Source organism: Lepisosteus oculatus, chromosome 13, assembly GCF_040954835.1.
Source record: "Lepisosteus oculatus isolate fLepOcu1 chromosome 13, fLepOcu1.hap2, whole genome shotgun sequence".
Lineage (NCBI taxonomy): Eukaryota > Metazoa > Chordata > Actinopteri > Semionotiformes > Lepisosteidae > Lepisosteus > Lepisosteus oculatus.
In genome coordinates, this window is record NC_090708.1 from 36,147,207 (window position 1) to 36,291,385 (window position 144,179).

Sequence of the window (144,179 nt, forward strand, 5' to 3'; positions counted from 1 at the left end):
AACATCTGAAATGTCCCCAGTAATACAAACTGTAGTACCGTAATACCTGTTATACAATGGACCACTACAAACTAAAACAACCCCAAGTGCAGGACCAGTGATCCAAGAAAAAAACTATTGGCTCCACAAAACAGAAAAAGCCCCCAAACATGCTATATCCCCACTATGGTTAAGGCAAGGTGAAAGTGGGAAGCTGACTTTTTTTAACATAAAAAAGATGTTCACAAGGAAGAAAAATCTAAACCAGTTTTTATAGCTTTTAAAGTCATGCAATGTCTAATTCTTGCAGGGACACATTCTCAATCAATCAATGAATCAAGGTTTATTTATCAATGCACAACAATTCAGCATCCGTCGATGGTTGTCGGCAGTGAAATATATTTTTAGCAAGCTTGCCAAGGAGAGATAGGACAGAATTTAATAGGTTACAAGAAGAATACAATAAATTATACAGTAACACTTTACAAGTTTGCACAAAATAATTAAAAAAAACGCAGGTGAGAAAAAATGCAAGGGACAAGACAAAAATGCAGTGGACTGAGTATTTATCAATGGTCGTTCAGGTAATTGCTGGTGGCTGCATTGGCTGGCTGTTCACCAGTCTTATTGCCCTAGGGTAAAAGGTGTTTTGAAATCTGCTGGTCTTTGTCTTTGTAGGCTTCTGTAGCGTTTTCCAGATGGTAGTAGGGAAAACAGATTATGGTTTGAGTGACTAGGATCCTTGAGTATTGACCTGGCTTTCTTGAGGCATCTAACAGAGTAGATATCCTCGATGTCCGGTAGCACCCAGCCGGTGATAAGTTGTGCTGATTTCACCATCCTTTGCAGTACTTTGCAATCCCGGGTGGTGCAGCTCCCATACCAGGCAGTGATGCAGTCAGTCAGGATGCTCTCAATAGTGCACCTGTAGAAGTTGGCTTTGATATGTGACAGCATGCCAAACTTCTTTAGCCTCTGGAGAATGAATAGGTGCTGCCGTGCCGTTTTGACTATGATGATGGTGTGGTGAGACCAGATTAAGTCCTCTGTGATGTTAACACATAGGAACTTAAAACCACTGACCCTCTCCACTGCAGACTCGCTGATGGGAGCTCTCTGATGTTTTCCATAGCCCACGATCAGCTTCTTAGTCTTGCTGGTGTTGTCATGCTGCCAGGGTTTCAACCTCCGCCATGTATGCAGTCTCGTCGCCATTTATGATCAGACCGATGACCGTTGTGTCGTCCGCAAACTAAATGATAGCGTTTGTATTGTTCTTGGCGACACAATCGTGGGTGAATAAGGAGTAGAAGAGAGGGCTGAGTACACAGCCTGGGGGAGCACCAATGTTCAGAGTAAGAGTGGAGGATGTATTTGTGCCTACTCTCATCACCTGCAGTCGGCTGTCAGAAAGTCCAGGATCCAATTGCAAAAAAGGGAGCTTAATCCTAGGTTCCAGAGCTTGGTGATAAGTCATGAGGGTACAATAATGTTGAATGCTGAGCTGTAATCAACAAACAGCATTCTCACATGTGTTCCTTTATTATCTAAGTGTGAGAGGGTAGTGTATAGAGCTGTGGCAATGGCGTTCTCAGTTGATCTGTTCTGTTGGAATGCAAATTGCTGTGGGTCCAAGGTGTCAGGCAGTGAAGAGGTGATGTGTGCTTTGATCAGCGGCTTGAAGCATTTCATGATGATAGATGTGAGTGCAACGAGGCAGTAATCATTCAGACAGCTGACTCTGGTTTTCTTGGGGATAGGAACAATGGTGGTTTTCTTGAAGTAGGATGGGACTGTCTACTGAGTAAGGTAAAGGTTGAATATATTCATGAAGACATCTGCCAGCTGGTCTGTGCAAGATTTTAGAACACAGCCAGGGATAGCGTCGGGGCCAGGGGCTTTGCGTGGATTTGTCTTCCTAAAAACTTTATATACATCAGCTCTGGAGACAGACAGTGAGTATTCCCCCTGGTTTACTGGGATTTTCTTAGCTCATTCTGTGTTATGAACTTCAAACCGATCATAGAATGAGCTTAGTTCATCAGGGAGAAAGGCTGTTTGTGTTATATTGCTGGGTTGCACTTTGTAGTCTGTGACGGCGCAAATTCCGTTCCACATATTCTGGGGGTCACGGTCAACCTGAAAGTATGATTCCAGTTTCGGTCAGTTTCGTCTTTTGGTTCATATCTGTTTATTGTGGTTTGTAACCCTTATCTCCCAGGTTTATTTCTGTGGTTATTTGTGCTTGTGTCCTTGCCTTTTTTTTTTGTTTTAAGTCTCCGGAGCTCTACTTGAACCCCCTTCCTCTACCCAATAAAGGCTTATACCCAAGAGGAGGGGGCAGCTGTCAGCCGTGTACTTCCGAAGGTTTCCTTTCAGTTAAATTAGGTTTTTCCACCCCCCAGTGCTGTGCAGCTCACTTATTTGTTGGGCGTCACGATCTGCCCTTAAATGGGGGGGTACTGTCACGCCCGGTACACCTAGAAGACGCTCTACTTCTCTCCTGTTCCTAGTTCCCCTTGATTATCCATGTCTTTCTGGTGTGTCTTGTTGTGTAGCCTATTTGCTTCCTGCTTCTGCTCTGCTCCTTGCTCAACATTGAGGTTCGGATGTCCTGAAACCTGCCTAGCACCAGATCACCCCATGTCCGCTACCTGAGGGCATAGGTTTCTATATGGCATTTCCTGAACAGCTAAGCCCGGGCAAACCCCCGTCTCGCCGCTACGCATAGGGTCTTTTTCGCTCTCCTGCCTGCTCTCCTGTCGGTTCGTCCCTCCCGACATCCGTGATAATAAGCAAGCAAAGGTTCAGCAAAAACGGAGAAAAAAAACGATTCTGAAGAAAAGTCCAATAAAAAGTTTGAAATTATTATTTATTATTAATACATTAATACTGTTAATAATGATCAGATACATTATACTTTCAGCTGTATTTTTATTACCACTTTGTTATTCTCGATTATAATTTAAATATAAACGATTTAATTTTAAAGCTTGTTGTAAAGGCTTGTGTTAAATTGCTCCACTGGGATGAATAAAGTATTTGAATTGAATTGAATTAAACCAGTTTAACTTTTTTTTTTCTTCAACCTTTGACAGTATTCACATTTGCCCATTTACTTTTTTATCTTAATATTATTATTGTTACAAATGGGGGATTATCAGGAAATAACCAAGTGGTAAAGTCAATAAGTGAAATAATTATTTATGACGCCCAACTTGTAAGTGATTTCTAGCAATATACATGAGTGGCTGGTATAATTAGAGGCAAGTGAATTCTTTGTCCTCTGGCACAGCTTTGTTGAGAAGAGTAATAATTCAAGTACACTATAATTATTACAATGATGAGACACAGACTACACTACACACTACAAAACATACAACTCACAAGTTATGCTAGGTGCAGTATTTACAAATAAGGCGTTTAAGAGGCCTAACATTCTGATCAACCAAAAAATCCCAGACTGCTATTAACCATTAAATTTTTTGTGCCTACAGAAGCTGTCTTCTAACTTAATACAGATGCAGTCATTCAAAATGCGTGGGGTATTTCGCGGTACACCGCGGTGGGCGTTTCCCATGAAAATGCAGTATCACGCGCTGTAACGCGTCATTTGAATTCATACCGGAAAGTATCCGGAATCACCTTGTAAAACCGCCAGGAGGAGCCAATAAAGCTTAACATCTCAAGTACAGCATTTGAGCTTTTAAATTTAAACTGTGTATTACAGCATGTTAATCATCAGTCATTAAAAAGTTGGTATATTTTATGAAAGCAAGATTACTCAGTTCGGCAGAAGTACACAACCTACTTTTATCATAAATATTTTAATTATGCAGAAATATTTTATGCATCAAAGCCTTTACCAAAGACATTACTAATAGTATTAATAATAAATGACCTTGGACAAGCTGTAAACTCAAAGTATTATGGTTGTAACCATCACTTTAAATTAAAATACTTTATTTTTTCATCGACAAAAAGTAACACCACAGCATTTCATTGATCTAATTAACAAGGACGGGACATTAGCTAGCCAATAGGATAATGGAAAAAATTACTTGTTTTGTTTATTTCTTTAGCACATTTAATTGCACATTTCCATTGATTGTACAATCACAGAAAAACTGTCCGATCCCTAGTTTGTCAGGCATTTTCTTTTAGTATAACAGACATAAAAACTCCCTTGCTTTTAACAGAGCATTTCATAATTTCAAACAATGAAAATTATTTAAACTGCGACACTTATCATTCAACTAGCGCACAAAATATCACAAGGATCCTCAAGAGCACAACAGAGACTGCATTAAAAGATACTTGTACCAGATTCATGAGAATCCAATCTTTTTTATCTACGCTTTCTTATCTATGCTAAGACGTAGTCTTTAAAATGTATCACACAGTAACAAGGGGTGTCCGTATACCAGAGATTATGGTACTGCTTCAGAAGGGTGTCAGCCAGTCAGATTCCAGGACCGGAATTATTTGTTTTATAATCGAGAGTATGTAATCACGTATCTAAAGAAATTAATAATGATATTACTTTAAGGATCTAAATATCTAAATCTATGTATCTATATAGCTGGTAGTATTACTGTATTTCACTTTCTTTGTAAACACGTTTTTTTAACACCCGAATCGCAGGTGGATTCTGTTTTTTGGTCTGTTATGGTCTGTAGCTCATATCTTGCTTAACTAAAAATAAGACCTGAGAAGAGTATTATTGGACAATGTTGTGAGGCTCTGGCGGAATTTCTCTGTAAACTGTAAAGTTATAGAGGAGACAGGTTGTGTATCGCTTATTTTGACACTTGCAAAAAAGCATTCCATTGTTAATGTGACACAGAAGATAATGTGGTGTATTGGTCGGTAATGAAAAGATTGAATCATTTAATCTCTTTACTGTACACATTTTACTCCACTTAGTATTGAATATTTATATGGTATTTTACCACTAAAGGGAAATTTAGTAGCTAAGCATAAAACACAGAGGAGCATAACGAAGGTCATAAAGGTAATAAACGAAATTAATTTAGGAACATAAACATATTATGTAAACTGTATGTTGCTGTTATTGGTATTTCAAAAAATAAATACACACCAATACTCAATTTCACCTACAGTATATTGACATTTTTATATTTCAAAATAAAACATGTTCGTACTGTATGTACAGTACACAGTGGTACTGCAGGTTGAACTGTAGGGCGCAAATCCACCCAAGCCCAAAAGCCCATGTGCATTCGCCTGGTGCTGCGCGGTTTTCATCATTCTCTGCGGGAGTGCTGGCTGTGACGAATTAAACCGGTTTCACAGGTATTTTCAAAGTAGAAGGGGGCAAGTCTTCCAGCGAAAGACACCTCCCCCACCCTCCAAAAGCCCTTTTTTTTGCTTACAGTAGTAGTACTTAAGTAGAGTACAGTAAGTACAGTACATACTTACTGTACAGTACTTACTTACGGTAGTACTTTTCGCGTTAAGAAAGCTAGGTGTTAACTATTAGTAATCAATAATATTAAATTTAGCACTGTAATAAATTGTGCTAATAATAAATTCTATTCTACTCTGAGAATGTAGGGGGGGGGAATGTCCGTGGTCTTTTCACTGATAAACTTCTGTCAAGCTGTCAACAAAAATCAGCTGTCAAAAAAAAGTTTTTTTTTTAAAGTCAATTGTGTGTCCATAATATTGCTATTTTGATATTACTAATTGATATTGCTACTGAGTCTCTGTGTCTACAGTACATTGTTTGTGAACCAACCGGTTTCACAGGTATTTTAAACACCCAGCCAGTGTAGTTTCATCGGTTGTTATCCTGTAAAGCGCTCTGAGGAGCCACCTTTAAAGGCGCTATATAAAATACAGTTTATTATTATTATTATTAATGTTTATCATATTTTCCTCCCAGAACTTGTAAATTGTTGTTGTTACTGTTGTTGTTATCCTGTAAAGCGCTTTGAGAAGCATACTGTCCAGCTTGTCAGGTGCATTCTCTTGTAAAATAATAAGTAGAGTTTTGGTGTTATTAGTGCTCCACTTACAGCAACCCAATGTAAAAAAAAAATGTTCCTCCCAGAACTTGTAAATTGTTGTTGTTATTGTTGTTATCCCGTAAAGCACTTTGAGAAGCATACTGTCCAGCATATTGTATTTCATTGCACTTTGTAGATCGTCTTATAATTACGTTGTTAGAATATCCCCCAAGAGGTATCCAGGTAACAGTGAAACGGGCGTACAGTCTGGGGAGATTGCCCGTTTTTCATGTAAATAGTTCCCTGGTTCCGCACCCCTTGGTGTCTCTCTGTCTCTCTTTTTCTCTCTCTGTATCTCTCGGGCCCGCACTCTTGGCAGGCTTGTCTTGTGTCTCTCTCTTGTCTGGGTTTGGGAGTGCTGCTGGCGGGTGGTGACGGATAAGAAATAAAGCGCAGTTTTTAACTCCACAAATCTGAGTCGCTGTGTTTGTCCTCAACGAACCCAAATTAATTACATTGGTGTCAGAAGCGGAAGGATGGACAGTGAACGGCCGATGATGTCAGACTCTGAAAAACGTTGGTTCCCCCAGCCCTAAAGGGGGGAAGGCCGCCCTTGAGCAATGCTACCCCCGCTCCGGAAAGCCAGAAGGAGCTCTTCACCCTGCCTTGCTGTGGGAAGAGATGGCCACAGCCGGGGCTTATTCCTTCCCTGCCTCACTGAGGGCAGACCCTGCCAGGCCCTCGTCAACAACTGTTCGACCATCACCCTGCTGCGGCCTGGTGTCCTGCCGGGCATCGAGGCAGCTGGATCCCCAGGGCGCTCACCATGCACTTTGGGGCTGCAAGGGTCAAACACCCCTTCTACATTGCCCCAGTCCACAAGGACTGTATCCTGGGGTTGGACTGGTTGCAGCAAGTTGGTGGTTGCCTTGACTTGGGCGGGAGGGATGGGGTGCTGTGCCGTGGGTGGTGGGTGCCCTCCAGCGGGGAGGTCAGGTGGTATTTTGTGGTGTCGCGGTCGCTCCGTGGGGCAGTTCTCCAAGCAGTGCACGGCCAGCTGGAGGCCTCCCACAGTGCAAAGAGTGCCAGACTTCGGGTAGGGGCAAGCTTATCTCACCATCCTGGGAGTCAGCTCTGGCACTCTCGCCCCGACACCCGTGGCTCTGACAGGCCCAGGCGACGCCCGCAGCTCCCACCTCCGCTTCCAGCCCCGGTCAACCCACACACCCCAGACACCTCCTGCCCCGCCCAGTCGCGAGACTGATTCATTCCCCCTGCCCCACAAACTCTTGCCGGACCAAGTCAAGGCAACTAGCCACTTGCTGCAACCAGTCAAACCCCAGGATACAGTCATCGCGGACTGGGGCAAGGTAGAAGGGGTGTTTCACCCTCGCAGCCCCAAAGTGCACGGTAAGCACCCTGGGGGTCCGGCTGCCTCAGTGCCCAGCAGGACACCAGGCCGCAGCAGGGTGATGGCCCAACCGGTGTCAACGAGGGCCTGGCAGGGTCTGCCCTCGATGAGGCAGGGAAGAAATAAGCCCCATCTGTGGCCAACCCTTCCCACAGCAGGCGGGGTGAAGCACTCTTTCTTCCCCGTGCGCCCTCTGTTGGTGCCCACCAGTCTCTTCGAATATGGCATTAGCCTGCTCAGCCAGAGCCAGGGTCTGCTCCAGGAGAACCGGCCAGGCCGGTATCATGTGGTGCTGCACCTCAGTCGGCATCAGAGCCCAGAGGAACGCCTGGAGCGCTATCTCCCTGTGGGCCTCCTCTGGGAGAGTAGGGTAACCCTGGTGGGCTAAGAAGGCCACGTCTGCGGCCACTGGACCCAATGGCTCTCCCATTAGGCAGCAGCGTTGGGCCAGTCCCGGCGCCTCTCCTCTCCTGCCAAAACACCTCCAGAGGGCCGACGCCAACACCTCGTAGTTGTACCACTGGTCCCCGGGTACATTGACCAACGGCTGGCAGGCCTTCCCCTCCAGGAGGGCCAGGCCCACCATCTCCACCTGAGACCAGCCGTTTGCCCAGGCCGCCATATGGAACTGGGACTCAAACATTTGCCATGGGATCTCCCCATTATAACAGCTCGGTCTCACCGGCACAGGCTGGAGCAGGGGTGGCGGGCTGGACCCCGTTGGTCTGGCGTCTCCTTCCTGCCACATGGCCTGAGGCGACAAGGGAAAGGGCCCCCCTTCCGCTGAGTAGGTCACCGTGGGGTAGCCCTGATAAGGGCTGTGGCCACTGGCGGTGCTGAGGGGTCGTCCCGGCCCCTGGCGGCTGCTGCTCCCCCCCAAAAGGCGCTTTAGGGGGTCATTCGGCTGCTGGGGGAACCGACGCTTCTCTGCGTCCGACATCATCGGCCATTCACTGTCCATCCTCCCGCTTCTGACACCAATGTAATGAATTTGGGTTCGTTGAGGACGAACACAGAGACTCAGACTTGTGGAGTTAAAAACTGTGCTTTATTTCTTCTCCGTCACCACCTGCTAGCGGCACTCCATCACCCAGACGAGAGAGAGACACAAGACAAGCCCGCCAAGAGCGCTTGCCCGAGAGATACAGAGAAAGAGAGAGAAAGAGAGAGAGAGACACCAAGGGGTGCGGAACCAGGGAACTATTTACATGGAAAACGTGCAATCTCCCCAGACTGTACGCCCGTTTCACTGTTACCTGGATACCTCTTGGGGGATATCCTCTATATCCTCTTCGGGGGAATATCCTCTTGGGGGATATTCTAATAACAATTGATTATAAGACGATCTGTCAAAGTGCAATGAAATACAATATGCTGGACAGTATGCTTCTCAAAGCCCTTTACAGGATAACAACAATTTACGGTATTAATACGGTAACTTGCGGTAAACTGCGTCAAGCGCACCACAAAATAATGCGGTATCGCCCGCTTATATCTGTAGCGCCTTTGAAGGTGGCTCCTCAAAGCTCTTTACAGGATAACAACAGATGAAACAACAGCGGCTGGGGGTTGAAAATACCTGTGAAACTGGTTTGTTCACAATGTACTGTAGACACAGAGTGTTACACCAACGCATTAGCATGTTAAAACGATTCCACTGAGGAGCCGGGTGCGATTATTGTTTTGTTCCTTGATTTTCTGATCTGCAAGGCCATTTGGCTGCAGCGAATGTGAATTCTGTCTGGCATTACCAGATTGTGAAAAAATAAAAGTATTTTAATCAAGATTCCCTTCTAAAATTAACTTGAAACAAAACAAAAACTAAAAATAAGATACAATCTACATACATTCACAACATAAACATATCTAAAAAAAATTACATATATTGTTAAATTTTTACTTTAAATATATACTTTAAGTTACTAAAACAGCCAGTTAATAAAACCGTTGCAATTTTGTTCTTGTTTGGAGGTGGGGATATTCTGACAACAATTGATTTAAAAGCAATCTGTCAAAGTGCACTGAAATACAATATTACACTGGGTAAACGTTCCGAGGTCAAATTCTTCCACGATGGGGGTACCTTTAAAGCGGAGATGAGGAAAATAAAGTTTATTATTAATTTGCTGGACAGAGAGGTGAACATTATTATGCAGAAAACAAAGATGACGATTTATGTTGCATTGCAAGATTGTGAATCAATACAAATATTTAATTAAACATGGGTTTGCGATTTAAATGGAAATGGGGGTGAAGGGAACTCTTTATCTAAATAAAAATAAAATAAATAAAACAGGATTCGATAGTTAATAATCACTTTTTATGTGCGAAACACGGGTGATTTTTCTTCCTCCTGATCAGTTTAGAAATTTGTGTACGTTATAAAGTTTTTACTTCCTAATTAAACTTTTAAAACACGCGTTTCGAATAGAGGCAGCATATGCTGTTTTCTTCCTGCTATGTAGAACAGATCAGCAAGTTTTTTTTCCCAAATCAGAGGGGTGTCAGATGGTGTCAGCCAATCAGCATTCTGAAGCCTAAAGTAATCTCTGGTATAGGGACACCCCTAAATTCTGTCGCATTTTCATTTTAGGAAATTATGAAACGCTCGGTTAAAAGCAAGGGAGGTTGTCCGTTATAGTGGACATAAAAACAAGAGTTTGCTGCGGCGTTATTGGAAACCCAATTTTAACACAAATTGCCGGCATTATATCCTAGAAGACACAGACCGGCGCCAGACCAGGAGAATGCCCTGAGCATAAGAAATGCAGATGAACTAGGGATTGGACAGTTTCCAAGTGCTTGTACAATCGATGGAAATGTTCAAATAAATGTGCAAAAAATAAAATGTATTCCTTTATCATATTGGGTAGTTAATGTCCTCTCTTTGCTAGTTACCTGTGGCTGTGTTTCTGCGTTGCGTAGCAACGAGTGACTATATTGTATTACTGTGTTGCAGTATATGAATATAATCATATCGTTATTAATTTCTTTAGATCCATATTACATTAGCAGAAAAGCTTAAAACTACCACTTTTTATACACGCTATTTCACATGTTAGTTAAAGACTTCAATGCTTAAAATGTTTAGGGAGAAATGGAATACTGGTGTGTATTTTTTCTTTAAAGTACCGAGACCAGCCATATACTATAATACTGTATGTTCATGTTCCAAAATTAATATCATCTATGGCCTTCACTCGCGTTATGCTCCTATTCTTTTTATGCTCAGCTACTAAGATTTTCCTTCAGTGGTAAAATTCCATATACATATTCTATACTAAAACGGGCACAGTAAAGACATTTAAATCTTTCTAGGACCAAACAACCCACCACGAGTGCCCCTGTTGGTCAACCAATCACATACCGTTACCCACGGTATGTGTCTGTGCCGGGCAGTTTGAATGGCTGCATCTGTATAAAGCAACCTGAAGTTAAAGTTCTCTCTCTATACCCTGGATGCCGCAAAATGAATGGGTGCCTATATTACTTTCCTTAAAATGCATGTTCATGAAGCAGGGGCTCTCACCTGGCACAAGCTTCAAGTCCCAACTCATCCAGACTTTTTGCTTTCCTCTCCTTGTTGCCTGTCTTTTGTTTCTCCTTCTCCCCCACTTCTGTGCTCTTATTGTGATCTTATATTATGTGTGTCTTTACTGCTCCTTGACAATCATTAATCCACAACTTACCTAGGTATACTAAGGTAAACTTTAGAATTGCTCCTGCTCAAGGACCCCCCCCCCAGACCTCAGCAAACATCCTCTCTGCTTTAAAAGTTAAAGTGTTTACCCTTCCAAGTGTCATAAACTGTATTTAAAATCTAAGAGACACTTCTCACCTAAAGCTGTAACAATGTCATTTAACATTGAATATGTTGTGATATGTATAAAAAATAAATAATTGTTAATATAGTGTACATCATATTTTATTTTTTAAAAAGGAGTCTGTTTGAAGAAAAAATTGTGCCCTTAGTGGGAATCAAACGCGGATCACTTAAAAGGAGATCTAGCCACCAAAACCATTGCACCAATATGTCACTCGAAAACATAGCTGAAACAGACAGGATAAAATGTTTCTAAAGTGATCGAGAGTGAATGAGTCAAAGAAAAAATAAAACATGTTTACAAAGAAATTGAACTATGGTAATACTACCAGTTATATTAATATATTATATTTAAATTCTTAACTTAAAATCATTATTAATTTCTTTATCTATGCGATTCCATATTATTTTCCCTATTAAGCAGATTCTAAAAAGTACACTTTTTTTACTGCATTAATGACAGCAAGTTAGTGACCAAGTCAAAAGACTTTGATGCATAAACTGTTTATGAAGTGGAATACTGTTGTGTACTTTTTATTTAAGCTACCACTACCACCCATATAGAGAACATATAATATACTAATGTTCTTAAATTAATATTGATTATGACGAAATGACATGCAGAGACGTTATGCTCCTGATATTTTAATGCTCAGCTACATAATTTCCCTTTAGTTGTAAAATTTCATATTAATATTCCATATTAAGCGGATTTAAACATGCATGGTAGAGAGATTAAATGAAGCAATCATTTCACTAACAACTAATGCACCACAAGTACCTCCTGTTGATCATCTTTGGCCAGCAAATCACGTGCCATGTCAAGCTACAGCCCCAATCCTGCGTTACAGGGTTTTACCATGCATTTTGAATGGCTACATCTGTACATTTAAAACAACTTTTTTCAGGATCACTGTATTTTTTTGTGATACTGCATTTGTATTGTATTTGTATTTGTAATTTTCTATTTTGTATATTGAAAATTAAAAAAGGATGGAGATGATACAAACGTTTTTTACAAGATTCACATTGGTCTGAAAAATAACATCAAAAATTAAGTAGCATAAAGCGAGGTTTTCTTCACCTCACATCAGTTTACAAGGAGAGGAGTGGCTTTTATAATTACAAATAGATTCCTTTTCAGGTTTTAATAACTAATGTTGATAAAGATGGTAGATCAATTTTAGTTATTGGAAACAGAAAATATATTACACTGTAACACTGTTAAATATATATAATCCACCAGAACAATGTCCGATGTTAAAGTTGCTCCAACATTTTGGTTCAGAGCTAAGCGGGTAATGATAATGGGAGAAGGCCTTAACTTTATAATGAATTCAAAACTGGATTGCTAATGCAATGAAAAACACAAAGCACAGAAAGAAGGTATTGTAAAAAGAAGGGCAGGTCAAAAGTAGATTTAACTGTTGTGTGGGGGAGTTCAACAGGAAAGGAAGAGACCAAAAGCAAAATATTCCTCCTGATATCAGATAGTATTACTAAAATACTTGTTTACACTAAACAGAAATATTATGTTAGGAACCCAAGAGCACAACAATTATTAGACTTTAGGTTAAGGAAAGTAAAAAAAAAACTATATTATGGATCAAAAATCAAAGTTTGTAATATTTAATAAAGAGGACTGAGATTTAAAAGAAATTCAGTAAATATTACCAAAATATGTATACACCAGAAAATAGGGTTCTGAATGAGAGAAAAATAGTATTTTTTCAAATATTAAATTACCAAAAGTCACAGAGCAAAATGCAGTTTATTAAACCAGTATCTGAAGAGGAAGTGATGGCGGCAATACAGAAAACAAAAAATGAAAAATGTCCAGGTAGCGATGGTTTCACAAATTAGTTTTATAAGAAGTATATACAGGAAATAACACCTTTTACATAAATAATTTAAATGGTCACTGGATAATAGGCAACACACACAAACATGGAATTCCTCTATTATTATTTTAATATATAAGAAGGTAAATGACTGTTCTTCACATAGGCCAATATCATTTCTGAAAATTGATCAAAACCTGCATACAAGAAATTATTGCAAGTAGATTAGATAAGATTTCTGCTAGTTTAATTAAATCAGCTTTGTACCAAATAGACTTATGAATGGTAACGTTAAACTTGCTTTTAATTTGATTGATAATATTTGAAAAACAAAGGAGCGATTATCACTGGTAACTTCAGATGCAGAGGAGGCCTTTAACAGGGATTCATGTCCATTTATTTTTTATACTTTTAGAAAATGTAATGTTGATGATTATTTGAGGCTTTAAAAGATGTACAGTACAGCCAAAGCTAGTGTAAGAGTTAATGGAACATTATCAGATTACAGTACATTAGTCTTTTTAGAGGGACACTTTCACCTCTGATTTTTATTCTATATATATAATCACTAGCAGAAATGAAGGAGCAATGATATTGTAAGAGAAGTTGTAGTGGAGAATAAAAGCATAAATGTATGGAGATAATGTGATTCTGTAGCTGACAGATACAATTGGATTCATTACTCTACTCTCCTCCCCACTAATAGCTGATATGTGGTGAGTGTTCTGGCGTGTTATGGCTACCATCGCATCATCCAGGTGGATGCTGTACATTGGTGGTGGTAGAGGGGAGTCCCCATCACCTGTAAAGCGCTATATAAGTGTAAGCAATTATTATTATTATAAATCAGTCAGAATCACTAGTGGAAGTTATTAAACAGGTGGGTAGCTGCGTCAGCATACGTAGACTGCAAAGGAACAAGTAATAGGTTTATTCCATGCTGAAAAGAGAAGAAAGAAAACACAACATTTTGGCTGTGGAGCCTCAGGTGTGAGGTTATCAAACAGTATGGAGAAAAGTCTGGATACAGAATAAGTGTAAGGACATCAGAGGCTGTGACAGTGGGTCAAACAGTACCTCAAGATTGTCACGAATGTCAGTAAGGACAAACCATGGAGAGGCAGGAGAGCAGAAAAAGACCCATATGCATAGCAGCGGAACAAGGAAAAGGCCCGGGCTCAGCAGTTCAGGAGTCGAGTAGAAACCAATGCCCTCAGGCAGTGGACATGGGGCGACTTGGATGCTTGGCGGGTTTCAGGACATCCGAACGTCAATGCTGAGCGAAGCAGAATATGTGACCCGGAAATATATAGCCCCAGGAAGAGACACCGGAAGGAGAGCAAAGCACAGGAAACTAGGGACAGGATAGAGTAGGAGCGCCTTCTGGCTGCAGAGGGCGTGACAGTACCCCCCCCTCCCTTCATGGGCTACTCCTGACACCCATACAAATTTTTTTTTTATTATTAACTTACAAAAAACGTCCATAACAAAAACAACCCCCAACACAATTCAGCTCCAAACATGACCTCAAAGCAAAAAACAAAACATTACAACACTTTGCCCAAAACCATCAAACCTAAACTTTACATATCCCCGCCTTAAATGTAAATCACAATACCCACCCCAGAACCAACAAAACACAGCACACCTTACTTTGACTCTTTGTCATATTTCACTATAATGTCCCAAACTTTCAAACACAGCTCGTCAATAACTTTCCTGTTCCGACCCGAATAAGTCCAATAGATATAACCACTTGCATGCCTCACAGTATCCACAGCCACCACGTTATACCTCCTGGAACCCATCAGTTCTTCCACTTCTTTCGGAAACTTATAGCAGTTAAACATCCCAGGTTTTTGCGTAATCAGTGGCACAAAAGACTTTTCAGGATATATTGACACCCATACAAATATGTGAGCTGCACAGCACTGGGGGGAGGAAAAACCTAATTTAACTGAAAGGAAACCTCTGGGAGTCCACAGCTGAGAGCTGCCCCCTCATCCAGGGTATAAACTTTTATTGGGTGGAGGAAGGGGTGGTCAGGTAGAGCTCCGGAGACTTAAAACAAAAAAAAAGACAAGGACACAAGCACAAACAACCACAGAAATAAACCTGGGAGACCAGGGTAACAAACCACAATAAATAGATAGGAACCAAAAGTTCCACAACACTGGGGTTAGGGGGACCAGTGAGAACCAGGAAGTGAAAAAAACACCAACCAAAAAACAAAAATAAAAACAAAAAACAGAGGAAAAATACCACAGACTGGGTAATAGGAATGTTCACATTCTATCACTGATATTGGAGTGGACAACCAAAGGAAAGCCAGACCGTAGTCCGCTCACAGACACACAGGTTATATCCAGCAACTAGAATAGGAAAGGAAAAAAGGCTCACCACTGTAGCGGCAATGCTTGTTAATTAGACAGAATTAAGTGTTGCTGTGCTTTCCCAAATGAGGCCCCATCTCTCTCTTCATCTCTGTGGTACAGCCACAGAGAAGCTATTCATGCAGGCTGATTTAAAGATGTTTTCTTTTGATAAGGTACAGCTCCCAAATGGGGATGCACTTAGCTAAGCCTGGCTATCATGATCAATGGTCATCCATTGGTGCCTATCTGTCTAGGGAGTGCCAGATGGACATCTGGACTACATTCCTAAGGAAGTAAGTGTCAGGAGCAAGTGACTCATATCTCACCTTGATCAACCAATCAGGGACTGGTAGGGCCAAGTAGCCCACGTGGGTCTCTGATGCCCACGAAACTTTCAGACAATGAACGAGCCGTAAGCTGTAAGCTAATAAGTTCCTCCATATAAAAACAGGCAACACAGAACTTCTAAGGAGAATTCCAGGGGTGTGAGACTATTCTAAAGAATTCCAGGGCAGGATGGCCCAGGAGCAGAAAGGCTCCCAAGGGCAGGACATTCTCGCAGCACGCCTCCCGACCATCCTGAGACTCAGCCCGGACAACCATGTAATGGCCAGTGTGTCCGAGTGCCAGAACTTTCCTTTGTTCTAAGAGTCGAGAGCGGAGGTTGCCACGAGTAACCAAAGGATCCACCCGAGGAAAGCATCAGCAGCAAGCCTCGTGAACAGGTCGGAACAGTGGACAGCTGAATCAGTATTCAGAACTAGCACTTTATCAGGAACGAACCGGTCCTATTCCTGACCCGCTGGGACCCACAGTAACTTTTCTCCTGTGCTCAAACTTCGCTAGTTAAAGCTAACTAGTCGGTCTTCAGAGAGCAGCGCAGAGCATCCCAGGATCTCCAACACGTTGCAAGCCGCAACAGCACGGCCACTGCTCGGCACCGAGCCAGAGAGTGCGGATTGCACAACAACAACCGTGCAACTGTTTCTTTGCTTGTGTGTGCAGGAGATCTGAATCCCCAGAGATTCGATGAGTATTCAACTTCACTGCATTACAGCTCGAGAATTCAATTGTTATCCCAACCAGTTGATATCAATTTAATTCCTAAGAGTTATGTACTTGTTTTCAGTATCTAATGTAGAAGTTGTAACCAAGTTCAATTCCAAAACGGTCTAAATGAATGATATACTGAACATATGTCCTCTTGATATGTGTAAATCATCGTAACTGAATGAATATATACAGATGCAGCCATTCAAAGTGTGCGGTACACACACGTACCGGAGATAATTGGCTACGGCGTCGCGCATTGTGACGCATAATGACGCGCGGTACCGCGGTACGTGATTGGTTGACCGACATGGGCACTCGTGGTCCGTTGGTCTGTTGTAGAAAGATTTACAGTAAACATCTTTACTGTGCCCGTTGTAGTATTGAATATTTATATGGAATTTTACCACTGAAGGGAAATCTTAGTACCTGAGCATAAAAAGAATAGGAGCATACTGCAACGCGTGTGAAGGCCATAAACAATATTAATTTTGGAACTTAAACATACAATATATGGCTGGTCTCGGTACTTTAAAGAAAACACAGACCAATATTCCATTTCTCTCTAAACATTTTAAGCATCGAAGTCTTTAACTAACGTGATACCGGAGTCAACAAGCATACTTTTAGAATTTGATTAAAAGGGAATATAATATGGAATTGCGTATCTAAAGAAATTAATAACGATATAATTATATTCATGTTGCAAAAAACCTGCAACGGACATAAAAACTCCCTTGCTTTTAACAGAGCGTTCCATAATTTCTAACTACGAAAAGCATTTAAACTGGGACACTTATTATTCAACCAGAGCTCGAAATATCACAAGGATCCTCAAGAGCACAGCAAAGACTGTATTAAAAGAATCGCGTATCTAAAGAAATTAATAAGATATAATTATATATGTGTGCTGCGACAGGGCCGTGTAGGGCTGTTTCACCTCTCTCTTCATGTGACTCTATTCAAAAGCCATTTAGCAAAGAGGGGATGAGAAGAGTGACAAACTAGTATACAGTACTTTAAAACATTAATAAAATAATAATAATAAAAACAATAATAAAAAACATTGCCACACCCTGACCGTTAAACCAACGCATTAGCACGTCAAAGCCCACTGAGGAGCCGGGTGCAATAATTATTTTGTCCCTTAATTTTCTGATCTGCATTAATTACAGAAATCGAGTTCCTGCTCTTTGCAGACGACCTGGTCCTGTTGTCGCCCACAAAACAGAGGCTGCGGCAGAACCTGGCACTGCTGGAGCAGTACTGTCAGACCTGAGCGCTGACAGTCAATCTGGACAAGACCAGAGTTATGGTTTTCAAGAAAAAAAGCCAGACCTCCAGCAGTCTTCCTGAAATCGTCGGATTATGAACGAATAAAAGCATCTTATTAAAAACACGTTTGCGTTTGTTTGGGAGCTATATTATGTATTTTTCATATGTAAGATATAATGATGTGTTCCCGCTTACACATCGCACGACTTTAAAAGCTAGAAAAACAGGTTTCGATTCACATTATCTGGTGAGCCTTGTTTTGTCAAAGGACAGCACAAAAAAATACTGACATTGTGTGGTACAGAACGGAGCTCAGTCAATTCAAACAAGTTCAGTTTCAAAAAAACTGCAAAGGACATAAAAACTCCCTTGCTTTTAGCAGAGCGTTTCATAATTGCCAGCTACGAAATTTATTTAAACTGCGACACTTATAATTCAACCAGAGCTCGAAATATCACAAGGATCCTCTAGAGCACAGCAAAGACTGTATTAAAAGTATACTAGTGACAAACTAGTATACTTTAGATATTTTTTCTGAACCAGGGAAAATCTGATCATGTTTCTCTATAACAATAATAAAAACCTTATTTTACATATCACCTTTATGTGATATCACCTTAAGGACAGCACATACAAGGGTTAATTGCACAATGGACCGCGCAAAAAAATTTAATATACAGTAGTCTTCTTTAGGTGTAAGGGCAGGAGTGGATTGCAGAAGACATAATCAGCAAATTAGGAAAACAAAGAACAGGACAGGTGAGACGTTTATCCAGAGAGCAAGTGATCAGAAAAAGTAACAGCTGTTACACCCAGGTTTTAGCTCTCTCTGCTGAATGAATAAAAGCATTTTATTAAAAACGTGTCTGCGTTTGTCTGGGTATTTACTTTGTGATCTGTGGTTTACATCTACTGTATTGCTTTGAGATGCCACTTTTAAAGGTGATATGTAAAATAAAGTTTTTTATTATTGTTATAGAGAAACATGATCAGATTTTCCCTGGTTCAGAAAAAAGACGATTAAAATGTGTAATCTTTCCACTTGTATGTCATCGGAAAATACAAGAAGTTTCTGCTTTGTGTAAGGATGGTATCAAAAAGTAATCTAAGTGGTGAGAAAGCTGTGCTCCTCAAAGCGCTGTACAGGATAAAAACAACAGCAATAGTGTTAAGCTGGGCAAACAATTTTTTTATAGAAATACAAAATGAGATATAATGATGTGTTCCGGCTAAGACATTAACGAGTACAACCCCCCTCTCTGCGGGAGTGCTGGCTGTGACGAATTAAACCGGTTTCACAGGTATTTTCAAAGTAGAAGGGGGCGAGATATCCAGCGAAAGACACCTCCCCCCCTCAAAAACCCAGGAAGTACAGTACTTACTAGTTAAGAAAGCTAGGCTCCTTAATGAAATTGCTTTAACATGCCAATGCGTTGGTGTAACAGTCCGGGCGTGGCAAGCTTCTAATGTCAACTCCACTCGATTGGAAGACAATGAACATATTCTAGCCCTAAATGAATTAAAAACAAACATGGTTTACATAAAATACATTTTTCCAAGAAAGTTTATAATAATACGATCTATAGTTGAAATCTGAGCCTAAATAAAAAGAAAAAGCATTTTCAGAGAGAAATCACGCTGTGTTTATGTAGAAAAAGTGATTAGGTTTATGAGCAATCTAATTACTTATTCGTTTAAAACGCTATATAAAATAAAGTTTATTATTAATTTACTGGACAGAGCGGTGAACATTATTATGGATAAGACAAAACATAACTCTGGTCTTGTCCAGATTGACAGCGCTCAGGTCTGACAGTGCTGCTCCAGCAGTGCAAGGTTCTGCCGCAGCCTCTGTTTTGTGGGCGACAGCAGGACCAGGTCGTCTGCAAAGAGCAGGAACTCGATTTCTGTAATTAATGCAGATCAGTAAATCAAGGGACAAAACAATTATTGCGCCCGGCTCCTCAATGGGCTTTGACGTGCTAATACGTTGGTTTAACGGTCCGGGTGTGGGAATGTTTTTTATTATTGTTTTTATTATTATTATTTTATTAATGTTTTAAAGTACTGTATACTAGTTTGTCACTCTTCTCATCCCCTCTTTGCTAAATGGCTTTTGAATAGAGTCACATGAAGAGAGAGGTGAAACAGCCCTGCACGGCCCTGTTGCAGTACACGAATATAATCATATCTTATTAATTTCTTTAGATACGCGATTCTTTTAATACAGTCTTTGCTGTGCTCTAGAGGATCCTTGTGATATTTCGAGCTCTGGTTGAATGATAAGTATCCCAGTTTAAATACTTTTCGTAGTTAGAAATTATGGAACGTTCTGTTAAAAGCAAGGGAGTTTTTATGTCCGTTGCAGTTGTTTTGCAACATGAATATAATTATATCGTTATTAATTTCTTTAGATACGCAATTCCATATTATATTCCCTTTTAATCAAATTCTAAAAGTATGCTTGTTGTTTCCGGTATCACATTAGTTAAAGACTTTGATGCTTAAAATGTTAAGGGAGAAATGGAATACCTGTGTGTATGTTTTCTTTAAAGTACCGAGACCAGCCATATACTGTATGTTTAAGTTCCAAAATTGATATCGTTTATGGCCTTCACACGCATTGCAGTATGCTCCTATTCTTTTTATGCTCAGGCACGAAGATTTCCCTTCAGTGGTAAAATTCCATATAAATATTCAATACTTAAATGGGCACATTTAAGACATTAAATATACATATACATACTGTATACAGTACAGTTTGCATACGGTAATATGTTCATGTTCATAAATCAATCTCTTTTATGAGCATGTGAAAGGGATGGTTAATCGATTTTCAAAAATTACTGTACAGTGCATGATTGGAAACAAATGCATGATTGCGAAATGCTGTGGTGCTACTTTTACAAAGATGGTAAATGAAAAAAATAATGTGGACCAGGGCAATACTTTGAGTTTACACTTACAGCTTGTCCAAGGTCATTCATTATTAATACTGTTAGTAATATCTTCGTTAAAGACTTTGATGGCGACAGCTCAAGCATGAGAGGTTGAGCTTTATTAGCTCCACCTTGCAGAAATTCCAGATACTATTACTTTGCTTGCAGTATTATAGGAGAAGTTACGGTAACTAGCGGTATTTACCGGTAACTCGCGGTAGACTGCGTACAGCGCATTGGAAAATAATGCGGTATCGCCCGCGCATTTTGAATGGCTGCATCTGTATCTTGTGTATTCTGATAACCCTCACGATCAGATCTGTTAGGTTTACATGCAAATTATGTGTATTAATAAATGTATCCTCGTGTATTAGTACCTTTGTGTGTGCGTTGTTTGAGTCATAACGCATGGTTGGATTCTAAGTCCATTAAAATATTTTTTCAATTTTGTGATTTACTGCTACAATTGATAATTGTGCCAGTAAATGCCTAAACCCCTACAGAACTGGTGCCTCGTGAGAGCACACTACACCACCCCATCTCTGATACCAGAGTGGACAACCCGAGGAAAGCCAGGCACAAGACCCACTCACAGACACGAATGACCAGAGTGATATCCAGCAATGAGAACAGGAGGGCCAGCTCAACATTCAATCACGGATGCTGGCTAGACAACCTGAGGAAAGCTGGGCAGCAGCCCGCTCACAGGCACAAGAGTGAAAAAAAAGCATCCCGCGATATGAATTGGATAGCTGAGAGAAAAAAAGGCCCAGAGAAAAAAAAATGCGGAAAAAGAAAAAGCGCCGCTCGTGGGGTTAGTAGGTGGTTAGCATTCTGTCACGGATGTCGGAAAGGACAAACCATGGAGAGGCAGGAGAGTGGAAAAAGACCCATATGTGTAGCGGTGGAACGGGGAAAAAGCCCAGGCTCAGCAGTTCAGGAGTAGAATAGAAACCAATGCCCTCAGGCAGAGGACATGGGGCAACCTGGATGCTAGGCATCCAAAAGTCAATGCTGAGCAAAGCAGAATAAGTGACCCAGAAATATATAGCCCCAGATTTATATAAATATATTTTTGAGTACTGGAAAATTCATATGAAAAGATAAAACTATAAAATGAATGTTCTTCCAAAATGTTTTGGTCCTTTTTTAGACATTTTTAGACCAAAAAATTTACTCCCAAAAGTTTTTAAACAATGGGATAAATTGATGATTACATTTAGATGTAGTGGGAATAAACCAAGGGTCAGGCTTAAATTATTAAACAACCTAAAGAAATGGCTGGGATGGCATTGCCATATTTAACTAATTATTATTTAGGAGCACAGATAAAACCTATTTTGACAGATGGATAAGGACTCAGTAGTTAAATGGAGAGAGATTGAATTTAGACAGATGGAAAGATTTATTACTGCAGTCCCTCTGTCAAAATGTAATAGCTCTTTAAAAATTTTGGAAAATATATTTATTTGGAATACTGTACAATCATGGGTTTCAGTTTGTAAAAATAAACAGATAAAAGAGGACTTAATATATTTTAAACTAAATACATTGATGACACTTTTAAGCAATGGGAAGATAGAGGATTGTCTATGTCTAATCTATAGATATCATTATAATTATAGATTATAGTATATAGACAAAAAAGTATAGATAAAGGGTGAATTTGAGAATTTATGTAAAATATTTAATCTCCCAAATTCTCTTTTTTTAATTATTTGCAAATTAGAAGTTATATTACAAAGATTCATGGGATCAAGAAAATGTTTGATGCAATTCCTCCTTTGAATCAGTTTATTGCAAAAACATCTGATAAATCAAGTATTAAGAATGTGTTGGTTCAATAAAGTCATTTGTTGGGAAAATGAGCAAAAGTAGGAGAATTTAAAGTTCTGTCCAAATGGGAGAATCACAAGTAGAATCATTTTCTAATGTTTGGAATAATATCTTTCAAAATACTGTTAAGACAGCTACAGTAATTCTTGGTTTTGGAGGGACTATGCTTGGAAAATTCAGATGAGATCTTTAAAAAAAAACAATAATACAAGCTAAGCCACAGAACAAACATAACTGATTTTTGGCAAAATTTTGGGGATACTAGAGTTCATAACAACCATATTTCATACACTTGTCTTATTTTGAAAGGATTCTGGAAAGTTATTTATATCATGGAATCTATAAATATCAACTCTGTTCAGACCAAGAGAAATCTATTCTAGAATGATTAATATTACCTGAAGTGATATTTTGTTAAATAATTAAATATATATTTAATCTAATATATTTATATATAATATAATATTTTATATAATATATAGTAGGTAATATATTTTCTATTTTATAACTTTATTTTTTAATATTTATATGAAAATGTATGGAAAATGATGGATGACAATAAAAATAATAAACAAATTATATAAAAAGCAAATTGTGATTTGAAGGTATCTTTATCTCCATTCAGTCTCTCAGGAAAGATTTTTGTATGGCTACCGTTATCATAAAACTCCACTGTGTAAAAATTAACTGTAATTTGGAAATTGTCTGTGATCAGAAAAATTCTGGTATATTCGATGATACTCCGCGGAAAACCAGGGACTGAAGTAAACAGGTTCAACAGATGTCTGCTTTGTATTGTACATGTCTTTATTTATAGCAAACAGAAAAGATCTGCCAAGGCACCCAAGTGCTGTAACTCAGTAACTCCAAACAGAAGCACAACAGCATTGCAAACACAAGTAGTTCCCAACGTGACATCGAATCCCCCCTTCCGAAAATGACAAGAATACTATTCTTCCAGTCAAAGAAACAAGGACTGATGGAAGTAGGTCTGGCAAACACAACCAAAAGCGAATAAAATTTAGTGATAAAGTGTTTAAGCCAGGCTGTTCTGGACCTGACTCTGGCTGGCTGTGAAGAAGGGGCTATGGGCTGTTCTACCACAGGAACAACAGCCCGATAGGGAAGTTGACCTCAACTGGGAGTCCAGCAGGGGCAGTCTCAGCCTCAGCAACAGGGTTGTCACTCTGCAGAGGCAACTGGTGTGCCATCGTGACACATTGTGAGAGGTGGACAGTAGTGTCACAGTAAGGTGAACCCTGTTCCTGACTCTTGTATGACTAAGCCACCTAGCAAATCGGACAGGATACTAGGCACCCTTCTTTCTCACAGGTTTGATTTATCTCCCAGAATCACCAATGCACTGACAGACAAGCTACAGACATTAGTATTAATTGTTACCTTTTTATTTTCTGCATACATCAGCATTCATTATAGTTCTAAGAAGCAAAAAAAATAACAAACAGTATCCACAGCAACAAAAAGGTAGTTCCAAGAACAGGAGGGAATCCAGATGGACAGTAGTCCTTTCTGTAAAGTACTGAATAAAGTTCAGTAAAGTCTTTGATGGCTCAGAGAAGAACAGCCTGTTGAAGGAGAGGGGTACCACCCAGGCCAATTGAAAGTCTCCCTTTATTTTACACTAGAAATCCTTCAACTGGCTGTTCTACATTCCCCTCAGTTTGTATCGGCTAGTTGGGCCGGTTTCTTTGTACTTTGTCTCCAGGTATTAAAACTCTCTGTACAGTACAGATGCAGCCATTCAAAATGAGCGGGGTATGCTGCGGTAAACCACGGTGGGCATCTTGCTTTAGAACGCGTCATAACATGTCATATCGCGTCATACCGTATAATACCGCAGTAAGATAATAGTATCCGGAATCACCGCCTGGTGGAGCTAATAAAGCTTAACCTCTCAAAACAGCCCCAAACCATGAAACGGCCACCTTTCTGTTTCTTGAGGTTCTTATTTTGAAAGGCAGTGTTTGGTTTTTTGCTAAACATAAAATTTCTCATTTAAGCAAAAAAGTTATATTTTCGAATCATCACTCGTCAGAACATTCTTCCAGTAGTCTTCTGGGTCATCCAGGTGGTCTTAAGCAATCTTTAAATGGGCAGCAATGTTCTTCTTGGAGAGTAGTGGCTTCCTCCTTACTATCTTCCCATGAACACTATTCTTGTTCAATGTTTGCCTGATGGTAGACTTATGAACACTGACATTAGCCAGTGCAAGAGAGGCATGCAGATCCTTAGAGATTACCCTGGGGTTCTTTGTGATCTCCCAGAATATTATTCGCTTTACTTTTGGAGTGATATTTGTGACATGACCTCTCCTGGGGAGAGTAACAATCTTGTTGAATTTTCTCCATTTGTACACTATCTGCCTGACAGTGGATTGGTGAAGCCCAAAGTCTTTAGAAATCGTTTTTTAACCTTTTCCAGCCTGATGAGCATCGACAAATCTTTATCTCCCTTTAGGAGGGAGGATATGGAAGAGGTCAAGCGTGTACAGAGGGAACTAAAGCAGAAGTTAAAAGAGAGCAAGGACGCCTACAGGAGGAAGGTAGAGGACAAGCTGCAAAGGAATAGGGTGAGGGACATATGAAGCAGCATGAGAGAGATCACTGGCTTCAAACAGGCTGGGGTGCAACAGAGGGAAAACTGGAGATGACCAACGAGTTGAACACATTTTTTAACAGGTTTGATTAAGGGCCCTCTGTGGCTCAACACCCATCCCCCACAGCCACATGCTCCCTAACACTTCACAGCTGTGACTGCCCAAACACCTCCTCCATCCCCCCACAATCATAGCCGACTACAGCTACAACCCCCAGCAGCTACTCACCCCCCCATCCTCCACAGCACCTCCACCATTAACACCTGCAGCACTGAAAGTGCTATGTGCACCATCCCCCAGGCCAGACTGACCAACACGGCTGACCAGGTGAAGAGGGAGCTGAAGAGTCTGCACCAGGGTAAGGCCACAGGACCAGATGGAGTATGTCCTAGAGTTCTGAGGGCTTGTGCTGATCAGCTGAGCGGAGTGCTCCAGCGACTGTTCAACTTGAACCTGCGCTTGGAGAAAGTCCCTGTGCCCTGGAAGACATCATATCTGGTCCCGGTACAAAGAAAGGGCACCCCTCTGTCCTCAATGACTACAGACCAGTTGCGCTTACTTCTCACGTCATGAAGACACTGGAGAGGCTGGTCTTATCCCACCTGAAACCCCTAGTTAGTTCATCACTGGACACCCTACAGTTTGCCTACCAGCCCAGTGTTGGTGTGGAGGATGCAATCATCTACATCCTGCAAAGGGCCTACTCACACCTGGACAAGGCTGGCAACACTGTAAGGATTATATTTTTCGACTTCTCCAGTGCCTTCAATACGATCCAGCCCTTACTTCTAAGGAGTAACCTGGAGGAGGAGGAGATGTAAGTCGATGCCTCCATGATCTCATGGATCACTGACTACCTGACAGGCAGACCACAGTCTGTGAGACTGTGTGTCTGAACAGGTAGTAAGTAACACAGGGGCTCCTCAGGGGACGGTTCCTTCTCCGTTCCTCATCACCCTCTATAACTCTGACTTTAAATACAACTGCAGAACTGCAGAAGTTCTCAGATGACTCTGCAATTGTGGGATGTATCAAGGGTGGGCAGGAGGAAGAGTACAGAGAAGCTTTGTGGAGTGGTGTGGGGAGAACCACCTGTAATTGAATGTAACAAAGATGAAGGAACTGGTGGTATTTTCAGGAGGAAAAATGTCAAACCTACTACTGTCTACATCCATGAGAGTGGCGTGGAGATGGTGGACTCGTACAAGTACCTGGGAGTGCACATCGACGATAGACTGAAATGGTCTAAGAACATCGAGACCATTTACAAGAAGGGGCAGAACTGACTTTACCTCTTGAGGAGGTTCTGGTCCTTCAAATTGTTTAGTAATTTGCTACATGTGTTCTATCAGTCAGTGGTGGCGAGCGCTATTTTCTACGTGGTGGTATGCTGGGGCTCTGGGATTAGAACAGTGGATTCTAACAGGCTGAAAAAGCTCATCAGGAGAGCAAGTTCTGTCATTGGGTCTGGCCTGGAATCCTGGAGGTAGTGGTTGAGAGGAGAATGGTGTCCAAACTAGAAGCCATCATAGATAATGTCTCCCATCCCCTCTATGACATGCTTGTAGAAATGAAGAGCACGTTCAGCAATAGACTGATTCATCCACTGTGCGACAGGGAGTGCTACAGGAGGTCATTCTTGCCTTCTGCCATAAGACTGTACAACGCATCCACCTTGCGTATGGGCAGAGGCAACATTGACAGTGACCTGTTTCTGGACTGAAAAGTAAACTGATACATCTGTTCTTTTTCTTTTTCCGTTTACAACCTTTTTTGTGCAATATACAGATGCAGCCATTCAAAATGCGTGGGGTATTTCACAGCACACCGCGGTGGGCGTGTCGCATCAAACGCAGTTTCACGCTGCATAACGCGTCATTTAACGTCATACCGGAAAGTATCCGGAATCACCTGGCCAGGAGGAGCCAATAAAGCTTAACCTCTCATGTACAGCATTTGAGCTTTTAAATTTAAACTGTGTATTAAAGCATGTCATTTAAAAGTTGGTATATTTTATGAAAGTAAGATTGCTCAGTTGGGCAAAAGTATACAACCTACCTTTATCATAAATATTTTAAATATGCAGAAATATTTTATGCATCAAAGCCTTTACCGAAGATATTACTAATAGTATTAATAATGAATGACTTTGGAGAAGCTGTATACTCAAAGTATTACGCTAGTCCACATTCCTTCTAACTGTCATTTTAAATGAAAATACTTTATTTTGTCATTGACAAACACCACAGAATTTCGTTGATCTAACTAACGAGGACAGGATATTAGGTAGCCAATATGATAAATGAATAAATGACTTTTTTTGTTAATTTCTTTAGCACATTTGTACAAGCACTTGGAAACTGTCCAATCCCTACTTTGTCAGGCATTTTCTTTTACTATAATGGACATAAAAACTCCCTTGCTTTTAACAGAGCGTTTCATAATTTCTAACAACGAAAATTATTTATACTGCGACACTTATCATTCAACCAGAGCTCAAAATATCACAAGGATCCTCAAGAGCACAACAAAGACTGTATTAAAAGATACTTGTACCAGATACATGAGAATCCAAGCTTTTTATCTATGCTTTCTTATCTATGCTAAGAAGTAGTCTTTAAAATTTATCACACAGTAAAAAAGTCAAATTTCTGGGGTGTCCGTATACCAGAGATTATGGTAACGTTTCAGAAGGGTGTCAGATTCCAGGACCGGAATTATCTGTTTTATGATTGAGAATATAATATGTAATCACATATCTAAAGAAATTAATAATGATATTAATTTAAGGATCTAAATATCTAAATCTATGTATCTGTATAGCTGGTAGTATTACTGTATTTCACTTTCTTTGCAAACACATTTTATTAACACCTGAATCGCAGTTTGATTCTGTTTTTTGGTCTGTTATGGTCTGTAGCTCAAATCCTGCTTAACTAAAAATTAGACACAAGAAGAGTATTATTGTACAATGTTGTGAGGCTCTGGCAGAATTTCTCTGTAAACTGAAGAGTTATAGAGGAGACAGGTTGTGTATCGCTTCTTTTGACAATTGTAAAACAAAACATTCCAATGTTAATGCGACACGGAAGATAATGTGGTGTATTTGTCATTAGTGAAAAGATTTAATCATTTAAGGACACCAGGCCACAGCAGGGTGATGGTCGAACTGGTGTCGACGAGGGCCTGGCAGGGTCTGCCCTCAATGAGGCAGGGAAGAAATAAGCCCTTGCTGTGGACAACCCTTCCCACGGCAGCAGGCGGGGTGAAGCGCTCCTTCTGGCTTTCTGGAGGGGGGGTAGCATCGCTCAAGGGCGGCCTTCCCCCCTTTAGGCAGCCCCGCTCCTGTTTCCCGATGGCCTCCGGAGTCCCCGGGGGTCCAGCGCCCAGCACTCCCCTGCGATGTGCCCCCTCTCCCCACAGCGGTGGCAGATGACCAGCCGTTGTCGCTCCCCCACCATCACCACGCTGGCCATCTCCTCCTCCCCATCTGATTCCCCTTGCGCCCCACCGGTCTCCTCGAATACGGCATCAGCCTGCTCGGCCAGAGCCAGGACCTGCTCCAAGGGGACCGGCACGGCCAGCATCACGGGGCGCTGCACCTCAGTCGGCGCCAGGACCCAGAGGAATGCCTGGAGCGCTATCTCCCGGTGGGCCTCCTCCGGGAGAGTAGGGTAACCTTGGCTGGCTAAGTAGGCCACGTCTGCGGTGACCGGACCCAGTGGCTCTCCCGCTAGGCAGCAGCATTGGGCCAACCTTGCCCGCAGCAGTCCCAGAGCCTCCCCTCTCCTGCCAAAACGCCTCCAGAGGGCTGACGCCAATGCCGCATAGTTGTACCAATGGTTAACCTACCCCTATTTGGCATTATTGATATTGTTGTATTTTAATCCTATGTAATATTTATTTTTACCCTGTTTCATTAGTTATGCATTTTAAAGAGTTATGTTTTTACATATTGTTAGCATTTTAGTGTTTTTTTTTATAATTATTGTTTTTAAAGAGCTCTAAAGCATACAAAACACAAACACCACCCATCATAACCCTTTACCTATTGGCCTTCACTATAGAGCATATTTGTTATTCACGCTTTTGAAACTTATTTAAAGGTATTTTGTACAAAAAATGTTTACATTTTTTATTGTTTAATTATTTTTGCACTTTACTGTGTCCATTAACATGGTGGAAGTCCGGTATTTCTGATTTTACACACTCCCCTGTAGCAGATTTTGTCTGTTAAATCATAAATCAGTTAAAGCAAAGTTTGTAAAACAGGAGGGCTTATTGTATGTACTGTATGTATATTTGTGTACAGTGCCTTGCGAAAGTATTCGGCCCCCTTGAACTTTTCAACCTTTTGCCACATTTCAGGCTTCAAACATAAAGATATAAATTTTTTATTTTATGTGAAGAATCACCAACAAGTGGGACACAATTGTGAAGTGGAACGAAATCTATTGGATTTTTGAAACTTTTTTAACTAATAAAAAAATGAAAAGTGGGGCGTGCAAAAGTATTCGGCCCCTTTACTTTCAGTGCAGCAAACTCACTCCAGAAGTTCAGCGAGGATCTCTGAATGATCCAATGTTGTCCTAAATGACTGATGGTGATAAATAGAATCCACCTGTGTGTAATCAAGTCTCTGTATAAATGCACCTGCTCTGTGATAGTCTCAAGGTTCTGTTGAAAGCGCAGAGAGCATCATGAAGACCAAGGAACACACCAGGCAGGTCCGTAATACTGTTGTGGAGAAGTTTAAAGCCGGATTTGGATACAAAAAGATTTCCCAAGCTTCAAACATCCCAAGGAGCACTGTGCAAGCGATCATCTTGAAATGGAAGGAGTATCAGACCACTGCAAATCTACCAAGACCTGGCCGTCCCTCTAAACTTTCAGCTCAGACAAGGAGAAGACTGATCAGAGATGCAGCCAAGAGGCCCATGATCACTCTGGATGAACTGCAGAGAACTACAGCTGAGGTGGGAGAGTCTGTCCATAGGACAACAATCAGTCTTACACTGCACAAATCTGGCCTTTATGGAAGAGTGGCAAGAAGAAAGCCATTTCTCAAAGATATCCATAAAAAGTCTCGTCTAAAGTTTGCCACAAGCCACCTGGGAGACACCCCAAACATGTGGAAGAAGGTGCTCTGGTCAGATGAAACCAAAATCGAACATTTTGGCCACAATGCAAAACGATATGTTTGGCGTAAAAGCAACACAGCTCATCACCCTCAACACACCATCCCCACTGTCAAACATGGTGGTGGCAGCATCATGGTTTGGGCCTGCTTTTCTTCAGCAGGGACAGGGAAGATGGTTAAAATTGAGGGGAAGATGGATGCAGCCAAATACAGGACCATTCTGGATGAAAACCTGTTGGAGTCTGCAAAAGACCTGAAACTGGGACGGAGATTTATCTTCCAACAAGACAATGATCCCAAACATACAGCAAAATCTACAAAGGAATGGTTCACAAATAAACGTATCCAGGTGTTTGAATGGCCAAGTCAAAGTCCAGACCTGAATCCAATCGAGAATCTGTGGAAAGAGCTGAAAACTGCTGTTCACAAACGCTCTCCATCCAACCTCACTGAGCTCGAGCTGTTTTGCAAGGAAGAATGGGCAAGAATTTCAGTCTCTCGATGTGCAAAACTGATAGAGACATACCCCAAGCGACTTGCAGCTGTAATCGCAGCAAAAGGTGGCTCTACAAAGTATTAACGCAAGGGGGCCGAATAATTTTGCACGCCCCACTTTTCATTTTTTTATTAGTTAAAAAAGTTTCAAAAATCCAATAGATTTCGTTCCACTTCACAATTGTGTCCCACTTGTTGGTGATTCTTCACATAAAATAAAAAATTTATATCTTTATGTTTGAAGCCTGAAATGTGGCAAAAGGTTGAAAAGTTCAAGGGGGCCGAATACTTTCGCAAGGCACTGTATGTAACTATACATACTTAAGGAAATATGTTTTGTTGTTTCTAAAAACAACATGGAAAGGATAAAACTGTTAAACAAATCTATGTTTTAAAAACTGCCTTTTCACACTTAAAACTTTGAATGTATGTTGGGCAATCAGACTTCAGGACCGGAATCATCCATTTTATAATGGAGAATATAGTCTTGGGTTCTATTTTAGGCATTCATGTGAAGGGCAACAGGGCTTTCACTGGCCGATTATCATTATTATCATTATTATCAATAATTATATTAATTTAAGGGTCTAAATATCTAAAAATATGTATCTATATAGCAGATAGTATCACTGTATTCCACTTTCTTAGGTAAACACGGTAAAACACGGAAAAACAGATTCACAACGCGACGCTGTCACTGTGCAAAAAAAACGGTTTGAACACCCTATATTGTAAAGAATAGGAGTTCCTGCCTCAGAGGGGGTGGAAAGTGCCCGAGGTCATTTAATTAGTATTACAATTAGCACTGATTCTCTTGCTAAGATATGGACATAAGCACCTGAAGAAGGGTTGCGTTTTTTCTCTTCTCTTTTAAGCATGTGTACAATGCTGTAATACAATTTAAAATAATTAAAAGTTTAAACAGTATCAACTAAACTCCATTAATATAAGAATTGAGTGGTATACAATAAATAGAGCTTTTTAGTATAGATTACACTTTTCTAAAATGTATTTAAAAAATAAAAATGATTACAATCTAATCTTTCCACGTTTGATCCCAAAATCCCAAGAAAAATAAATCTAAACGGGGAGAAAGCTATGCTGAAAGTTTATAAAGATACTTAGAAGACAAAGATAACAATTTATGTTGAATTTCTCTGATTGTGAATCAAAAAATATATTTAATTAAACACGAGTTTACGATTTAAATCAAAATGCGGGTAACGGGAACTCTCTCTCTCTTATTATCAACACTAGTTCAATTGTGTCTCTTCTCAGATACTGTAGTTCGGCATTCAAGTAGATTGCCAGGCAAAATAAAAATAGGTTTCAATAGTTAATAACCACTTTTTATGTGCGAAACACAGGTGATTTTTCTTCCTCCTGATCAGTTTAGAAATGTGTGTGCTGTAAGGCTTTTGCTTCTTAATTAAACTTTTAAAAGATGCGTTTCAAATAGAAGCAACATATGTTGTTGTTCTCCTAGTGTGTAGAACAGATCAGCAGGTCTTTTTTCCCCAATCAGAGGGATGTCAGATGGTGTCAGCCAATCACCATTCTGAAGCAGTACCCTAATCTCTGGTATATGGACACCCCAGAATTCTGTCGCATTTTCATTTTAGGAAATTATGAAACTCTCGGTTAAAGCAAGGGAAATTGTCTGTTATAGTGGACATAAAACAAGAGTTTGCTGCGGCCTTATTGGAAACTCAATTTTAACACAAATTGCCGGCATTATATCCTATTATATTGGACACAGACCAGCACCAGTGGGGGCATAAAAGAAAATGCAGACGAACTAGGGATTGGACAGTTTCCAAGTGCTTGTACAATCGATGGAAATGTTCAAAAAAATGCGCAAAAGAAATAAAAAATAATTTATTCCTTTATCATACTGGCTAGCTAATGTCCTCTCTTTGCTAGTTACTTGTGGCTGTGTTTCTGCATTGTGTAGCAACGAGTGACTATATTCTCAGGCGGAGGAACGTAAACAGCTTAATTTTCGTGTTAAATAATTTTTTTAAATTAAAATTCATTCTATACAGCAATCCCATATTTGGGTACTGTTTCATAAAACTTTGATACTTAAAATGTTTAGGGAGAAATGGAAGACTGGTGTGTATTTTTTCTTCAAAATACCAAGACCAGCCATATACAGTACAGTTTACATACGGTAATATGTTTATGTTCTTTAATTAATATCGTTTATGACCTTCAGATGCGTTATGCTCCTCTTCTTTTTATGCTGAGCTACTAAAATTTCCCTTTAGTGGTAAAATTTCATATAAATATTCAGTACTTAGCAAATTAAAATGTGCACAGTAAAGAGATAAAATGATTAAATCTTTTCACTACGACCAATGCACCACGAGTGCCCCTGTCGGTCATTTTGGCCAGCCAATCACTTAACACGGTAGACTGAGGTGGCTTGTGGGTAGTTGCGTGCATTACGGGTTTGTACCGTGCATTTTGAATGGCTGCATCTGTATGCCAGGGACCTGTACAATACATTTATATTTATATTCATATTGTGCAATATGACTTTTTTGTGTACTGTTCTGTTCTGTTCTGGTTTGTTCTTTGTGTGTTCTGGACTGTGAGTAATTCTTCTTAGTGCAGTTCTCACTGTAATGATTGTATGTATTGTATTATTATTATTGTATCATTTGTTACACTGTGGCTGTGTTGTCTGTGTTAAGCTGCAGTTGCACTGCAATTTCCCTCACGGGATAAAGTATCTATCTATCTGAGGTCTTAGAAATCTCCTTTGATCAAAGCATGGCATGCATTCACAATCCTGTGTGGTGAAGACCAGACTTTGGTAGTGAAGATTCAGGTTTATGTTTTTTAAATAGGGCAGGGCCACCCAAACTCACACCTGATAGTCATCCCACCAATATACACCACCAATCCCATCCAGGATTGACACTCCTGACTCTAATTGTCCCCTTAACTGAACTGATAATAGAGGTTCACATCCTTTTCAGACAAATATATTTAATGTTTGATCATTTTGATCAATAAATGAATGGAAATGTATATCCTTTTGTGTGTTTTTTGTTTTATTGGGTTCTCTTTATCTATATTTCTGACTTAGATGTAGAGCTGATCACATTTTTGGTCAAATTTATGCAGAAATTAAGAAAATTCTAAAGAGATCACAAACTTTCTAGCATTACTGTACATACATTTATTTCCATCCATTCTAATCTCTTTATTTAGTACAGGGGAGCTGGCACCTATTCTAGGAAGCAACAGGCACAAGGCAGTTGAATAATAATTCTCACATTATGAACTCCATTACACCTGGGATCTGCTTTATTCAAACCAGGTACTAGATTTTGTTAAAAAAAATAAAAAAAATAAAAAATGTGAAAAATTTCACAAGTCACAATCTTTTGGTTTGAAAGCTCTGTGCCTTTTCTTTGCAAAGTTGTTGACATCTGAAACATCATGTCTCATAAATAGGCATTTTATTAAGAAAGCAAACGGTTATGAAAACCAGAGAAAACAAATGACCCTGAACAAAATAAGAAATTATTATGTATTATTTATAAATTCATATTGTTAATAATGATTATATACATTATGATTTCAGTTTCAGTGGCCTTTTTAATACCACTTTGTTATTCAAGATTATAATTAAAATATATACGATTTAGTTTTAAGGCTTGTTGTAAAGACGTGTGCTAAATTGCTGGGATGAATGAAGGATTTTGAATTGAATTGAATTAAACCAGTTTAACTGTTTTTTTTTACTCCCACTGTTGACAGTATTCACATTTGTTCATTCATATTTTCCTAATTGAACAGGTTGTGATATATAAAAATAAAATGTCAATATAATGTACATCATATTAACTATTTATTTTTATTTTTAAAAAATGAATATTTATTTGTTAAATGAAAAACCAAGACCTTGCTGAAACGAACAGGTCAAAATGTTTCCAAAGTAATCATAAGTGAAGGAGTTAAAGAAATTGATTCAGATGTTTACAAAGAAAGTGGAATACTGTCATACTACCAGCTATATAAATATATTTAGATCCTTCAAAAAAGTCTCATTTATATTTTGCTAAAAAGTACCTCAAAGATACTGTGGTCAGATGAGACCAAAATAAAACTTTTTGGCTGGAATGCAAAACAGTACGTCTGGTGAAAACCCAATATGCAATCTTTGATATATTATCCTTGAGTGACCTGACCTAAATCCCATAAAAAATCTTTGGAATGAGTTGAAGAGGGCAGTCCATCAACAGTCACCACGCAGTTTGACTGAGCTTGAACAATTCTGTAAGGAGGAATGGTGTGCAAAGTTGGTAGAGGTGTACCCAAACAGACTCAAGGCTGTAATTCAAGCAAAAGGTGCTTCCACCAAGTGGTGTTATTTTATCCAACCCAGTTATTCTACATTTTTATTTATTTATTGAAGAAATTTTGCTTTATTTTTTCATTTGGATGTTGCAAGTTAAAATTTGGAAATAAAACTGGAAAACGTCTGATTTTTATTTGTCTTCTCTTTGGGCTTTAGGACAACAAAAGGTGAACCATTTGAAAGTGGGTGGTGACTTTCTATACCCACTGTATAGTCAGACAGATTTTAATTATTTAAGCTGCATTGTCTGTTTGTCAAATTGTGTACAAAATGTATGGAAATATTTTTAATCAAAATTTAAAGTTACATTTCTCATTTGTTAATGTGGATGTAAACCTGAAATAGGCAGGCACAACAAGCTAAAATAATCAACAACTTTTATACACATGGCTATGTAAAAAATATAGCCAAAAGGATCGCTCTAAAGGTTAATTCCATGCTGAAAAGACAAGACTCCAGTGTCTTCTCTATAACTCTTCAGCTGCAGCCCATCCATGTTTATTCATTATTAATATTATTAATAATAAATTCTGCATTGCATTTTTACAAATATAAAAAGAGGCGATGTCTCCTCTTTAACTTTACAAGTTTACAAGTTTACAGAAAAATTCCCCCTGAGCTACACAACATTGTCTGTGCCCTTCTTGTGTCTAATTTCCAAGGAGTAACCCTATTACAAAAAGGGAACAGTACATCAGTCCTTGATTATGGTTTAACAGTACATACAATGTCTGATGAAGTTTCAGCATTCACATTTCTGTAATCTGTACAGAACCATGTCGTCCCATCAAGTTTTTATACCAAAAAAACTTGGGAACTCCAAGGACTTCCTTGTTTGAATTAAACTGTGCTCCAGCAAATAATTTACAGTATATCACCTTCAACACTTCTAGATTAGCAGGATTTATGCGATAAGCACATTTTTTAATGGGGGTAATATTACCCATGTTTATATTGCTGTAGGTCACAAATTTCGGTCAGAGTGTCTGTTAATAATACAGAGTACCTGACAAAACATTTTAAATGAGAAATAAATATAAATTTAACATTAGTAAACAACACAGTGAGTTACTGGCTTACTTAAAGGTGTAACATGTCTGTCTTTACTGTCATAGTACAGTTTGAACATATTGATAATTTGTTGTCCGCTTACTGGCAATTATAAAAGTAACCTTTCTTTCCTCCTTTGTTTAACTTAAAGAATTCTGAGAAGAAATCCTTAATCACAAAACCATCTCTTATAACAATTCATCCAGATACACACACTTACGCTAGAGCCAACTTTGCCAGAAACAAACTCCCAGTAAATCTTTGGACTGTGCAGTACTGTACATTACAATATAAAATTTTAAGTTTTAAATTTAAAGTTAAATTACTGGCAGATTACTGTTGCTGAAATTTGGAATATGACAAAATATAGATTTTCTCAATTCAGATGTAAACCCAAAAGAGGCACATCGTGTTCACAACAAGCTATAATAGTGAACTATTTTTATAATTCAGCTATGAAAGAAACCAACCAAAAGTAATTCTCTGATCGGGCTTTGAACTGCCTGGATAGAGCGCACTACATTACGGTCCATGAGCATTCCATTGTCCATTACCACTATAAGGACAATAAAAGTATTTTTTTTAATGAATGTGAAACTGTTTCCAAAACATCCTCTTGGGATATTTTTAGCTGCTTAGTTACATGCTTCCATATTAATATTACTATCAAGTGGTATTAAATCAGTACAACCTCTTTTTACAACAGCAAGTGGTGTTCTTACTACATAGTCTTAGAAAAGGATAAAACATTATAACTTTTTATGAATTACAGTATATAAACTTTATAATGCTAGAGCAAACATATTAAACTGTTCCATAAGCCACTGTATGTCACCAAGTTAAAGACTTTGATGCATAAAATATTTATGAAGAAGGTGGGATACTGTTGTGTACTTTTTATATTTAGCTACCACTGTGTGGACATTATGGTATGTATTATATTGAACTACTGTTTTTATTTTCATCTACCAAAATTTACCCTCGGATTTTCTCTATGTGGATGTAGACCTGAAAGAGGCACATCACATTCACAAGCTACAGTATAATAATAAACTATTTTTATATATCCAACTGAGCAATCTTACTTTTATAAAATTGGAATTTTATAAAGGTGGAATATTTTTGTGTACTTTTTTATATTTATCTACAGTACCAGTTTTGTCTGTCAATATAAACCAGAAAGAGGCACCTCTTGTTCACAAGCTACAGTATAATAATAAACTCTTTTTCATATATCAAACTGAGCAATCTTGCTTTTATAAAACATACTTACTTTTTAATTAGTTTAATATTTAATAAGCTGTAATACACAGCTTAAAATTAATAAAAGTCTAAACAGTATACAACTTAAAGTCTATAAGTGGAAAAAGATTGTCCCTCAGCATCGACCAGGATTCAAAACCAGGCGTTTTCTACCAACAGCCAAAATACTCTAAACGCCACATTAAGCTTTCAGTGCCCCACCTGGCAGTTTCACAAAGTAGTGAACTCCCAAAACTGGGTATTTTTTAAAAGCTGCAGTAACCCACGCCACCTGAACTGCAAAGTATTGCATTATCCCCCACTCACTCTGAATGGCTGGATCTGTAAGTACTTGAACCTTGTTAGAGAACATGCTATTCTGTGTTTTTACGGACCCTGGGTTTCCTGGGTAACACATATTTCGGTTAGAAACATTTTTCCTGCTAAGGGTGATTTTATGGATAGAGATACAGGTTCCAATTAATTTTGTGACATCCAGGGAGAAGAGAGAGAAATTTAACTGCAGGTTGCATTGTATTTGGTTTGAAGGCAGCTCATCTCTTATGTGGTCTCTGTAGGCATTATTTAGTTTAATAATAAGAAAAAAACTATAACTAGGAGAAATATATTCAAATATTAAGTTGGATATCTTACAATTCAGATTTCCCTTCTGGAGAATCTGATACACATTTTAAAATCTGGACGGGTTACAGCAAGAAAGTGAAACGTACATAACAATTTGTTACAGTTATGATCAGGAGAGAAATTGTTATATTTAGAAAAATATTTTTTTTATTTGTGGCTGCTGCTGTTGCACCCTTTAGCTGGATAGTAAAAGCTTACAAATTGGTTTGTCAGTCTGTCTGAAGGGTGGAGGGGCCATACTCCTCGGTACGCTTAAATGATCATGAATGTCAATTCACTGCAACCAAGGAAAACTCCAGTCATGACGACTACTCGTACCGCTGGACCCAGGGTTCTGAGATCGAGAGAGCGGGACTGCCCCAGTGCAATGGCTTTCCCACTTCAAAAAGCTCTCCTGCACAGGTTTTTTCATGCAGCTCATCTTCTAAACAGTTGGACACGACGGACAACCATCATTTGTTTTTTTACTTTTAGGTACCACTACCAGCCATATACAGTAAGTATAATATATTTATATTCCTAAATTAATATTGCTTATGATATTCAGAGATACTATGCTCCTGTTATTTTTATATTCACCTGCCAAAAGTTCCCTTTAGTTGTAAAGTTCCATATTAATATTCCATATTAAGCAGATTTAAACATGAATGGTAGAGAGATTAAATGAAGAAAACATTTCACTAACATCTAGTGTACCACAAGTGCCACCTATCGATCATTTTTGGCCAGTGAATCACATGCTGTGTTGAACTGTAAGTCCATTCCTGCGTTATGGGGGTTAACCACGCATTCTGAATAAGATAAGATAAGATCACTTTATTGGCCATATGCAATTTCTTGTATTAGGAATTTGTTTTTTTTTCACATACCCCAACTTGCTCTCCATGAGACCCAGACAAGGAGAGAAGTTTGGGGTCAGAGCACATGGTCAGTCATTTATACAGCGCCCCCTGGAGCAGTTGGGGTTAAGGGCCTGGCTTAGGGGCCCAACGGAGTAGCATTCCTCTGCCGGCCGTCGGATTCGAACAGGCAACCTCCCAGCCACAGTCATAGTTAAAGTCATAATTGTTGTGCCTGCTTATACTCAAGGAAATAAACACCCTGATAGATGAAATATTGCTTTAAGTCAAGAGGAACAGACAATTTTTCATCCTAGTAATTAATAGTAATGAAACAATAATTTATGATATCAGAGTTATGTTGGAAAATCCTTGTTTATAAACAAAAACACCAATTCTAAAATCTCATTGCATTTATCAGATTTCACACTTGTATTAATACATTGATATAAATAAGTTGTTTTATTATATTATATCCGTTAATGCAATATGGAAGACAATATTCATAATAAATTATCTTGGACGGTCTGTAAACTGAAAATTTATAGAGGAGACACATTGAGTATCACCTCTTTTTACACTTGAAAGAACATTCCAATGTTAAGGAACAAGTAAAAGGTTTATTCCATGCTGAAAAAAAGAAGGGAGAAAACACAACGTTTTGGCGGTGGAGCCTTCTTGAATCTTGCAAACCTTGAATCGTGATCTTGAAAAATAACCACAAATATATTTCACATGTTCTAAAACTACTGTATATTATACAGATTTCTACAGCCCATAAAAAAGTATGGAGATATGTTTTTTTTTTCAAATATACTGCAACAGCACAGACTATTTTATGTTATATAGTTAAATTAAGACATCTTTTGAGATTAAGTGCATTTGATTCTTGTTGTAAATTTAGAATGGCTTCACAAAGTGAGCTCCAAGGTGATGGAAAGCAGTATTCTGAGGCCTTTTTCTTCTTCTGGGAAGAATATGCTAATAGAAAACCATCAGCAGGAAGCAGTTTGAGTATGAAAGCGTTTTGTCAACTCTGAATTGAAATTGTGTATTAAGAAACAAGGAACACATCGAAAGCCACTGTAAGGTCATTAATCTTTTCTGTTCATTAAAAAGCCAGACTTTGGGATTAATAGGATTCAATTTTTTTATTTTTATTTTTTCTAGTATTTTTTTCATTTTTAGCATTCTGGATTAAAAAAAATAATTAAATCTTTACACATTTAAAAATTACCAGTGTTTTGTAATATACAAGAAGAAAATATATATTTTAATATTACTATTTTATTTCTCATGTCAATCCTGTTTTTGCAATTTGCAATAACTCAGCCCTGTGACCTGTGGATTGGGACTTTTTAAAGACTTGTGTAAGGTTTAAAATAATCTAATTATATCTGAGGCATCTCTTTTTAATAAAGAAGAAAAAAATTATGTACAAACACAGCTATGGTAAGATCTTGCTTGTAATATTAGTGCTACAATGCTTCTCCAAACAGCTGGTCACTCTTTTGCAGCCTTACAAACCTAATTTAACATTTATTTGATATGTATTATTTTGTCTATACAAAATTATTAAATGTGACATGGACTTGGAGTTGTAATGTAAGAGTGTGAAAGGTGGATGTAACTTAGCAACATCTTAACAAAAAAATATCTTATTTTCATTACAGTAACAATTACTTAGATGTTTGCTTATAACTTTATACTGATTTTACTGGTTTTATTTGATATAAGTACTACACTTGAGCATTAAAAAATGTATTTTTTTAAGAAACAAGCTTTGATTGCAAAAACCCAGGGCATTTCCATCCTGTTTTATTTAAGTGTTCCTATTTTGGATATATATGTACCATGTACAGATGCAGCCATTCAAAATGGGTGGGCTATTTCACGGCATACCCCGGTGGGCGTGTTGCGGTATCACGCAGTGTCACGGGGTTAATCGCGTCATTTGACGTCATGCCGGAAAGTATCCGGCATCACCTTGTAAAACCGCCAGGGGGAGCTTAACCTCTCATGTACAGCATTTGAGCTTTTAAATTTGAACTGTGTATTACAGCATGTTAATCATCAGTCATTAAAAAGTTGGTATATTTTATGAAAGCAAGATTGCTCAGTTGGACAAAAGTACACAACCTACCTTTATCACAAATATTTATGCATCAAAGCCTTTACCGAAGATATTACTAATAGTATTAATAATGAATGACTTTGGACAAGCTGTATACTCAAAGTATAATTTCTTTAGCACATTTGTACAAGCACTTGGAATCTGTCCAAGCCCTACTTTGTCAGGCATTTTCTTTTACTTCAACGGGCATAAAAACGCCCTTGCTTTTAACAGGGCGTTTCATAATTTCTAACTATGAAAATTATTTAAAATAAGACACTTATCATTCAACTAGAGCTCAAAATATCACAAGGATCCTCAAGAGCACAGCTAAGACTGTATTAAAAGATACTTGTATCAGATACATGAGAATCCAAGCTTTTTTATCAACGCTTTCTTTTCTGTAAACCAGATATTATGGAACCACTTCAGAAGGGTGTCAGCCAGTCAGATTCCAGGAATCGGTACTTTAAAGGAAAAATACACACCGGTATTCCATTTCTTTAACTAACATGTGAAATAGCATGTAGAAAAGTGGTAATTTTAAGCTTTTCTGCTAATATAATATGGAATCGCTTATCTAAAGAAATTAATAACTATATAATTACATTCGTGTACTGCGACACAGTAATACACGTTGTACAATGTCTGTTGATTCTGTATGTGTAGGGCTGTTTCACGCCTGACCATGTGACCTTCCCGGTAGCCTGCTGGTCTACGTGCTCAATAAGTAACCCACAGGTTATGTGTTCAAATCCAGCCGGTGCCTCAATTTTTAAAGAAAAAAACATTTCTTTAAAAAAATAGAGGAAAAAATTCCTCCTCCCTCTCCCAGTAGGATTGAGACCCGTTGTGACAAGTGTTGGAACTCGGGTACTAGATTTCTGAGGGAAGAATGTTTCTCTAATCCCATAGTATCTGTCACAGTTTAGTAGGAACTGCACCTCTGTCTCTATTTCTCCCCGCTGGCAGTGGTAGCACAGTCTCTCTCGCCTCCCCCCCCCCCCCCCCCTCTCTCAATTCAATTGAATTCAAGGTGCTTTATTAGCAGGGCTCATTGTGTGTCTCTCTCTGGTGGCGGGAGAGCTCGCTGGCAGATGGTGACGGAAAGAAAGAAAATAAAGGCAGCTTTTAACTCCGCATGTCCCACACCAATACTCCATTTCTCCCAAAACATTTTAAGCACCAAAGTCTTTCATATGGTTTTCATCACTCTCTGCGGGAGTGCTGGCTGTGATTAATTAATTTTCAAGTGGGTGAGTCTTTAGCAGGGGGGGGACAAGCTCCCCAGCCGTGTGGAATGTCACGTAGCCCCAAACAGACAATACACACTAGCCAAATATTTGACCAAGATATCCAAACACAGCTGTATGAGCTCCACCAGTAAAACTCAAAGTATTACGCTGGTCCACACTATTTGCAACTGTCATTTTAAATGAAAAGACTTTATTTTTTCATAGACAAAAAGTAACACCCACCACAGCATTTCGTTGATCTAACAAACAAGGATGGGACATTAGCTAGCCAATATGATAAAGGAATAACTTTTTTGTTTATTTCTTTAGCACATTTATTTGAACATTTCCATCGATTGTACAAGCATTGAAAAACTGTTCAATCCCTAGTTCGTCGGGCATTTTCTTTTACTATAACAGATATAAAAACTCCCTTGCTTTTGACAGAGTGTTTCATAATTTCTAACAATGAAAATTATTTAAACTGAGACACTTTTATCATTCAATGAGAGCTCAAAATATCACAAGGATCCTCAAGAGATCAACAAAGACAACAGAAAAAGATATGTGTATAAGATACTGTCCATGGGAATCCAAACTTTTTTATCTACGCTAAGTAGTCTTTACAATTTCATCATTACACAGTGAAGTCAAAATTCCAGGATGTGCCTATATTAGTACGCTGGGCAAACCTTCCGAGGTAAAATTCTTCCAGCACGGGGGTACCTTTAAAGTGGAGATGACGGCACTGAAAAGTTTTGGTTCGCCCTCTCTTTAGAGCTCTGGCCAAATATGAAGACAATACAGATGCAGCCATTCAAAAAGATGAAAATGATTTACTTTATTTCCTTCACGGGATCAATAAAAGTATCTATCATCTGTCTAAACTATGGGACAGAATTCTGGGGTCTCCCATACCAGAGATTATGGTAGGGCTTCAGAATGGTGATTGGCTGACATAATCTGACACCCCTCTGATTGGAGAAAAAAGACGTGCTGGTTTTCTATACATATAGTACTGTACCAGGAAGAGGAATTCTTTCTGTTCAAAACGTGTATTTTAAAACTTAAAGAAGTAAAAACCTTACAGCGTACACAGATTTCGTCATCTTTGTCTTATGCATAATAATGTTCACCGATCTGTCTAGCAAATTAATAATAAACTTTATTTTATATAGCGTTTTAAACGAATAAGTAATTAGATTGCTCATAAACCTAATCACTTGCTTTTTCTTTTTATTTAGGCTCAGATTTCAACTATAGATCGTATTATTAATAACCATAATAACAACCAACCAACAACCATATAAACATAATACCAACCAAAAACATAGATAACGACCACAATACAAAATAAAATATATCAAACCATTATACTCTCGCAAAATTCCTCCAATTATCATAATCCCGCCCCTTATGCAAAACCACACCCTCCTCCCATCCCAGTTTATCCTCTTTATCATCCTCAAAATCCACCTCGATTTTCAACTTAAAGCATTACTGCTTACTCGGTTTTTGAGGGGGGGGGGGGGTGTCTTTCTCTGGAAATCTCGCCTGTTTCTACTTTACGAGTACAACCCCCTCTCTGCCGGAGTGCTGGCTGTGACGAATTAAACCGGTTTCACAGGTATTTTCAAAGTAGGAAGTACAGTGTTAAGTGGTAGCTGGGCTCCTCAATAGAATAGCTTTAACATGCTAATGCGTTGGTTTAACAGTCCGGGAGTGGCAAGCTTCCAATGTCAACTCGACTCGATTGGAAGACAATGAATGTATTTTAGCCCTAAATGAATTAATAGAAAACATGGTTTACATAAAATACATTTTTCCAAGAAAGTTTATAATAATACGATCTATAGTTGAAATTTGAGCCTAAATATAAAGGAAAAGCATTTTCAGAGAGCAATCACGCGGTGTTTATGTAGAAAAAGCGATTAGGTTTATGAGCAATCTAATTACCTATTCGCTTAAAACGCTATATAAAATAAAGTTTATTTAGAGATGAATGATCAGTGTCGCAGTTTAAATAATTTTTGCAGGAGGGCTTGGACAGATTCCAAGTGCATTTTTGCAATATACGTTGCAATTTAGAGCTTTCTGGCAAGAGGAGACACCCAAATTATAATGTAACATGCCACTGTTTGTGCATGAACATAGTTATACTGCAATTTTCCTTAGATACGCGATAAAAAAAAAAATTTTTTTTGAATCCCTCGTGGAACACACTCCATAAGAATCAGCGCTTTTATACAGTATATCACTTTTAAACACACATATTTAAACACGCGTATACGATTTAAATCAAAATGCGATTCAAATCAATATAAATGTTTATTTTGTAACGCATAGGTGACTATTCATTGTCATTAAAAAGACTTAATTTCGATCATGTTGTGATATTTAGAAATATAAATTTGTTTGGTGCGAGTGAGGTTTTATCTAATCTCTGACCAAGGGAAACGTTTCATTTTTTCAAATGTTTGTTAAAAAATAAAGCCATAGTTCCATGGGATTCAATCACAGACCATGTGACATGGGAGTCAGGAAACTAACACACAGCGCCACCAGATTTGACAACGCCATAAAAACGCTATAAAATAATGTGACTAGGCACAGTACAAGTTTACAGCACAGTACAATAATAAATGCTGACCATGACTTTAGAAGCATAAATTACCTTACACTCAATTTAAACACAAGCTGTCTTAAGCCCCCTAAGCTGGTTCATACAGAAATGTAGAGATCCAGGCTCAGAACACACAGCTTCATTAGCGAATACATATGCAGGACAACTAGAGAAGACGTTTTACAGAGGCTGGATTTTTAGAATTATCCCATCTGTGACATCACTGAAGTCAACTCCTAGGTACTGTAACTGTCGTGTGGATAGTTTCACAAGAATCAGACAAAGGTTTAAGCATTGCTTGTTCTAGATAAAACTGCAAAAAAAACAAAACAACAACCCATAATGTACTTCTTTGCGGCTCTGTTTGCCCAAATCATATATTCACAACATGAAATCTAGAAAATAATATTACGTAACCAAAATTCCGCAATATGGAAACAGAACCTGTGTAATTGTTGATAGATGATGTACTCGTAACATTTTTACAAGACGAACTACAACATTTAAAAAATGACTTGTATGTACTTGATATCTCTAATCAATCCACGGCCACATTGTTAAAAGCAGAGTCCCAGCACAAAACGAAACTAATACCGTTTCGCGCTTCTTATTAGTTGCTCAAAAGTAATTTGACCGTATGAAATGCATAATATAAACCTAGAAACATATACATGAGCAGTATTTACGCACTGTAGTATCGGTGTTAAGACATACCTCTCAAATACTATAAATCAAGTTAAAAATATCTCCAGACTGATTCTGGTCATAATGAAACCATGTTTCGTGTATGTTTTCTTTAAAGTACCGAGACCAGCCATATACTGTATGTTTATGTTCCAAAATTAATATCGTTTATGGCCTTCACACGCGTTGCAGTATGCTTCTATTCTTTTTATGCTCAGCTACTAAGATTTCCCTTCAGTGGTAAAATTAGATATGAATATTCAATACTTAAATGGGCACAGTTAAGACATTTAATATACATATATATTACTGTATAGATAGATAGATACTTTATTGATCCCATGAGGGAAATTGCAGTGCAACAGCAGCTTAACACACAAAACACAGCCACAGTGTAACGAATTACATAATAATAGTACAATACATACAATACAATACAAGAGTTACTCACAGTCCGGACACACAAGTGCAAACTAGAACAGAACAGTACACAGAAAATCGTATCACACGTATGAATATAAATATAGATGTAACCATAGATATAAATATAAATATAAATGTATTGCACAGGTCCCTGGCATATATTGCACAAAAGTGGTTGTAAACGGGAAAAAGAAAAAGAAAAAGAAAGAGAACAGATGTAGCAGTAGATGTGTATATGCGTTTAGTCCAGAAACAGGTCACTGTTGTAGTGGCGAGGCTTAATAATAAGGCAGAATTAAGTGTTTCTGAGCTTCCCAAATGAGGCCCCATTTCTCTGTTCATCTCTGTGGTGCAGCCACAGAGAAACCATTCATGCAAGATGTTTTCTTTTGATAAGGACACCTCCCAAAGGGGGATGCACTTAGCTAAGCCTGGCTATCATGATCAATGGTCATCCATTGGCGCCTATCTGTCTAGGGAGTGCCAGTTGGACATCTGGACTGCATTACTAAGTGTCAGGACTAAGTGACTCATATCTCACCTTGATCAACCAATCAGGAACTGGTAGGGCCGAGTAACCCACGTGGGACTCTGATGCCCATGGAACTTTCAGCCAATCAATGAGCTGAAGTTCCTCCAGGTAAAAACAGGCAACACAGAGAGCCTGTGAGATTCAGTGAGATTCAACAAGATTCAGATTCTGATTCAGATTCAACAATTCTAAAGGGAATTCAAAGGAGAATCCCAAGGGCAGGACATTCTCTCAGCGCGCCTCCTGACCATCCTGAGACTCAGCCCGGACAACCACGGAACGGCCAGTGAGTCCGAGTGCCAGAACTTTCCTTTGTTCTAAGAGTCTAGAGTGGAGGTTGCCAGAGAGTAACCAGCAGCAGGCCTCGTGAACAGGTCGGAACTGTGGAAAGCTGAATCACTATTCAGAACTAGCTCTTCATCAGGAACGAACCGGTCCTCTTCCTGACTTGCTGGGACGCACAGTCATCTTTTCTCCTGTGCACAAACTTTGCTAGTTAATGCCAACAATGAGCATCAGCAGCACACCGTCGCAAGCCGCACAGCACAGCCTGGCACGGAGCCAGAGAGCGCGGATTGGACAGCAACAGCCTGCAACTGTTTCTTTGTGCCCGCAGGAGATCTGAATCCCCAAAGATTGGATGAGTATTCAACTTCAATGCATTACAGATCGAGAATTCAATTGTTATCCAAACCAGTTGATAGCAATTTAATTCCTAAGAGTTATGTACTTGTTTTGAGTATCTAATGTAGAAGTTGTAACCAAGTTCACTTTACAAAACGGTCTTAATGAATGATATACTGAACGTATGTCCTCTTGATATATGTAAAACTTTGTAACTGACTGAATATATACCTTTTGTATTCTGATAACCCTCTCGATAAGATCTGTTAGGTTTATATGCATATTCTATGTATTAATAAATGTATCCTCGTGTATTAGTACCTGTGTGTGCGCGTTGTTTGAGTTATGTCCCATGGTTGGATTCTAAAGCCATCAAAAGAATCAACTTTGTGATTTACTGCTACAATTAATAATTGTCTCAGTAAATGCCCAAACCCTACAGAACTGGTGCCTTCAGAGAGCCACTATGATTACATATTTGGCGTCCCTGAACCGGTTTTCCCTACGCTGTCGATGTTGCCTCTGCCAAGACGCAAGGTGGATGCGTTGTACAGTCTTATGGCAGATGGCAAGAATGACCTCCTGTAGCGCTCCCTGTCGCACCGTGGATGAATCAGTCTATTGTTGAACGTGCTCTTCATTCCTGCAAGCCTGTCATAGAGGGGATGGGAGAAGTTGTCCATGATGGCCTCTAGTTTGGACATCATTCTCCTCTCAGCCACTACCTCCAAGGGGTCCAGGTCAGACCCAATGACAGAGCTTGCTCTCCTGATGAGCTTGTTCAGCCTTTTGGAATCTACTGCTCTAATCCCAGAGCCCCAGCACACCACTGCGTAGAAAATGGCACTCGCTACCACCGACTGATAATACATGTGTAGCATCTTACTACACACATTGAAGGACCTGAGCCTCCTCAAGAAGTAAAGTCGGCTCTGTCCGTTCTTATAGATGGCCTCAATGTTCTTAGACAATTCCAGTCTATCGTCGATGTGCACTCCCAGGTACTTGTACGAGTCCATCTCCACGCCACTCCCATGGATGTAGACAGGAGTAGGTTTGACCTTTTTCCTCCTGAAATCTACCACCAGTTCCTTTGTCTTTGTAACATTCAGTTCCAAGTGGTTCACCCCACACCACTCCACAAAGCTGTAACAGTACAGTACAGTATACAGTACAGTTTGCATACAGTAATATGTTTATGTTCCTAAATCAATCTCTTTTATGAGCATGTGAAAGGCATGGTGAATCACTGTACTTTGCATGATTGGAAACAAATGTGTGATTGCGAAATGTTGTGGTGTTACTTTTACAAAGACAGTCAATGAAAAAAAGAATGTTGACCAGGGCAATACTTTGAGTTTACACTTACAGCTAGTCCAAGGTCATTATTAATACTATTAGTAATATCTTCGTTAAAGACTGATGGCCACAGCTCAAACATGAGAGGTTGAGCTTTATTAGCTCCACCTTGTGGAAATTCCGGATACTATTATTTTGTTTGTCGTATTATAGGAGAATTTACGGTAACTAGCGGTATTTACCGATAACTCGCGGTATTTACCGGTAGCTTGCGGTAGACTGCGTACAGCGTACCGGAAAATAATGTGGTATCGCCCGCGCATTTTGAATGGCTGCATCTGTACATACAGTTATAATTCAAACTGAATTAAAAACTACACATCCCAGTTACCATGGTGGTGCTTGTGATCATTGCGTTTAACCAACGAAACAAGGCAAAAAATCAGTCACATGACTTTTTCACTAATGAAACCACTAAATAAAGACATAAATATAGAAATGGACAATTAATTGACTTTTATATTTCTAAATATCACAACATGTTCGAATCCAAGTCATTTTTAATAACAATGGGTAAACTGGGTAAACTATCAGAAAGCTTTAGAGAACTTAACATTTTTATTATCAACAATTTGTAAATACGATGTTTACGTTTGTGTTATTAATTTTTCACTTGAGTATATGGAGGATTGTGAGAGCAGACCCCCCCTCTTAGGCTACATTTTTTTTAAGAAATGGAGGCTGTATGCGTTACAATATAAACATTTACTGTCAAACTTTAAATCAACAGTTGATTTAAAAACGATCTGTCAAAGTGCAATGAAACACAATATTGTTGTTGTTATTGTTGTTTTTATCCTGTAAAACGTTTTGAGAAGCCACTTTTAAAGGCGCTATATAAAGGCACTGGTTTTTATGGAATGTGTTTTTCTTTCTACTTTTTTTTCAGCATGGAATAAACCTATTACAGTACTTGATTCTTATGGATGCCCGGTTCTGCTGGGGATTCAAAATAAAACATGGAATCACGTGTCTAAGGAAATAGCAGTATAACTATATCCATGCACAAACAGTAGCATGTTACATTATTAATTTGGGTGTCTCCTCTCGCCAGAAAGCGCTAAATTGCATTTTGAGTGGGGTTTTTGACTTTTTTTAAATTACAACCCATACATAAGCTGATACTGTTAAGACTTTTAATTATTTTAAACTGTATTACAGCAGCACAATGTGCTTTTTCACGAAACCTAAAGAAACGAAATGTCTTGCGTTGTACAGCTTTTCAGCTAAATATATTTATCGCTTACACCTGACACTTGAGGTGCCCGATTAAAACCGGTTGAACAGCTCTGTTGGAGGTTTGCAGATCAGATCAGATTCCCTTCCCCCCACAGAAAGACAGACTTACTAGTCGCTATTCACCACACGGTGAGCAGCTCCAATTTCAGGCATAAGCAATAGATCCCAGTTTAGCCGATCTTGTTACAGCATGTTACAGTTTACTATTATTAACCATATTAATTTTAAGTGCTTAATGCCATTTTTTGACTACGCATGAATATTCTTATGTCCATATCGCAAAGGAATCAGTGCGAATCTTAATATTAATTAAATGACCGCAGGCACTTTCCACCCCCTCTGACAGCAGGAACATAACCCATTCTCAGCTCAGCTTCCTGTTAGACAAGAGGAATGTAAAAAAAAAACAATTACTTTTTGTCTGCTGAATGAATAAAAGCATTTGATTTAAAACGCGTTTGCGTTTGTCTGGGTATTTACTTTGTAATCTGTGGTCCTTTTAACTGTTTTTACATCTACTGTATTGCTTTGAGATCCCACTTTTAAAGGTGATATATAAAATAAAGTTTTTTATTATTGTTATAGAGAAACATGATCAGATTTTCCCTGGTTCAGAAAAAAAGATCTAAAGTATACTAGTTTGTCACTCTTGTCATTCCCTCTTTGCTAAATGGCTTTTCATACTAATCTGATCAATCTAACTGCTTATTTTCTGTGGTTTCTCTATCCTTTAAAATAAACTATTATTCCACAATGCAGAGTATTACATGGCCAGGATCACAGGCTTGCATTCATAATTTAATTTTGAAAGCAACTGAGACATCAGGTACCACTGTTGTATTTATGAAAAAGAAACAAAACAAAAAGCATATTAACAACTATGCCATCCTACTCCTTAGATAATACATTTTATTATTTATAAACAGTTAACATTGCTAGCAAAATATTTTGAATTATATTTTACCCTGTTTTTTCTTTGGTTTTGTATTTAACTTATTATATGATAGTCAGATTTAATGTATATTTGAACAATGAAAATATATTTTTACAAGATGTGGGGGAAAGTGCAACAACTTATTACAGTGCTAAATTCAATATTATCTATTACTAATAGTTTATGCTAACACCTAACTTTCTTAATTAGATGTATTTGAAACAGTGAACTAAGTGTAACATAACATTCAGAAATACAATCGAGAATAGTTTTGTGGTGTTTGTATAGATGAAACGTTTCTAAAATGTCCCCCCTGGGCTGGGGTGCGTGGGGAAGAGCAGGACAGGAGTGAAAGTGGTCAGGGCGGGGTTTAGGAAGGCGTACAGTCTGGGCAGGTATAGATTACACTTTTCTAAAACATATTTGAAAAATAAAAATGATTACAATCTAATCCTTCCACGTTTGATCCCAAAATCCCAAGAAAAAAATAAATCTAGACGGGTAGAAAGCTATGCTGAAAGTTTATTAAGATACTTAGAAGACAAAGATACTGTATCAATTTATGTTGCATTAGTCTGATTATGATAAAAAAACACATATAATTAAACACCCGTATGTGATTTAAATCAAAACACGATTTATATCAATATAAATGTTTATATTGTAATGCATACTGTCCAGCCTCCATTTCTCTATAAAAATTTACTCTATTACAAATTTACAATTTGTTGATAATAGAAATGATAGGTTCTCTAAAGCTTTGTGATAGTTGACCCACCCAGGCAGCAAAAGATCAGCTGCACTGGTAAGATGCGACACCGAAGATATGATTAATAACCTTTTAAATCTGAAGGGAGATCTGTAGGGTTCCCCCCCACACAGACACAATAGAAGCAGGAAGCAGAAGCAGGGCCATTGTCAGAAGGGAAGAAGGTGACTATTCATTGTTATCAAAAATGATTTAGAATCGATCATGTTGTGATATTTTGAAATATAAAAGTCAATTGATTGTCCATAATATTGCTATTCTATTTTTTCAAAAAAATGTTTGTTAAAAGAAAAGTCCCAGCACCAGCTAGATTTGCACACACAACCCGTGAGTTAGTAATCGGGCACATAGACCAGTGGGCTACAAGGAAAGTCGCATGAAGAGAGAGGCGAAACAGCTCTACACAGCCCTGTCGCAGTACACGAATATAATCGTATCGTTATTAATCTCTTTAGATACGCGATTCCATATTATATTAGCAGAAAAGCTTTAAACTACCACTTTTTCACACGCTATTTCACATGTTCGTTAAAGACTTCGATGCTTAAAATGTTTATGGAGAAATGGAATACCTGTGTGTATTTTTCCTTTAAAGTACCGATTCCTGGAATCTGACTGGCTGACACCCTTCTGAAGTGGTTCCAAAATATCTGGTTTACGGAAAAGAAAGCGTTGATAAAAAAGCCTGGATTCTCATGTATCTGATACAAGTATCTTTTAATACAGTCTTAGCTGTGCTCTTGAGGATCCTTGTGATATTTTGAGCTCTAGTTGAATGATAAGTGTCTTATTTTAAATAATTTTCATAGTTAGAAATTATGAAACGCCCTGTTAAAAGCAAGGGCGTTTTTATGCCCGTTGAAGTAAAAGAAAATGCCTGACAAAGTAGGGCTTGGACAGATTCCAAGTGCTTGTACAAATGTGCTAAAGAAATTATACTTTGAGTATACAGCTTGTCCAAAGTCATTCATTATTAATACTATTAGTAATATCTTCGGTAAAGGCTTTGAAGGTAGGTTGTGTACTTTTGTCCAACTGAGCAATCTTGCTTTCATAAAATATACCAACTTTTTAATGACTGATGATTAACATGCTGTAATACACAGTTCAAATTTAAAAGCTCAAATGCTGTACATGAGAGGTTAAGCTCCCCCTGGCGGTTTTACAAGGTGATGCCGGATACTTTCCGGCATGACGTCAAATGACGCGATTAACCCCGTTACACTGCGTGATACCGCAACACGCCCACCGGGGTATGCCGTGAAATAGCCCACCCATTTTGAATGGCTGCATCTGTACATGGTACATATATATCCAAAATAGGAACACTTAAATAAAACAGGATGGAAATGCCTTGGGTTTTTGCGATCAAAGCTTGTTTCTTAAAAAAATACATTTTTTAATGCTCAAGTGTAGTACTTATATCAAATAAAACCAGTAAAATCAGTATAAAGTTATAAGCAAACATCTAAGTAATTGTTACTGTAATGAAAATAAGATAATTTTTTGTTAAGATGTTGCTAAGTTACATCCACCTTTCACACTCTTACATTACAACTCCAAGTCCATGTCACATTTAATAATTTTGTATAGACAAAATAATACATATCAAATAAATGTTTAAATTAGACATTTTTGTAAGGCTGCAAAAGAGTGACCAGCTGTTTGGAAAAGTATTGTAGCACTAGTATTACAATTAAGGGACTTAAAAGTAAAAACAGATGCTTCATATTGCTTGACTAATTTTAAAAACTAAGTTATAAATGCAGATGCTCTCTTGGTGCCACACAAGGTCTAAATATCTAAACATATTGTAGCGCATTCGCCCCGGGCAGAGGCCGAAGAGCACCTGGCTAGGGTGCGCGGTGAAGGGCAGGACAGGAGTGAAAGTGGTCAGGGTGGGGTTTAGGAATGCCACTGACCAGTGCGGCTGTCCCACAGTGAAGCGGGCGTACGGTCTGGGGAGGTATCCGTTTTCCTTGTAAATAGTTCCCTGCTTCTGCACCCCTGGGTGTTACTCTCTCTGGCACGCGGGCGGTGTGTTGACTCGCGCTGTTGGCGGGTGGGGGCTGTCTGTCTCTGATCGGGGGCGCAGGAGAGCCGGGCTGGCAGGCGGTGACAGAGAAGAAAAATAAAGGCAGCTTTAACTCCGCAAGCCTGAGTTCTTGGGTCCGTCCCATCCGAACGCGAAAGTATTACAATATGTATCTATATAGCAGGTGGTGTACATCTTTTTAGTATAGATTACAATTTTCTAAAATGTATTTAAATAATAAAAACGATTACAATCTAATATTTTCATGTTTGATCCCCAAATCCCAAGAAAAATAAATCTAAACGGGGAGAAAGCTATGCTGAAAGTTTATTAAGATACTTAGAAGCCAAAGATATCAATGTTACATTTGTCTGATTGTGAATAAAAAACACATTAAACACGCATTTGCGATTTAAATCAAAACATGATTTAAAAAAATATAAATGTTTATATTGTAATGCATGTAATGTACAGCCTCCATTTCTCTAAAAAAATTTAAAAGATTGTTTGCGCAGCCTAAGTGGGGAAGGTCTACTCTCAGTGACAGCTGACAATCCTCCATACGGTGGATTATGGTACCACTTCAGAAGGGTGTCAGCCAGTCAGATTCCAGGAATCGGTACTTTAAAGAAAAAATACACACTCGTATTCCATTTCTCCCTAAACATTTTAAGCATTGAAGTCTTTAACTAACGTGAAATAGCATGTAAAATGCTAATATAATATAGAATCATGTATCTAAAGAAATTAATAACAATATAATTATATTAGTGTACTGCAACACAGTAATACACGCTGTACAATGTCTGTTGATTCTGTATCTGTATGCCTGTTTTACCTTTGATCATGTGACTTTTCCGGTAGCCTGCTGGTCTACGTGCTCGATTCGTAACTCACAGGTTGTCTGTTCAGATCCAGCCGGCGCTGTGACTTTTTTTTAACAAACATTTATTTGAAAAAAGAGAATAGCAATATTATGGACAATTAATTGACTTTTTATATTTTTAAATATCACAACATGATCGAATTTAAGTCATTTTAAATAACAATTAAAATATTATTAACATTTAATAACCAAGTGAAAAATTAATAATGCCAATGTAAATGTTGTATTTACAATTTGTTGATAAAAGAAATGTTAAGTTCTCTAAAGCTTTGTGATAGTTTACCCAGGCAGCAAAAGATCAGCTACACTGGGAAGATACGACTCCAAAAATATGATTAATAACCTTTTAAATCTGAAGGGAGATCTAAAGGGATCCCCCCCCCCACAAACACATACACAGAAACAATAGAAGCAGGAAGCAGAAGCAGGGACAGTTGTCAGAAGGAAAGAGGGTGACTATTCATTGTTATTAAAAATGACTTAAATTCGATCATGTTGTGATATTTAGAAATATAAAAAGTCAATTGTCAATAATATTGCTATTCTATTTTTAGGTCACATGAGCAGAGGTGAAACAACACTACACATAGAGAATCAAGAGACATTGTACAGCGTGTATTACTGTGTTGCAGTACACAAATATAATAATATCATTATTAACTTCTTTAGATACGCAATTCCATATTATATTAGCATTTTACACGCTATTTCACATGTTAAAGACTTCAATGCTTAAAATGTTTAGGGAGAAATGGAATACTGGTGTGTATTTTTTCTTTAAAGTACCAATTCCCGGAATCTGACTGGCTGACACCCTTCAGAAGTGGTACCATATTATCTAGTATGCGGAAAAGAAAGCGTTGATAAAAAAGCCTGGATTCTCATGTATCTGATACAAGTATCTTTTAATACAGTCTTTGCTGTGCTCTTGAGGATCCTTGTGATATTTTGAGCTCTGGTTGAATGATAAGTGCCGCAGTTTAAATACTTTTTGTAGTTAGAAATTATGAAACGTTCTGTTAAAAGCAAGGGAGTTTTTATGTCCGTTACAGTAAAAGAAAATGCCTGACAAAGTAGGGTTTGGACAGATTCCAAGTGCTTGTACAAATGTGCTAAAGAAATAAGCAAAAAAAATCATTCCTTTATCGTATTGGCTAGCTAATGTCCTGTCCTCGTTAGTTAGATCAACGAAATGCTGTGGTGTTTGTCAAAGAAAAAACTAAAAGTATTTCAGTTTAAAATGACGTTAGAAAGAATGTGGACCAGCGTAATACTTTGAGTTTACAGCTTGTCCAAAGTCATTTATTTTTAATACTATTAGTAATATCTTCGGTAAAGGCTTTGATGCATAAAATATTTCTCCATAATTAAAATATTTATGATAAAGGTAGGTTGTGGACTTTTGCCCAACTGAGCAATCTTGCTTTCATAAAATATACCAACTTTTTAATGACTGATGATTAACATGCTGTTATACACAGTTTAAATTTAAAAGCTCAAATGCTGTACATGAGAGGTTAAGCTCTATTGGCTCCTCCTGGTAGTTTTACAAGGTGATTCCGGATACTTTCCGACATGACGTCAAGTGACGCGATACACCGCGTGATACCGAGTTCTATGCGACACGCCCACTGTGGTATACCACAAAATACCCCACCCATTTTGAATGGCTGCATCTGTATATTGACATTTTTTATATTTCTCAATATCACAACATGTTCGTACTGTATGTACGCAGCGGTAGGGCGCAAATTCATGTGATCCCTATTAATAAAAGGTATTAAGATCCCTTTAGATCTCCCTTCAGTTTTAAAAGGTTATTAATAATATCTTCGGTGTCACATCTTCCCAGTTTAGCTGCTCTTTTGCTGTCTACGCATGCTTACACAGCTCCCTGGGTAAACTATCATACTTGACTGAGAAAGCTTTAGAGAACTCAACATTTTTATGATCAACAAATTGTAAATACGACATTTACATTGGCGTTATTAATTTTTCACTTGAGTGTATGGAGGAGTGTCAGATGTCAACGAGAGCAGACCCCCCCCCCCCCTCTTAGGCTGGGCAAACGATTCTTTAAAAAAGAAATAAAAAAATAGATATGATATAAACATTTACTGTAAAACAATACTGCTACGTTTCAGCTGTGAATCCTTCTTCACGTGTGAGGGTGAAACACTTGGAGTTTGTAATGTAGGGCGCTCTTGACGGGTTAAACTTTAATGCCGGAAAAATGTATTACACAGAAGCTAAAGCATTCTGATTCTTATAGAGTGTGTTTTCTTTCTTCTTTTTTCAGCATGGAATAAACCTATTACTTGATTCTTATGGAAGCCATTTCCGCCACGGAGTAAACAAAAACACATGAGAATTAGCTCACTGATGGTTTTATGTGGAGGCTGTGAACATTTTCACAAGTTGTGGTCTTTAAAATGCATTTGGTTTGAAGGCTTTCTGTGTTTCCCTTCCAAAGATATGGACAGAAGAATATTCGAGAGTGGTCAACAAAATGGCTTAAAAACGACATAGTGAAGGCTGTGAAAACAGTCACAATGTACTTTGTACACAAAGCAAGTGTTTTCGTAACTCTAAGAGGTTTCTTAAAAAAGCTACAGGTGTGCCAATTGTAATTGTTTTTATTTTTAAATACATTTTAGCAAAGTCATCTATACAAAAAAGTTGCATTTAATACCACTCGACAGCCGGCTGGCTGTGCTGAAAAATAAATAAAAACCGGTTTAACAACTCTTAAGCAAACTTGTGTTTTTGCCAACACAAGTTTATCAGTGAAAAGCCCATGGGCATTCTCAGAGCCCTTGTTTGTTTGGAGGCAGGGAAATTCTGACAACAATTGATTTAACGATGATCTGTCAAAGTGCAGTGAAATACAATATTGTTGTTGTTATTGTTGTTTTTATCCTGTAAAGCGCTTTGAGAAGCTACCTTTAAAGGCGCTATATAAAATAAAGGTTATTATTATTACTGTTATTAATTTGATGGACAAAGGGGTGAACATTATAATGCAGAAGACAAAGGTAATGATTTACGTTGCATTGTCAGATTGTGAATCTACAGTATAAAGACATTTAATTAAACACTCGTTGCAGTTTAAATGGAAATCTCTATCTCTCGATGCTGTAATACAGTTTAAAATAATAAAATGTCTAAACAGTATCAACTTCAATTCTTATCTCTATTAATGTAACTATCAAGTGGTATTGAATAAAAACAGCTTTTCAGTAAAGATTACACTTTTCTAAAATGTATTTTAAAAAAACTCCCATTCTCTTTAAAACACAATACGCCAGAAAATGTGCATTAGCAGGTTAAAGCGATTCCATTGAGGAGCCAGGTGTGAGAATTGTTTCGTTCCTTGATTTTCTGATCTGCAAGGCCCTTTGGCTACAGCAAATGTGGATTCTGTCTGGCATTCACAGATTTTGAAAAAATAAAAGTATTTTAATCAAGATGGGGACAAGGGAGTCTTCTCTTTGACACTCTCCTATATAAAATGAACATGAAACAAAACAAAAACTAAAAATAAGATACAATCTACAGACATTCACAACAGCGACTGTCAGAAAATAGCACACAGTAACTCAGACACCTGTTGAATGGAAAAGGGCACTTACATTTTCTGTACAGGTGGTACAGCACCCAGACAAATGCAAATAATTAATAATAAATGCTTTTATTCATTCATAATCTGATTTACATAACTCACATTCCCGAATGGCCCCCACCCCACTCAACAATCATAGAAAGAACACGAAACAGCCTGTTAATAAAATTGTTGCAATTTTCTTCTGTCAGTTCTTCCTCCCAGAACTTGTAGATTGCATTGATTAGTTCTTGCTTTGTGCTGGGTTTAGCAGTTTTTCTGAACATAGTGTTTCAGCTAATGCCATACCATCTCTATTGGATTTAAATTTGGGGAGTCGGCTGGAGTTTTCACCCAGTTCACTCCTTCTGCTATAAGCCTCGCCCTTGCTGCTGTGTGTTTCGGATTGTTGTCTTGAAAGAGACGGTGCCTTGATCCAAAGTGCTCCCTGATATATGGGGTGGCATGCTGTTTGACCACAACTTCCTCAAAGAATTCACGATCCATAATTCCTTCGAAAATAAGAAGTGGTCCTGGGCCTCTTCTAGATATATACCCCCCAATTCGTGAACCTTCAGTGGATGTTTGGGCTTTGGCTTGTCCACATATCTCCCCTCTTTACAAAATGACATGGTTGAAAACTGTTCCAGAGCCACTGTTGTTTCATCAGTGAAAACTATATCATGAAATGCCTCTCCCTGTTCAATCCATTGGAGCATTCTTTGAGCTTTTCCTCTTTGTTTTTTACCCTTATCATGGGGCATGTGTTGGTTTTTTTATATCTCCATCCAAGCCTTCTGCGCACTCTTCTTATCGATGTCGGATTCACGCTCGCACCGAGGTCAGCCCACAGCCGTCTTTGAGCTTGCATCGCCGATAGCTTATCATTTATAGTTCATAGCTCATCCGTCAGTCTGTTGATAACTCGCACAATAGGACTTGAAAAAAAAGAGATCAACAGTTAGTTAAAAAAATAATGTGTGTAGTTGTATTTACATGTAATAAAAGTATTTTTAGAAAATTATTTACCTTTGAATCGTCCTCAGTTTAGATTCTCTCCCCTTTATAATGCCGTCTCACTGTGCTTTCACAAACAGAGATGTCCATGGAAGCCAAATGCTGTACAACATCTCGTGTTGACTTCCCGTTTCTTTTCATCTTCATTATTTGGTGTGAGAGAGTCTGTCTCCTTACCAAAGCTATACAGTAGTGCAGCTTGTTGTCTGTACCAGTATACAGTATGCTACAGATAAATGTGTACTATACTGATGAGCTTCTACCTGGAAAAAACACTCCCATCTTCTTTAAAACACAATGCGCCAGGAAATGTGTTTGACGCATTTGCAAGTTAAAAAAAATTGCGTTGAAAAGAGGGCTAACAATTGTTTCCTTCCTTGGTTTTCTGATCACTCACTGTTTGGATACTCTTCTCACCTGCCCTGCTCTTTGTTTTCCTGTTATTTGCTGTGTATTCCTGCTGCTATCCGCTTCTGCCCTCACACCTAAAGAAGACTATTTTACATTTCTTTATGTGGTTCATAGTGCAATTAACCTTTGCTAGTATCTTTGCGATCTTTTGAAAGTCTATCTTTGCAGTCTTTTGAAAGTGAGATGATCTCTGCTTCTATGACAAAACAAGGCTCGTCAGAGAATGTGAAAAAGACATATTTTTTACTTCACTTGCTGTCTTCCAATCACTTTACATCAACATCCAAAAACATGATTTCTTCTCTTAATATGTCTTGTAAAGATGACTCATAGCTTGGCTTGTTTTTCAGGAAGTTAAAAAACACTTGAATTACTTATCCAGTCTCTCGAAATAAAATTATTTTTCAAGCAAGATAATGCAAGATGCTTTCTAACATCAGGCAATGTGTTTTTTTTTTAATCTAACATTGAAAGATTAAGAAATCATTCCTAATAGCAATTATTTACCTGCATAAACTTATAAACGTTGTATTTTCACACGGTGAAGAGGTTGTGACCATGATGAAAATGGGAGCAGGTGTTTTTAAAACAACAGAACAGGGTATGAGGCCTTCCCTGCAGACACTAACCTGGCATCTTGCTGTCCTCACTGTGTCCTTCTGATTGTATGAAATACTGCAGGGAGGCACACACTCTAACGATCAGTTCTTTCCGGACCCTATGCGGACGACACAATCCGAAGAAGTGGGGAAACACTAGGAAAACGTCATGCAGGAATACGGGGCTGAAAACAGGGGGGCGTGTCCAAAGTGTGCTGGTGCACGGGGGAGGTGTGGCTGAGGCAAACATTCCAGAAGTAATCCATAGAGGGAATCCAAAAACACAAAAATAAGTCCATAGCCAGGTGATCCATCCAAACAAGGAATTAAAACCATGAACCGGGTCGGAACTGGCAGACAGGGAACGGGAACGGGAACAGAGATTAAAACCTTAATGGGACCAGGCGCTTCCAGGTCCCGGACTCGCACGGTGCGAAAACCAGCTGCAGAGCCAGGATGAACATCAGCGCCTGGCTTTTAAGGTGGGCTGGGAAAAGGGGTCAGGTGCACAGAATTAAATCTAAAGTGAAAGGGCTGGAGCACCCTTAAGGAGGGGGAACTATAATCGTGACACACACTCAGCAACATGAACAGCCAGCCAGCACCAGAGCTTCTAAACCTGGACTTGAATATTGCTGTTTTTCTTCCTTTCCAATACTGTACCTTGATTGATTAGACCTTTTTAATTATTTTTTGTTATCATACAAGCCACAGTTTGACTTTTTTAATAAACTATCATCTCTGTCAGTTCCAGAACTCAATACAGTCTAAATTGTGTCAGCATTACATTATTTTAATTTGAGGGTAAATTAAATAATCAGGCACTCTGCTGCAAGAAACTACACAGACACCAGGGTTAGGAGGACATGGAATGGGAAACTTGTACATAAATGCCCACTAAAGTGGTTTTAGTTGTGCAAGCTCTGGTAAGTGTGTCTTTTTTGATGAGTTTCAAAGGGAAATAGGTTTGTATTCATCTTCCCTGACGCAAAACACTCACATTCATGCGAAGACAGAGCCATTTCCTCTTCTGAGGATTCCCTGTGTAAACAAAATCTGAACAGTGCTCATTTTAAGTACAGCTAAAAGTAGTTTTTTGTTCTGAGGCCATACTAAATATGTCTGAAAATGCTTCTAAAAATGCAAAGGAATACATTTTATTTAATGCCAATTAGCATTAACTTTCAGAATAAATGCAGAATGTTCACCTATTTCATGTTATACTTCTTGGCTCGTGAGTGCTAGAAATGAGTTTTGGGTTTCTGGCACATACTAACTTGACTGTGTGTGAACATATCCCAGAGCACCTAAAACTGGGAATCAGTGAAATGGTGATGATGAAAATCTTTCAGGCACAAAAAAACTTAATTGATGTACATGAGAGGTTAAACTTTATTAGCTCCACCTGGTGGTTTTACAAGGTGATTCTGGATACTATTAACATAATCTAATTTGCATGCGGTATAATGCGGTATGACGTGATATGACTTGTTATGTCATGTTTTGACGCAACATGCCCACCACGTTGTACTGCAGCGTACCCTGCTCATTTTGAATGAATGCATTTCTAGATGTGAATGAGGATTTTAAAGTCCACATGGAATTTGACAGGAAGCCAGTGCAAGGACTCCAGGATAGCAGTAATGTGATCACTTGCACTAGACCTGGTCAGTATCCTGGCTGCTGAATTTTTGACATACTGCAGTTTGTTCAAAGTAGATTTAGATACCCCAGCAAGTAGAGCAAATGTGTTGATCAGCTTTTCAGCCACAATTAGTGATAGCATAGGGTGTAGTCTAGTGATATTTCTGAGGTGAAAAAAATATGTTTTGACAATATGCTATACACGTGGGTCGAATGTTAAGCCAGAATCAAATATCACCCCAAGGTTTTTCAATTTAGACTGAAGCTCAAGTACAGAACCATCTGCAGATAGGGTTACAGGATTGGCTTTACGAAGTTGATGGGGGGTGTCAATAAGCATGACTTCAGTGTTGTCATAGTTAAGATGAAGGAAATTTTGAGTCATCCAAGTTTTTATGTCAGAGATGCAATAAGATAGAATAGAGACAGCCACATCAGTGTAAGGTTTGGTGTGGATGTATATTTGAGTAATATCAGCGTTGAAATGATAGCTGAAGCCATGTGATCTTAAAAGCTGACCAAGTGGAAACATGTAAATGCTGAAGAGTAAGGGGCCCAGTATGTCACTTGTCACAGTGAATGAAAATATAACCAAGAAATGTGTCAGTAAAGGCTCTATATTCTCTATATGCTTCTTATATTTAGGAGCTTAAGTCTTAATTAGTCCAATGGTAGAAGTTGTCACTGGTGCTCATACTGTATATTTCCCCAGTCAGGGTGGATGTGTCAGATGTGGACCTAAACCTGGAAATTTGATTAGGCCAACGGCACCAATCTTTGTTTTTTTTTTTAGGTATCTATCGATTAATACAATCAGTGACTTTGAAGCGTGAGTGACAGAGAAAACAAAAGACAGGTTTAATGCTTGCTCTTGGGTAAGTTTTAGTATCACCACAGCCTGTGGTCGATCGCTGAATCAATATTCTATCTGCTTGTCCCGGTGGCAATCTGATCAGGCAGATTGCCAATACCATGGGCAAGTACATAATAGCACTTACCTTGCTCCCAGCAGGGTATTTATTACAGCTCTTGTGCCATTAGAGTGCTTGTCTTAGCATTTGCTTCTGTGACCCAGCGCTTGTGACTCTTGCAATATCTCATATTATGTTTGGAATCTGTCACTGGCTTGTCTCCCTGCTTGTTCCCTTTACCATGCTTCCTGGATCTGCTTTGCTTATTTTCATCTTTAACCTCCCGTTAAAAGTGAGGGTTGATTTCAGGACTTTTTTTTAATGTTTTAAATCCTCTGACAAATAAATTATAAAGGCCTCATTTTAAAATAAGAAACATAGTGTTAATCAGGAGTGAGGCTAAAAACAAAAAATATCTCAGCAAGAGAGTGGCTTTATCCACAAGGGGCAATTATTTTTACAACAGCAGGCAATATAAAAACACATAGAAAAACAATATGCATATAGTTGCACAAAATAAAAGACTGCTAAAACATGGTAGCTGGCTATGCCTTCAGTCTCCTGTCAATGCTGGTTACGAGACAGAAAGCCTGACCACCTATGCACTATTATGTGCTCCCAAGCCCTAGATGTTGCAGGCTATTTAAAGTCAGCTCATACTGCACTCGGCACTCTGGCAGAGTCACTTAAATAGTCTGAGCCTTGTTCTCACAGTGCCTGTCTTCCCCAATCCATTCCTTTTTTGTATTCCCGATCTGCTCTATTTAGACATGCTTCCGGATTCCCCCTGTTTCTGTGGTTTCCTCGCTGTTTCCTTAGTTCGGGTCTTGCCTTTACTACACTTTTGGGATTTTCCCCTTGTGCTGTGTTACCAAGATTCTCTTGAGCTGGCTTCTCACTGTGCTGTATCCAGATATTTTCACAGATCCCTCTTAGTGCTTTAGACAGTATTGAGTTTGATTTCTCTGGCTTTGGCCCCCATCTGCACGACCATGACTGGAGGAACATCATTTAGCAGCACCCCATCTTGTTGCTTTCTCTTCACAGACTAAGACTCTCCTATCAACGTGCAGACCACTTAGTCTGGGTCCAGGTTACACACAGGACTGCCACACCAGTTTTCTTCCAGATCTCTGATCATGCTTTGCTCCATGGTTTGCCAATGTCTCCCTATCTTTACTGTGATGTTTGCTTTGCACTTGGGTTTCTCTCCTGGCTTGGGTTTCTCTCCCATCTCTCTTGTCTGGCAGAGTGGTGGAAATAACACAAAATGTATAAACTTCCTTAAGAAAAATAAAGACCCTTTTGCAAAACAGAACCAATGTTTGCCTCAAAATGTAACTTGCAGTCCATAAAAACTTATATTTATAAAGCATCTCTGCTTTTTTCTGAAATCAATTGCCATCAATCAATCAATTTAGTCTTAAAAACATTCATAAGAGGTGGCAAACTCACTGTATCTGCAACTGGCCCATAGCCCTAATCATCTGCTTGCAAAAAATTAATAATAACAGAGTTTAACAGTTTGTTAAACAAAGCATTGCTGAGACCAAAATAGCTAAAATCTTAATTGCCAATAAATAAGGTTAAATACAATTAAAAGGTGAAGAAAATCCACAAATAGCAACCTGGCGTGAGTCTTATTTTCCTCAGGATGCTGAAGGATAAGGTTAAGAAGGCTTATATTTTTAGCATTTTCCACACCCCTACCTGCCCTAAAAGTAAACTGGAATGGGTTTAATGAAACCTGTAGTAGTTCAAGTAGGTAGCTGCATCAGCATGTGTATGCTGCAAAGGAACAAGTCACGTTGTGTTTCTTTTCATCATGGAATAAACCTTTACTTGTTTCTAACAGATCCTGTACCTTTGTCACAATCTCAGTTTCATGATCTGTTCAAACGATTTCATAACCAGTGAACCAGTAAACCAGTAAACATTTGGTTTAGAATCATTGAATGAACTAAGAGATTTGACTTTTGCCACTGGGACCACAACTGATTCTTTCCAGACCCTAGGAAACTTCTGCTAATTTAATGACATTTGAAAAATAAAGGGGAAAAAATGACACAAAACACTCTAACACACTTTTTCAATACTCTATCACCTGCAGAATCAGGACATGTACTCTTCCTCTCCTAAACATGACTGAACAATTTTCAAACCTTAAAATTACTGATGTTAATAGCACAATCAGAAACTGTGCCTCTAAAAACATTGAGTTCATTAGTAAAATCATATACGTGTACGTCAAATTGGTGATAAAACAGACTCAATTAAATTCAGCATCTGTCTTTCCATGTGTGCTAGTGTTCTTTCATCCCTACATTCCCACCACTGACTTGATACTCTGCCATACACAATGTGACTTATCTTTACTTGTTTCATTCTCAATTTTATCTTTCAACCTTTATTTAGCCAAGTTAATCTCTTTTAACATTCTTTTGAGCCTTCTTTAACAAAAAATAAAATCTTTCAAGTTATTATTTTTCAATAATGTCAGTTGCTGAGAAATGGCAGACAGAAACTCTCCCCTCTCATTGCCAGAGACAGGCATTTCCATTTTCTATTCTCTTAAGGAAATAAGTAAAATACACAGCAACAAAGCAATAAATGTTTTATTTAATCTAGTCGTGCAAAAAAATAAATTTCAATGTTAATACTATATGGAAGATATTATTAAGAATATTAAAAATGAATGATGAATCACTTGTATCAGCTTTTTCTGTTCTTTTTTTCAGCATGGAATAAACCTATTACTTGATTCTTATGGTGATTATAAGTGATTATAAGACGATCTGTTAAAGTGCAATGAAATACAATTTGCTGGACAGTATGCTTCTCAAAGCGCTTAACAGGATAACAACAACAATTTACAAGTTCTGGGAGGAAGAATATTATCAATATTAGTAATATTAATAAACTTTATTTTATATAGTGCCTTTAAAGGTGGCTTCTCAAAAAATGAATGATGAGCTGTAAACTGAAGAGCAATCTTTAGAGCAATCTTTTTGGTTATATTTCTTACATAGCCACATGTGTAGAAATTGTTGTTATAACTTGTTGCAAATGCGATTTGCCTCTTTCGCTAGTTTGCATTCGCATTCATATCTATATTTTGTCTTCATACAAATTTCAGCAACAAGTAATTTAACTTTAAATTTGCACATTTTATGCACATACTGTATTTATTTATAAATAACTGTTATACATTATATATTATTATTTATATAGTACATGATCATACTGCCATTCATTGCAGTTGCAGTGTATATGATCTGACGTCCCATGATTGGCGTGTGTGGAACAGCGGGAGGAGAGAGCTGACGGTATTTTGATTATACTGTGAATGAGTGCCTGAGGCATTATCACTTGTATCAGCTTTGTCTGTTCTTTTTTTCAGCATGGAATAAACCTATTACTTGATTCTTATGGAAGCCCGTTTCCGCCAGGGAGTAAAAAAAAAACAAACACACTTTTTCATTGACAAAAATTAACGCCACACTCTCTTGTTTAAAGCACCACATCTCTTCCCGTTAAAAGGAGGAGACACTTTACACTTTAACTCTTCAGTTCACAGAGAAATTTCACCAGAGTCTCTTCTCTTCTTGTGTCTAATTTTTAGTTTAGCAGGACTCAGGATGGATTTCAGATGAAAGGCAGTGACCTCAATGAAGCCCAAATCATAGTTGAACCCATTCAGAGCCTACATTACATTTTAGCATTTCATTTAGAGCAGAAGACCCTCACACCTGAAAAAGACTTCACAGCCGAAACGTTGCGTTTTCTCTCTTCTCTTTTAAGCATGTGTACGATGCTGTAATACAGTTTAAAATAATATTTAAAATACAGTATCAACTTGAATTCTTATCTCTATTAATATAACTATCAAGTGGTATAAAATAAATACAGCTTTATACAAAAAAGTTGCATTTAATGCCACTCGATATTAATATATTTACAGAGATAAGCTCTCTATTAAAGCCCAGATCTAAGATCAAGCACAGATCAAACAGCAAGATCTCACACACTGGGACTGATCTGTGATCAGTCCGGTGGCTGAGCTGAAAAAAACTGGTTGAACAACTCTGAAGGATACTGTGATTTTTTATTAACACAAGTTTATCAGTGAAAAGACCACGGGCATTTTTCCTCCCCCCTACATTCTCAGAGTAGAATAGAATTTATTATTAGCACAATTTATTACATTGCTAAATTTAATATTATTGATTAATAATAGTTTATGCTAACACCTAACTTTCTTAATGTGAGAAGTACTACTGTAAGCAAAAAAAGGAGTTTTGGAGAGGGGGATATTCTGACAAGTGATTATAAGACGATCTGTTAAAGTGCAATGAAATACAATTTGCTGGACAGTATGCTTCTCAAAGCGCTTAACAGGATAACAACAACAATTTACAAGTTCTGGGAGGAAGAATATTATCAATATTAGTAATATTAATAAACTTTATTTTATATAGTGCCTTTAAAGGTGGCTTCTCAAAGAGCTTTGCAGGATAACAACAGATGAAACAACAGTGGCTGGGGGTTGAAAATTCCTGTGAAACCGGTTTGTTTACAAACAATGTAGACATAGAGACAGTAGCAATAGCAATTAGCAAAAGCAAAATACAGATGCAGCCATTCAAAATGGGTGGGGTATTTCGCGGTATACCCCGGTGGGCGTGTCGCATCATAATGCAGTATCACGCAGTATCACACGGTATGTCACATCATTTGACGTCATGCCCGAAAGTATCCAGAATCACCTTGTAAAACCGCCAGGAGAAGCCAATAAAGCTTAACCTCTCATGTACAGCATTTGAGCTTTTAAATTAAAACTGTGTATTACAGCATGTTAATCATCAGTCATTAAAAAGTTGGTATATTTTATTAGATTGTTCTGTTGGACAAAAGTACACAACCTACCTTTATCGGAAATATTTATGCATCAAAGCCTTTACCGAAGATATTACTACTAGTATTAATAATGAATGACTTTGGACAAGCTGTAAACTCAAAGTATTAGGCTGGTCCACATTCTTTCTAACCGTCATTTTAAACTAAAAAACTAATGAGGACAGGACATTAGCTAGCCAATACGATAAAGTAATTATTTTTTTTGCTAATTTCTTTAGCACATTTGTACAAGCACTTGGAATCTGTCCAAGCTCTACTTTGTCAGGCATTTTCTTTTACTGCAACGGACATAAAAATGCCCTTGCTTTTAACAGAGCATTTAATAATTTCTAACTACGAAAATTATTTAAACTTGTTCCTTGATTTACTGATCTGCATTAATTACAGAAATCAAGTTCCTGCTCTTTGCAGATGACCTGGTGCTACTGTCGCCCACAGAGCAGAGGCTGCAGCAGAACCTGGCACTGCTGGAGCAGCACAGTCAGACCTGGGCGCTGACAGTCAATCTGGACAAGACCAGAGTTATGGTTTTCCAGAAAAAAAGCCAGACCTCAGGGAAACAGGTACAAATTCACACTTAACAACAAAAAACTGTTTTTGAATCCCCGGCGGAACCGGTCATCCATAAGAATCAAGTAATAGGTTTATTCCATTCTGAAAAAAAAAAAAGAAAGTAAACACATTCCATAAGAATCAGCCCTTTTATATAGTGCCTTTAAAGGTGGCTTCTCAAAATGCTTTACAGGATAAAAACAACAAGAACAACAACAACAACAATATTGTATTTCATTGCACTTTGACAGATCGTCCTTAAATCAATTGTTGACTCTTCTCTCTTTACTACTTGTATGGAGTGACTGAGCTCCGCTCTGTACCACACAATGATCCCCCCAGAGTCTCTGCCCTGAGTGATTTGTTTTTTTTTGACAGAGGGCAAAAAACTCTCTCTCTTGTTCGCCCCCCCCCTCTCTCTCTCGCTTGCCCTAAACAGACAATAGACAGGGGGGAAAGCAAGCGAGAGAGAGAGAGAGAGAGAGAGTGAGAGGGGAGGTGGGCGAGCGAGCCAGAGAGTTTTTTGCTCTCTGTCAAAAAAAACCCAAATCACACCTTGCTAATACATTTGCGGTCTTTTCAAAGTATGTGCTGTCCCTTGACAAAACAAGACTCGCCAGATAAAGTGAATCAAAACCTGTTTTTCTAGCTTTTAAAGTTGTGCGATGTGTAAGCAGGAACACTTCATTATATCTTACACATGAAAAATACATAATATAGCTCCCAAACAAACGCAAACGTGTTTTTAATAAAATGCTTTTATTCACTCATAATCTGACAATTTCAGGAAGACTAAGGAAGGACTAAGGAAATTGTCATCTGTTGTTGAAGCTCTGTGAGCTCGGTGACTTTGAGACCACTTGTTATCCCAAGTTGTTTGAATCGCCACAATTCAAATAGAGAAATAAGAGCTGACTGACAAGATTTAAGATGTGGCTGTCAATGTTGGATTAAAAAAAACACGTTGCCCGATGTAAGTTGCATTGCTTGAAAAATAATTTTATTTAGAGAAACTGGATAAGTAATTCAAGTGTTTTTTTAACTTCCTGAAAAACAAGTAATAATTTAACAATATGTGAAAAAGTTTTATGATATGTCGCTGTTGTGAATGTCTGCAGAGTGTATCTTATTTGCCTGTCCTGGCTGTGCTCTCTCGCTCGCCCCCCCACTCTCTCAATTCAATTCAAGGTGCTTTATTAGCATCACAGATGCTACAATCAGTGTTGGGTATTTACTTTGTAATCTGTGGTCCTTTTAGATGTTTTTACATCTACTGTATTGCTTTGAGATGCCACTTTTAAAGGTGATATATAAAATCAAGGCTTTAACTTGCTTTAACTTCGCAAGTCTGAGTTCTTGTGTCCGTCCTATCCGAACCTGAAAGTATTACAATATGTATCTTTATAGCAGGTGGTGTACAGCTTTTTAGTATAGATTACACTTTTCTAAAATGTATTTAAAAAATAAAAATAATAACAATCTAATCTTTCCACATTTGATCCCAAGATCTCTGGCTCACTTGTGCTCTTGGCGAGTTTGTCTTGTGTCTCTCTCTCGTCAGGGCACGGGAGTGCTACTGGAAGGTGTTGATGGAAAGACCTGATCATCTGCTCAAAAGATTTCAGTGCTTTGTATATATTCTAATTGCAATGGGGGCAGGGTGTGTGGGACCAGCTCTCGTTGAATGTATTCATTTATTTAAAAATAAAAAACGATAACAATCTAATTTTTCCACGTTTGATCCCAAAATCCCAAGAAAAATAAATCTAAACGGAGAAAAAAGCTGTGCTGAAAGTTTATTAAGATACTTAGAAGACAAAGATATCAATTTATGTTGCATATGTCTGATTGTGAATAAAAAAACACATATATTTAAACACGCATTTACAAATTAAATCAAAACACGATTTAATTCAATATAAATGTTTATATTGTAACACATAGATGACTATTCATAGTTATTAAAATGACTTAAATTCGATCATGTTGTGATATTGGGAAATATAAATTTGTTTGGTGCGAGTGAGGTTTTATTTAATCTCTGAGCCAGGGAAATGTTTTATTTTTTCAAAGAAATGTTTGTTAAAAAAAGTAATGGTTCTGGCTGGATTCGAACACCCAATGTGTGATTTGTGAGTCAGGACCCTAACCCACAGTGCCACTGGCAAGGTCGCATGAGGAGTGTTGAAAAAGCCCTACAGAAACATTATCAACAGACAATGTACAGCATGTACTATTCTTGTGTTGCGGTACACAAATATAATTACATTGTTATTAATTTCTTTAGATATGCGATATCCATATTCCATATGCCCCTTTTGGTCAACCAATCACATACTGCAGTATTTTGCGTCATCGCGCGTCATGATACTTGAGGCTGTAGCCAATTACCTCCGGTACGTGTCTGTGCCACACACATTGAATGCCTGCATCTGTAGCAATATTATGGACACTCAATTGACTTTTTTAAAAAAAATCTTTTTTTGGACAGCGGGTTTTTGTTGACAGCTGGTACAGCACCCCACCGCGCCCGTGCACCAGCATTATATTCTCATGTATGGATAGAATGTGTTCATTGTCTTCCACTGAAAGACAGGTTCCTTTCGCCGAAGTCGGGAGACATTAGAAGCTTGCCACACCTGGACTGTTAAACTAACGCATTAGCAAGTTAAAGTAATTCCATTGAGGAGCCGGGCATTGTTTTGTTCCTTGGTTTTCTGATCTGCAACACCATTTGGCTGCAGCGAATGTGAATTCTGTCTAGCATTACCAGATTTTGAAAAAATAAAAGTATTTTAATCAAGATGGGGTAAGGGAGTCTTCTCTATGACACTCTCCCTTATAAAATTAACGTAAAATAAAACCAAAACTAAAAATAAGATACAATCTACAGACACCTGTTAAATTGTGGTTCTTTTGGTTTCACTGAGGGCTTCTCAGATACTGCAGCTGGGCATTCAGGTAGATTGCCAGGCAAAATAAAAACAGGTTTCGATAGTTAATAAGCACTTTTTATGCGCTAAACACGGGTGAATTTTCTTCCTCCTGATCATCTTAGAAATCTGTGTACGCTGTAAGGTTTTTACTTCTTAATTAAACGTTTAAAATATACGTTTCAAATAGAAAAAAAAATCATATTCTGTTGTTTTCCTGGTATGTAGAACAGATCAGCAGGTCTTTTTTCCCCAATCAGAGGGGTGTCAGATGGTGTCAGCCATTCACCATTCTGAAGCTGTGCCATAATCTCTGGTATACACACAATTTTTACTGTGTGATAAAGAAATTTTAAATATGACTTCTTAGCGTAGATAAGAAAGCATAGATAAAAAAGCTTGGATTCTCATGTATCTGATACACTTATCTTTCTCTGCAGTCTTTGTTACACTCTTGAGGATCCTTGTGATATTGTAAGCTCTCGTTGAATGATAACTGTCCCAAAGATTAAATTATTTTCATTCTTAAAATTATGAAACACTCGGTTAAAAGCAAGGGAGATTATATCTGTTATAGTGGACATAAAAACAAGAGTTTTGGGTTTGTCCGCGCACTTTAAATGGCTGCATCTGTACATATGATTTTGTTTTAAGGCTTGTTAAAAGGCCTCTGTTAAGTGATCCTGATTTAAGTGTCCTTCTTTCAGTTGGATTGTATGATTAGCATGAAACAACTCAGAGTTTATAGAATTGTTAGAATTTGTCTATTATAATTGAATTCCTTAACTCGTTCACTTGTGATTATGTTGGAAACATTTTCACACATTCCTTTTAACTACATTGCTGTCTATACTGTTGCAATAGACAATGAAACGCTCAGACTTTATAATATAGGGCGCTCTGAACGACTTAAAATTTGATGTAGGACAAATAAATGTATTTCCCACAAATACCCACAAATGTACTATACTGTAGTGGCTTTAAAACTATATAGCATCACGCTGCATGCATGTGACATCTTTGTTCAAGTATTAAAACTACAGTGTGGAAAAACGAGTGTTAAGAAAAAAAACAGGACATTTGATTGCGGATTGCCTTATGTTAAAGAGCAAAAAACAATGACGACAGAAGTCATGCTACTGAAAATTCATCCTTATCCCCCAAGCAAAATTGTCTATTCTACATAACAAACACAGCTCCTACTTTTGTGAGAAGAACGCAGCTGCATAAACAGATGCAGCCATTCAAAATGCAAGGTACAAACCCTTACCGCGGGCAACTACGTGTGCACCACCACGCCATACTGCGGTACGTGATTGACTGGCCAAAATGACCGATAGGGGCACTCGTGGTGTATTGGTCGGTAGTGGAAAGATTTAATCATTTAATCTCTTTACTGTGCATGTTTTAATCCGCTTAGTATTGAATATTTGTAAAATTCCATATAACTAAAAGGAAATTTTAGTAGCTGAACATAAAAAGAATAGGAGCATAACGCATCTGAAGGTCATAAATGATATTAATTTAGGAACATAAACATATTATGTAAATTGTATATTGCTGGTCTTGGTAGTTTAAAGGAAAAATACACACCAGTATTTTATTTATCCCTAAACATTTTAAGCATCAAAGACTTACATGTGGTTATTGCGGAAACGTTTTTATGTGCTCCTTCTGACCATATTACTGTACATTTATATACTTTGTGAAAATTGATCGTTTTAACCTTTTCTGCAAATACGCTCTTTATCGGATTAAACGAAAGCATACTTTTAGAATTTGATTAATACGGAATATAATATGGATGCACGTATCTAAATTAATTAATAACTGTATAATTATTTTCATGTACTGTTGCACTGTTCCACTGATATGTGCTGCCTCGGTAGCATGATAGGTTAAGTGACTGACTTATAACCCTGAGGTTGAGTGCTTAAACCAAGCTGTTACCATCAGTTTTCTTTAAACAAATAAACATTTCTTTGAAAAACTAAAATAGCAAATATTATTGGCATTATATTGAAATGTTTTCTAAATATCACAACATGTTCATACTGTATGTACACAGGGCTCGGGGTGTGAGCCCAAAAGCCCAAAATTAATGCATTCGCCTGGCACTGCGCGGTTATTGCATCTATCTCTCTCTGTGTCTACATTGTTTGTAAACAAACCGGTTTCACAGGTATTTTCAAAGTAGAATAAGGGCAAGTCCATCTTCCCCCTCTGACATGTTTTCTTAGAAAAACAGATTCACAACGCAAAGCTGTGTCAGTCATCTGTGTAAAAAAAAAATTGGTTTGAACACCATGGGTGCTATTTTTAAGACACTGCTGAGTAAAGATTAGGAATTTTCCTGCTGTCAGCAGTATTGTGTATATAGTTAACCCTTACCTGAATGAAAACAGGACATAAAGAAAGGGCTTCAGAAATCAAACAAAGCTTTATTCCCGTGCTTACAGTCTGGGTAATTGGAGGCTGTGCTGTTATGGTTCCTATGGTGATATATGGGTTTTTCACATGAAGCTGTATTGAGCAGTATTTCTCGCGTTGTGAACACGTGTACACATGGTCCCCCCGGGTTCCAGTTAGTGCGTAATTACACATTGATGAAAATGGAGGTTTAAAAAGAGAGAATTAGCTCACCGAGAGTTTTATATGGAGGCTATGAACATTTTCACATGTCGTGGTCTTTAAAATGCATTTGGTTTGAAGGCTTTCTGTGTTTCCCTTCCAAAGATATGGACAGAAGAATATTCGAGCGTGGTCAAGACGAGATAACCACATGTAAGACTTTAATGCCTAAAATGTTTAGGCATTAAAATGGACAAATGGACTACTGGTGTGGTTTTTTTGTCTTACAAACTACCAAGACCAGAAGACCAGAAGACCAGAAATATACAGAACAGTTGATATGATAAAAGTCTTTTCATTTACAAAGACGATTACAAAGAATGTGGACCAGAGTAATACTTTGAGTTTACAGCTTGTCCAGGGTCATTCATTATTAACACATTTAGTGATATATTCGGTAAAGACTTTGATGCATAAAATATTTCTGCATAATTAAAATATTTATGATAAAGGTTGTACGTTGTGTACTTTTGTCCAACTGAGCAATCTTGCTTTCATAAAATATACCAACTTTTTAATGTATAATGATTAACATGCTGTAATGCACAGTTTTAATTTAAAAGTCTAAAGAGTATACAACTTAAATTCTTAATTGAAGAAAGATTGTCCCACAGCAGTGATCGGGATTCACAACTGGGTGTTTTCTGGTGACAGCTCCACCTGCCGCTTTTACAAGGTGATTCCGGATACTATTAACATAATCTAATTCGAATATAATTTGCATATGATAATCGTGGTACACTGCGACACGCCCACATCATTGTACCGCAGCATACCCTGCTTGTTTTGAATTGCTGCATCTGTAGTAGGCAAAAGTTAATTCCTAGCTGAAAAGAAAAGGCTCAATATGTCCCCTCTATACATCTTCATCTTACAGACCATCAAAGGTCATTCATTATTAATATTTTTAATAATATGTTCAGAATCGCATTAAAATTGGAACGTTTTTATTCCAATCTCCACCTATTTATTTTCTATCCAGGACAGGTAACAGTTTTACCTACACTATTTGGTTACATTTTTAGATTTGACTGGTGCTTAAAAATGTAACATAATGCGTACTGTGGTAAAAGTGCTACTGAGCACAGAACATTGTTCTGCCTGTGAAAATATTTGCATATGTAGTTTATTCTTATCTTTGTGAAAACAGGATATACAAAGGGAGATTCAGAAATTAAACAGAGGTCTGGAACACCCTGTCTCAAACATAGATGTTTAATAAATTGAAAGTTTATTACCCAACTAACAAAATACAATTTAAAAAACTAAAGCAGTTTGAAATTATTAGTTGTTATTAATAAAACTCTTTACTTTGAACGTTGTTATATTTAGAAATACCCCCAAAAATTAAATATAGTGTCCATAATATTTACTTTTTTGTTTTTCAAAGAAATGGTTATTTGTTAAAGGAAAACGCATGCCGTCAGCTGGATTTGATCCCCTGAATGAATTAAATTAATGCAGATGTCTACAAAGAAAGTGGACTATGGTAATACTTTAAGCTATATAAATATGTTTAGATCCTTAAATTATAATCGTTATTAATTTCTTTCCATATGCAATTCCATATTATATTTCCTATTAATTAGATTGTAAAAATTATGCATTTATTACTGTGATAACGAGCGGAAATATTATTAAAAAAGGTTAAAACATATAGCTTTTTTAAAAAGCTAAAACATATAGACGAGCACCGTCTGAAAGCCGCCATTACCATCGGCGGCTTTCAGACGGTGCTGGCGGACAGAAACACCGAGAGCGGTAAGAGGAAAGGAGGGGGGCTCGCGGTGCTTGTAAACAACAGATGGTGTAATCCTGGACATATTCATGTTAAGGAGCGCGTCTGTAACCCGGACATCGAACTGGTAGCCGTAGGACTGCGTCCGTACTATCTGCCGCGGGAGTTTACATGCGCCATCTTTGTTGTTGTTTACATTCCACCTACGGCAAATGCAGAGGTAGCGTGTGACGTCATAAACACAGTCACAGGCAGGCTACAAACAAAGCACCCAAGCACTTTTATAGATATTTCAGGGGACTTTAACCACGTATCTATTTCCACCACTCTGCCTACTTTCCACCAGTTTGTTAAGTGCCCGACCAGGGAAAACAAAACACTGGACTTATTATATGCCAATGCTAAGGATGCATATAGTTCCACAGCCCTTCCACCCCTTGGCAGATCAGATCACAACCTTGTCTTTCTTACACCACTATACAAGCCTATTGTCCAGCGCCAACCTGTGACCATGAGGACTGTGAGGAGATGGTCTCAGGAGGCTATGGAGGATCTACGTGGTGCTTTGGAGGCCACCAACTGGGATGTGCTGTGCGAACCACATGGGGACGACATAGACAGCATGGTGGACTGTGTCACTGACTATATTAACTTCTGCGTAGACAACACCATCCCCACCAAAGACGTACACTGCTTTTCAAATAACAAACCCTGGATCACCAGCGACCTGAAGGCTCTTCTGAATGACAAGAAGAGAGCCTTTAGGAGGGGAGATAAGGAAGAGGTCAAGCGTGTACAGAGGGAGCTAAAGCAGAAGTTAAGAGAGAGCAAGGACGCTTACAGGAGGAAGGTAGAGGACAAGCTGCAAAGGAATAGGGTGAGAGATGTATGGAGCAGCATGAGAGAGATCACTGGCTTCAAACAGGCTGGGGTTGGAACAGAAGGGAACCTGGAGATGGCCAACGAGTTGAACCAGTTCTTTAATAGGTTTGATTCTGGGTCCTCTGTGGCGCAACACCCATCCCCCCACAGCCACACGCTCCCTAACCCTTCACAGCTGCAACTGCCCAACACCTCCCCCATCCCCCCACAAACATGGCCGCCTACAGCTACAACCCCCGACGGCTGCTCACCCACCCATCCCCCACAGCTGCCACTCTCCAACACCTCCGCCATTAACACCTCCAGCACTGAAAGCACTATGAGCATCATCCCCCGGGCCAGGCTGACCATCACAGCTGACCAGGTGAAGAAGGAGCTGAAGAGGCTGCACGAGGGTAAGGCCACAGGACCAGATAACATCTGTCCCAGAGTTCTGAGGGCCTGTGCTGATCAGCTGAGCGGAGTGCTCCAGCGACTGTTCAACCTGAGCCTGCGCTTGGAGAGAGTCCCGGTGCTCTGGAAGACATCATGCCTGGTCCCGGTACCAAAGAAAGGGCGCCCCTCTGTCCTCAACGACTACAGACCAGTTGCACTGACTTCTCACATCATGAAGACACTGGAGAGGCTGGTCTTATCCCACCTGAGACCCCTGGTCAGCTCATCACTGGACACCCTACAGTTTGCCTACCAGCCCAGTGTTGGTGTGGAGGATGCGATCATCTACATGCTGCAAAGGGCCTACTCACACCTGGACAGGGCTGGCAACACTGTAAGGATCATGTTTTTCGACTTCTCCAGTGCCTTCAATACCATCCAGCCCTTACTTCTAAGGAGGAAGCTGGAGGAGATGCAAGTCGATGCCTCCATGACCTCGTGGATCACTGATTACCTGACGGGCAGACCACAGTCTGTGAGACTTCAGAACTGTGTGTCTGAACTGGTAGTGAGTAACACAGGGGCACCTCAAGGGACAGTTCTTTCTCCATTCCTCTTCACCCTCTATACTTCGGACTTTAAGTACAACTCAAAGTCATGCCACCTGCAAAAGTTCTCAGATGACTCTGCAATTGTGGGATGAATCTAGGGTGAGCAGGAGGAGGAGTACAGAGGACTGGTCAGCAGCTTTGTGGAGTGGTGTGGGGTGAACCACTTGGAACTGAATGTTACAAAGACAAAGGAACTGGTGGTAGATTTCAGGAGGAAAAAGGTCAAACCTACTCCTGTCTACATCCATGGGAGTGGCGTGGAGATGGTGGACTCGTACAAGTACCTGGGAGTGCACATCGACGATAGACTGGAATGGTCTAAGAACATCGAGGCCATCTATAAGAACGGACAGAACCGACTTTACTTCTTGAGGAGGCTCAGGTCCTTCAATGTGTGTAGTAAGATGCTACACATGTATTATCAGTCGGTGGTAGCGAGTGCCATTTTCTACGCAGTGGTGTGCTGGGGCTCTGGGATTAGAGCAGTAGATTCCAAAAGGCTGAACAAGCTCATCAGGAGAGCAAGCTCTGTCATTGGGTCTGACCTGGACCCCTTGGAGGTAGTGGCTGAGAGGAGAATGATGTCCAAACTAGAGGCCATCATGGACAACTTCTCCCATCCCCTCTATGACAGGCTTGCAGGAATGAAGAGCACGTTCAGCAATAGACTGATTCATCCACGGTGCGACAGGGAGCGCTACAGGAGGTCATTCTTGCCGTCTGCCATAAGACTGTACAACGCATCCACCTTGCGTCTTGGCAGAGGCAACAGCGACAGTGACCTGTTTCTGGACTAAACGCATATACACATCTACTGCTACATCTGTTCTCTTTCTTTTTCTTTTTCTTTTTCTTTTTCTTTTTCCCGTTTACAACCACTTTTGTGCAATATATGCCAGGGACCTGTGCAATACATTTATATTTATATCTATGGTTACATCTATATTTATATTCATACGTGTGATACGATTTTCTGTGTACTGTTCTGTTCTAGTTTGTTCTTGTGTGTCCGGACTGTGAGTAACTTTTGTATTGTATTGTATGTATTGTACTATTATTATATAATTCGTTACACTGTGGCTGTGTTGTGTGTGTTAAGCTGCTGTTGCACTGCAATTTCCCTCACGGGATCAATAAAGTATCTATCTTTTTATAAAGTATATAAACTTAATATAGACAGAACGAGTACATCAAAACTTTTCCAAAATAACCACTGTATGTAACCAAATGAAAGATTTTGTTGCATAAAATGTTTACGAAGAAGGTGGAATACTGTTGTGTATTTTTTAAACTACCACTACCAGCAATATATAGTTTGTACTGTATTATATTTATGTATATTGCTAGATTAACATTGTTTATGACGTTCAAAGGTTATGCTCCTCTTTTTTTATGCTCAGCTACCAAATTTCCCCTTAGTTGTAAAATTCCACATTAATATTCCATATTAAGTGGATTTAAACATCCATGGTAAAGAGATTAAATGAAGCAATCATTTCACTCACAACTAATGTATTTAATTTAGGAACGCATGTTGAACGGCTGTACCGCACACATTTACCCACAAACCACCGCAGCAAACTGCGGTACGTGATTGACTGGCCAAAATGACCAACAGGGGCACTCGTGGTGCATTGGTCGGTAGTGAAAAGACTTCATTTAATCACTTTACTATGCACATTTAAATCCGCTTAGTATTGAATATTTATATGGAATTTTACCATGTCATTTACCAAGGGAAATTTTAGTAGCTGAGCATAAAAAGAATAGGACCATAATGCATCTGAAGGTCATAAACGATATTAATTTAGGAGCATAAACATATTATGTAAACTGTATATTGCTGGTATTGGTATTTTAAAGAAAAAATACACACCAGTATTCCATTTCTAACTAAACATTTTTAGCAAAGTCTTACATGTGGTTATTGCAGAAACGTTTTTACGTGCTCCTTCTGACCATGTTACTGTACATTTATATACAGATACAGCCATTCAAAATGCATGGTACAAACCCGTACTGCAGGCAACTATACGTGCACCACCGCACCATAATGCGGAATGTGATTGGCTGGCCAAAATGACCGACAGGGGCACTCGTGGTGCATTGGTCGGTAGTGAAAAGATTTAATCATTTAATCTCTTTACTGTGTACATTTTAATCCACTTAGTATTGAATATTAATATGAAATTTTACCACTAAAGGGAAATGTTAGTAGCTGAGCATAAAAAGAAGAGGAGCACAACGCATCTGAAGGTCATAAACGATATTAATTTAGGAAGAAAAATATATTACTTATGTAAACTGTACTGTATATGGCTGGTCTTGGTAGTTTAAAGAAAAAATACACACCAGTCTTCCATTTCTCCCTAAACATTTGAAGCATCAAAGCTTTATGAAACGGTCCCCAAATATGCGATTGCTGTATAGAATAAATTTTAATCTATACAATTTATTTAACACATAAGTTTAATAATTTCCTAAAATGAAAATGATTTAAACTATGCTACAGAATTCTGGGGTGTGCCTATACCAGAGATTATGATATGGTTTCAGAATGGTGATTGGCTGACACCATCTGACACCCTCTGACTGGGGAAAAAAGACCTGCTGATCTGTTCTACATACCAGGAAGACCGCCTACAGCTGCTGTGACCCACTATGCCTTCCTCCAAATCTTTTTCTGGATCTCTTCGTCATACCTTCTCTTCCTCCCTGGGCCACTTGCCCGCTCCTCTCACTAAACCAGCATTCCGTCTCTTCACAGCTATCTGTTCCAAGACCAGGCTTTCTAACCACCTTCTATTCCTTTACAGATGTCGTCGACATAATATCATCCCTATAGGATTTCGCCTTAAATTTAATACCTTTTCTTTTGACTCTGATACCACCCAGAGTAACACTCAGAGACTTCTAAAACAATTTTATAGGAAACTAATGCTCTCTACCATTTTCTCCCTCAAAAAAACAGATTATCCTTTCCGACAACAACATCAAAGAGGCTAAGGAATTTCAACAGCTGACATCATCTCCACAGCTTCACATCATCTTCCCTTCATAACTAACCTCATTAGATCTCTCAACTCTGAACTCTACCAGTTTCTCACTACAGAGAAGGACAAAAAACTCTGTCACCTTCTACAGAAGAAAACCATCAACACCCCAAACACCCTCACCAACCCTAACCTTGTTGTCACCATACCTTCTGACCTTTCCCTTTCACAGGATGAGCGATCCCTCCTCAGCAAAGGGCTCAGTTTTGTACCAGTTCCCAGGAAGCTGGACATCCCCCAGACCAATGTCGACCTTAACCGCTTTTACCGCAGGATCTGTCTCAGAGCACATTTTGCCAACGATTCCTCTTCACAGGCAGCTGATAACAACCCGGTTATTGATGTCATTAAAAACATTAATCCCAAACAGAGCTGTTGGACTCCCCCCTCTGGCTGTTTTCCACCAGTTGATTATTTCATCAACCAATGCACTAATCAAGCTCCCAAGGCACTCTCTATACCCAGTAAACACAGGTCTAACCTCACCCAAGGAGAAAATCAGACGCTCCAGTCTCTCCGCAACAGGGATGATATCGTCATCAAACCAGCGGACAAAAGAGGCACTGTTGTGGTATGGCGTAAGGATCTATATATCTTTGAAGCCTCTAGACAACTAACTGAGACTTCTGCGTACCTCCCTCTTCAACAGGACTCTACCACTGACTACCAAAGGGAAGTGGTATCCACCATTTCTCTTCTTATCAGCAGTAATGAGCTCCCCTAGGAGGAGAACCGGATCATCATGGAACATCTGCAGGTATATCAATTTTACCTTCTCCCCAAAATCCACAAACTGGACACCCCTGGACGCCCCATCGTATCAGTATCAGTAACTGTCCAACTACTTATATCTCAGACTTTCTCGACAGCCTCATGAGACCGCTGGTTGAAGATCTTCCCTCATACATCAAAGACACCAACCACGCGCTCCAACTTTTTAATGATTTCCAATTTCAGGGTACCGAATGCTACATTTTTACCATGGACATCACATCTCTGTACACCGTCATTCCCCATAATGACGGCCTTACTGCCCTTAAGCACACGCTGGACAAATGCACAGTGCTTGATCCACCCACCCACACCCTGGTACGCCTTGCAGAATTGGTCCTCACACTGAACGCGTTCTCTTTCAATAATCTTTTTTACCAACAGGTCAGTGGAGTTGCCATGGGCACCAGAATGGGACCCAGCTATGCCAATATTTTTGTTGGCTGGGTAGAAGAACACTTCTTCGCTTTCTACACTGGCTATGTCCCTGACCTCTAAAAACGATATATTGATGACTGCGTCGGTGCCGCCACATGCTCCAACGATCAGCTTGAGTTCTTCCTGCACCATTTCACCAACTTCCACCCGTCCCTCAAATATATGGTTAACATATCTTCCACTATTCTTCCGTTTCTAGACATCAACTTCTCCATCAACTACCCCCGACTGTCCACTTCAGTTTATTACAAACCCACGGATTCTCACAGCTACCTCCTGTACAGCTCATTTTACCCCAACCACACTAAAAACTTTCCCTTTTTCACAGTTCCTTAGGCTACGACGATTATGCAGCGACAACACCGACTTCGAGAACCAAGCCCTCAAAATGTACTCCTTTTTCATCAATAGAGGATACCCCCGCAGTGTGATTGACAGGGCCCTTGCCCGAGCCAAAAACACCCCCCGGACCATCAACCCGATCAGGAACTCCCGCCGTAACAACCGCATTCCTTTGGTGCTTCCTTACCACCCTAACACACTTCCTATCCCCAGGACCATTAACCAAACTTTTCCATCCTACAGGATGATCCCTCCATTGGGGCCCTCTTTTCTGATCACCCTATCATCTCATATCGCTGACCACCTAATCTGCGTAACCTCCTTGTTCACAGCTCCCTTGACCGCCCTCAACAACCATCCACACCAGGCACTTTCCCTTGCAACACAGCTCGCTGTATCACCTGCAAGTACACATCCACAACCACACTCATTCAAGGCCCCTCAGGACAATTCCGGATCACCCAGACAGCATCTTGTACCTCCAGCAACCTTATTTACTGTATCTCTTGCAGTAAATGCCCACCCATCTACATTGGAGAAACAGGAAGGAGACTCGGAGACTGCTTCAGAGAACACGTCAGGGCTGTGAAGATTAAAGATCTCTCCAAGCCCATTGTTTCTCATTTCACCTCTGACGGCCACGACCACTCTAATCTCTCCGTCTGTGTTCTCAAAGACGATTTTCTGAACTCATACATCAGAAAGACCACCGAAACCAAAATTATTCTGCAGCTAGGATCACACATTCTCCTTTCTCTTAACGACAGACTACTGTTCTTTTAAATTTTCTCCATTCATTGGAAGTTTCATTTCACACCTCTCTGCACCCATTCTGACTTCACACCTCTGGATCGGCCTCTCTTTCTGTCCCCTGCTCCCGCCTCTCACTCCTCCTCCCTCCCAACCTTTATTCTCCTAGTACTTTACCTCTGCCTACTGCCCTGTCTCTCTCACACCTGAAGAAGGCTCCATGGCCGAAACTTTGTGTTCTCTTTCTTTTTTTTCAGCATGGAATAAACCTATTACTTGTTCCTTTGCAGCCTACGCATGCTGACGCAGCTACCCACCTGAACGACAACAGAAGATTATTTTTTCTATTCAAAATGTGTATTTTAAACGTTTAATTATGAAGTTTAAGCCTTACAGCGTACAAGGATTTCTAAGCTGATCAGGAGGAAGAAAAATCACCTGTGTTTCGCACATAAAAAGTGGTTATTAACTATCGAAACCTGTTTTTATTTCACCTGGCAATCTACCTGAATGCCCAACTGCAGTATCTGAGAAAAAACACAGTTGAACTAGAGCTGATAATAAGAGAGTGTCCCTGTTACCCCCATTTTGATTTAAAATCGCAAACGCGTGTTTAATTAAATGTCTTTTTTGATTCACAATCAGACAAATGCAACGTAAATTGTTATCTTTGTCTTCTAAGTATCTTAATAAACTTTCAGCATAGCTTTCTCCCCGTTTAGATTTATTTTTCTTGGGATTTTGGGATCAAACGTGGAAAAATTAGATTGTTATCGTTTTTTATTTTTAAATAAATGAATACATTCAACGAGAGCTGGTCCCACACACCCTGCCCCCATTGCAATTAGAATATTTACAAAGCACTGAAATCTTTTGAGCAGATGATCAGGTCTTTCCATCAACACCTTCCAGTAGCACTCCCGTGCCCTGACGAGAGAGAGACACAAGACAAACTCGCCAAGAGCACAAGTGAGCCAGAGTGCAAGCCCGAGAGAGAAAGGGAGAGAGAGAGTGAGGGAGAAAAGAGAGGGAGTAACACCAAGGGGTGCGGAACCAGGGAACTATTTCAGTGCTTGTAAAATCGATGGAAATGTTCAAATAAATGTGCTAGAGAAATAAACAAAAAATCGTTTATTCCTTTATCATTTTGGCTAGCTAATGTCCTCTCCTTGTTAATTAGATCAACACAATATTATGGACACACAATTGACATCTTTTTTAAAAAAAACTTTTTTTTGACAGTTGGATTTTGTTGACAGCTTGACACAAGCTTATCAGTGAAAAGACCACGGGCATTCTTCCCCCCTCTACATTCTCAGAGTAGAATAGAATGTATTATCAGCACAATTTATTACAGAGCTAAACTTAATATTATTGATTACTAATAGTTTATGCTAACACCTACAGATGCAGCCATTCAAAACAAGTGGGCGATACCGCATTATTTTGCAGTGCGTTTTACGCAGTCTACCACGAGTTACCGTAAATTCTCCTATAGTACCACAAGTAAAATAATAGTATCCGGAATTTCCGCAAGGTGGAGCTAATAAAGCTCAACCTCTCATGTTTGAGCTGTCGCCATCAAAGTCTTTAATGAAGATATTACTTATAGTATTAATAATGAATGACTTTGGACAAGCTGTAAACTCAAAGTATTGCCTGGTCCACATTCTTTTTTTAATTGACTGTCTTGGTAAAAGTAACACCACAGCATTTCGCAATCACGCAATTGTTTCCAATCATGCAAAGTACAGTAATTTTTGAGAATCTCTGATTCACCATGCCTTTCACATGCTCATAAAAGAGATTGATTTAGGAACATAAACATATTACTTTATGCAAACTGTACTGTATACAGTATGTATATGTATATTTAATGTCTTTACTGCCCGTTTAAGTATTGAATATTTATATGGAATTTTACCACTGAAGGGAAATCTTAGTAGCTGAGCAATTCTTGTGTTGCGGTACATGAATATAATTATATCGTTATTAATTTTTTTAGCTACGTGATTCCATATTATATTCCCTTTTAATCAAATTCTAAAAGTATGCTTGTTGACTCCGGTATCACGTTAGTTAAAGACTTCAATGCTTAAAATGTTTAGGGAGAAATGGAATACTGGTGTGTATTTTTTCTTTCAAGTACCGAGATCAGCCCTATACTGTATATTTAAGTTCCAAAATTAATATCGTTTACGGCCTTCACACACATTACAGTATGCTCCTATTCTTTTTATGCTCAGCTACTAAGATTTCCCTTCAGTGGTAAAATTCCATATAAATATTCAATGCTTAAACGGGCAGAGAGAGAGACAGAGAGAGAGAGAGAGACACCAAGGGCTGCGGAACCAGAGAACTATATACATGAAAAATGGGTGATCTCCCCAGACTGTAAGCCTGTTTAACTGTTACCTGGATACCACTTGGGGGATATCCTCTATATCCTCTTGGGGGGAATATCCTCTTGGGGGATATTCTAACAACAAGTGATTATAAGACGATCTGTCAAAGTGCAATGAAATACAATATGCTGGACAGTATGCTTCTCAAAGCACTTTACAGGATAACAACAATAACAACATCAATTTTACAAGTCTTGGGAATAAGAATATCATCAATATTAATAATAATAAAAAACTTTATTTTATATAGCGCCTTTAAAGGTGGCTTCTCAAAGCGCTTTACAGGATAACAACCGATGAAACAACATTGGTTGGGGGTTGAAAAAAACCTGTAAAACCGGATTGTTCACAATTTACTGTAGACACAGAGTGTTACACCAACGCATTAGCATGTTAAAGTGATTCCATTGAGGAGCCAGGCGCGATAATTGTTTTGTTCTTTGATACAGTATCTGATCTGCAAGGCTATTTGAAACAAAGCAAAAACTAAAAATAAGATACAATCTACAGACATTCACAACATAAACATACCTTAAAACATTTACATATATTATTAAATTATTACTTTAGATATATACTTTAGGTTACTGAAACAGCCATCTTTAACCGTTCCATGTCTGAGTTGCTGCAGGTAGAGACAAGTTCGAAAAAAAGTTAATCCCAGCTACAATATATTATTTTTAATATTTTTGTGGTAAGAGGGAGCAAAACATCAGTATTTACTGCTAGTAATTAGTGTACGATCTATAGTTGAAATCTGAGCTTAAATAAAAAGAAAAAACATTTTCAGAGAGCAATCACACTTTGTTTATGTAGAATAAGTGATTAGGTTTATGAGCAATCTAATTATTCATTTAAAATGCTATATAAAATAAAGTTTATTATTAATTTGCTGGACAGAGTGGTGAACATTATTATGCATAAGACAAAGATAATGATTTACGTTAAAAGACATTTAATTAAACACGAGTTTGTGATTTAAATGAGGGAATGTGGGTGACGGGAACTCTTAATCTAAATAAAAATAAAATAAATAAAACAGGTTTCGATAGTTAATAACCAATTTTTATGCACGAAATACGGGCGATTTTTCTTCCTCCTGATCAGTTTAGAAATCTGTGTACGCTGTAAGGTTTTTACTTCTTAATTAAACTTAATTAAAACACGTTTCTAATAGAAAGAAATCCTCTTCCTGGTACAGTATGTATAGCAGACGTCTTTTTTCTCCAATCAGAGGATCAGAGGGGTGTCAGATGGTGTCAGCCAATCACCATTCCGAAGCCCTACCTAATTTCTCGTATAGGGAGGCCCCAGAATTCTGTCCCATAGTTTAGATAGATGCTAGATACTTTTATTGATCCCGTGAGGGAAATAAAATAAATCATTTTCATTTTAGGAAATTATGAAACGCTTATTTAAAAGCAAGGGAGATTGTCTGTTATACTGGACATAAAAACAAGAGTTTGCTGCGGCGTTATTGGAAACCCAAATTTAACAAAAAATCGCTGGCATTATATCCTAGAAGACACAGACCGGCGCCAGACCGGGAGAATGCCCGCAGTGTAAAAGAAAATGCCTGATGAACTAGGGATTGGACAGTTTCCAAGTGCTTGTACAATCGATGGAAATGTTCAAATAAATGTGCAAAAGAAATAAACAAAATAATCCTTTATTTCTTTATCATATTGGCTAGCTAATGTCCTCTCTTTGCTAGTTAGTGGCTATGTTTCTGCGTTGGGTAGCAACGGGTGACTGTTCTCAGGCGGAAGATGTAAACAGCTTAATTTTCATGTTAAATATTTTTTTTAATTAAAATTCATTCTATACAGCAATCGCATATTTGGGTACCATTTCATAAAACTTTCATGCTTAAAATGTTTAGGGAGAAATGGAAGACTGGGGTGTATTTTCTCTTTAAACTACCAAGACCAGCCATACACAGTACAGTTTACATACAGTAATGTTTATGTTCCTAAATTAATATCGTTTATGACCATCAGATGCGTTATGCTCCTCTTCTTTTTATGCTCAGCTACTAAAATTTCCCTTTAGTGGTAAAAGTCCATATATATATATAATATTCAATACTAAGCGGATTAAAATGTGCACAGTAAAGAGGTTAAATGATTAAATCTTTTCACTACCAACCAATGCACTACGAGTGCCCCTGTCGGTCATTCTGGCCAGCCAATCACTTACCGCAGTGCCCTGTGGTGGCTTGTGGGTAGTTTCCTGTACCGCAGGTTTGTACCGTTTGAATGGCTGCATCTGTAACTTTTTTAACGCAAGAAGTACTACTGTAAGTACTGTAAGTACATACTGTACGGTACTTAAGTACAACTGTAAGCAAAAAAAGGGGTTTTGAAGGGGGGGGGTGTCTTTCGCTGGAAGACTTGCCCCCATCTACTTCGAAAATACCTGTGAAACCGGTTTATTTCGTCACAGCCAGCACAGAGAGTGATGAAAACCGCGCAGTGCCAGGCGAATGCAAATTAATGTTGGGCTTTTGGGCTCAGGTTGATTTGCACCCTACAGTTCCAACCTGAGGTACTGCTGTGTACTGTACATACAGCATGAACGTGTTATTTTGAAATATAAAAAAATGTCAATATACTGCAGTGTCCATAATATTTGCTATATGAGTTTTTCAAAGAAGTGTTTTTGTTAAAAGAAAACTCATAGCAATTGCTGGATTGGAACACCCAACCTCAAGCTTATACTGTAAATCAGTTGCTTAAGCTGTGACGCCACCGAGGCAACAGTGCCACTGAAACAGCAATACGGATATTACAGTAATACGGTCAGAAGGTCAACCACATGTAAGACTTTGGTGCTTAAAATATTTAAAATGAGGCCCCATTTCTCTGTTCATCTCTGTGGTGTAGCCACAGAGAAACTATTCATGCAGGCTGATTTAAGGTTCCTTTGATAAGGTTTCCTAGGACAGCTCCCAAGGGGGGATGCACTTAGCTAAGCCTGGCTATCATGATCAATGGTCATCCATTGGCGCCTATCTGTCCCAAGTGTCAGGAGTAAGTGACTCATATCTCACCTTGATAAACCAATCAGGGACTGGTAGGGCAGAGTAACCCATGTGGGACTCTGATGCCCATGGAACTTTCAGTAAATCAACGAGCTGAAGTTCCTTCAGGTAAAAACAGGCAACACGGAGATTCAGGGAGGATTTCTGGAGAATTCTGTGGACTATTCTAAAGGGAATTCAAAGGAGAATTCCAGGGCAGGATGGCCCAGGAGCAGAAGGCTCCCAAGGGCAGGACATTCTCGCAGAGCGCTTCCTGACCATCCTGAGACTCAGCCCGGACAACCAAGGAAAGGCCAGTGTGTCTGAGTGCCAGAACCTTCCTTTGATCTAAGAGTCGAGAGCGGAGGTTGCCAGAAAGTAACCAGAGGATCCACTCGAGGTTAGCACCAGCAGCAGGCCTCGTCAACAGGTCAGAACTGTGGACAGCTGAATCAATATTCAAACTAGCTCTTCATCAGGAACGAACCGGTCCTCTTCCTGACTTGCTGGGACCCACAGTCATCTTTTCTCCTGTGCACAAACTTTGCTAGTTAAAGCCAACAGTGAGCATCAGCAGCGCACCGTCGCAAGCCGCACAGCACAGCCTGGCACCGAGCCAGAGAGTGTGGATTGGACAGCAACAGCCTGCAACTGTTCTTTGTGCCCGCAGGAGATCTGAATCCCCAGAGATTGGATGAGTATTCAACTTCACTGCATTACTGCTCGAGAATTCAATTATCCCAACCAGTTGATACCAATTTAATTCCTAAGAGTTATATACTTGTTTCGAGTATCTAATGTAGAAGTTATAACCAAGTTCATTTACAAAACGGTCTAAATGAATGATATGCTGAACGTATGTCCTCTTGATATGTGTAACACTTTGTAACTGATTGAATATATATCTTTTGTATTCTGATAACCCTCTCGATAAGATCTGTTAGGTTTATATGCATATTTTATGTATTAATAAATGTATCCTCGTGTATTAGTACCTGTGTGTGTGCGTTGTTTGAGTTATGTCGCATGGTTGGATTCTAAAGCCATCAAAAGAATCAATTTTGTGATTTACTGTTACAATTAATAATTGTCCCAGTAAATGCCCAAACCCTACAGAACTGGTGCCTTCAGAGAGCCATTACATTTACATTTTGGCTATGGCAACGTTACAGTGTGTATTTTTTCTTTAAAATACCAATAATAGCAACATACAGTTTACATAATATGTTTATGTTCCTAAATTAATATCGTTTATGACCTTTATGACCTTTGTTATGCTCCTCTGCATTTTATGCTTAGCTGCTAAAATTTCCCTTTAGTGGTACAATTCCATATAAATATTTAATGCTAACCGGATTAAAATGTGCACAGTAAAGAGATTAAATGATTAAATATTTTCACTAATGACCGATACACCACATTTTCTTCCATGTCGCATTAACTTTGGAATGTTTTTTTTACAAGTGTCAAAAGAAGTGATACACAGCCTGTCTCCTCTATAACTCTTCAGTTTACAGAGAAATTACGCCCGAGCCTCCCAACGTTGTCCAATAATACTCTTCTTGTGTCTAATTTTTAGTTAAGCAGGATTTGAGCTACAGACCAAAAAACAGAATCCACCTGCGATTCGGGTGTTAAGGAAACATGTTTACAAAGAAAGTGAAATACAGTAATTCTACCAGCTATATAGATACATAGATTTAGATACTTAGATCCTTAAATTAATATCATTATTAATTTCTTCAGTTACGCGATTACATTATATATTCTTGATTATAAAACAGATAATTCCGGTCCTGGAATCTGACTGGCTGACACCCTTCTGAAGCGGTACCATAATCTCTGGTATATGGACACCCCAGAAATTTGAGTTTTTACTGTGTGATAAATTTTAAAGACTACTTCTTAGTGTAGATAAGAAAGAGTAGATAAAAAAGCTTGGACACCATGTATCTTATACAAGTATCTTTTAATACAGTCTTAGTTGAGCTCTTGAGGATCCTTGTGATATTTTGAGCTCTGGTTGAATAATAAGTGTCGCAGTTTAAATAATTTCCGTTGTTAGGAATTATGAAACCTTCTGTTAAAAGCAAAAAAGAGTTTTTATGTCTGTTATAGTAAAAGAAAATGCCTGAAAAAGTAGGGATTAGACAGTTTCCCAGTGCTTGTACAAATGTGCTAAAGAAATGAACAAAAAAAGTCATTTATTTATCATATTGGCTAGCTAATGTCCTGTCCTCGTTAGTTAGGTCAACGAAATCCTGTGGTGTTTGTCAAAGAAAAAAATAAGTCTTTTCATTTAAAATGACGGTTAGAAAGAATGTGGACCAGCGTAATACTTTGAGTTTACAGCTTGTCCAAAGTCATTCATTATTAATACTATTAGTAATATCTACAGTAAAGGCTTTGATGCCTAAAATATTTCTGCATAATTAAAATATTAATGATAAAGGTAGGTTGTGTACTTTTGCCCAACTGAGCAGTCTTGCTGTCATAAAATATACCAACTTTTTAATGACTGATGATTAACATGCTGTAATACACAGTTTAAATTTGAAAGCTCAAATGCTATACATTAGAGGTTAAGCTTTATTAGCTCCTCCTGGCAGTTTTACAAGGTGATTCCGGATACTTTCCGGTATGATGTCAAATGACACGTTACACCGCATGATACTGCGTGATATTGCGTTTATGCGACACACCCACCACGTTGTAACGTGACGTACCCCATGCATTTTGAATGGCTGCATCTGTAAAATATTTTGTGAAAAAAAGTGATAGTTTTAATACGCTCTATATCGGAGTAAACAAAAACATACTTTTAGAATTTGATTAATAGGGAATGTAATATGGAATCACATATCTAAAGAAATTAATAACAATATAATTACAGTATATTCAGGTACTATTTAACTTCTTGTCACATGAGATGACAGTGTTGTGATGCTTAAGCGATTGACGTGTAAGAATGAGGTTGGCTGTTCGATTCCAGCTATTGCAATGAGTTTTCTTATAACAAATAAACATGTCTTTGAAAAACTAAAATAGCAATAGCAAAATAGCAATATTATGGACACTCTATTGACTTTTTATATTTTTAAATATCACAACATGTTCGAATCTAAGTCATTTATTAATAACAACTAATCGTTTCAAACTGCTACTGATATCATTATCATCAATATGTGATAAAAGTGAATCCTGTTTTTTATGGTCTGTAGCTCAAATCCTGCTTAACTAAAAGTTAGACACAAGAAGAGTATTATTGGACAATGTTGTGAGGCTAAAGAAATCAATAACGATATTAAATCAAAGATCTAAATATATTTAACGCATATGCCTGACATTAGAGGGTCTGCGTCACCGTCTTCCCCTCTGAATAGCTACAGTAGCAGGAACCTGTACCATGTGGATTCCTTTAGATCTCCCTTCAGATTTAAAAGGTTATTAATAATATCTTCAGTTTCGCATTAACATTGGAATGTTCTTCCAAGTGTAAAAAGAGGCGCCTCCTTCATAAATTTTCAGTTTACAGACTGTACAAGATCATTTTTTATGAAAAATGTCTTCTGTATCGCATTAAAATTGGAACGCTTTACACAGGTATAAATCCATCTATTTTTTAACTGCTTTATCCAGGACAGGTAACAGTTTCACAGCTCACCCTTCCCCCTGCCTACAGATGCAGCCATTCAAAGTGCACGGTACAGACACGTACCGGAGGTAATTGACTACGGCGTCATGCATTGTGATGCACAATGATATGCGGTACTGCGGTACATGATTGGTGGACTGACAGGGGCACTCGTGGTCCGTTGGTCTGTCGTAGAAAGATTTATAGTAAACATCTTTACTGTGCCAGTTTTAGTATTGAATATTTATATGGAATTTTACCACTGAAGGGAAATCTTAGTAGCTTAGCATAAAAAGAATAGGAGCATACTGTAACGTGTGTGAAGGCCAAAAAACGATATTAATTTTGGAACATAAACATACAGTATATGTCTGGTCTCGGTACTTTAAAGAAAAAATACACACCAGTATTCCATTTCTCCCTAAACATTTTAAGCATCGAAGTCTTTAACTAACGAGATACGAGTCAACAAGCATACTTTTAGAATTTGATTAAAAGGGAATATAATATTGAATTGCGTATCTAAAGAAATTAATAACGATATAATTATATTCATGTAACGCAACACAAGAATAGTACATGCTGTATATTGTCTGTTGATAATGTTTCTGTAGTGCTTTTTCAGCACTCTGCACGTGACCTTACTGGTGGCGCTGTGGGTTAGGTTCCTGACTCCCACATCACATGGTCTGTGATTGAATCCAAATGGAGACATGACTTCTTTTTTTAACAAACATTTCTTTGATAAAATGAAACATTTCCCTTGGTCAGAGATTAAATAAAACCTCACTCGCATCAAACAAATGTATATTTCTAAATATCACAACATGATCGAATTTAAGTCATATTAATAACAATGAATAGTCACCAAGGCGTTACAATATAAACATTTATATTGATTTAAATCGCGTTTTGATTTAAATCGTAAACGTGTGTTTAAATATATGTGTTTTTTCGCAATCAGACAAATGCAACATAGATTGATATTGTAGCGGCGAGGCTTATTAATAAGGCAGAATTAAGTGTTTCTGAGCTTACCCAAATTAGGCCTCATCTCTCTGTTCATCTCTGTGGTGCAGCCACAGAGAAACTATTCATGCAGGCTGATTTAAGATGTTTTCTTTTGATAAGGACAGCTCCCAAAGGGGGATGCACTTAGCTAAGCCTGGCTATCATGATCAATGGTCATCTATTGGTGCCTATCTGTCTAGGGAGTGCCAGATGGACATCTGGACTGCATTCCTAAGTGTCAGGAGTAAGTGACTTATATCTCACCTTGATCAACCAATCAGGGACTGGTAGGGCCGAGTAACCCACGTGGGACTCTGATGCCCATGGAACTTTAAGCCAATCAATGAGCTGAAGTTCCTCCAGGTAAAAACAGGCAACACAGAGAGCCTGGGAGATTCAGTGAGATTCAGTAAGATTCTGGAGAGGATTCTGTGGACTGTTCTAAAGGGAATTCAAAGGAGAATTCCAGGGCAGGACGGCCCAGGAGCAGAAGGCTCCCAAGGGCAGGACATTCTCGCAGCGCGCCTCCTGACCATCCTGAGACTCAGCCCGGACAACCACGGAACAGCCAGTGTGTCCGAGTGCCAGAACTTTCCTTTGTTATAAGAGTCTAGAGAGGAGGTTGCCAGAGAGTAACCAGCAGAAGGCCTCGTGAACAGGTCGGAACTGTGGACAGCTGAATCACTATTCAGAACTAGCTCTTCATCAGGAACGAACCGGTCCTCTTCCTGACTTGCTGGGACCCACAGTCATCATTTCTCCTGTGCACAAACTTTGCTAGTTAAAGCCAACACTAACTAGCCGGACAGTGAGCATCAGCAGCGCACCGTCGCAAGCCGCACAGCACAGCCTGGCACGGAGCCAGAGAGCGCGGATTGGACAGCAACAGCCTGCAACTGTTTCTTTGTGCCCGCAGGAGATCTGAATCCCCAGAAATTGGATGAGTATTCAACTTCAATGCATTACAGCTCGAGAATTCAATTGTTATCCCAACCAGTTGATATCAATTTAATTTAATTATCTGCTAGGGTGGTTTGGAGGTTCGTTCCATTAAAGCAAACTAACTACCTGTACCTCTTCAGGGCTTACTGTTTCTTGGATTTCTATCCAATTGAATAGTGTGGCACCTGAAGGCATCCATGACCTCAAGTTTGGTCTTATATTGTCTGGTTCTAGACAGTACAGTGTTAAGTTACCATGCTGTACTATGGCCTCCTCGGGAACTTGCAGGAAAACTGTTTGATTAGGTAGCTGCATTGTGGTAGCTGTATCATGCCTGTCACAAGTCATAGTGTCAGTTAAATGTGGTGTGCTGACCAGCCATTTTTTTCCCACCTGCTCTTCATGGGTTTCATTAACCTCCCTCTGCTCGTTAGTAGCTTTACACCCTTCATTGGTGAATCGTTTAGACACAGCCAATGGATAACTTTGGTAGCCATACCCATCTCAAGATTTGGAACCGAATTCAATCTTGGATTGCCTTCTGGGTGAGCTTTGAGCGATGGGGTTAATGTCACATACTCCTCTACTGAGAAGAGTGGAATCAAGTGGGTTGGGAACTGTGCCATGGCTAGACTGGCTACAGTGGCACCAAGCTCCCATAACAGGTCTTGTGTCAACATTCTGGCCTGTTGCACACAAGCATAAACCCACTGTATAACACCAACAATCATGTCCACTGGTTGGGGAATAAGATTTAACCCTGTTGCATAGGAAGTTGCCTTTAGGTTTTCCCTAAGCTTTCCAACTTTTGCTGCTGTTGATACAGTCTGTCACTACCCTCTGGCATCTCTGACCCCTGCCTTCTTGGGGCAGTCAGGGTGAGAGTGCCAGTAGCACACAAACCTACCAGAAATAGCAAATGCACAACAGTGGTGGCAGCAATCAGTCTTCCCAAAAGTCTTTTCGGGTGGCTGATCCCAGTCATCTCCTTCTGAGTGACTGTTGCCTTTCTAAGCTGGCGCAGTGTGTACATGGTGTCTTTCTCAGTATGCCCTGTGGCATCTTGGGCACCAACATCCTGGAAATCTGGGGAGATCTGACGCAGCTGCTGATGCTGCTCCTCCTTTTCCAGGGCATCTGCTTTTTCAATTTGTTCATGCCTGTGCTCTAGGAACCCTGCAGGGGGCGGTGCAGCGGTGGAGCATGCCTGACCCTCGGCTGAGTGGTCATCTGGAGCACCTGAGTGATCTGGGATTGTTATCCCATTCTCACTGTTCAGGTCCACCCTGCACACTTCCTGATTGAGGAATCCCTCTATCGGCATGTTTACAATCGTTTGCTGGGGGTAGGTGTCGGACACCTGCTCGCTCCCCCCTTCCCTCGCTAGGGGTTCAGGGAGCTGCCCCAGCACTGGGATAGCTAGTTCATTGTCTTTGAACTTACTATCACTCACCAGGCCCATGTCAGTGAAGGCTGGGATTCTGACACCCCTCTTTGCGATGTCCTGCACTGGCAGGCGGTCGATTTGACCATCCAGCTCCAGTCTGGGTGAACCACTGTTGGTCAGACTCAGACTGACAGACTGAGCTGGTGGCTGTAAGAAAACCGGCTCGGCTTTCATTCCCTGTCCCTTCTGGGGGACTGGGTGTGTAGGCAACCCTGCCGTTGAGGCAGGAACAATCAGGTCAGTCTCACTCACTACCTGGTAGTGTTGAGAAATAATGTTACCTGACTGCAGGTTCCCTGGGTCACAGCAGAGGGAATCGGCATCTGGGATCAGGTGTGTCCACAGCACAGTAGTCTCAGCCTCCAGCTGGACCTCCTGTCTAACCTGTGAACTTTGCACCAGGGGCACCGGGCGGTGGCCCTGTGACAGCTGCTCAAGCAGATCCTCACTAATAGAGGATTTCTCAGGGCTAAGGGTGAGGGCTACATCACCAACCTGCTCTCATGCCATCTGGATCCCTTCCACCACTGCAGGGTGGTGGTCCTGACCCCTCTTGGGTGCCAGGGTGCACAGGGAAAGCTCCTTTTCATCCCCAGGTGGGGAGATCTGCTCCTCTTTAGGGATGTAAAAAGTGTGTGCTTTACCTGGTGGATCAGGTGGCTGGTCGGAGCACCGCTCCTGTGGCAGGGAGGCTGTTGTGACCTCACCCGGGACACGACTTCCCTGTATATCCGGGGAACAAGAAAATATTTGTATTTCTTGTCCAGAGGGAACAGAAGGAATCTCCACATAGGCTTCTGTGTTCGGTGGGCACTGTGTGAGCACAGTCTGCCTCTTGGCCTCCCTTTCCTTCTGTACAGAAGGCTTAGGAGCCTTGACCTGTTTCCACACTTTGCCTTTCTGGCGATCCACCAAAGGTTCCTCTCTGAGTCGCATGCCCTTTTCTTTTTCTACCCGTTTGAGCTTGCCGTGTGACATCACCTCAACCTCAACCTCAGTGTCAATCAGCGTCTCACTGTGTAACACATCTCCCATGGCAGCCTTGAGGTAAAAGCTTCCTGCTTTTCCTCTGTGTTTTACTGCCTGCTCTGTGACTTCAGGGGTGGAGTCAGCACTCACTTGGGAGATAGACTGAGGGAGGGAGAGGGGGCGGGTCTCCGCCTCCTCCAGTGGAGAGTATCAGCTCCGGCAGCCTTGGGGAGCAGTTGTCCCTGTCCTAATAAAGCTTGTTCAAGCCTGGCCAGGCGGGCGGCTACTGAATTCTTTTGTTCAGCCTTTTCTAGCCCTTTCCCTCCCCCAGTGTTCTCATGGCACTTAGGACGCTGGGTGCGGTCCTGTGTGCCTGCTTTGGAACGGGGCTTAGCCAGCTCAGGAGCCTGTGGTCCTTCGAGCAGGGGGGAATTAACCCTTCTGGCTCTGACGGCGAACACAGTCGCTTTAACAGCTTTTTGCTCAGAGGGCTTTGGACATCATACTCCCAGGCTTTCTGCACGAATCTCTTAATATCAGTCATTTTCATGGTCTGTGCATCTGTATGCATTAAGATCATCTTTCTGACTGACGGGTGGAGATTCGCAATGAATAAACCCTTGAAATGTGTGTTCTCTTCGCAACCCTCATCATTTCGCCCTGCAAAATAAGTTCATCTAAGTCTCTCGTAATATTCGCGAGGGGACTCTGCTCTCTCGTGCTTAATGTTAAGGGCGGCGGCTATCGCGGCAGTCAGGTCAATAAATGCACTGTATTCTTCGATAAGTGCATGACAAAGCTGCTCAAAATCATTACAGACGTCTTTCATCTGCCTAGCCATCCACTCATGTACAGCTCTGCTGGTAGTTTTCCTGACCAGAAACACTTTCTCCTGTTCTGTGGCATTTGGCAGGTACTGCAGGGTATACCTGAGGTCTTGAATATAACTCTCGATTTTATTCTCTGACACTGCGGGGTCAAATCTCTCTATGTCCTTCGCTAGCTCTCTCAGAGAATGGAGATTTATTCTCCTAGCTTCTCCACTGACGGAGATATGGAAGAGATCGTGGTCAGACCTGTCGCTGCTAGAGAGAGTGCTTAATAGCAACTCGAATTCAGACCTTTTAGCAACCATCGTTAAACTTAAAGAGTATTACTTTTAAGTACGAAATCACAGTTTTACCACAGAAAACCACAAGATCAAGTATGCAATCAACCCGGTAGATCGCAAAAGATCACAAAACAATCAAGCACTGCTTAAAGAGCAAGGGGAACTTTTTTCCTCTTTCGGCTTTCAGCACACTGTATTGTCGTGTATGAAACCCGCGGCATTTTATATTGAATTATTCTGCTTGGTTGACTCATTTCAGTCTTGTCACGCCCACCCAAGGACGCTAAATATGTAAGAAAACCGGCGTAGGGATGCCAAATATGTAATCATAGTGGCTCTCTGAAGGCACCAGTTCTGTAGGGTTTGGGCATTTACTGAGACAATTATTAATTGTAGCAGTAAATCACAAAGTTGATTCTTTTGACGGCTTTAGAATCCAACCATGTGACATAACTCAAACAACGCACACACACAGGTACTAATACACGAGGATACATTTATTAATACATAGAATATGCATGTAAACCTAACAGATCTTATCAAGAGGGTTATCAGAATACAAAAGATATATATTCAATCAGTTACAAAGTGTTACACATATCAAGAGGACATACGTTCAGTATATCATTCATTTAGACCGTTTCGTAAATGAACTTGGTTATAACTTATACATTAGATACTCAAAACAAGTACATAACTCTTAGGAATTAAATTGATATCAACTGATTGGGATAACAATTGAATTCTCGAGCTGTAATGCATTGAAGTTGAATACTCATCCAATTTCTGGGGATTCAGATCTCCTGCGGGCACAAAGAAACAGTTGCAGGCTGTTGCTGTCCACTCCGCGCTCTCTGGCTCCGTGCCAGGCTGTGCTGTGCAGCTTGCGACGGTGCGCTGCTGATGCTCACTGTCCGGCTAGTTAGTGTTGGCTTTAACTAGCAAAGTTTGTGCACAGGAGAAAAGATGACTGTGGGTCCCAGCAAGTCAGGAAGAGGACCGGTTCGTTCCTGATGAAGAGCTAGTTCTGAATAGTGATTCAGCTGTCCACAGTTCCGACCTGTTCACGAGGCCTGCTGCTGGTTACTCTCTGGCAACCTCCACTCTAGACTCTTAGAACAAAGGAAAGTTCTGGCACTCGGACACACTGGCCATTCCGTGGTTGTCCGGGCTGAGTCTCAGGATGGTCAGGAGGCGCGCTGCGAGAATGTCCTGCCCTTGGGAGCCTTCTGCTCCTGGGCCATCCTGCCCTGGAATTCTTCTTTGAATTCCCTTTAGTACAGTCCACAGAATCCTCTCCTGAATCTTACTGAATCTTACTGAATCTCTAGGCTCTCTGTGTTGCCTGTTTTTACCTGGAGGAACTTTAGCTCATTGATTGGCTGAAAGTTCCATGGGCATCAGAGTCCCACGTGGGTTACTCGGCCCTACCAGTCCCTGATTGGTTGATCAAGGTGAGATATGAGTCACTTACTCCTGACACTTAGGAATGCAGTCCAGATGTCCATCTGGCACTCCCTAGACAGATAGGCGCCAATGGATGACCATTGATCATGATAGCCAGGCTTAGCTAAGTGCATCCCCCTTTGGGAGCTTGTTTCTTATCAAAAGAAAACATCTTAAATCAGCCTGCATGAATAGTTTCTCTGTGGCTGCACCACAGAGATGAACAGAGAAATGGGGCCTCATTTGCGAAGGCTCAGGACACTTAATTCTTTCTTATTAATAAGCCTCGCCGCTACAAGTGCAACCCATATATAAAGCTGATACGGTTTAGACTTTGAATTATTTTAAACTGTATTACAACAGCACAATGGACAATGCAACGAAAATTGCAAAAATGCACCTGGAATCTGTCCAAGTCCTACTTTGTCAGGCATTTTCTTTTACTGGAACGGACATAAAAACTCCCTTGCTTTTAACAGAGAGTTTCATTATTTCTAACTACGAAAATTATTTAAACTGCGACACTTATCATTCTTTCCATTCCATTATCAGTCTTCCATTTCTCCCTAAACATTTTAAGCATGAAAGTTTTATGAAATGGTACCCAAATATGCGATTGCTGTATAGAATGAATTTTAATTTAAAAAAATTAACTCGAAAATTAAGCTGTTTACATCTTCCGCCTGAGAACAGTCACCCATTGCTACCCAACGCAGAAACACAGCCACGAACTAGCAAAGAGAGGACATTAGCTAGCCAATATGATAAAGAAATAAATGATTATTTTGTTTATTTCTTTTGCACATTTATTTGAACATTTCCATCGATTGTACAAGCACTTGGAAACTGTCCAATCCCTTGTTCATCAGGCATTTTCTTTTACGCTGCGGGCATTCTCCCGGTCTGGCGCCGGTCTGTGTCTTCTAGGATATAATGCCAGCGAACTCTTGTTTTTATGTCCACTATAACAGACAAACTCCTTTGCTTTTAACCGAGCGTCTAACCCCTCTGATTGGAGAAAAATTACGTTCTGGTTTGCTATACATACTGTACCAGGAAGATGATTTCTTTCTATTCAAAACATGTATTTTAAAAGTTTAAGAAATAAAAACCTTACTACGTACACAGATTTCTAAACTGATCAGGATCGTTATCTTTGTATTATCCATAATAATGTTCACCGCTCTGTCCAGCAAATTAATAATAAACTTTATTTTCTATAGCATTTAAAATGAATAAGTAATTAGATTGCTCATAAACTTAATCGCTTTTTCTACATAAACACAGCGTGATTGCTCTCTGAAAATGCTTTTTCTTTTTATTTAGGCTCAGATTTCAACTATAGATCGTATTATTATAAACTTTCTTGGAAAAATGTCTTTTATGTAAACCATGTTTGCTATTAATTCATTTAGGGCTAGAATATGTTCATTGCCTTCCAATCGAGTCGAGTGGACATTAGAAGCTTGCCACGCCTGGACTGTTACACCAACACATTAGCATGTTAAAGCGATTTCATTGAGGAGCCTAGCTTTCTTAACTAGTAAGTACTGTACTTCCTTGGCTTTGGAGGGGGGAGGTGTCTTTCGCTGGAAATCTCGCCCCCTTCTACTTTGAAAATACCTGTGAAACCTGTTTAATTCGTCACAGCCAGCACTCCTGCAGAGAGGGGGGTTGTACTCGTTAATGTCTTAACCGGAACACATCATTATATCTCATTTTGTATTTCTATAAAAAAAATTGTTTGCCCAGCTTAACACTATTGTTGTTATTGTTTTATCCTATAAAGCGCTTTGAGGAGCACAGCTTTCTCACCACTTAGATTACTTTTTGATACCATCCTTACACAAAGCAGAAACTTCTTGTATTTTCCGATGACATACAAGTGGAAAGATTACAGATTTTAATCAACTTTTTTCTGAACCAGGGAAAATCTGATCATGTTTCTCTATAACAATAATAAAAAACTTTATTTTACATATCACCTTTAAAAGTGGCACCTCAAAGCAATACAGTAGATGTAAACCACAGATTACAAAGTAAACACCCAGACAAACGCAAACGCATTTTTAATAAAATGTTTTTATTCATTCAGCAGAAAGAGAGCTAAAACCTGGCGTAACAGCTGTTCCTTTTTCTGATCACTCGCTCTCTGGATAAACGTCTCACCTGTCCTGTTCTTTGTTTTTCTAATTTGCTGATTATGCCTTCTACGATCCACTCCTGCCCTCACACCTAAAGAAGACTATTTTAAATTTCTTTGCACGGTCCATTGTGCAATTAACTTTTGTATGTGCTGTCCTTAAGGTGATATCACATAAAGGTGATATGTAAAATAATGTTTTTATTATTGTTATAGAGAAACATCATCAGATTTTCCCCGGTTCAGAAAAAAAGATCTAAAGTATACTAGTTTGTCACTAGTATACTTTTAATACAGTCTTTGCTGTGCTCTAGAGGACCCCTTGTGATATTTCGAGCTCCGGTTGAATGATAAGTGTCGCAGTTTAAAAACATTTCCTAGTTGGAAATTATGAAACGCTCTGTTAAAAGCAAGGGAGTTTTTATGTCCGTTGCAGTTTTTTTGAATCCCTGGTGGAACACATTCCATAAGAATCAACGCTTTTATATATTGCCTTTAAAGGTGGCTTCTCAAAATGCTTTACAGGATAAAAACAACAATAACAGCAACAACCACAGTTTTGTATTTCATTGCACTTTGACAGATCGTCCTTATATCAATTGTTGACTTTTCTCTCTTTACTACTGAACTTGTTTGGATTGACTGAGCTCCGTTCTGTACCACACAATGATCCCCCCAGAGTCTCTGCCCCGAGTGATTTGATTTTTTTTGACAGAGGGTAACAAACTCTCTCTCTCGCTTGCCCCCCGTGTATTGTCTGTTTTTTTTGTGCTGTCCTTTGACAAAACAAGGCTCGCCAGATAATGTGAATCAAAACCTGTTTTTCTAGCTTTTAAAGTCGTGCGATATGTAAGCGGGAACACATCATTATATCTTACATATGAAAAATACATAATATAGCTCCCAAAGAAACTGTCACGATTATAGTCCCCCCTCCTTAAGGGTGCTCCAGCCCTTTCACTTGTGACTTTATTCTGTGCACCTGCTCCCTATTCCCATCCCACCTTAAAAGCCAGGCGCTGACGCTCATCCGGGCTCTGCATCTGGTTTCCGTACCGTGCGAGTCTGGGACCTGGAAGCGCCTCATAGCACTTTACACTTAGTTTAAACTACTGAGTGAAATAGTTTTAATACAGGTGGGTAGCCGCGTACAGCATGCATATGCTGCAAAGGAAAAAGTAATAGGTTTATTCCATGCTGAAAAGAGAAGACAGACAACACAACGTTTCAGCCGTTTCGGGCTGCGCTGTTCTGATTCCTATGGCTATATATGCGTTTTTCACACAAAGTATTTCTCGTGTTGTGAACATGTGTACACACTGGGTTCCAGTTAGTGCGTAATTACGCATCGATGAAAAACCGGATGTTTAAAAAAAGAGAATTAGCTCAATGATAGTTTTATGTGGAGGCTGTGAACATTTTCACATGTCATGGTCTTTAAAATGTATTTGGTTTGAAGGCTTTCTGTGTTTATGGAGATATGGACAGAAGAATTTTTGAATGTGGTAAAAAAAATGGCATAAAAACGACATAGTGAAGGCTGTGAAAACAGCCACATGTACTTTGTACCCACAGCAAGTGTTTTCGTAACTCTAGGAGGTTTTATGAAAAAGCTACAGGCATTCCAATTTAATAATCGTTTTAAATTTAGTAATCGTTTATGTTTTTAAATACATTTTAGAAAAGCGTCATCAATACAAAAAAGTTGCATTTAATACCACTCGCTATAATATATTAATAGAGATAAGCTCTCTATTAAAGCTCAGATCAAAGATCAAGCACAGATCAAACAGTAAGATATTACACACTGGGACTGATCTGTGATCTGTGATGTGTTTGAATGTGAATTGTGGTGCTCTAGCAGGCACAGTCTGTGCTGTGCTGAAAAAAAAATGGTTGAACAACTCTTAAGCATACTGTAGTTTTTGTTAACACAAGTTTATCAGTGAAAAGACCATGGGCATTTTTCTTCCCCCGCACATTCTCTGAGTAGAATAGAAATTTTTATAAGCACAATTTATTATAGTGCTAAATTTAATATTATTGATTAATAATAGTTTATGCTAACACCTAACTTTCTTAAGTTGTATCTTAGATGTATTTAAAACAATGAACTAAGTGTAATATAGCATTCAGAAATACAATCGAGAATAGTTTTGTGGTGTATGTATAGATTAAACTTTTCTAAAATGAATAACAAAATTAAAGACGATTAAAATCTGTAGTCTTTCCACCTGTAATGTCAATAGAAAGTACAATAAGTTACTGCTTTGTCTAACAATGGTATCAAAAAGTAATCTGAGTTCTGAGAAACCTGTGCTTAATGATAATCAAGGCACTTAGGATTCAAAGAAAATTATCTACGTTGTTTAATTTTAAACACTATGTTATGAATGCAGACGCAATTGGTGCTTTATGGTCATTGTGCAATACTGAGCTCTGCGCTTCCTCTCTCTCTCGGTGCCGCCTCCCCCTCTGACGCAGCACAGTGCGTGGCAAGCTGTTTTCAGAGCCTGTGATTGAGGAAAAAAAGACCTGCTGATCTGTTCTACATACCAGGAAGACAACAGAATATGTTTTTTTTCTGTTTGAAACGTGTATTTTAAACGTTTAATTGAGAAGTAAAAACCTGACAGTGTACACAGAGATACTAAGCTGATCAGGAGGAAGAAAAATCACCCATTTTTCGTGCATAAAAAGTGGTTATTAACTATCGAAACCTGTTTTTATAGCTTTCAAGGTCGTGCAATGTCTAAGTAGGAACATATCAATATATCTTGTTTTTCTTAAATTTTAACACATCAAAGGCTTACTCCTCATTTTTATATACCTATTTGCTTAAGCTCTGTTCTCTTCACTCCCTAGGAAATTAAATTAAAATTAAATTAAAATTCACGGCTAGTAATAATGATCGTCATTAAATGTAATTATTAGTAAATTACACTTTTATTAATACACATGTATTAATAAACTTAATTTTTAAGAAATTTGGTATCAGTGTTAAGCAATTTATGTTAAATATTGCAATAACTGTCCAAGTGACGGATGCATACTTTCAGTACATAGTGACAATATTAATTCCACTACATTTGGGGGCCTACTCATGCAATCCAGCGTTATGTCAAGTACGGCACTAATTTGCTTAAACCATACAGATGCAGCCATTCAAAGTGCGCGGTACAGACACGTACCGGAGGTAATTGGCTACGGCGTCACGCATTGTGACGCACGATGACGCGCGGTACCGCGGTACGTGATTGGTTGACCGACAGGGGCACTCGTGGTCCGTTGGTCTGTTGTAGAAAGATTTATAGTAAACGTCTTTACTGTGCCCGTTTTAGTATTGAATAATTATATGGAATTTTACCACTGAAGGGAAATCTTAGTAGCTGAGCATAAAAAGAATAGGAGCATACTGTAACGTGTGTGAAGGCCATAAACAATATTAATTTTGGAACATAAACATACAATATATGGCTGGTCTTGGTACTTTATAGAAAAAATACACACCAGTTTTCCATTTCTCCTTAAACATTTTAAGCATCGAAGTCTTTAACTAACGAGATACGAGTCAACAAGCATACTTTTAGAATTTGATTAAAAGGGAATATAATATGGAATCGCGTATCTAAAGAAATTAATAACGATATAATTATATTCATGTACCGCAACACAAGAATAGTACAAACTGTACAATGTCTGTTGATACTGTTTCTGTAGTGCTTTTTCAGCACTCTGCATGTGACCTTGCCCGTGGCGCTGAGGGTTCCTGACTCCCACGTCACATGGTCTGTGATTGAATCCCACTGGAACCATGACTTTTTTTTTCCCCTTGGTCAGAGATTAAATAAAACCTCACTCCCACCAAACAAATTAATATTTCTAAATATCACAACATGATCAAAGTCATTTTAATAACAATGAATAGTCACCTAGGCGTTACAATATAAACATTTATATTGATTTAAATCGCGTTTTGATTTAAATCGTAAACGCGTGTTTAAATATATGTGTTTTTTATTCACAATCAGACAAATGCAACATAAATTGATATCTTTGTCTTCTTAGTATCTTAATAAACTTTCAGCATAACTTTCTCCCCGTTTAGATTTATTTTTCTTGGGATCTTGGGATCAAACATAGAAAGATTAGATTGTAATCATTTTTATTTTATATAAATTATATAAAATTATATAAAAGTGTAATCTATGCTAAAAAGTTGTACACAACCTGCTATAGAGATATATATTGTAATACTTTCGGGTTCGGATACGACAGACACCAGAACTCAGACTTGCGGAGTTAAAGCAAGTTAAAGTCTTGATTTTATATATCAACTTTAAAAGTGGAATCTCAAAGCAAAGTAAATACCCAACACTGATTGTACCCATCTGTCATGCTAATAAAGCACCTTGAATTGAATTGTATTGAGGGAGAGAGGGGGGAGGGCGAGCGAGAGAGCCAGGACAGACAGGCAAATAAGATACACAGACATTCACAACAGTGATATATCATAAAACGTTTGCACATATAGTTAAGTTATTACTTGGTTTTCAAAGTGCAATGAAATACAATATTGTTGTTGTTGCTGTTATTATTGTTTTTATCCTGTAAAGCATTTTGAGAAGCCACCTTTAAAGGCGATATATAAAAGCGTTGATTCTTATGGAATGTGTTCTGCCTGGGATTCAAAAATGTTTTTATTTTTCTTTAATCGCGTATCTAAGGAAATCACAGTATAACTGTGTTCATGCACAAACACTGGCATGTTACATTATTAATTTGGGTGTCTCCTCTTGCCAGAAAGCTCTAAATTGCATTTTGAGTGTGGTTTTTGACTTTTTCTAAATTGCAACCCATAAATAAACTGCGACACTTTAAACTGTGTAGAGGCTTGATGGGTTTACTGAGACAATTATTAATTGTAGCAGTAATCATGAGGTTGTTCGTTGTAGCTTTTAGAAAATCAATCGTCAGAACAACTAACAACGCACACACACGGGTTCAATACACGAGATAAATGTATTAATATAAATTGTGCACCAAACATATACTAGTCTGCCTGGATACGAGCGGCAGACCTTACTGTGAGGGTTATCAATATACAAGGTATATAATCTCAAAGAGATGTAAGCACAAAGAGATACACAACAGAGAATATATGTCAATTTATATCGTTCGGTTACCAAATCGCTAATCAGTGTTATTACCCACTGTTACTCTAAACTCAGAAGTAAATACATTACTCATTAATTAAATTGATAACAACTTATGTTGAGGTACAATAGAATTCTCGAGACACAATGTAGAACATGGGGTTTACTTATCCACTGTGTATAGATTTGGAATTTCCCGGCACGAACACCAAACCAGCTGACAAGCTCTGTTGCAGCCTCTGTTCCAGCGGATGTCCAATGGGCGGTGTCCCGGCGTCCTCTGGCTACCAGCCAACCAGTCGAGGTGCAGCTCGGAGTAGGACAGGCGGAGGAATCTGACTGTTGCGCGCAGGGCAGTCGTTGATCCAAAAGGGGATCTACTAGCAGTTCCGCTGGCTAGTAGAAAGTCTCTATGCACAGAGTGTGACCGCGAGTCCTCACAAGTCACTCTTTTGCCTGGGAAGAAGTTGGTTCGTTCCCGGTCCAGCGCTGCTTCTGAATAAGCTATTCAGGTTGTCACAGAGGGTCCAACTGTAGGCTGCCGTTGATCAAGCAGAGCATTCACGTTGGTAGAATTCTGAGTGCGTACGGGATCCTCGGCCTCGTGCTTAGAACAAAGTCCAAGTCCCTTTGCAGACAACAGCAGTTGTCACGTTATTGTCTCTGAGGATGTGCGAAAATGGCCAAGGAGAGCCCCGATCTGAGTTTGCGCTCCCTTTTTGACCAAGACACAGATGTGTGCTGATTGGTTGAGAGTTTGGCGTTCATTGGAGACCCACGTGGTATTACCACGCCCTGCCAGTACCTGATTGGTGTCTGATTGGTGTCATCGAAATTTACAGACGTGGTCCACCCCCAGTAAATTTCAAAAGTCACAAGATTTCGAAACACGAGGGCGGCGTAGCGGTCGGCTCTTGCTTTCCCGGCTATGCCGATACACTGCAAGTACAACCCCCCCTCCTTCTCTTGAGTGATGGGTAACAGTTGGATATCTGGGAGAATTATTCATCCCACTGGCGTCTGTGAATTCCGCTCTGTAAACGGTGCTTCCTGAGGGGAGATAGACGGCGGGGACAGCGTCAACCAATTCCTGCGCGGTGGTGAGCGGAGAGGCCGAGATGGAGTGTCCTGAGGTGATGTGTGCTCTGCGGGGGACAGAGCTTCCGCCAGGCATTGCAACTTGTGCGGCGGGGAGAGGCACGTATTGGGAGACAGCTGCTCAACTGTTTGACTGCCGGAACATACTGTCTCTTTCCTCGGCATTTTCAGGAGTGTCTCTAGCCTCCCAATCCTCCCCAGTAATGCATCGTACTGCTCCCGCTGCTGCCGAAAAGTCTCCACACAGGTGGTTCTTCTACAGGTTGGCACCCTGGCCAGTGGCCGAGAGCACAGACAAATGGCCTGTGGCAAAATAACATAATTCATGTAAGAAATAAAGTCACACAGTAGTATTCATCAGTCGCGGAACAGACGTCAAAATAAACTTTTCTTTTTTTCCGTCTTACCGCTTTCTTTTTTACTGTCCTGGTGGTAGATTTCGAAGATCGTTTCGCGGTGTTTTCTTGAAGAACAGGCTATGAAGAAATAATTCTAATTGATTTTAAAATTCAAAACGGCAATAATACCTTGTAATATGCGCTGTAATCGCATATTTCAGATGAAGTTTGCTGTATTTGCTTACCCTTCGCTCTTTGGAAGCTGGGGCGGCAGAAGCACCCCGTCTCTTCCCGTAAAAGGTCTTGGTCTCCATACTGTACTGTGGTCGCTGTAATGCAGGTTCGCAGTTTTTTTTTTGTGATGGGAGCTCACCCAATCCCTTGGTGTATTTATTCTATATTCACATGTGTGGCTAGAGTGTGTTCATTGTCTTCCAATGAAAGGCGGGTGCCTTTTGCTGAAGTCAGGAGACATTAGAGGCTTGCCACACCCGGACTGTTAAACCAATGCATTAGCACGTCAAAGCCCATTGAGGACCCGGGCGCAATAGTTGTTTTGTCCCTTGATTTACTGATCTGCATTAATTACGGAAATCGAGTTCCTGTTCTTTGCAGATGACCTGATCCTGCTGTCGCCCACAGAATAGAGGCTGCGCCAGAACCTGGCACTGCTGGAGCAGCACTGTCAGACCTGGGTGCTGACAGTCAATCTGGACAAGACCAGAGTTATGGTTTTCCAGAAAAAAAGCCAGACCTCAGGGAAACAGGTACAAATTCACACTTAACAACACATTAACACCTAACAACGGGAGCAGGGGCGAATTAGGCCAGTACCCACTATTGTTAAACATAAAGAAAATAATATTAAAGTATTGAACTATTGGCTTTAGTATTAGCCATACAGAACATTAAAGTGCCCCTTTTCCATTCAGCAGGTGCCTGATTGCAAAAATGCACTTGGAATCTGTCCAAGCCCTACTCTGTCAGGCATTTTTCTTTTACTGTAACGGACACAAAAACTCCCTTGCTTTTAACAGAGCGTTTCATAATTTCCAACACCGAAAATTATTTAAACTGTGACACTTATCATCCAACCAGAGCTCTAAATATCACAAGGATCCCCAAGAGCACAGCACAGCAAAGACTGTATTAAAAGTATACTAGATCTTTTTTTCTGAACCGGGGAAAATCTGATTATGTTTCTCTATAACAATAATAAAAACCATTATTTTACATATCACCTTTATGTGATATCACCTTAAGGACAGCACATACAAGGGTTAATTCCACAATGAAACACGCCAAGAAATTTAAAATAGTCTTCTTTAGGTGTGAGGGTAGGAGTGGATCGCAGCAGGCATAATCAGCAAACCAGAAAAACAAAGAAGAGGACAGGTGAGACGTGTATCCAGAAAGCGAGTGATCAGAAAAAGGAAATGCTGTTACGCCCAGGTTTTCGACGCAATTAACTGGCTAATGCATCAGACACATTTCCTGGCGTATTGTGTTTTAAATAAAATAGGAGTGTCTTTCCCTGGTATTAGCTCATCAGTATAGTGTAAGTTTTATCTGTACCATACCATACAGTATACAGGTACAGAATTCAAGCTGCACCACTGTATCGCTTTGGTAAGGAGATGGACAATGGCCAAAATCACGAAGACTCTCTCACACCAAATAATGAAGATGAAAAGAAACGGGAAGTCAACACGGGACATTGTACAGCATTTGGCTTCAATGGACATCTTCGTTTCTGAAAGCACATTGAGACGACATTATAAAGGGGAGAGGAGGCAAAGAGAATCTAAACCGAGGACGATTCAAAGGTAAATCAATTTCTGAAAATACCTTTCTTGCATGTAAATACAACTACGCACATTATTTTTAAAACTAACTGTTGATCTCTTTTTTTTTCAAGTCCTATTGTGTGAGCCATCGACAAACTGACTGATGAAAATTATGAGCTACCGGCGATGCAAGTCCAAAGACGGCTATGGGCTGACCTCGGTCACTGAGCATGCCGCCCCATATATCAGGGAGCAGTTTGGATCAAGGCACTGTCTCTTTCAAGACAACGATCCGAAACACACAGCAGCAAGGGCGAGGCTTGTAGCAGAAGGAGTGAAGTGGGTGAAAACTCCAGCCGAATCCCCAGATATAAATCCGATAGAGATGGTATGGCATTCGTTGTAAGACTACGTTCGGAAAACTGCTAAGCCCGTCACAAAGCAGGAACTGATTGATGTAATCTATAAATTCTGGAAGGAAGAACTGACCGAACAAAATTGTAACAATTTTATTAACAGGCTGTTTGTGTTCTTCCTAGGATTGTTGACCGGGGCGGGGGACATTCGAAAATGTGAGTCTGAGAAAGACAGTCTCACGTTTGTGGACAGTCTGTCCACAAACAAAACATTCCTGTTAGACAAGAGGAATGTAAAAAAAACAATTACTTTTTGTCAATGAAAACCTGTGTGTGTGTCTCTCTCTGCTGGATGTCTCTTTCTCTCTCTGCTGAATGAATAAAAGCATTTATTAAAAACGCGTTTGCGTTTGTCTGGTATTTACTTTGGTCCCTTTTAACTGTTTTTCCATCTACTGTATTGCTTTGAGATGCCACTTTTAAAGGTGATATGTAAAATAAAGTTTTTTATTATTGTTATAGAGAAACATGATCAGATTTTCGCTGGTTCAGAAAAAAAGATCTAAAGTGCTACACCTAACTTTCTTAATTCGATGTATTTAAAGCAGTGAACTACTGTAGGTGTAACATAACATTCAGAAATACAATCGAGAATAGTTTTGTGGTGTTTGTATAGATGAAACGTTCCTAAAACGTATAACGTAACAAAATTAAAGACGATTAAAATCTGTAATCTTTCCACTTGTACTGTATGTCATCGGAAAATACAAGAAGTTTCTGCTTTGTGTAAGGATGGTATTAAAAAGTAATCTAAGTGGTGAGAAAGCTGTGCTCAATGTATTTAAGGGACTTAAAAGTAAAAGGAGATGCTTCATATTGCTTGACTAATTTTAAAAACTAAGTTATAAATGCAGACGCTCCCTCGGTGCCGCACCGGGTGTAAATATCTAAATATACATTCGTCCTGGGCAGAGGCCGATGAGCGCCCGGCTGGGGTGCACGGGGAAGAGCAGGACAGGAGTGAAAGTGGTCAGGGCGGGGTTTAAGAAGGCCGCCGACCAGTGCGGCTGTCCCACAGTGAAGCAGGCGTACAGTCTTTGCAGGTATAGATTACACTTTTCTAAAACGTATTTGAAAAATAAAAACGATTACAATCTAATCCTTCCATGTTTGATCCCAAAATCCCAAGAAAAATAAATCTAAACGGGGAGAAAGCTATGCTGAAAGTTTATTAAGAGACTTAAAAGACAAAGATACTGTATCAATTTATGTTGAATTTGTCTGATTATGATTAAAAAAAACACATATAATTAAACATGCGTTTGCGATTTAAATCAATATAAATGTTTATTTTGTAACGCATACTGTCCAGCCTCCATTTCTCTATAAAAATTTACAATTTGTTGATAATAGAAATGTTAGGTTCTCTAAAGCTTTGTGATAGTTGACCCACCCAGGCAGCAAAAGATCAGCTGCACTGGTAAGATGCGACACCGAAGATATGATTAATAACCTTTTAAATCTGAAGGGAGATCTGAAGGGATTCTCCCCCCACACACACACACAATAGAAGCAGGAAGCAGAAGCAGGGACCGTTGTCAGAAGGGAAGAAGGTGACTGTTCATTGTTATCAAAAATGACTTAGAACGGATCATGTTGTGATATTTTGAAATATAAAAGTCAATTGATTGTCCTTAATATTGCTATTCTTTTTTTTCGAAGAAATGTTTGTTAAAAGAAAAGTCACAGCACCAGCTGGATTTGAACACACAACCTGTGAGTTGGTAATCGGGCATGTAGACCAGTGGGCTACAAGGGAAGACACATGAAGAGAAGAGAGAGGTGAAACAGCCCTACACAGCCCTGTCGCAGTACACAAATATAATCATATCGTTATTAATTTCTTTAGATACGCAATTTCATATTATATTAACAGAAAAGCTTAAAACTACCACTTTTTCACACGCTATTTCACATGTTAGTTAAATACTTCGATGCTTAAAATGTTTAGGGAGAAATGGAATATCGGTGTGTATTTTTTCTTTAAAGTACCGATTCCTGGAATCTGACTGGCTGACACCCTTCTGAAGTGGTTCCATAATATCTGGTATACGGAAAAGAAAGCATTGATAAAAAAGCCTGGATTCTCGGGTATCTGATACAAGTATTTTTTAATACAGTCTTTGCTGTGCTCTTGTGATATTTTGAGCTCTGGTTGAATGATAAGTGTTGCATTTTAAATAATTTTCGTAGTTAGAAATTATGAAATGCCCTGTTAAAAGCAAGGGAGTTTTTATGTCCGTTGAAGTAAATGAAAATGCCTGACAAAGTAGGGCTTGGACAGATTCCAAGTGCTTGTACAAATGTGCTAAAGAAATTATACTTTGAGTATACAGCTTGTCCAAAGTCATTCATTATTAATACTATTAGTAATATCTTCGGTAAAGGCTTTGATGCATAAATATTTGTGATAAAGGTAGGTTGTGTACTTTTGTCCAACTGAGCAATCTTGCTTTCATAAAATATACCAACATTTTAATGACTGATGATTAACATGCTGTAATACATAGTTTAAATTTAAAAGCTCAAATTCTGTACATGAGAGGTTAAGCTTTATTGGCTCCCCCTGGCGGTTTTATAAGGGGATGCCGGATACTTTCTGGCATGAGGTCAAATGATGCGATTAACCCCGTGATACTGCGTGATACCGCCCACTGGGGTATACCACGAAATACCCCACCCATTTTGAATGGCTGCATCTGTAATATTAAAGACCTCTACTTGAAGTAAAAAGTTAAGTGAAAGTTCTCACAGCCTGTACATAAAACTATATTCATAATACATTCCTATTCTTTACACAGCAGCTTATTAAAACAGCAGCCAAGGTGTTCAAACCATTTTTTACACAGAAGAGTGACACAGCTTCACGTTTTGAATCTGTTTTTCCATGTTTACAAAGAAAGTGGAATACAGTAATACTACCTGCTATATAGCATATAGCATATATTTAGATATTTAGATCCTCAGTGCTTGTACGATCGATGGTAATGTTCAAATAAATGTGCTAAATAAATAAACAAAGAACAAGTTAATTATTCCTTTATCATATTGACTAGCTAATGTCCTGTCCTTGTTAGTTACTTGTGGCTGTGTTTCCGCGTTGTGTAGCAATGAGGGACTATATTCTCAGGCCGAGGAAAGTAAACTGCTTAATTTTCATGGTAAATAAATTTTTAAAATTAAAATTCATTCTATACAGCAATCGCATATTTGGGGACCGTTTTATAAAAGCAATAAGGCACTTGAGGCCTGTGCTATATCGTGGATAACAACACCTTTCAACTATTACTATATCCACAATATACAGTAGCACGGCCTCTCGTGCCTTATTGCCTAAATAATTAGATTCTGAAAAGTATGAGTTTCTTTTACTGCAATAACGAACCCAAGTTTTCATGGAAAATGGTAATCACTTAAGTCACTTTGAACGTTTTGTGATATTTAGAAAAAACAACAAATTCAATATAGTGTCGATAATATTTAGTCGGTAATAATATCAGTAGCAGTTTGAAACTATTCATTGGTATAAATAAATGACTTAGCTTCAAACTTGTTGTGATATTTAGAAATATAAAAAATGTCAATATACAGTAGTGTCCATAATATTTGCTATTTTAGTTTTTCAAAGAAATGTTTATTTGTTAAAAGTAAACTCATGGCGATAACTAGATTTGAACATCCGACCTCAAGCTTATAAGTCAGTCACTTAAGTCATTATGCCACTGACGCAGTCACGTGACATGCAGTGAAAACAGCCATACATATATCAATAGATATGTGTATATACTAATGTTTATGCAACAGTACCTGAATATAATTATATCATTATCCCTATTAATCAAATTCTAAAAGTATGCTTTTGTTTACTTCGATAACGAGCGTATTCGCAGAAAAGGTTAAAACAATCAATTTTCACAAAGTATACAAATGTACAGTAATATGGTCAGAAGGAGCATGTAAAATCATTTCTGAATTAAGCACATTTGAGGACTTTGATGCTTAAAATGTTAAGGAAAAAATTAAATACTGGTGTGTATTTTTTCTTTCAACTACCAAGACCAGCCATTTACAGTACAGTTTACAGTAATATGTTTATATTCCCAAATTAATATCTGTTATGAGCACGTGAAAGGCATGGTGAATAGGAGACTCACTTTGTATGATTGGAAACGAATGCGTGATCAGATCAACAAAATGCTGTGGGGTTACTTTTTGTCAATGAAAAAATAAAATGTCTTTTCGTTTACAAAAATGGTTACAAAGAATGTGGACCAGGGTAATACTTTGAGTTTACAGCTTGTCCAAGGTCATTCATTATTAATACTATTAGTAATATCTTCGGTAAAAACTTCTGCATAATTAAAATATTTTTGCTAAAGGTGATAGGTTGTGTACATTTGTCCAACTGAGCAATCTTGCTTTAATAAAATATACCAACTTTTTAATGTATAATGATTAACATGCTTTAATACACAGTTTAAATTTAAAAGTCTAAAGAGTATACAAATTCTTAATTGAATAAAGATTGTCCCTCAACAGTGATTGGGATTCTAAACCGAATGTTTTCTGGTGGCAGCTCAAATGGTGTACAGGAGAGGTTAAACTTTATTAGCACTGTCTGCCGGTTTTACAAGGTGATTCCGGATACTATTAACATAATCTAATTTGCATACGGTATGCTACGACATGCCCACCGTGTTGTACTGTAGCATACCCTGCTTGTTTTGAATGGCTGCATCTGTATGTGTGCTGTGTTATTTTTTTTTAATTTGTGAATGTATTAATGGTACAGTGCATTTATGTTTTAGGTTGTGTAAACAGTGTACAATCTAAGTGACCTTGTGATGTATGTATTATTTGTATTCATCTGACTGTTAGAAATCAGCCTTGCGGGTTTAAATGCTGTCTATTTTCTGTCCTTGATACCACAGTTGCTCACTGAATGAAAAGAACCTTGTATTTTGGGAACCTCCAGGCTATAGAACTGAAACGTTCAAGTCCTCTGATTTACTAGGTGGAGTAATTGAATTACATTTCCTCCTTTCCTCCTCTCCAGGCGAGACTACAACCAGTGTAAGTGAATAGGATACTGGCAGCTGAACATCAGTGTGAGGAGCTTCGAGTGCCATCACTATGGATAAAAGGTACACAAACTAGCTTAAAAAAGTAAGAAAAGGGCAAAAAGATGAAAAAGTAAACCTGCAACTTGTCAAAACCAAAAATAAACTTACACGAAATTCAGAATGAGGGCAATGAAAATTGTGATTTACCATCTGAAGAAGAATACTACATTTGAATAATACTGTAGCTTCCACTTCCACATTCATTCATTTTTTTGTGGGACTAGCTAAAGGATAGAAAATCTGTATGATTGATCTGAATCTACCCTATTTGCTGATGCAGGTTGGTGAGAAGTCACAAAAATTACTGGCACTCATAAAGGCCTTGTTACAGTATCAGCTTCCTGCAACCAGCCTCCAGCCTTTATTTCAGTCAATTTGAGAAGGAATAGAACTCATCGAGCCTGTTAACCAATCAGAATACCCTCTCACTTTTGGAATAACTTCAGCTTCAACTCTGGTCCAGAAAGACATGAGACAAGTTTTGAACAGTCTTACTGGAATGCAGTTTTGGAATGCAGTGCTAAAGTTCCAGTCATTCAGAATTCTCAAAGCATAATGCAATGTACAGCAAAACCTTATGTTGATACTGCAAAGTAGATGCAGGACTGCACTGTTTTTTAAAATTGCCAAGTGGCATGGTGAATGCTTAATGTCGCATGTGGAAGAATTTTGGACTGTCACGTATAATTCCTGGGTTCTAACTATCCACTGCCCAGCCCTGTGATGTTAATCTTTTGTTTCATAATACAATTTAATAAATATATATATATACCATATTGACATATTTATTCATTTTATAGTTCATATTATAGCATGTTAAATATTAAATTAATTGAAAAAATTAAAGTTAGACTGTTTTTCAAAGAAGATATATAAAAAATATATCTTCTTTGATATATTTATATCAAAGAAGATATATTTATAGATATAAAAATAGTTTATTGTTACAAGCCATTGTAAAGATGATTTGTTTTAGCTTTACGTGCTCTTTAAAATAGTCTACAAAGGAACAGGAAATGTTTTACTCCACCATGAAAGGAGACACAATGTTTCAGCTCTAGAGCCTTCTTCAGGTGTTTCCTTTGGCTCCAGAGCTGAAACATGTTTCTTCTCTTTCCATTTCAGCATGGAATAAACTTTTACCTGTTCCTTTACAGCCTATGCATGCTGACACAGCTATCTATTTGAACTTCTTATAATATTCTATTCTATTTGTCTTAATGCTAATTTAAATCAGCCCCCACATGCCTAAACAACTTCTGCCAATTGCACTCACCCCCATCATAATGAAATGCTTTGAAAAACTACTTATTCCGCACATTAAAGCCAGCATTCCAAAAACACTGGATCCTCTCCAGTTTGCCTATCGCACAAACCGCTCCACAGAGGATGCAATCTCTATAGCTTTACACACCACACTAACCCACCTGGATAAAAGGAACACCTATACAAGAATGCTGTTCATTGACTTTAGCTCAGCATTTAACACCATCATACCCATAAAACTTTCTACCAAACTGAGGGCTCTAGGTTTAGATACAACCCTCTGCAGCTGGATCCTAGACTTCCTCACCAGCAGACCCCAGACTGTCATGATTGGCAACCTCACCTCCAACACACTCACCCTTAACACTGGTGCCCCTCAAGGCTGTGTTCTCAGCCCACTGCTTTACTCCCTGTTCACCCACGACTGTACTGCTAAGTTAAGCACAAACACCATCACCAAGTATGCTGACGATACCACAGTCGTGGGCCTGATCACTGACAACAATGAGACTGCCTACAGGGAGGAGATAAAACAACTCGCAGACTGGTGCCGAACCAAAAACCTATGTCTCAACATCAGCAAAACCAAAGAGCTGATTGTTGACTTCAGAAGACAAGGAAAAGTTCACTCCCCCATCTACATAGAAGGGTCTGCGGTGGAGATGGTGAATAACTTCAAATTCCTAGGCGTTCACATCTCTAAGGACCTTACATGGACACTGAACACCTCCAGTCTCATCAAGAAGGCACAACAGCGACTGTACTTCCTGAGAAGGCTGAAGAAAATACACCTACACCCACTGATCCTCACCAACTTCTACAGATGTACGGTGGAGAGCATACTGACCAACTGCATCACAGTCTGGTACGGCAACTGCACCGCATCCGACCGTAAGGCACTACAGCGGGTGGTCAAAACTGCCCAACACATCATCGGCAGTGCCTTACCATCCATCCAGGAAATATACAACACCAGGAGTCTGAAAAAAGCCACCAAAATTATGTCTGACCCCACTCACCCTAGTCATAACTTGTTTATTCCCCTACCATCTGGCAGAAGGTTCCCGTCACTCCAGTCGCACACAACTACACTCCAAAATAGCTTCTTCCCCAGAGCTGTCAAGTTGGTGACGCCCCCACTCCCTTCCACCTTATTATGATCTCTCCTAACGTCCTCCTGTACCCACAACGGCTGTACTCCTACACCACCACACACACATGTAAGCCAAAATTGTACTGTCCCCTCGATAGCCCAGTAAAACTGTAACAGGCATAATAATATTTAATATTTATTAATTAACCATACTACTTTTAACCATACTATTTTTTGCACTGTTCCAAGAATTACCTTGCACTGTTTTTGTCCTGTTAATTAAGTTTTGATTAGTTGATTACATGTTATTTGTTATGTTATTACATGTTACTGTTATTGCTATTGTGTAACTGTCTATTGTCTTATCTTCTGTCCTATTTATATACTGCACCTGAGTGACTAATGAGAAACACTTTTCATTATACTATGCACCTTTGTAAGTTTAATGACAAAGTTTAATTGAATTGAATTGAATTAAGGTAAGTAATTACAAAAAAACAATTTAATTTTAGATTTTGATAATAGAAATATTTTACACATACTGTAATGGCCTTAAATCCATAGTGTAGTGACATTAAAACCATACTGTACTCACTGTATATACCATACAGTATATGTATATACTGATTATATCACACTGTAGTTGATATACCACAGAGTACTGCACAGTCCAAAGACATACTGGGAATTGTCAATTGTTTTTGGGAAAATTGGCCCCAGTATGAGTGTGTGTATCTGGATAGATTATTAGAAGGGTTGGTTTTGTGTTTAAGAAACTTGAAAAAAGCCAAATTCATTAACACTTTATTATTTTCCTGTTCTTGAGTAAAAAGTTTTTTTTAGGTTAGTGGTCGCTGTGCATGATGTTGGAATTTCTCAGGCCTCCCTGATCTAGTTCGAAGCATCAAGATATATATGTATATATTGAAAACATTATACACAATGTTGATTTTGACTTGCTTTAATTCACCAGTGTCTTGTAGATAATAATAATAATAATTTTATTTTATATAACGTCTTTGAAAGTAGCTTCTGAAAGCATTTTACAATAAGAAAACAAAATAACACACAATGAGAGATATGACATAGATGTCAGGAAGTTACCTAGTGGGTTTTGTTGGAATTGAAGTTACTAAGCTAATGCAGTGGTTGTGAGCATGCTGTTTCAATACCCACCCCCCCTCTAATTGAACCCATACACTCTAGCAGGCAAAGTGATTTGGTACCTACTGCCTGCTAATGGGAAACATGAATATTAAGTGCACATAATTGCATGTAGATGAAGGCAGTTGATTCACATAATTCTTTATGTCAAACAAATGAGAAAAAAAAGGCATAAGGGAGATCAAATCAAATATCTAAGATTAGTGATTGTTTCATAACATTACATATCTTATTTTCACATTTCAGCTGTTACACAACGCGGAAGTGCCTCACCACCCCTGTCTTTTATTTCAGGGTGTGACATCACTCTTCGATTACTGAGTTGATTTGATCACCAAATCCTAGTGGTGGGTTCCATTGTTTGTTTACAAATAACCCTCCTTATGCACTTAGCCAATAGAGGGGTGAGTGCCACCAGTCAAAGTCAATTGCAATGAACTGAAACCATCGTGCTAATTGGTATTCAACCCTTGTTTACCATGCAGCTCAGTGCAGAACTAGTGTGCTACCTTAAGACCAATTGTAACAAACATGACCACTGAAATTACCCCACAACACAATACAAAACCTGTTTTCAATTGCAACAAACTCAAGGTAACTGTTATGACCCCTAGTGTCTAGGGATAAAGGAGTATAACATTTAGGATAGTTTTTGGAAGCAGGTGGGTTCTGGTGAGGGACTTAGAAAGTGTGATATCAAGTGTTGGTGCAAAAGTGATTATTTTAATGTGAATAAATGACTGGTACGTAATAGGACACAATAACACACACTGAAAAGGAACTAGAGCAGTGACAAAGAAAAGAAAACAACAAACAAAATGAAGCTGGCTAAGAAAGTGACCAAACTACAAAAAAAAAAACAGTCGGTCTTCGGTGTCTTCAAACACCCTAGCTAACCTTTACTGACTACTCAGAACCATACAAGACAAAGGGCACTCACCCATACTAAACTAGTGTTACTAATACAGAGACCAACCATGTGTGCAGAATGTACCCGACAACCTAAACTAACCCTATACACAAAAGTTCACACAAATGAACAAGTGAACTAGGAATATAAATAAGGGAAAATGAGAGTAGACAACAGGAAAAGGGTACAAAAAACACAGAGGTTGATATAATATGTTAGAGCAAGGTAATGACAAATTAAATGATAAACACAAATAAATAAAAGTACAAGGAGATTAACACAATCTTACAAACCAACAAAGCCGAAGCTATACGAAAACATGCACACATGAAGCGAAACGAAGCTGAAGCAAAACCAAAAGTGAAACAAAATCGAAGCTGAGCCAAGCGGGACCGAAGTCAAATGAAAGCCCCTTCCTTCTGAAATCCTCCAAGTTATATACTGAATAAACTGCACTGTGGCCAAGAAGCTGATTAATGAAGACGTCATACTGAAATAATGGTGTAATGACGGACCAATGGGGGAGGGAGAACAATCAAGGTCAGGAAGTGTGGAACATAGCAACTGTCACGGACGTCCAAAGGGACAAACCGTGGGGAGCAGGAGAGCAGAAAAAGACCCATATGCGTAGCGGCGAGACGGGAAAAAGGCCCGGGCTCATTAGTGCAAAGAGTTCAGGAATGCCGTATAGAAACCTATGCCCTCAGGGAGCGGACGTGGGGCGCCCTGGTGCTAGGCGGGTCTCAGGACATCCGAACCTCAATGCTGAGCGAGGACAGAGTGCAAGACCCGGAAATATATAGCCCAAGGAAAAGAGAGGGACAGGAAGGACAGCAGACCGGAAACTAGGGACAGGACAGGGAAGGAGCACCCCCTGGCTGCAGAGGGCGTGACAGTACCCCCCCCTTCATGGGCGGCTCCCGACGCCCATACAAATAAATAAGCTGCACAGCACTGGGGGGAGGAAAAACCTCATTTAACTGAAAGGAAACCTCTGGGAATCCACGGCTGAGAGCTACCCCTTCCTCCGGGGTATAAACCTTTATTGGGAGGAGGAAGGGGGGGTAGAGAAGACCTCCGGAGACTTAAAACAAAAAAGTACACAAGCACAAACACAACAGACAAAAACCTGGGAAAGGCCAGGGAGACAAACCACAAAAAACATATAGGAACCAAAAACAGGTAGGAACCAAAGTTCCGAGACACAGGGAGCAGGGGGGAACAAAAAGGAGGGGAAACCAGGAAGAAAAAAATCAAAACAAAAGGCAAAAAACAAGAAAAAAACCACAAAAATCCCGGGGAAAAATACCGCAGACTGGGCAAATGGCACGTTCACATTCTAACGCTGATATCGGAGTGGACAACCTGAGGAAAGCCAGACCGAAGCCCGCTCACAGACACAGATGCCCGGAGTGATATCCAGCGAAAGGCATGGAGGAACGGCAGAAAGCTTACCATTCTATCACTGATATCGGAGAGAGCCAGACCAGGAAGAGCCAGGCACGAGAACCCGCTCCAGACACAGAAGCTCGGAGTGATATCCAGTAATAAGAATAGGCAAGCCAGCTCAACATTCAATCACTGATATCGGAGTGATCTACCCGAGGAAAGCCAGGTGCAGGACCCGCTCACAGGCACGGAAGATCGGAGTGATATCCAGTGTTTAGAATAGAGGAACTGAAAAAAAAAAAAAAAAAAACAGCCCAGAGAAAAAAAAAACTGCGGCAAGACAAAAAAAAACGCCGCTCGCGGGGTCAGTAGGTGGCTCAGCATTCTGTCACGGACGTCCAAAGGGACAAACCGTGGGGAGCAGGAGAGCAGAAAAAGACCCATATGCGTAGTGGCGAGACGGGAAAAAGGCCCGGGCTCATTAGTGCAAAGAGTTCAGGAATGCCGTATAGAAACCTATGCCCTCAGGGAGCGGACGTGGGGCGCCCTGGTGCTAGGCGGGTCTCAGGACATCCGAACCTCAATGCTGAGCGAGGACAGAGTGCAAGACCCGGAAATATATAGCCCAAGGAAAAGAGAGGGACAGGAAGGACAGCAGACCGGAAACTAGGGACAGGACAGAGAAGGAGCGCCCCCTGGCTGCAGAGGGCGTGACAGCAACAAAGACACACATGGACCACATACTGGGATGTAACAGTAAGAGATGCGTGATTAGAGGTTTCTAAAGTCGGAAACTAACTTAAACCATATTAGAATATTCCTGAATATAGTGAAAATAATTTTATCATTAATAATAAATGTATGCATCCATCGCTTGGAAAATTGTTGTAATATTTAAGTAAAATTGCTTTCCAGTCACAACACTTATTAATATTTACGTTTATTAAGACGTTTATTAGTAGAAGTGTCGTAAAAATAAAATATAATGCCTGTATTTGTAGCTGTATTACAGCTAATGCCTGTAAAGCCTTAAGTATGTTCTGGTGAATATTCAGGTATCCTATCCTTGCTGGTTTTCAGGGGAAAGTAGGGATATTGGGGATTTGTGGAAACAGAGATTAAGTTGTAGTAGGCGAATGTAAGGAAACATTAAAGAAAAAAAATCTTTTTAAAAGTGATTATGACAGTTCTTCGCAACACTGTCCATTTCCTGTCCTGTGTCTATGATTCAGTAATAATAACTGTTGAAACAGTTGGAGTGTGCTGAATGTTTTAAAGATGGAACAGGTGGCTCATCCTTGTCTATAGCAAGGTTGTACAGGACTGCACATGCCACAGTGACGGTGCTGGCTGTTACTAGACTGGTATGCAAACCAAAGGGGAGGCAGGCAAAACACTGTTTTAAAATTCCAAAGGCTCATATGTTCAGAGGAACAGAGATAAAATGAAATATCTGTAATATAAGTCTAAATTTGAGTTTACATTTTTAGAGCTACAAAAGTATATATTTTTACATGTAGATGAAATCATCTCCCATGTACCATCTCCTAACACCTTATATTAATGTTATTTCTGCAATAACATTGCTAACACTATTGAACATCAACTGGTGCTTTTTGTAATTTACTATCTCAGGAATTTTACATACCTGTAACTAGTTCAGAACCTCAAATGGAGAAGATCCACAAATAAAAAAAAACCTTGGATGAAGTGAATGATGAACAAATGTAGCCTATGAAAGTGCATAGGTCTTCTGTGCTACACAAATGTAGCCTATATTTAACTGAAACAATGGTGTGTTTGCTTATTCATCTGAGGGATCTTACAATGATTATGTTTCATTTATTTTATGGAAATAAAAGAAATTAAAGCTGCTGTACTTGTTTATGTCTTACTAATTGTAATTGTGTACCACATTAGTAGTTATGTACCCTCATCTGGTATATTTTAGCATAAATGCAGTTCTCCAAGATTAAACTGTGTAAATCTGCAAATGTATATTTATACTTAAGTACATGGTCAGGTAAAGTACAACTCATACTTTAGGCTGTTGCACATTTCCTTCACTTTTGCAGTTCTCACTTCTGCAGGAGATCCCAGCGTTGTCATCAACAAAGGATGGAAGAAGAGGAGGAGGGAGATAAAACATCAAACAGTATAAAACATAATTGTTCCATAACATCATTTGTAAAGGAACAAGTTAAATGTTTATTCCATGCTGAAAACGTTGTTTTTCTTCTCTTTTTAGCATGAAATTTACCTTTAACTTGTTCCTTTGAAGCCTACGCATGCTGACACATCTACATTGAACTATTTGTATTTTTGTAGTTTATTATCTTGTAATATATTACTCTAGAATATGATTATAAAAATACATAGCAGCTTTAATGATTAGTTTTTTTAAAACATATATACAAATACAAATCTCAATTGCAATTTCTAATTAAGCGATGTAAAATGATAGAATTGGGTTTTCCTCCCACCACTGACAGCATTCATATTTCCTAACTCATTCATACTGTGATATATAAAATAAAAATGTCAACATAGTATACATGTTATATTCTGTTATTAGAGAAGACTCTTTTTTTGTTTACTTTTAGAAAGTATGCCCTCCACAACAACAAAGTTACTTACAAATATGTGCTCTCTATGTGTAGGACTATCAACATCCTACATACTTCAGTATGAAGTTCTAATTAGGATATTAAATATCCTGATTGGGAGAAACAAAAAACCTATGTATGATGTTTTCCTCATAACAGTATATACAAATGTAGCCATTCAGAATGTATGGGAAAACCCTGTAACACGGGAATAGGGCTGCAGCTTACCTCAGCATTTGATTCAATAGTCAAAGATGATTGACAGGTGGCATTTGTGGTGCATTAGATGTTAGTGAAACGATTGCTTCATTTAATCTCTCTACCATGCATGTTTAAATCTGCTTAAAATGGAATATTAATATGGAATTTTACAAATAAAAGGGAACTTTTGGTAGCTCAGCATAAAAATAACAGGAGCATAACATTCTGAATATTGTAATCAATATTAATTTAGGAATACAGGCGTCCCCAGTTTTATGCGAGTGTTATGTTCTGTGAAAACCTTGCATAAAGGGAAATCGTATAAAGCAGTACTTTAAACCTGGGGAAAAAAAGGGGATGCATGGAAAACAATGTTAAATATAGTGTTCCAAATGAAATTTAATAATATAAATACATGCTAACATAAATTAAGAATTAACACTAAACTTAACATAAATGTTTTTTGGGACATTATTTTACCTAAAAATAAATCAACACTCACCACAATAGGCAGAAGGCTCAAGGGAATGAGATGTGGCTGCTGATGATTGAAGATTACTTAGAAGAGGAAGTTCCTAGAGCAGAAGATGAAGTCCATGGCCTGAGGAACTGCATAATACTAGTCTGTCGAGCTAGTCTCTGTTTCTGTGCATACAGTTCTTTGTAAGGCATCAGGATGTTATCAAGACCACGTTTTAAATACAGGCTTCTCTCATAACTGGGGTCTGCATCTATTATTTCCAGTACAAGTGTTTCAGCTTGAGAGAAGAATGCAGACAATTGCTGCGTAGTCAAATGCTTCACTTGTTCAACTCTCTCCTGTTCTTCTTCATCATAGTCTTTATTTTCCTGAGTCATTGCCATTAGATCTTCCACCTTCAGCTCTTCTTGGGAATCGATGATGAGTTCCATCACGTCTTCCACTTCCATATCAGAGAACCCTTCACCACCCACTTTCCTTCCAGTCTCCACAATGTCACATACCACCGCAGTACATTTAGGAAAATCTGATTTCATTCACACAATCAGCCCACAGAGACTACCAGGAAGCATTCAGAGTTGACTGCTTCACCTCCTCCCATTATACCTGTATGTTGTCAATTGCCCCCTTGATATTGTAAGGTAAGGTTAGCATCACAACAGGAATGTTCAGCTTCAACAGCAAAACATTTAATGAACCAGTCTTCAAAGACTTGCCCAGTGACCCAAACCCTTTTGTTTGCCGTCCAGTGGACTGGTAACATATTTTTGTTCAACCCTTTTAGAGGACGGGAGTTAAGTGAGTGGTAAACAAGGAGAGACTTCATCTTATAATCACCTGCAGTGTTACTGCATAGCAAGAGCGACAATATGTCTTTATGTGCTTTAAACCCTGGAGCAACCTTTTCTTCCTTGCTGATGTAAGCCCTTAATGGAATCTGCTTCCAAAATAAGCCTGATTTGTCAGCATTAACTACTCACTGTGGTTTGTAGCCCATTGCGTTAATGAGTGTTTTTAATTCATCAGGAAATTTAGCTACAGCTTTTTGGTCAGCACAAGCACATGCAGTTTTTCATGTCTGATGAACCTTGCCAACTAGCCTTTACTTGCCTGAAATGGATCTGGCTCTGCAACATTTTCTTCCTGACAAAGATGCCCATAAATTGTGAGAGCTTTAGTCCTAAGCACTAGGTTACTCAATCATGTTTTCTTTTTTGTCTCATGTGCTATATACAGTTAGAACATTTTTTCAGTAATTGGATCACAGCACTATGAATTTTATCAGCTTTCTTCTTTATGTTACATACAGTAGACTCACCCAGGTTGAAAGCCCGCCCTAAGGTTGAGGATCCTTCACCAGCGTCAGCATGACATAATATTTCCAACTTTGTTTCCAGTGTTAAGGAGGTCCTTTGTCTTTTCATTTGGGGTGCAGAGGTTGGAAAAGATGTTGATGGCAAATCCATAATAAGAGCAGCAGCTATAGCAGGATAGCATAATAAGAGCAGCAGCTATACACACAAGTAGCACAGACCTGCAAACCACGGTGGCAAGTGCGTAATTGAAAGCGGTGATGTGTTTGGCTGGGATTTGGTGAGAAGAATCTTGTCTATAGTTTGTGTGGTGTGTTTTGGCAGGCTTCTGGGCATTTCACAAGAATTTGCTCTACTGCCACAAATCACATAAAAATGTTTTTTTTTCACATAAAGAGGATACTTGGAAGAAAGGGGTCAGTCACAAAAAAGCAATGAATGAATATATTATACATACTGTATATGGCTGGTAGTGGAACCTAAAATAAAAAAATGCATAACAGTATTCCACCTTCTTTGTAAACATTTTATGCATCAAAGCCTGTAATTCAATCACTTACTGTATTTATTTTGACGTGCTCATTCTAACTATATTAAGTTGTTATACTTTATGAAAAGCTATAATGTTTTACCCTTTTCTATGAATACCTACTTTCATTATTTCAGTAAAAAGGTGTGTACTTTTTAGACTGCTTAATAGGGCATATAATATGGTATTGAGTAACTAAAGAAGTTAATAACAATATTTATTTAAGGAACATCTTGTTTCTTGCCACTCTCCCATGCAGGCCAGATTTGTGGGGTGCTTTTGATATTGTTGTCACATGCAGACAATGACCAGTCCTTGCCATAAAGGCCTGTAGCTCATTCAAAGTTGCCTTCAGCCTCAGGGTAGCCACACTGATCCGTTTCCTTCTTGCTCAGTCATCCAGTTTGGCGGGGCGGCCTGATCTAGGCAAGGTCTGGGTTGTGCCATGCACCTTCCACTTCTTAATGATGGCCTTGACTGTGCTCCATGGGATACTTAAAGCCTTGAAATCTTTATATACCTATTTCCTGCCTTTCCACAACTTTATCTTGAAGTTCTTTTGAAAGCACCTTTCCGTCCATAGTAGATTGTTTGCCTCAAAATGCACTTCCAAGCATTAGGATCCTCTAGAAATAGCTGCCAATTAGTTTGTTGTATGATCTGTAAGGTGATTGGTTATACTTGAAAAAGTTTAAGCTATGCAATTGTAAGGGAGGTGTTCACTTATATAAATATGGTGTTTTACTTTTGTAATATTAATTAATTTTCAGAATGTTTTAGAATTTTATTTTCACTTGAATAATGTGGGTTATTGTGTGTAAATAAAAATGGAACAAACCTAATTTAATTTGTTTTTATTATACAAAAAAAGTACACATTTTTTGAGGTGATGAATTTCTGTACCCACTGTAATTGAGCAGAAAGTCACCTTGCTCTTACAAGGGGCTCTGTTAGCAGAGTTTGTGTCAACAGACTGCATCCTTTTGAATTGATTTTTATCACCTTATCACCTTTGTCTGTGGGTGTGGGGGTTTTATCCCTTCCTTGGTTTAACATCTGGTACATCCCCAGTAAACCAAGTGACTAAAACCCTCTATCATTGAAACGTCTGCCTTGCGCTATTTCTCAAACTGCTCCAAAGTCGGGCACAGAGTAACATTCTCTAAACTGAAAACCACGATAGACACCACAATTACAATATGCAGTACCATTATACCTGTAATACAAAGAACCACTACAAACTAAAAATATCAGTGTAAGAAAACCGGCTCAGGGACGTCAAATATGTAATGTAGTGGCTCTCTGAAGGCACCAGTTCTGTAGGGTTTGGGCATTTACTGAGACAATTATTAATTGTAGCAGTAAATCACAAAGTTGATTCTTTTGATGGCTTTAGAATCCAACCATGCGACATAACTCAAACAACCCGCACACACAGGTACTAATACAGGAGGATACATTTATTAATACATAGAATATGCATGTAAAACTAACAGATCTTATCGAGAGGGTTATCAGAATGCAAAAGGTATATATTCAGTCAGTTACAAAGTGTTACACATATCAAGAGGACATACGTTCAGTATATCATTCATTAAGATCGTTTCGTAAATGAACTTGGTTACAACTTCTACATTAGATACTCAAAACAAGTACATAACTCTTAGGAATTAAATTGATATCAACTGGTTGGGATAACAATTGAATTCTCGAGCTGTAATGCATTGAAGTTGAATACTCATCCAATCTCTGGGGATTCAGATCTCCTGCGGGCACAAAGAAACAGTTGCAGGCTGTTGCTGTCCAATCCGCGCTCTCTGGCTCCGTGCCAGGCTGTGCTGTGCGGCTTGCGACGGTGCGCTGCTGATGCTCACGGTTGGCTTTAACTAGCAAAGTTTGTGCACAGGAGAAAAGATGACTGTGGGTCTCAGCAAGTCAGGAAAAGGACCGGTTCGTTCCTGATGAAGAGCTAGTTCTGAATAGTGATTCAGCTGTCCACAGTTCCGACCTGTTCACGAAGCCTGCTGCTGGTGCTAACATCGGGTGGATCCTCTGGTTATTCTCTGGCAACCCCCGCTCTAGACTCTTAGAACAAAGGAAAGTTCTGGCACTCGGACACACTGGCCGTTCCGTGGTTGTCCGGGCTGAGTCTCAGGATGGTCAGGAAGCGCACTGCGAGAATGTCCTGCCCTTGGGAGCCTTCTGCTCCTGGGCCGTCCTGCCCTGGAATTCTCCTTTGAATTCTCTTTAGAACAGTCCACAGAATTCTCTCCTGAGTCTTACAGAATCTCACTGAATCTCAATCTCACTTCTGAATCTCTGTGTTGCCTGTTTTTACCTGGAGGAACTTCAGCTCATTGATTGGCTGAAAGTTCCATGGGCATCAGAGTCCCACGTGGGTTTTCTCGGCCCTACCAGTCCCTGATTGGTTGATCAAGGTGAGATATGAGTCACTTAGTCCTGACACTTAGTAATGCAGTCCAGCTATCCAACTGGCACTCCCTAGACAGATAGGCGCCAATGGATGACCATTGATCATAATAGCCAGGCTTAGCTAAGTGCACCCCCCTTTGGGAGCTTGTTTCTTATCAAAAGAGAACATCTTAAATCTGCCTGCATGAATAGTTGTACAGAGAGATGAGGCCTAAATTGGGAAAGCTCAGAAACACTTAATTCTTTCTTATTAATAAGCCTCGCCGCTACATCAGCTTCGCAAAAGAGATCAAAGATCCTGAACAAGGCCCCAAATATGATACATCCCCACTATAGTTATGGCAAGGTTAAAGTGGGAAGCTGATTTTTTAAACACTTTTTAAAGAAAATCAAAAATAAGTACTAATGATATGCCCCTGCTTCACCTGAAGAAGGCTCCACGGCCGAAACATTGTGTTTTTTCTCTCTTCTTTTTTTCGGCATGGAATAAACCTATTACTTGTTCCTTTCTAACTTAGACATTGTATGACATTGAAAGCTATAAGAAACGTTTTTAGATAGACACCACTTATTGTGCACTAAAAGCAGGTGTAGTGTGCTCTCACGAGGCACCAGCTCTGTAGGGGTTTGGGCATTTACTGGGACAATTATTAAATTGAACTTGGTTATATCTTCTACATTAGATACTCAAAACAAGTACATAACTCTTAGGAATTTAATTGATATCAACTGGTTTGAATTCCCGAGCTGTAATGCGGTGAAGTTGAATACTCATCCAATCTCTGAGGATTCAGATCTCCTGTGGGCACAAAGAAACAGTTGCAGGCTTGTTGCTGTCCAATCCGCGCTCCCTGGCTCCGTGCCAGGCTGTGCTGTGTGGTTTGTGACGGTGCGCTGCTGATGCTCTCTGAAGACCGGCTAGTTAGTTTTGGCTGAAACTAGCAAGAGTTCGTGCACAGGAGAAAAGATGACTTTGGGTCCCAGCAGGTCAGGAAGAGGACCGGTTCGTTCCTGATGAAGCGCTAGTTTTGAATAGTGATCCAGCTGTCCACAGTTCCGACCTGTTCACGAGGCTTGCTGCTGGTGCTAACCTCGGGTGGATCCTCTGGTTACTCTCTGGCAACCTCCGCTCTAGACTGTTAGAACAGAGGAAAATTCTGGCACTCGGACACACTGGCCGTTCTGTGGTTGTCTGGGCTGAGTCTGTCCCTTATCAAAAGTAAATATCTTTAAATCAGCCTGCATGAATAGCTTCTCTGTGGTGCAGCCACTGCTAATTTTAATTTAGGAAATCCCCAGGTAGACTTGTAATGAAGAGAGAAGAGAGAGGCCTCTTTTGGATAAAGCACAGCAACACTTAATTCTGTCTTATTAACAAGCATTGCTGCTACACAGGTGATTTTTCTTTCTTGTGATCAGGTTTGAGTTTTGTGAAATCTGTAAGTTAAAATAATTTTGCCAATGCAATATGAAATGTATACGCAAAAAAAAAATTACATTCTTCCCTTAAAACCAGGAATTTAAACCAGGAATTACTTGGCTAAAGCTGCATCAGTGACTACTGAGAATGTGTATTGATGGACAGTGAAATTAAAGCCCACTTCCCTTTCCCCTAATGGGAGATGATAATGCCATGGCTGGCACAAAACAATCTATCCTTTCCGAGCATCCTGGAGATGGTCTGGAGGTCCATTAATTTATGTTATTACTAAAAGACCTGCTGATCTCCTTCACACCACAGGAAGTGTGGAGAATGTGATTTTTTCTGTGTGAAAAATGTTTAACTATCTAAACCCATTTTTTATAGCTTTTAAAGTCATGCAATGTCTATTTTACGCAGAGAAAAGTTCTGATTTTTATTTTGGATTTTCTTGAAAAGTTAAAAGAATCAGTTGCCCATCATGCCATACAATATTATGTTAATTTTTATGTTTTTGAGAGACTTCAGAACACTTTAACTGATGCATAAAAAATGTAGCATAATGTATTCTCGTGTTATGAAATTGCTTACACCTTGGATCTCCTTTTTTCAAACTAAGGTTTCTAAAAATGCAACCGGGTACTAGATATTTGTTAAATAAAAATTGTGAAATGTTTTCACAAATTGTGATCTTTAAAATTCCTTTGATTTGAAGGCTCTGTGTCATTTTTTGCAAAGTTATTGACATCTGAAACGTCTCATATGTAAGTGTTTTAATAAGAAATTGAAGGTTATGAAAACAGGTGAAAACAAATGACTGAAAAAGATACAAGAAGTTTGAAATTATTAAGTACTAGTAATACAGTTAATAATGATTAGATACATTATTATAATTTCACTGGTCTGTTTAGTACCCCATTGTTATTCTCAATTATAATTATAATATAAACAATTTCATTTTATGGCTTGTTGTAAAGGCTTGTGTTGAATTGCCCCACTGGGATGAATAAATTATTTTTAATTGAATTAAATTAAACCAGTTGAACTGTTTTTTACTCCCACTGTTTGTGTTTGTGTATTCACGTTTGTGCATTCTCATTTTTATTTTATTATTAATATAATTTAACATTGAATACATATATAAAAACAATAAATAATTGTAAATATAGTGTACATAATATTTCCTTATTTTTTTATGGACTCTTTCTCCTTTAGGTCATCATCTGAGAGATTTGGGTTCAATTCATGCTCAGGGCGCAAGAAGAAAACCTTGTGAATAAATTGAACCCAGTTCTCTCAGATGATGACCTATCCAAATCCTATCTAAACATGCACAGTAGAGAAATTAAACTAACAATTAATGCATCATATGTGCCACCTGTTAAGCATCTTTCGCCTGTGAATCACATACTGTGGCAGCCTGCAGCCCCAATCCCACATTACAGGGTTTTACCATGCATTTTGAATGGCTACATTTGTAACTCCAATCAGGTTTGGTTTACATGGTCATGAAGTAGGGGCTCTCACCTAGCACAAGCAGCAAGTACCAACTTCTCCAGCCTCCTCTCTCTTTTCTCTACTTGCCAGCTTCTTGTTTCTTCCTTTCTTATCTGTGCTTTTAATGTGCTCTTATACTGTGTATGTCTGTACTGTTCCTTGATAATCATTAATCCACAACTTACCTAGATATACTAGGGTAAATTTTATAATGGTTTCTGCTCAAGGGACACCCCAGACCTTACCAAACATCCTCTCTGCATTGAAGTTAGAAGTTTTTACTCTTCCAAGTGTCACAAACCTTATCTAAAATCTAAGAGACACTTCTCAGTCACTTAAAGCTGTAACAATACATTCCTCATTTGTATATTACTCTACTAACACATTTGGTTTCTCCTTTAAAGCAGGAAAGTTTAATTACTTTAATAAAAAGGTGATGTCCTGATTACTTTGGATTTAAGACTGTGTGTTCAATAAAAGAAGTCTCAATTTCTTTTAATTTGTAATGCATTATGTAAATAACTGGGTTAAATATTTTAGGAATTATACATTTACCCTGTTGCTTGTGCAGTGTTCTTGCTAGTATTTTATGGATTTAGCCCCTGATTCATACTAACTTTTTTTTAGGAACTTTATTTTGTTTCTACTTCTAAAATTTGACATGTATTTCTTTCAATTCATATGTTGTATGAGTAGGTGATTTTTTATGTTTTCATTCAGATTATAACTCCCTCAATTTTATTTGCCTTACATCCTTTTAATGTGAGAAATTAGAAATAAGGTCCGTTCTAAGCACTGCTTTAGCTGCATCCTGTAGTATTGCTGGAGACACCTCTTCTGTATTGTTATTTGATAGAAACATTTCAATCTCATGTTTAATTTGCTCTTTAACATCATTAGCATTGAAAATACGACAGTGTATCTTCCACGCATTCATTTTTACCACATTTAGGTCTAATGTCAGATAAACTGGTGCATGGTCATATAAATCTGGGGTTCCAATTTCACAATTCTTTAATTTAAATCTGTCTAGTTTATGCATAAGGAAGTAATCTATTCTGCCGAAGAAAAAGTAATAGGTTTATGCCATGCTGAAAGGAGAAGAAAGGAAACACAGGTAACAGGTAAAGATCTTTCCCTACAATAAATATACCTAAGTCTTCAATAGATCTATTCACATATTTCTCTAATGGTTTAAGTTTCCTTTTGTATTTCTTAGACGCATCCAAATTTGGATTTAGATCAAAACAGCTATTAAAGCAAGTACTTTTTTGAAAAAAAATTGTCGCTTCCTAGTGATGCATAGATATACTGATTGAAGACCCTTCTATTTTGCCTTTAACAGGGATATTTTGTTAAGAATCCTTCTTTAAAATCTTCTCTGTCTTTAATCTCAGACATGTACTCAAAATTAACATTTGTCATTATGAATATGGCTACACTCCTATTACATACTTTTTAATGTGAACAATGGAACACTTCCATTTCAATTTCACATGCTCTATCTCAAATAAATGGGTCTCATGGAGCTGGAGAAATGCCTTCTGGAAAAGATTTTATGTGAGTGACTTTTTGGCTATACGAATTTCATAGCATACAACATATTCTTTCTAGTTTACCAGTCTTTTTAAATCTGTTTTTCTCACTTTGTTTTCACTGTTTGAAAAGACTAGATCAATACAGCATTATCTATATTAGGTTTGTGAGTTAAAAAGCAGTTTTCAGCTACAGATGCAGCCATTCAAAATGGGTGAGGTATTTCGAGGCATACCCCGGTGGGCGTGTCGCGGTATCACGCGGTATCACGCAGTGTCACGTGGTTAATCGCACGTCATTTGACGTTCTCCCTTGTAAAACCGCCAGGGGGAGCTTAACCTCTCATGTACAGCATTTGAGCCTTTAATTTTGAACTGTGTATTACAGCATGTTAATCATCAGTCATTAAAATGTTGGTATATTTTATGAAAGCAAGATTGCTCAGTTGGACAAAAGTACACAACCTACCTTTATCAGAAATATTTATGCATCAAAGCCTTTACTGAAGATATTACTAATAGTATTAATAATGGATGACTTTGGACAAGCTGTATACTCAAAGTATAATTTCTTTAGCACATTTGTACAAGCACTTGGAATCTGTCCAAGCCATACTTTGTCAGGCATTTTGTTTTACTTCAACGGGCATAAAAACTTCCTTGCTTTTAACAGGGCGTTTCATAATTTCTAACTACGAAAATGATTTAAAATGCGACACTTATCATTCAACTAGAGCTTAAAATATCACAAGGATCCTCAAGAGCACAGCAAAGAGTGTATTAAAAGGCACTTGTATTTATCAACGCTTTCTTTTCCGTATACCAGATTTTATGGAACCACTTCAGAGGGGTGACAGCCAGTCAGATTCCAGGAATCGGCACTTTAAAGGAAAAATACACACCGGTATTCCATTTCTCCCTAACGATTTTAAGCATCGAAGTATTTAACTAGCATGTAAAATACAGTGTCTTGCGAAAGTATTCGCAATAACTAATAAAAAAATGAAAAGTGGGGCGTGCAAAATTATTCGGCCCCCTTGCGTTAATACTTTGTAGATTGCTGCGATTACAGCTGCAAGTCGCTTGGGGTATGTCTCTATCAGTTTTGCACATCGAGAGACTGAAATTCTTGCCCATTCTTCCTTGCAAAACAGCTCAAGCTCAGTGAGGTTGGATGGAGAGCGTTTGTGAACAGTAGTTTTCAGCTCTTTCCACAGATTCTCGATTGGATTCAGGTCTGGACTTTGACTTGGCCATTCAAACACCTGGATACGTTTATTTGTGAACCATTCCTTTGTAGATTTTGCTGTATGTTTGGGATCATTGTCTTGTTGGAAGATAAATCTCCGTCCCAGTTTCAGGTCTTTTGCAGACTCCAACAGGTTTTCATCCAGAATGGTCCTGTATTTGGCTGCATCCATCTTCCCCTTTTAACCATCTTCCCTGTCCCTGCTGAAGAAAAGCAGGCCCAAACCATGATGCTGCCACCACCATGTTTGACAGTGGGGATGGTGTGTTGAGGGTGATGAGCTGTGTTGCTTTTACGCCAAACATATCGTTTTGCATTGTGGCCAAAAAGTTCGATTTTGGTTTCATCTGACCAGAGCACCTTCTTCCACATGTTTGGGGTGTCTCCCAGGTGGCTTGTGGCAAACTTTAGACGAGACTTTTTATGGATATCTTTGAGAAATGGCTTTCTTCTTGCCACTCTTCCATAAAGGCCAGATTTGTGCAGTGTAAGACTGATTGTTGTCCTATGGACAGACTCTCCCACCTCAGCTGTAGTTCTCTGTAGTTCATCCAGAGTGATCATGGGCCTCTTGGCTGCATCTCTGATCAGTCTTCTCCTTGTCTGAGCTGAAAGTTTAGAGGGACGGCCAGGTCTTGGTAGATTTGCAGTGGTCTGATACTCCTTCCATTTCAAGATGATCGCTTGCACAGTGCTCCTTGGGATGTTTGAAGCTTGGGAAATCTTTTTGTATCCAAATCCGGCTTTAAACTTCTCCACAACAGTATTACGGACCTGCCTGGTGTGTTCCTTGGTCTTCATGATGCTCTCTGCGCTTTCAACAGAACCTTGAGACTATCACAGAGCAGGTGCATTTATAGAGAGACTTGATTACACACAGGTGGATTCTATTTATCACCATCAGTCATTTAGGACAACATTGGATCATTCAGAGATCCTCGCTGAACTTCTGGAGTGAGTTTGCTGCACTGAAAGTAAAGGGGCCGAATAATTTTGCACGCCCCACTTTTCATTTTTTTATTAGTTAAAAAAGTTTCAAAAATCCAATAGATTTCGTTCCACTTCACAATTGTGTCCCACTTGTTGGTGATTCTTCACATAAAATAAAAAAATTATATCTTTATGTTTGAAGCCTGAAATGTGGCAAAAGGTTGAAAAGTTCAAGGGGGCCGAATACTTTCGCAAGGCACTGTAGCGTGTGAAAAAGTGGTAGTTTTAAGCTTTTCTGCTAATATAATATGGAATCGCGTATCTAAAGAATTTAATAACGGTATGATTATATTCGTGTACTGCGACAGGGCTGTGTAGGGCTGTTTCGCCTCCCTGTTCATGCGAGCTGTCTTGTAGCCTACTGGTCTACGTGCTTGACTAACAACTGGCAGGTTGTGTGTTCAAATCTAGCTGGTGCTCGACTTTTCTTTTAACAAACATTTCTTCGAAAAAATAGAATAGAGATATTAAGGACAATCAATTGACTTTTATATTTCAAAATATTGCAACATGATCGATTCTAAGTCATTTTTGATAACAATGAATAGTCACCTTCTTCCCTTCTGACAACGGTCCCTGCTTCTGCTTCCTGCTTCTATTGTGTGTGTGTATGCAACAGAGTAAATTTTTATAGAGAAATGGAGGCTGGACGGTATGCGTTACAATATAAACATTTATATTGATTTAAATCGTGTTCTGATTTAAATCGCAAACGCCTGTTTAATTATATGTGTTTTTTAATCATAATCAGGCTAATGCAACATAAATTGATACAGTATCTTTGTCTTCTAAGTATCTTAATAAACTTTCAGCATAGCTTTCTACCCGTCAAGATTTATATTTCTTGGGATTTTGGGATCAAACGTGGAAGGATTAGATTGTAATCGTTTTTATTTGTCAAATACGTGATTGTATTTCTGAATGTTATGTGACACCTACAGTAGTTCACTGCTTTAAATACATCGAATTAAGAAAGTTATGTGTAGCACTTTAGATTTTTTTTCTGAACCAGGGAAAATCTGATCATGTTTCTCTATAACAATAATAAAAAACTTTATTTTACATATCGCCTTTAAAAGTGGCATCTCAAAGCAATACAGTAGATCGAAAAACAGTTAAAAGGGACCAAATTAAATACCAGACAATCGCAAACGCGTTTTTAATAAATGCTTTTATTCATTCAGCAGAGAGAGAAAGAGACATCCAGCAGAGAGAGACACACACACAGGTTTTCATTGACAAAAAGTAATTGTTTTTTTTTCATTCCTCTTGTCTAACAGGAATGTTTTGTTTGTGGACAGACTGTTAGACTAGAGGAAAAGACCGCCTCCTCCTACTAAGCATTTCGTTGATCCGATCACGAATTCTTTTCCTGTCGCAGACAGCAAGGGTTGAGAATCTCCGATTCACCATTGTACTAACGGTTTCCCGGAGATTGCAAGGCAAGGCACTTTTGCCTCTGGACCCATCGAAATTTACAGACGTGGTCCACCCCCAGTAAATTTCAAAAGTCACAAGATTTCGAAACACGAGGGCGGCGTAGCGGTCGGCTCTTGCTTTCCCGTCTATGCCGATGCACTGCAAGTACAACCCCCCCTCCATCTCCTGGGTGATGGGTAGCAGTTGAACATCTGGGAGAATTATTCGTCCCACTGGCGTCTGTGAATTCCGCTGTGCTTCCAGGGGGGAGATAGACGGCGGGGACGGCATCAACAGATTCCTGCGCGGTGGTGAACTGAGAGGCCGGGATGGAGTGTCCTGAGGCGGTGTGTGCTCTGCGGGGGGCAGAGCCTCCGCCAGGCATTGCAACCTGCGCGGCGGGGAGAGGCACTTTTCGGGAGACAGCTGCTCAACTGTTTGACTGCTGGAACATACTGTCTCCTTCCTCTGCATTTTCAGGAGTGTCTCTAGCCTTCCAATTCTCCCCAGTAATGCATCGTACTGCTCCCGCTGCTGCCGAAATGTCTCCATACAGGTGCTGCTTCTACAGGTTGGCACCCTGGCCAGTGGCCGAGAGCAGAGACCCACGGCCTGTGGCAAAATAACATAATTCATGTAAGAAATAAAGTCACACAGTAGTATTCATCAGTCGCTGAACAGAAGTCAAAATAAACTTTTCTTTTTTTCCGTCTTACCGCTTTCTGTTTTACTGTCCTGGTGGTAGATCATTTTGCCCGTGCGGTGTTTTCTTGAAGAACAGGCTACGAAGAAATAATTATAATTGAATTTAAAATTAAAAACGGCAATAATACCTTGTAATATGCGCTGTAATCGCGTATTTCAGATGAAGTCTGCTGTATTTGCTTACCCTTCGCTCTTTGGAAGCTGGGGCGGCAGAAGCACTCCGTCTCTTCCCGTAAAAGGTCTTGGTCTCCATACTGTACTGTGGTCGCTGTAGTGCAGGTTCGCAGTTTTTTTTTTGTGATGGGAGCTCACCCAATCCCTTGGTGTATTTATGCTATATTCACATGTACGGCTAGAGTGTGTTCATTGTCTTCCAATGAAAGGCAGGTGCCTTTTGCTGAAGTCGGGAGACATTAGAGGCTTGCCACACCTGGACTGTTAAACCAACGCATTAGCACGTCAAAGCCCATTGAGAACCCGGGCGCAATAGTTGTTTTGTCCCTTGATTTACTGATCTGCATTAATTAAATCTTGCCAGTCAGGTCTTTTTTTCTCTATTTCAATTGTCGTTTACACATGCACGACTTTAAAAGCTAGCAAGACAGGTTTCGATTCACATTAGCTGGCGAGCCTTGTTAAAAAAACTAATGATAATGTAACATGCCACTGTTTGTTCATGAACAAAGTTATACTGAGATTTCCTTAGATACGCGATTAAAAAATAAATAAATAAAAATTTGAATATCCTGCAGAACATATTCCATAAGAATCAGCGGTTTTACAGTATATATCGCCTTTAAAGGTGGCTTCTCAAAACGCTTTACAGGATAAAAACAACCAGAACAGCAGCAACAACAATATTGTATTTCATTGCACTTTGAAAACCAAGTAATAACTTAACTATACAGTACGTGCAAACGTTTCGTATGTTGCTGTCGTGAATGCCTGTGTACCCATGAGTATCTTATTTGCCTTGAGTCCTGTCTACAGTATCTCTGTCCCCCTCCCCCCTCTTTCCCTCAATTCAATTCAATTCAAGGTGTTTTATTTGCATGACAGATGGGTACAATTCTTGTTGGGAATGTATACTTTGATATTTACACCAGGCGCGGCACCGAGGGAGCGTCTGCATTTATAATTTAGTTTTTAAAATTAGTCAAGCAATATGAAGCATCTCCTTTTACTTTTAAGTCCCTTAAATACATTGAGCACAGCTTTCTCACCATCCTTACACAAAGCAGAAACTTTCCGATGACTCACAGTACAAGTGGAAAGATTACAGATTTTAATCGTCTTTAATTTTGTCTTTAATTTTGCCTGTGGAGTGTATCTTATTAAGCTCTAAATTGCATTTTGAGCGCGGTTTTTGACTTTTTTTAAATTGCATTTTGGGCGCGGACAGCACATACAAGGGTTAATGAACTGCGCCAAGAAATTTCAAATAGTATTCTTTAGGTGTGAGGGTAGGAGTGGACTGCAGCAGGCATAATCACCAAACCAGGAAAACAAAGAACAGGACAGGTGAGATGTGTATCCAGAAAGCGAGTGATCAGAAAAAGGAAATGGTGTTACGCTCAGGTTTTCGACCCAATTGTTTTAACTTGCTAATGCATCAGACACATTTCCTGGCGTATTGTGTTTTAAATAAAATAGGAGTGTCTTTCCCTGGCATTAGCTCATCGGTATGGTGTAAGTTTTATCTGTACCATACCATACAGTATATAGGTACAGAATTCAAGCTGCACCACTGTATCGCTTTGGTAAGGGGACGGACAATGACCAAAATCACGAAGACTCTGTCACACCAAATAATGAAGATGAAAAGAAACGGGAAGTCAACACGGCACATTGTACAGCAGTTGGCCTCGATGGACATCTTCGTTTCTGAAAGCACAGTGAGATGGTATTATAAAGGGGAGAGGAGGCAAAGAGAATCTAAACCGAGGACGATTCAAAGGTAAATCACTTTCTAAAAATACCTTTCTTGCATGTTAATACAACTACGCACATTATTTTTAAAACTAACTGCTGATCTCTTTTTTTTCAAGTCTTATTGTGCGAGCTATCGACCGATGAAAATGATGAGCTATCGGCGATGCAAGTCCAAAGACGGCTATGGGCTGACCTCGGTGCGAATATAAGCCCAACATCGATAAGAAGAGTACGCAGGAGGCTTGGATGGAGATACAGAAAAACCAACACATGCCCCATGATAAGGCTAAAAAACAAAAAGGAAAGACTCAAGCAAGCGCTCCAATGGATTGAACAGGGGGAGGCATTTCATTATGTACTTTTTACCGACGAAACAACAGTGGCTCTGGAACAGTTTTGAACAATGGCATTTTGCAAAAAGGGGAGACATGTGGACAAGCCAAAGCCCAAACATCCACTGAAGGTTCACGTCTAGGGAGGGAATATCTAGAAAAGGCCCGGGACCACTTCTTATTTTCGAAGGAATTATGGACCGTGTATTCTTCGAAGAAGTCATGGTCACACAGCATGCTGCCCCATATATCAGGGAGCAGTTTGGATCAAGGCATCGTCTCTTTCAAGACAATGATCCGAAATACACAGCAGCAAGGGCGAGGCTTATAGCAGAAGGAGTGAACTGGGTTAAAACTCCAGCCAAATCCCCAGATCTATATCCAATAGAAATGGTTTGGCATTCGTTGAAAGACTACGTTCGGAAAACTGCTAAATGTGAGTCTGAGAAAGACAGTCTCACGTTTGTGGACAGTCTGTCCACAAACAAAACGTAAAAAAAAAATGTAAAAAAAAACAATTATTTTTGTCAATGAAAACCGGTGTGTGTGTCTCTCTCTGCTGGATGTCCCTCTCACAAACTGCTGAATGAATAAAATAATTTTATTGAAAACGCGTTTGCAATTGTCTGGTATTTACCTTGGTCCCTTTTAACTGTTTTTACGGTCTACAGTATTGCTTTGAGATGCCACTTTTAAAGGTGATATGCAAAATAAAGTTTTTTATTATTGTTATAGAGAAACATGATCAGATTTTCCTTGGTTCAGAAAAAAGACGATTAAAATCTGTAATCCTTGCACTTTTATGTTATCGGAAAATACAATCAGTTTCTGCTTTGTGTAAGGATGGTGTGGCGCTCCTCAAAGCGCTTTACAAGATAAAAACAATAACAACAATAGTGGCTGGGCAAATGATTTTTTTTATCAAAATACAAAATGAGATACTGTATAATGATGTGCATGAACAAAGGTGTAAGAAAACCGGCTCAGGGACGCCAAATATGTAATGTAGTGGCTCTCTGAAGGCACCAGTTCTGTAGGGTTTGGGCATTTACTAAGACAATTATTAATTGTAGCAGTAAATCACAAAGTTGATTCTTTTGATGGCTTTAGAATCCAACCATGCGACATAACTCAAACAACGCGCACACACAGGTACTAATACACGAGGATACATTTATTAATACATAGAATATGCATATAAAACTAACAGATCTTATCGAGAGGGTTATCAGAATACAATAGGTATATATTCAGTCAGTTACAAAGTGTCACACATATCAAGAGGACATACGTTCAGTATATCATTCATTAAGATCGTTTCGTAAATGAACTTGGTTACAACTTCTACATTAGATACTCAAAACAAGTACATAACTCTTAGGAATTAAATTGATATCAACTGGTTGGGATAACAATTGAATTCTTGAGCTGTAATGCATTGAAGTTGAATACTCATCCAATCTCTGGGGATTCAGATCTCCTGCGGGCACAAAGAAACAGTTGCAGGCTGTTGCTGTCCAATCCGCGCTCTCTGGCTCCGTGCCAGGCTGTGCTGTGTGGCTTGCGACGGTGCGCTGCTGATGCTCACGGTTGGCTTTAACTAGCAAAGTTTGTGCACAGGTGAAAAGATGACTGTGGGTCCCAGCAAGTCAGGAAGAGGACCGGTTCGTTCCTGATGAAGAGCTAGTTCTGAATAGTGATTCAGCTGTCCACAGTTCCGATCTGTTCACGAGGCCTGCTGCTGGTTACTCTCTGGCAACCTCCACTCTAGACTCTTAGAACAAAGGAAAGTTCTGGCACTCGGACACACTGGCCGTTCCGTGGTTGTCCGGGCTGAGTCTCAGGATGGTCAGGAGGCGCGCTGCGAGAATGTCCTGCCCTTGGGAGCCTTCTGCTCCTGGGCCGTCCTGCCCTGGAATTCTCCTTTGAATTCCCTTTAGAATTGTCCACAGAATTCTCCTGAATCTTACTGAATCTTACTGAATCTCTTAGGCTCTCTGTGTTGCCTGTTTTTACCTGGAGGAACTTCAGCTCGTTGATTGGCTGAAAGTTCCATGGGCATCAGAGTCCCACGTGGGTTACTCGGCCCTACCAGTCCCTGATTGGTTGATCAAGGTGAGATATGAGTCACTTAGTCCTGACACTTAGGAATGCAGTTCAGATGTCCATCTGGCACTCCCTAGACAGATAGGTGCCAATGGATGACCATTGATCATGACAGCCAGGCTTAGCTAACTGCATCCCCCCTTGGGAGCTTGTTTCTTATCAAAATAAAACATCTTAAATCAGCCTGCATGAATAGTTTCTCTGTGGCTGCACCACAGAGATGAACAGAGAAATGGGGCCTCATTTGGGAAGGCTCAGAACACTTAATTCTTTCTTATTAATAAGCCTCGCCGCTACAAAGGTATACTTCAATTTTCCTTAGATACGCGATTAATGCTTCGTAGGAGGAGGCGGTCTTTTCCTCTAGTCTAACAGTCTGTCCACAAACAAAACATTCCTGTTAGACAAGAGGAATTGAAAAAAAACAATTTTGTCAATGAAAACCGGTGTGTGTGTCTCTCTCTGCTGGATGTCCCTCTCACAAACTGCTGAATGAATAAAATAATTTTATTGAAAACGCGTTTGCGATTGTCTGGTATTTAATTTGGTCCCTTTTAACTGTTTTTCGATCTACTGTATTGCTTTGAGATGCCACTTTTAAAGGCGATATGTAAAATAAAGTTTTTTATTATTGTTATAGAGAAACATGATCAGATTTTCCCTGGTTCAGAAAAAAAATCTAAAGTGCTACACATAACTTTCTTAATTCGATGTATTTAAAGCAGTGAACTACTGTAGGTGTCACATAACATTCAGAAATACAATCACGTATGTGACAAATAAAAACGATTACAATCTAATCCTTCCACGTTTGATCCCAAAATCCCAAGAAATATAAATCTTGATGGGTAGAAAGCTATGCTGAAAGTTTATTAAGATACTTAGAAGACAAAGATACTGTATCAATTTATGTTGCATTAGCCTGATTATGATTAAAAACACATATAATTAAACAGGCGTTTGCGATTTAAATCAGAACATGATTTAAATCAATATAAATGTTTATATTGTAACGCATACTGTCCAGCCTCCATTTCTCTATCAAAATTTACTCTGTTGCACACACACACACACAATAGAAGCAGGAAGCAGAAGCAGGGACCGTTGTCAGAAGGGAAGAAGGTGACTATTCATTGTTATCAAAAATGACTTAGAATCGATCATGTTGCGATATTTTGAAATATAAAAGTCAATTGATTGTCCATAATATCGCTATTCTATTTTTTCGAAGAAATGTTTGTTGAAGGAAAAGTCCAGCACCGGCTGGATTTGAACACACAACCTGCCAGTTGTTAGTCACGCATGTAGACCAGTAGGCTACAAGACAGCTCACATGACCACGGAGGCGAAACAGCCCTACACAGCCCTGTCGCAGTACACGAATATAATCATACCGTTATTAAATTCTTTAGATACGCGATTCCATATTATATTCCCTATTAATCAAATTCTAAAAGTATGCTTGTTGACTCCAGTATCACGTTAGTTAAAGACTTCGATCCTTAGAATGTTTAGGGAGAAATGGAATACTGGTGTGTATTTTTTTCTTTAAAGTACCAAGACCAGCTATATACTGTAAGTTTATGTTCCAAAATTAATATCGTTTATGGCCTTCACACGCGTTACAGTATGCTCCTATTCTTTTTATGCTCAGCTACTAAGATTTCCCTTCAGTGGTAAAATTCAATATCTACAACGGGCACAGTAAAGACGTTTACAGTAAGTCTTTCTACAACAGACCAACGGACCACAAGTGCCCCTGTCGGTCAACCAATCACGAACTGCGGTACCCAACGTCATCTTGCATCATGATACGCGACACCGCAGCCAATTACCTGCGGTACGTGTCTGTACCGCGTACTTTGAATGGCTGCATCTGTATGTCTTGCTTTTCATCTATTGATCTACTGATTTTTTTCCAAACTTTTCTCAAATGATAAGCACCTGATACATACATTCCTGATTTAAATCTGCAAAAATGCATTAACATTGAAATGGGAATTGGCAGATATTCAATTGGTATTAGATTGATATTGGAATTGGCAATCTGAATGTGGTTCATTTCAATTCATTTTTTTTGTATAGCTTGGACCCTATTGCGGTGCTTGGTACAAGATGTTAGAAAGAGAGATATATAAAGCGGAGAACAGAAGCTAGATTTATTTAGCCAAGTCGCGTGGCCAATATTCGTGGTCAAGAGGAAGCATGGGTCTAGTATCCGGGATATCACAAGACAAACTGTTTGTTAGGCGAAAAAGGTTAGCAAAGGGAGCTCTGTGAGAATTAACTCAATATGGAGCAAGGAGGAGCAGGTGAGGAGCCCTTAAGTAGTGAGTTGCCTGGAGGTGTGGTGCAGGACGAGGGATGTGGTTGGGTAATTAGGATGTGTGTCTGTGGGAAGTAGCAGGGGCTTGTGTCTGATTATTGGATGCCATGACAATTTTATTTGGACTATATCATGAAACATTGCAATAATCTTGTCTGGATATAATGAGGGGGTTATCAATTAGTCACTGTTCTCTTTCAGTGTTTTTCATTATATGTCTGACCCATAAAAATGTGGATTGCTTGATTCCTCAGTGTTAAGTTTCTGTCTTTTGTGATTCTAGTATCATTATAATTGCATGCCAGTAGAAGTTAAACAGCTTCTAATTGAATAGTTTTACCATGATAGCCTTCCTGAAAAACATTTTTATGTAAACACCCAATAAGGTTTACAGTAACCAATTCCATGTCTCTTTAAACAAAATTATGTATGAATAAAAGAAACAATGAGTAAGTAAAGCACATGGAAAGTGAAAAACATAGTAAACTCAAGGGAATTGTTCATATCAGCTGCTTAAAAAATTAGATGGGTCTTGGGTGCTTGGGAGTTTGGAAGGCCCCACCATATATAAAGATCAGAAACAATTTGAGTTTGGTCTTCACCATATAGGTGTGTTGAAACAAGTCTTGACATGATCAATAATGAAATCTCTGAGGAGCTAAGCAAATTTTATTCTAATGTATTTCAATCAATAGTATT